Below are 144,179 nucleotides of genomic sequence, written 5' to 3'. Positions count from 1 at the left end.
CTTTAACTGAACAAAGTGCTTTCTCCAGTTTATACCAAAAAGATTTCATGAAATAGGATTGGCAACAACACAACAGACCCTTTGTTATGTGCTTGAGCCCGCCGTCTGTCCATGAGACTCCGCTGTGGGCTGCCTTCAGACTTAAGAGTTCTCTTGACTTTGTTAAAAGAAAAAATTGGTTCCTCCAAAGTAAAGGGTAGTAGCAATGTTTCCTGACACAATTCAAACTGTGCATGCTGAACAAAAGACATCTTATTTTTTCCACCCAACTCTGCTATTTTGAATTTCCTTGAACTTGCTTAAAACTAAAGTTTGGGAAGAAGAAAACTTTGCCTGTGGCACAGAAATGATCCAAAACAGCTCACGGAGCCTACCTGGTGATGAGAGCTCAGTCACTCCAAGTGAGATATGGCTCCTTGTTCCCATTCTGCAGCCAGGCCTGAGTACATACAAATGGGGGAGGGGGAGACACCAAACCAACCATATACACGCACTGTAAAAAAAAAAAAAGTCTTAGACTTGGATCTCCCCTGCCAAGCACTTTTTTCTGATTTACCAAGGCTTGAATTTTGTCAACAACTAACTGACAAAATTTTGTGTGATTAGTTTTCAGTAAATAATAAGTTTGATCATATGTTATTAGCTTTCACCCGAGTTGAGTGATCAGAGAAAGTTTTCAAGAGTCCCTTAAAAGTTAAATCAATTATTTGTAATCAATTAATGAGGACTGATTGCTCATTCACTAGCTGTTAAGAAGCAGACTGAATCCTGTGGGAGAGTATGTATTGACACGTGGTCCCTGCACTTAATAAACAACTCTTTTTTTATTTGTTAGTTGAGACTACTTTCCAAATATTTCATTTTTTTTTCTTTTTTAATTTAGAGACTTAATCCAGGTAGCTGAGTGAGTAAATATTTTTTTCTGGGTTTACAGAATTATTAAAAAACATATAAATGCCAGTAGGGTGCCCTGCTAAGTTTCTGTGGTCAGGTGTATCACCTTATGTTACTCATCTTTCCTTAAATAAATACTCTTAGAGACAGAATGTAATTGGAGAAGGTTGGGTGGTGAAAGAGGATACAGGAATCTTATGCTTAGCACCTTGAATGTGTATTTATTACAAAGCTTTTAAGACGTATTTTTAAGAAGTACCAATTCCATAACTTCATAGCTCAGAAGCTTCTGGGTGCATTACATCAGATATTTATTTTCTTTTTCCACAAAATTATTTAAATAGAACTTAATTATCACTCTAAAAACATTGGTGAAAGTAGTGACCTTTGAGCAGATATGAGTTTGTTGTGAGAATGTTTATGTGAGATGACTAGCTCCTCGTATTTTCCAGTTATTAATTACATTAAGAAAATAAATAGAATTTTTTTCCAAAACCTGATACAAGAAATGCATTTTAAAAGTTTCTAAAATTATAATAATTTTTTTCAAATTCAACGTTCAACAAATATATATTGGGCCAAGTCTGTAGAAGATACTGACCCAGGTACTATACAAAATTCTAAGAAGGTCTAGATGATATATTCTTCCCTCTAAAGGTCTTTCAAACTGGAGAGGACACAAGTAAAGAAGTCAAGCTCTCAAAATGGGCCATAGTACACTGACAATGGTCATGGTCACAAGGAAGTTCAAACTAAGCTTTGTAGGGATTCAGACAAGAAATAAGATTCGACTGCATTTGAGCAAAAGTGCTGTTGGAGGTGCTGGGTGAAAGAAAGGTTATAAACAGAGGGACAGAAATTGAAAATCACTGGGCTTAACTACGAAATTGTGTCATCTTTGACTAGAACATAGGTTAGTTATAGGATGGTGCTGAGAATTAAGCTTGAAAAGATCTTTTAGGGTCAACAATTGCAAAGCCTTCAATGGTATTTTAGAGTCCAAGTTTAATTGAACAGAGAAGTGAAACCATGAAAAACTTTCATGGGAAGTGGGCGTCTTGGGGACTGATTTGGCTGAGGTGCTTAAGACAAACAGAAAAGGAGCCCAACCACCTAACAGGCTATTGCCGAAGTCCAGATAAGAAGAAATGTGTAAATTGAGTGCTAACCATCTTAAGGGAAATGAGGGAGTGTAGCCAAGAGACAATTCAGAAAACAACCAAGCATAAAAAGTGAATTAGATAAATTGGGTGAGGCAAAGCAAAGAGTCAAATATTTTTAGTTTGCAAGACTAAGGTAATATTTGTACCCTTTACAAAAATAAACAGGCCAGAAGACTGAAGGAGAAGAGGATGAGTTTAGTATTGAGAACTACGTGCTGAGATGCCAGCAGGACACAGAAAAGAAGTCCAGCAAGTTGTCAGAATTATGGGTTTGGAATGCAGGAGGCAAGAGAGTTCTGGAGGAAGGGATTCGAGAGTCAGTCTGCAGAGGCAGGATAGTCACAGAGACCCCCGCCCTATGTGAGACTAGAGAGAGAAAGAGAAGATGGGGAAAGGGAAGGGGATAGAAAGGGAGCAGAGGAAAAAAGTCTTGGGAACACTGTTCTTTCTCGGCCAAGGACGAGCCCTTTAGGAAACATGAGAAAAACTATTTCTTGTTGCCGGAGTACACTACTAGCATAGTGTACAGGGGCCATTTCAAGAAGAAAGGAGATGGGGAATGTCAAGTACAGCATAGAGAATATAGTCAATAATACTCTAATAACTATGAGTGGTGCCAGGTAGGTACTAGACTTATTGTGGGGGGGGGCAGGGGCACACTTTGTAAATTACATACATGTCTAACCACTGTGCTGTACACCTGAAACTAGTAGAAAATAATATGGAATGTCAACTATAATTCCCAAATTAAAAATAAGAGAGAGGAGAAAAAGGGATGTCAGCAAGGTTATAAGCCATGGTGGGGGAAAGGTAAGGGTAAGCCTGAGAAAGCAAGAAAAAAACCTGACTCCAATGATTTGAGAGTAAATGGTGAAATGTTTATTTCATCAATATTGTAAGGCTGTTTGAATAACTCCCCTCGAGCATAAGTCAGATCGAAAGGATATAAGGCCTGAGAGGGGTGGAGAAGGGGAGCCAGCCATTGTAGACCACCAGCTGAAAAGTCCTAATGAGAAGGGAAGGAGGGGGTGGTGCGCTAACTTGAAGGTTTTAGAGGGTGTTTGTGTCCATTTTACCAGCTGGGAAGGACTAAGGCTCCTTCTTACACGAAGGGGAAAGGGGCTGTAAGAAAGGGTGAGACTGCTCCAGGAGGAGAAATTACCAGAGAGACAATCACAAGGGTAATACTTGCTCATCAGCCCATGTTGGGCATTCCCTTTGGCAAGGGGGCCAAACCCTTCTTCAGAGCCCAGTGGAAAGGAAAGGGATGTACAAAGGGATGAAGGAACAAGCTCTGGACTGGAGGGGACTGGTGAGTGGGCAAGATGGACCTTCCCAGTGAAGTGGGTGAGCCAGGGACCTTTCTGAAAGTCTGGTGGGGAAGGTAGGCCTGAGGGCTTGAGAATCATAAAGAAGCTCAGTGGAACCCCTAGGGCGAGGTCAGGGGATACAAGGGACACAGTGGGAGTAACAAGTGTGGGGTGTTATGACTGGAAAACAGCAAAGCATTTTTTTCTCTCTGGGCTCTGGGACTGTCAGGCCCCTGGGGCCCTTGATGTGCAGAACTGTGGCTGCTCACAGCCAGCCTTCAAAGCCACAGAGTTAGGACCCTTAGTTTGCTCATTCCTGGCATTAAGACCATGCCACTGGAGACTGCTGCGAGCAGCCTTTCAAGGCCCCTCCTGCAGGAAAGGGGACACTGAAAAACAAGGTTGGAGTCGGGCCATCTTTTCACCACTTGGTACTGACGGGTCAAAATCAGCCACCTGCCTGACCTTGTTTCTTGGGAAGAGTGAGGTGTCTATCAAAATACATAAATCCTGAAAAGCTCATTGTGAAGGACAGAGTCCAAAGAATTTTTATTTTGATCACTTTGAATGTTTTAAAATTGAGCTCCACCAGGGGTAAATAGTCCCATTTTGATAAAATTCCAAACATATCAATATTCCAGGGAGTGCCTGGTGACTCTGATACCTTTTGGCAGGTTTGCCAAGAAAGTGCAAATGTGAGAGGAGCCCCAGAGAAACAAGGAAACTATTCTCCCAGTAGCAGGTCGCAGGGCTGGGCGAAGGAAGAAATGCTCAGACTTTCGTCTCCCCAGTGCAGAGGAGATTAGAATGGAATAAATTAGCGATATGTGCAAGAGCTGTGACTATGTAACAATGACACTTTGTGCTGCATTCAAGGAACACCAAGCCCTTTGACAGGGTCCTTGCATTCTCTTTGGACTCCAGGAAGGTACTTGCTAAGTACACCCACCATCTAGGGAGAAGTGTGTCTCCCCACCCACCTACAATATTCTTGCTCTGCTCCTTCTCAACCAACATCTTGTCTTCCTTTCCTTTCTGCCCACCTCTGTCCATCCTTTATCACTAAGAAAACTGCCTTTGCTTAGGAGGAAATAAAACTGAATTGGGCATCCACTTAACAGTAGCAACTGTAACATTTGCTTTACTGAGATCATTATGTGATCATCACAAAAACTGTATAGATAAGTGATATTCAAGTGCTGATCAAAAATATTTAAACAATTCGTTTGACACAATCAGAAATGATTTGGAGGTTGTACTGGCGGTGGGTAATGGAGGCACCCACTGAGCCAGGCATTACACCTCCTAGTTGTTGGAATGTCCAGGGGTCCCAGAAGAAGAGAGGCCTGGATGCCCAGAGTAGCAAGGAGAGTGGAACATTTGAAAAGCAGAAACTTTCACCAGCTGGGACAGAAGTATTTCAATATTCAGACAACCCAAACTGTTGAATCGTGAGCCCAATGTATTTCCATATGACTGATAAAAATGGAGCCAGAGAGTTTAAATAGCTCACCCAAGGCCGTCCGTTTTGTACAAGGATTGGGACCCAGTGACTCTATAGCATGGCCTCCCTGCTCCGCCCTGGCTCCCCCCTCCCCCAACGTGTCCCTTGCTGGCTCTGCCTCCTTTCCTTCATCTGTCACTTGGAGGTTAGAGATGAGAATCTGTAGTATTCTAAAGAGGGGATGCAAGGGCACCTGAAGACTCTCTCCCAGCTAACCTCTAACACTGCATCTATTAACTCTCTGCTGGTCCCATTAGAAATCTTCTCAGTAGTGGCAAGGTCAGAAGGGAGGTGAGTAAAGAAAAACTGACTAAAAAGAAAGCCTATTATTTCCTCTTTTCCCTACAAAGAGACTGTTTGTCTTGTTCCTTACCATTCCCCCAGAGCCCAGCACATACTTGACACCTAATACAACATCGTTGAACGAATGAATAATAACTTATTCCATTTCTATAACACTTTATATTCTTGTAAAGTGCCCTTACATCTAATCCTTTACACTGGACCCTCAAGGAATTCAGCAGGATTACAGGGTGAACACTGCTATTTCCACTTACAGATGAAGAAGCTAAGATGCAGAGAACTAAGGTGTTTTGCTTTGCCGTGGTGGAGCCAGGATTGGGCCCTGCCAACTCCTGGTCTGGAGCTCCTTCTCCCAAACTCCAGTGTATCCTAAATATAAATAAAAGTTCGCATAATTGGAATGGTTTAGGATTTCCAGCCTATCCTGTACTCGGTGACACAATGAAGGAAAGATAGCAAACAGGAGACCTGGATACACCCTCTCCTGCTTCCCCACTCCCGCCCTAACTCACAAGGAAACCCCTCGCTCTTTCTAGGGCTCAGCCACACCATCCCCACAAGGCACCTACGTTTATATTTTTGTGTTTTTAAGGTGAATCTCCCGTACCCCTGAGAACTGTTTTTGTGGCCTATGCTGGTTGGCACAGGCCCTCCCTTGCTCGGCTCCCTCACTAAGTCCAAATATGACCTTTAGAGAATAGAAAAGACTAACATCCATCTATCTAACTGGAGAATGCCTACTCACCAACTCCTTCTCTGAGACCTCCAGAAGGTGAGGAAACTGGATGACTTTGGGCAGTTGTCATTGTTTTCTTCCCTCTTTTTACCTATTACAAAAGTTCTCCAAGTGTGGTTTCAGGACTAGCAATATCGGCATCACCAGAAATGGTTACTAGACTCAGTGTGGTGATGGTAAGGTGTATAAATGTTGAATCACTGTGTTGTACACCTGACACTAATATAATTTGTACCGCCAACTATACTTTAATTTAAAAAAAAGAAAAGAAATGGCCTGTTTGGGGAGAACACTTTGTAAAGTATATGATTGTCTAACCACTATGCTGTATGCCTGAAACTAATACAAAATAATATTGAGTACAAACTCTTATCGAAAAAAAGAACTAAATTTTTAAAAGTGATAGAAAATTCTTGAGCCCCAGACCAACAAGAGTCACAAGCTCTGGGGGTAAGGTCCAGTGATTTGTGTTTTAAAATCTCTCCAGGTCATTCTGGTGCATTCAAAAGTATGAGGGCTACTGTCCTATTATGTCCTATTATTTTCCTACTTAAGCCAGGGAGTCACCTTCTATTTCCACTGGGTCCTCTGGGGACCCACCTGCTCACTGAGTCCTCTAATCCGTCTTCTCTTCACATGCAAGCCTATAATCTAGTCTTGTTAGCAACATCATCCGTTTAACTCCCTGGAATAGGGGGGAGACTAGATGGTCTGCTGAGATTTTTTCAAATTGAGCAGCTCTCATTCTTCAGGGGAGCCACAACTGAGCAGATGGTTTTAAAGAAGGCAGAGGAAGGGTTCTGCCTAGTGAGTTTCCTCTTGCTGCAGGCCCGAAGGCTGGAGTGAAGTGAGGACATAGGCCAGTTGCCAACTCTTAGTTACAACCCCAGGAGATCTTTGATGTTCTCTCCTTGTAGTCCGGGGTCCCTGTTTTCAAGAATTTATCAGAATAACCCAGACTTAGCAAATTTGCTCTATGTACCTTGGACAAAATAACTGCTGAGTCAATTCTATGAGAAGACTTGGATTGTCAGCCTTAAAACCTGTTGATAGTTGACTTCCTTTGGCAAACTGCTTGAGGTGCAAAAAAAAAAAGCACCAGGGGTTTGGCATATGTATTGGATCCCTGCCAGCATTTGCATTAGGAAGGTAATCACTGCAAAAGCAGGTAGCAAATATCAAAAAGAAATAATGCAATTCCTATCTCCACGTCTTTCTTATCCTCACCCCTTCCTTCCTTCCTTCCTAAGTCCCCACTCCTGAGAAGACCACCTGAGGACTCAAGAGGATGATTTCTCCACATTTGGGAAGTTCTGACAGTTAAGAAAGAAACAACCTAATTCCTGTTCAGTTGCTGGGTTGTGATGTACTTTTCTTGTGTAAGCTTCTATAAGCTACTGCTCTTTGATTCACCTTGCCAACAACAAAATTTGCTTCACTTCTGACCCTTGTAACTTCACTGTCCTCCACCTTCTAGGTTCTTTTTTTTTTTTTTCTAGGTTCTTCACGTTATGGAAACACAACGAGTGAATGAAGAAATGGCTGAGTAGGAAAGACAAAAACCCCGCAATGTGAACTGGAGACAGCAAGCCAAGGCCCTGGAATTGGAGCCGTGAGACTTGTGTCCCTCCATGGTTTTGCCCCTGGTGAGCTGGTAGATCATGGCAGGTTGCTGCCCCACATTTGGTCACTGCAAAACAAGGGCTTAAGCAAAACAGAGATCTGGGCTGTTTTCCAATGCTTTGGTACTGTGAGTAGATAGATTTATTTTGGGGCTTTGTTATCCCTGACTGAAAACCCAGGTTGGGGACAGCAGGAAGGCTTCACCTTGTTTGCTAGTTTGAGCGTTTGGAATTGACTGTCTGAGATGTGGGAAGGGTGTCGTGCTGAACTAAAGGGTCTGCCATGAGCGCAATGGGGAGAAATCGCAGGGCCAGGCAGGTGCCTGCTTTCCCGGGGCCTTCTTTGTTTCTTTCCTAACTCTGCCACAACCAGCAATCGCTTTATGTATATGTCTGTTTAATTGGATCTTGGCTACCGAAAATATAAATAGCATCATTTCAAAGAGTACAGGGCCTGGTACAGAGCCTGTTACCTGATAGGGGCTTCCTGATATTTTTTTGAATAAATAACGAGTCTAAGTAGCTTAAGAGCATGTCTAGAGCAAAAGAGCAAGGATGGAAGAGGGCTACACCAACACTGGGCACCTGTGGAGAGAATAGCCCCACTCTGTGTGTCCTCTAACCATCCTTGCTAACTCGGATTCTATTTTCTCTAGGATGAAATATCAATCCTTCAGCTTGAGGGAGGAGGGATTTTACTGGGGTCTGATGAACACTCCTTTTGGACACTGCTTCCTTTTTGAATGTTTTCACTGAGAGTTTGAGTAGGTGGCAGTTAGCTGGAGAAGAGATTCAAAAGGGCGTCTGCTCTGTAATGCTCTGGTTTTCCAACCACCAGGTGAATTTTCCTGGAGTCCTGAAGCCCTCAGCGTGTTCCCCTTTACTCTTCGTTTATGTTGGAGGGTGCATGTTATTATAGTTGGGTATTAGGCTTTTCAGAAGGCTAGGAGAGAGGGAGGCTTTCTTGGTAAGCTTGGCTCTGTAGCTTGGCACTCACACAATACAATGACTTTATCCCTAAACCAGATGTTCGAGTTGTTTTAACAATATCTTATGATCCCTCCATTAAATAAAACAAAAACACGCTCTATCAGAATATTTTCTGAGATTAGAAGTTTAATCTCTGCTACCTGGTTTTACCCACCAGAGGGTAGCACCTAGACAAATTTGGAATAAATGTCTAGCAGAACCCAATCTTGGTTTGGCATAATTCACTCTGTATCTTGTGTAAAAGTACCTGAGAACATCAGGATAAGTCCCTCAGTGCCTCGTAAAGTTTCTAGGTAGATACTTCTAGGTAGGTCTCTATTTATTACCAGGACTAGTGGTGGGACATTGAGTAAATTCTCATAAACTGGGATTGATTTGCACTCTCTTTGCACAATCAGTTTACCTGGAATCTTAAGGTGAGTTTTTCCAGTATACATAAAGTTGAATTCAGTGGTTGTTGAGGTCCCTTTAACTCAACCATTCTAAGACTTTTTGTAAGAATAACTTATTGATTTGCCCCAGCTTTCCAAATTTGCATTCAACTTTCCTGCTATCATCAGTAGTGGCTATTGCCTCAGAGGCATACCTACCCCCAGAGAGTCAAAGGATGACCTACTTGACCCTTTGGTAGGATCATGGCTTTTCTCTGGGACCCAGGGACCCTTCTGTTTAGTTTTATGTTATCACACAGTATCCTGTGCCAGGATCTCCCATAGCAATAGTCCAATTTTTAATTAGACAATTTTGATTAATGTCTACACCCCAACAGTGAAGATTTCTTGTGAGCAGGAACGATGTTTGTTTTATCATTCCAGCCCCCAGAAGACTGCTTAATACATATATAGGTCCTCCCTCAATAAATATCTATTTAAAGAATGAATAAATCAGTCTATGAAATAATGAATGAATAAGTAGAGCAATAAGCTTCCTATGCTAAGGCTCTTGAGAAGATGGAAGTAAACTGCAATTTTTTCTTAATTAATTAGCTAAACAAATATTTTTTTAGCAACAGATTCTAGGGACTAAGATATGAAGGTTTCTGTCCTTAAGTAACTCAGAGACTCATGGGAGAAACAGACAAGAAACTAGGCAATTATAATGGATGCCACCTGAAAAAGAAGAGCAGAGTTTTAGAGAAATACAGAAACCAATCTCTGGCTCAGTCTGTAAGAGCTTAAGGATGACTCCCCACAGGGGATCATGCCAAGTCTTGAAGAATAGGTAAGGAAAATTCAGGTCAAGGTATGTCTCTAGCAACAGATCTTTAGCACAAGAGATGAAGTTGGTTTATCCCTCTTGTAGGGTCACTAACCAAATAGGGGAGACAATATAGTAAAGAAGTTAAGAGCACAGTTCCTGGAAGCCAACTGGCTGGGCAGGAATCCTGCTTCTACCCCACCCATAAGCTATGTGACCTTGAGCAAATGACTTAAACTCTTTGTGTCTCTACTTCTTTATTTTAGAATGAGAATAATAGTATCATCCTCATGGGATTGCCTGAGGAGTAAATGAAATGAAATATGCAATGCACTTAGAATAGACCTTGACGCATGGAAGGACTTAGGAAATATTAATTATTTTTGTCATTGCTTTTGAGTACTTCTTGGATGTGGCACATATTGAGACATGGCATGGGGACAATAGGAGAGAGAACAATGAGTTAGAGAAGGACCACACTGTTTTTTTTTTTAAGTGTATTAACTGTGCCTAAATAATGACCAATAATTTTGGCCTACACACCAGTTCTCCATGGGATAGTTCTGACATTGGAGAAGTTGAAAATCCATACGTCTCAACATATCACTTTCAATTCTAGTTGAATTCAAATTTCATATGACCTATCTTCCCCAAATGCCCAGAAGACCTTGGTGGTCATTGTTTTCCTAGGAACCTTGCAACCTCCACAGTCTCAGTTCCTGGAACAGATTGGGAAATTCAATCATCATATTTTAAATATGTGACAACCAAACCACCTTTCCAAATTAAATATTGATTGTGAAATCCATTTACTCAACCTTTATTGTGCACCTTCCATAGACATGGGAGTTAAAGATGAATACAGCAGGATCCCTGTCTGCAGACCTCAGAGCCTTATGGGGCTGATGGAAGGGTACACAGGGATCAGAAAGTAAAAAATGTGATGAGGGCCAGAGAAGTCTCCAAAAGGGGCTACTGAAGCATAGAGAAGAGAGCAGTATGTCCACCCAGGCATCAGGAAAGTTACCACAGAAAATAAGTAAGAATATGTTGACCAAATACGAGAAAGGCAAGGTCTCTTGCATTCACTTTGACATACACATTAGATTAGGAAAGCAGCTTGTCCACAAACATGCTCAATTAATAGCTACAAAATTACTGAATAGATGAATAAAAAGGCTAGTTTTTCCTAAGTCCCATTCTTCTCTTCTCCCTCCTCCCAACTACATCTTCCCACACGTTCACGGTCTTCAGCCCCAGAGGGAACCTCCAAATCATTACTCATCTCTTTCACTGCCTGGTCTTTTGCAAACCTCTCAAAAGCCTCCTCTATTATTGCTCAACAAACACAGGTGTCCTGGGTGAAGTACACAGCATTTAAATCATGAGGGAAGCCTGACACAAATGAACACTCATTTTTTACTGGAGAATGGGAAGTGCTGAGTCAGGGGAGGAAAGTGTGTGCTGTGTGGTCATCATAATAACCATGTCACGTCCCACCTGGCTTCTTCCATGAAACCCCCCCATAGAGAAGATTTTTGGGTCTGCTGGGTTACATATCTATATACACAGGCACAAAACACATGCTCCTCCCAGTACCATGAGGGCTGAACTCAACATGCCCTGTGTCCCTTTCCATCTCATACAAAGAAAGGAGACCCTAAAGGAATGTAGGAAAATGGGACCTCCAAACTGTCCCACAGCTGCAAGCAATGTAATGCTTCACTCAGGGCCAGACCCTGCATCCTGTCCAATCTATCCTTCCACCCAGCATCAGTCCCATCCCCTCTCCATCTTTTCTGCACCCAGATTGTATTCTCTGCACTAGACAGCCAACAGTCTAAAAGGTCTTCCAAACAAAAATCACATTTCCTTCTCTTTTCAGCCCCAGGAGCATGGTGTATCCAAACCACGTGGCAACTTCACTCCTCATAAATCAATTTTTTAATTGACAGAAGAGAGGATTTGTTTAGAGACTCACAAAACTCAAAATTTATATGATCTATCTTCCTCAAATGCCCAGAAGACCTTGATGGTCTATTGTTTTCCCAGGAACTCTGCAACTTTTGCAGTCTGGAGAAGGGTCAAGTGCAGACTCCAATTCTTTCTCCATGTCTGTGGTCTGAGAAGACAATATCATCTGGGATTTGTGGTGAAGTATAATCGGTGTGGCCTGTTTGCATGAAGATGAGATGGAATATTTGGATGAGGAGGTTTTTTTCTTATCCATAGATTGCCCACAGTGCTATGCAGAGAACTCTCCAAGTTTGGAAATAAAAAAAACCAAACAAACAAATTTTCAAATGTTTGAGGAAGCTTTTTGGAAAGTGTTGGAAAATATAAAGTGGTAAGATTAGAGAGAGAAAGGAATGGAGACATGAAGAAAATAGAAGCAGAAGGAAAAAGAGGGGCACAAGAACAATAATGAGCAAAAGCTTTTAACCAGAAGCTTCTTCCTTGGCAGATATGCCACCTAAATGCAATTCGAAATTCAGAGAAAGGTAGTGAAAATCTGCATGCTGATTTCGGTAGGGTCTTTTAGAATATCAGGAGTAAGTGGGCATCTAAGAGGTGAGAGACAAAATGTTTCAGGGAGAGGACTGCTCTTTTGTGATCAGAAAATGTGGGTTGTTGTCTCAGTTCTGATGATAAAGTGAGTGATTTGGGGTACATCTTGCACCTGTCTGATGTCAGTTGCACATCTTGCATCCCAGCCCAAGTACAACCGCATGCCACCTCCCCTGTAACCACTGAGGTACCCATCACCAAAATCTCCCTCCTAGGGGGTGGAGGGAGATTGCAACAGAAAGGATGGGGAAGACCATCTTCCCCAGGCTCCCCAACCCTGGACACACACTAGAATCACCTGGGTAGGTTTTAAAACTACCAAGGCCTGGGCTCCACTGCAGCCCTGTTAAGTGACTAAATGGCCATCTCTGAAGGGTGGCCCTGGGCACTGTGTTTTTAGTGAAAGTGATTCTAATGAGCCTGCATGGGGCTGAGAATCACTGCTCTAGCTCAATCTCTAGGAAACCACTTCTTCACATGTTCAAGATATTCCTGAGTGCCTATAGGGTTTCAGGAATTGTGTTGGTTATTTGGCAATGAAGATGACAAATTCATGTGTGCTTTTACATTGGGAGGGGAAACAATACATTAAAAAAATAAGTAAACCACATAGTCCCAGATAGTGCTATGTACTATACAGAACATAACACAAGGTGATGTAACAGAAAGTAACTGGAGGGGAACTTGAGTGGTCAGAGAAGTTGGCTCCAAGGAGATGATACTTGAACTGTGAACTGAAGAGAAAAGGATCCTGCCAAAGCATCAAGGAAACAAGCATTCCCAGGCACAGGAGCAGCAAGTGCAAAGTGCAAAGGCCTTTGCCAAGTGCAAAGCGCAAAGTGCAGCAGAGAGTCTGAAAGGCCAGCCCCCAAGACCAGCACTGCTGAGACAGAGTTCTCCAGGAAAACGGGGATGGTGACACCTGCCTCCAAACCATTACACTGTTAAGATAAGTGAGGCATCAGGAAGCATTTGTGAAAGAAAAGCCCAATAAAAATACAAGGGCTGGGCTGATTCATTGTTATCACACCTTTCTAATGTGACTCAATGGCCCGGACACCAGATGACAGCTGCACAACATCCCGCTGGCTTAGCTGTGCAACCCAATCATTGCACCATGATGCAATCTCAGGATCCGGGCCTGGGCTTTTCTGAGAAGTCCTGGAGAGATTTTTCAGGGATGGAGCTATGTTCCAGGAATCTTCTGTGATAAAATGCCGAGACAGTTTTCCATTTGTTAGACTCCACTCTCCTGACGCAAGAGATCGAGTTCAAAGTAAAACTTGAATTTCCTTAAAGTGCACCAAAGGAAGAAGAATGACCACGCTGCTAAACTGGGTAATGGGCTACCCAGAGGGCCTTCTCCCAGGGCAACCTGGCTGCTTGTCTTTTGCAACATTTGCCACCTCTACTCAGAGAAGGGACTAAAGTCCATTTACATGATCACTTCTGACCATCCCTGAGAAAAGTGCTTTGGAAAAAAGGAGGTTCATTTTTTTAAGCTAAAATTAAGCTTCTTTAATATTTTTAATCATCTTTAATTCCATATGCAATACATGTTTGAATTTTCCTTATTATAAAACTAAAATAGTATAGAGAAGGCAGTGTTCTCTTCGGACACTTCCTCAGATCTATGGAAGTAACTACTATTAACGACCATTTCTATTCATTTATGTACCTGTATACGTGCTCGTGCTTCTGCAAACATTTACTGTCAATAGGTAAAAGTTCAACTCATTGTAGAAAATTCAAATTATGAGACCTATGTGGGTGTCTAGAAGAATGACACAGCTCTAAAAGCTTCAGGAGGCATTGCCAAGTTTCCTTCACTTTTGGGGGACTTGATTTTGTGATCATGTGACAGGATTCAGGGAGGTGTGGCCAGTTACACACAGCAAGCTGAGGCAGCTGGAAATAGAAACAGGCTCCAGATCTCCCGAGAAAGGTGAGGTGGGAAACACACAGTGAGAAAGAAGGTTTAGTACGGCAAGCCAAGCACAGCACCCAAACTTATACAGCAATCTTGCCATGGTGCAGACGAAATTGGTTACAATGGAGGGACAGACAGCAAGGGAAGGTGGTTTCAGGAGGTAGATGAGACCCAGTGATAGATAATTCAAAGGAGATGTTACTCTGACATGCTCAACAATGGGCAGCCCTGTTAGTGATAGCTGGGTTCGGAGACTGGGCTGGAATGCAATCCTCAGACAGAGTCTAGGCAGAACAAGGCAGGGCCACCATTCCTTGTTCCATTCATGTATGTACATATGTAGATATGTATGTATCATCAAACATTTCCTATGTGTTAATCACTGTCCTGGGTACTCAGATACAGCTCTTAATAGGACAAGCATTGTTCCTGCCATCATATAAACAAACAAAAATATATATTTTAGGTGATACATAAATAGATAAGGACTTGGACAGGGCCAAGGCTACATAAGATGGGGGTTGGGGCGGTCCTTTCTGAGGAAGAGGCATTGCAACAGAGACCTGAGTAAAGTGAGGGGTGGAGCCAGGTAAACAAACCTAAGAAGAAACAAGGAGTGCTTAAAAATAGGGATACTCAAAGTGAACTGAAAGGAGATGGATTATTTCAATCATCTTGTTTTATTCATTTATTCATTTGTCAAGTATTTGTCAAGGTTTCACCATGCAAAGCCCTGTGCTAGGACCTGGGAATGCAATGCTAAACAAGGCAGAGAGGGTCCTGCCCTTATGGAGCTTATACTCTATGGAAGAGAAAGAAATGACAGGCATAAGAAACATTGTTTGCAAAGGCCAAAGGTATGAAAGAGCTTGAGTGTTGGAGGAACTGAAAGAAAGCCACTAGAGTTGGGGGCTAGTAGGGGGAGGGTCTGGAAGGGTGACACAGGAAATCAGAGAGCTTGGTAGAAGTAGAGTCTTGCAGGGTCTTATAAATCAGGATGAGGAGTTTACATAAATTCCAAACATAATGAGAAGATATTGAAGGTTTCAAGCAAGAGAGGGAGAGAAACAATCCAGTTTCTATTGTAAGAGTATCACTCTTGTTAAATACAGAGAAGGGATTGGAGACAGGCAATACGGCATCAGGGTTCTGAGTTGTTGGAATCGTCTGGACCACAGCGATGGCAGTGGAGACAAAAAGAAGGTGGCATGGCTAAGAGATACCTCAGAGATGGAACCCAAAGGCTTGCCGATAGATTGGAGTAAGGAATGAAAGGCACAGGAGACAGGTGACTCTGAGATGGGTGTCTGACATGAGAACGCGTAGACGTTTGTTCCGTATCTGCCGTGGGCAAGGCGGTGAGGCCTCGACTGACTTGTACACATCCCTTCTTCTGTTTCTCTGAATCGCACCCAACCCCGCTTTGAAAAGTGCCTTTTGCGATAGCTAGCAGGCTGCCCAGTAGCATACTACAGTCCCTTCAGATAGATGTGCTTAAAGTCATTATTCTCTATTAGTAAGTAATGTACTTACTAATAAGTAATGAACATTCGCATGGTTCAAAAAATTAGAATGATACAGGTCTTACAGAATAAGGTCTACATTGAGAAGTCTAGCTACTACCTGTGCCCCCATTTACTCCGCTATCCACTCTTTTTATCATTTTTAGAATCCACTTGTATCAACTGTTGCTGTGCGACAAGCTTAGTGGCTTAAAACAGCAATTTAGCGTGTGATTCCTTTGTGAGCTGCCTGCTTCTCCTGGTCTTGGTGATCTTTGCAGAACTGCTGAGTATACGACCTGCTTCGTGGGTCGGTTGGCCACTTGGCTGGAGTTTGGTGATCTAGGCTGGTGTGGTGGTTATACTGCATTCACTTAGCTTAACTACAAATACATTTTTGAGAATTCCCTTCCCTTTATAGTTCTGGATTAGCATAGGCAACACCCCACTATGCATGACATCTGGAGGGTAAAAGTGAAGCAGGAGCCATTGTTCCTGCTGTAGTGTTGGTGCAGGGCTGCAGGCACCAAGGCGGCTCATGTGCTCTGTTGTCGATCCATGGGCTCAGCCTTTGGCCATGGGGCAGCAGCAAGACTCCCAACTCCTGCAGATCCCATAGCCCTCCTTCTTCTGCTCCCGAGTCCCCAGGCACACATTCAGCTCCACAGCAAAGGAATTAGACACAAGGGAAGACAGACACAGGTTCCAGTTTTTCCTCAGTCTCTCTTGTTTTCTGTTTACCTCCTGCCCAGATGACCTTCAGCGGCTTCAGGAACAGCATCCGATGCAAAACAGCAGCCTTCCATAGAATTTCTTACCAGTTAATGACTTCTAATTGTGCAAGATCTAATCCCTATATGAAATCCTTTATTCCTTATTGCTCTGCAGCTGATGAGCTGCCAGCTAGGTTATGGGGGTGGGAAGTGGGTAGACAGCTGGGTCATGTGTCTGTCATCATCCATCAGGCTAGCCTGGGCTTCTTCACATGGCAGTCGAGGGTTCCAAGAGCAGCAAGACAAGGCAACTGCCAAGTTCTGCTTGCTTCACACTGGCCGAAGCAGATTGCATGGCCACGTCCAGAGACAGTGTGACAAGGCACTACCCAAAGAGAGTGGATAAATGGAAGTGTGAGCCCATGAGGCTATTCCTGCGAACAGTATGTCACATCACTTCTGTAGGTTTCCTGTTTCCTCCAGCATTTCCTTATGGGAACTTGAGCAAACAGAACAGACACGCGTATGTCACTTCCACCTTTTCTCATGTAAAACACATGAATATGCTCTATACACTACTTAGAGTTTTGAGTTTTTCCACTTAACAACAAATCTCAGCAGTGTATAGTTTTCTATTGTTTAATACAACTGCATAGTATTTCTTTAAGTGAAGGTGCTATGGTTTACTTAATCCGAACCTCATATATGGACACTTGCTACTTTAACCATTGGATATCCAACCTCTTAATGCCCGGCATTGGGAAGGACATTAGGCACTATCCTTGGTGCAGTCACTCTCAAACCGTAGTGTATAACACATTCATTTGGGGGTGGGGTGGTTAAATTAAAACTTAGATCCCCAGGCCCTGTTCCCCAGATCCTCTGAGAAATGGTTCCAGAGTGGAGTCTGAAGCCTATATTTTAAACAAGCACCACCTCAGATCATTATGAAGCTCTATGATCTGTCACACATGCTGAAGTAGGTTTCCAAATATTCATTACCTGGACTTAGAGCATGGCAAGGGCTTAAGAGAGACAGATACATTCTCTGGATAAAACAACCCACAATTTAAGGCAAATGTTACACTTGTTGATCCGTTCTTCCTGCCTCTCTTGATAATGCCATTCCCCCATTGTGTATTACAGAGTGGGAGTTGTTATGGTGACGAGGTCTGAACTGGAAGGTGACTGTGAAAGAATGTGTAGTTTGGAAAGAATCCCAGCCTATGTCCAAGTGGGCTCTGAGATACCAAGAGGTAGCTTGAGTTCAACAGTCTGCTGTGACTCAAACAAGCCAGACTGGACTTTCTCTTTGCTGTGTTTCCCCAGCTACTCCAGGAAAACAACACTATTGGATGAGAAGAGTAGAGCCTGGTAGCGGTAACAAAGCTTGAGAACAGGCATTAATAAGAAAGCCCAATAAAAAGGTCAGAGTGAGAAATGAGATTCAGGAATGAGAAAGGGGCTCTGTTGTTCAATCCAGGGCTTAGGATGGAATCAGACAGGCTTCCTCTGACGACAACCACATGATGTGGGCCCCCTGCTGTATATAATCATTATCTGCTATGTAATAATTACTGCTGAGGTCCCTTTCTTGTGATTCGTTCCTTTCCTCTGAAACACTCACCTTGCATCTTTTTGGCATGGTAAATCGACTGTTGTCTACTCCTACCCAGCAGGCTGAAAGCACCATGAAAGCAGGTATGTGTCTGAATTTTGCTTCCACTGCTTGCCAGGCTAGCTAACTGATGTTACAACAATAAGGTGCAAGCTAGAGGTTGGATCCAGATAAGAACATAGCACACGGTGTCTGGGTGGGAGAGGAGAAAGCAGACTTGAACTGTACAGAATCAGAAACTAGTCTGTTGACAACTTTTCTAATCCTCATGCAATAAAACTACAGGCAGAGAACTCAGTTGTCACAACAAACCTGAAACTGTGGCCTATATACTTATAAATGCTACAGGCATTTATTATTTTTCTTTTAGATGAGAAAACAAAGGAAGTGCAATTTATCATTACACTTATATTTGTAGGGCACAATCCTATATTGTGTTATAAATAAAGTTTGATCAACACAAAACAACATTTTTCTATTCTCTCTGCAGAAATGTGAATGGTTAATATGAATCAACCATTGTCTTAAGAAGAAACAAAGAATATGCAATCAAAAATTTAATTAGAAAAAATGTTATATCAGTGTTCCAGGCAGTGTTCCCCAGATCCTCTGAGAAATGGTTCCAGAGTGGAGTCTGAAGCCTACATTTTAGACAAACACCACCTCAGATCATTATGAAGCTATATGATCTGTCACACATGTTGCAGTAGGTTTCCAAATATGCGATACCACAAAGATTTTATTTTGTGACATATGTGCATTACTCAGCTTTTTAAAATCTGTACATTGTTGTGATTTCTTTTCCTATAATCACAATTTTATATATTTTTTCTTAACAATGTTCTTTCCAAACCAGCATCTGCCTGTGGACAGTAGACACAACCCATGACTTTTCTATACACACTTAGGCAATAGCAGTTTTATGATTAAGTTGAAAAAGTAGTCTCAGTCTAGAAAGTTTAAGGAGAGTCTAAGAACTAGGGTTACTTCTTTCCTTCATAGTTGGGGTATATTTCAGGAATACAGACTGGGTATGTATTTGGAAAACTGTAGCATAAAGGGGAAGATTGGTTGATTTCTTTTGTATTTTTCTAACTTACGTTTCTCTTCTCCACCTATAGGAGATTGTTCTATGTGGCGTGGGCCCAGCTCCCACTCTGAAAGGCCAGTGGGGAGCGGGGTCCAGCACACAGGACCCACGCCCACAGATAGGTTCTCCCATGGGGAATCAGGCTCTCATTGTCCCTAGGCCGCTTTGAGACTTGCTTTTTGCTAAAACTCCCCCACCCTGAATTGAGGCAGAAAATGTTTACTGCATATCTTTAAAGTAACTTTCTAAAATCTATGCTAAACCTTCCAAGGAGGAGTGTAACCAGTTCAACCACTTTTCCCTTTACATTTGCAAATATCCTTCCTTTTTGATGACATTAGCAACATCCTCTCCTTTGTTTTCTTTTTTTTTAATTTTTACTGTTATTCAATTACAGTTGTATGCCTTTTCTCCCCATCCCTCCACCCCACCCCAGCTGAACCCACCTCCCTCTCCTTTGTTTTCTGTGAAAGGTAACCCCCTAAAGTGAACCTGTGCAGAGTAAAGGAGGACCATCCTCAATGTAATGTGCCCAGAAAAACAATAAAAGCCTGCGAAGGCAAGGGTCGGGGCACTCTCCTCTTGAGAGAGTGGCCGCCCAGTCCCTTTTCCTCCACAGGACTCAGTAATCCGTGTGTATTTGTCTATTGCCGCCACAACACAGGATCCTGTGGGCCGGGATCAGCATCACCCACCTCTTTCCTCTCTACCAGGCCAGCAGTTTCTGACCCCTGAAACATCAGAAAAGAGTGGTAAAGAAACGTTTTACTAGAACCACATCAGCTGGTTTCCTGTTCTCTGGACCTGGCAGAATCTAAGTCTATGGGGGAATTTTGATAGGTTCATAAGGGATTCTCCACTGGCTTCTCCTCTTCACAATCCGTTAATCAGGGAAGATGTGGATACACATCTCATTTGAGTGATTACTTTTGCTTCCTTCCTCACCAAGATATTCACCTCCAAATTCCTGCTGCTGGATCCCTCTGTAACTCAAGAGTCAGAATCAACCCTTCTCTCTCTCTCTCTCCCTTGGTTGATCTATATTTGATCCTTAGGAAATCCTCTTGCACCCCTTGCTCCAACATGCCATGGGAGTATGGGCCAATTCCAACAGTAATTCCCTCCTGACTCCAGCACTGAATCACTGGGGAGCCCTCTTTGTCTCGTAGATTTCCCAGGCAGGGGTCAGACTTGGCTGCTGAGGGCATAGTGGTTTTTTCAAAGTCTTCTCACTAGACTGGGGCTGAAGGAATAGTAGATCACCTGCTACCTCTCCATTTTTAGTGTTGACCTGGCTGAGGGGTCAAAAATTCATCCACCAGTTCTTCAAGACCTTTTCTTTTGTCAATATGCTACTGGCAATTTGGAAATTCTCTTTGGAATTTCCCATCAATTTTATTTTGGGCCTGGTCATAACTTCAATTTTAAGACCTGCTTACAGTCTTAATTGCCTTTGCTTTGTTTTATGGGGTGCAGCCCCTTTGTTCTTTGGACCATTAAATTGACTAGCTGTAAAGAAAGGCAGTCTTTTTCAAATGTTAAGCATTGTTTGTTCAAATTATCTCACACTTTCTCTCACATTTGCTTATTTTTAATTTCTTTGGAAGAAAACAAATTACACTGAACTACTTTTGCCTCATGGATGAGCCTATATAAATACAAAATTGGTTAACTTGTGTAGCATCAATTATGTATCAAGTGTTTCTTTTGTGTGAAGCACTACGCTAGGTATAAAAAATCCAACACACAATAGAGGTTGTGTGAGGGGAGGTTGTATGAATTATTCTACATCTATTTCCAATGCCCTCAACCATCCTTTTTTTTTTTTTTGTCCTAAATTCTTCCCCAAACCCAAAGGTGGTAAAGCCAGACTGGTAGTGTAATCAAATGCAGGTCCAAGACAGGTGCTGATGTAAAGAAAAGTGGTTTTACTTCAGGTGCTGGCCACCTGGAAGATGGGAGATTCATGTATTAAGCCCATCTCCACACCTCAGTGCAGGCAGAGGTTTTTATACGGAGGGAGAGGGGAAGCAGAACAAAGAGATCAAAGGAGATGGTCTAAAAGTTCTCCATGTGAAGACAAGCACAATCCATTCTGATAAGACAAGTGATGGGCGTCATTCCTGGTTTAGTCATCCTGGCTTCACCGTTGAAGGCCAGCAAATCCTCCAGAGCTGCCAATTCCCCATTGTTACACTATAAGGGTATTGTTAATGGCATGTCAACGCTTCCCTTCAATATAGTATTACACTCTGAGCAGACTGAAATTGAAAATCTGTCTTCCTCATATTCCCCAAAGAGAATTAACCCTTTTGCAGCTTTTGTTCACCGTCTCTTAGGTGCTAGAATCTCATGTGGGAGCCCTACTGCCCACGAGCATGTAAAACATCCAACGTGAATTTCCATCTCTCTCTGGCTCTTGAATCTTCTCCTTGACTTCTCACCTGGACTCACATTTTGAAATTGGCTATTTTTGATGACAATAAGCCCCTTTGGCTGTATGATTTGATGTCATCTTTCACAGGTCTGATTGTTAATGCAAGTTGATGACTAATTCCCAAGTCTTAGAAAAAGGACTTTTTCTATCTGGGAGTTGGGTTTGGCAAGGATGTTTTTCAAGAGCCCTGAAAGAAGACAGCATCCTTTTCTTGAAGTGTTCACTTCCGCCATCAAGACAGGCTCTGCTGAGAGTTGGATCTCTCCCCAGTGCTCTTTGCTTTAGATGGAGTCCGGGTGAGGAGAATGTGTAAATTGCTTTCCTGGAACCTAGGAAAACAAGGAGTGACCTGAGATGTCTCCTCCCAGAAACTTCTGAAAGAAGTTGCAGCTGCCATTTTAGTTTTCTTACAGAGAGTATCCTGTGTCTTTTTTCTCTTCTTCTTTTTTTATGGCTTCAAGAAGTAAAATCAAATATATCTTTTTTTATGACCATGCCAGGTTCTACATTTTGCTAAGCACTAAAGGTTTTCTTGGGTCTTAAAAGAAGTGTCAGGGGTTTTAATTCTATAAAAAAGAAAGAACTGGATGTTCCAAAGGCAGACCACATGGTCGCCACTTAAAAGTACAAGTTTATAGCAAATGGCTAAAACTTTCTAGTAATGCTGAAATAATTTTGTATAAGTGTACTGTTTCCAAATATTTTTCAAGATTCATTTGGGAATGATTAAGCTAATGTTACATCTTTTCAGTGTTATGAAAAAGATGACTTTCAATTGGAGAGAGATTTCAGCAGATCACTAAGGAAATAAAACCGACCTGGTCTCCTTCTCCCCCTGGTATGTGAAGGGAATGGGCCTTTGTTATTAGGGCACCTCAGGACACTGTGGGTATCTGCTATGTATCCAAAAGGATTAGAACATGCACCCTCTGGTACTCCCTGGGGAGTTTAGAACTGGCTTTTAGTAAATCAAAGTATTGCTATCATCCCCATGACAAACTTGGAACTCTCAGAAGGCATGCCACCAATTTGCTCTGCAATCCCAGTAAAGATATGCTTCATTGCCTTATACAAATATACAAATGAAATGAAAAGGACTTGTCAGAACCATCTGAGAATAGGTCAAGGGAATAATCTTCAAGGCATAACCAGCCAACTGCTAAATGGGTGTTATGAGGACAGTGTGCCTGTTGGGGGGACCTTTGCATGTATTTGGACAACCCCATGCTGACAGGGATGTCTCCTGAAAGTTTTCTGTACTGGCCACATTCCTGTGAATGCTAGCTTGAAGTCAATGATACATGATGGAGAGAGACACGGCTCACCCAAGACAAGATCCAAGAGACATGAAACCAAAGCAGTTACAGATAAAAGATAATTTATAAGTCTCTGGGTTGGTGTCCTCATTGGTTCAAGAAGGAAAGGAGACAGAGCTGCAAAGAAATTTCTCTGGATTTCTTTGGAAATCCTGTATTTCTCCAGGATTTCTGGAAGACTTTTATAGACTAATACTATTGACTATGTTAACCTAATTCTAACTTAATACAGTCATATAAATCTTAAGGACATACTATTTTATGGATTCATATAAAGTATGTGTGTGTGCATGTGTGTGGTGTGTAAGAGATTTATTATAAGAAGTTGACTCACACAATTATGGAGGGAAGTCCTAAGATCCACAGGGTGAGTCAGCAAGCTACAGACCTAAGAAAGCCAATGACTTGTTTTACGTCCTATCTGAAGGGAAACAGGCCTGAGACCCAGGAATAGCAAATGTTTTAGTCCGAGTCCAAAGGCAGAAAACTACGCCAAATTTTAGTTTGAAAGTATTCAGCCAGGAAAAATTCTATCTTACTCAGAGGAAGGTCAGCCTTTTTGTTCTATTCTGGCCTTTAACTGATTGGATGAGGCCCACCATTGTAAGGGAGGACAATCTGCTTTACTCATTCTATCAATTAAAATGTGAATCTCATCCAAAAACCACAATCACAGAAATAGCTAGTAGAATACTTGACCAAATCTGTGGGCATCCTGTGGCCCAGTCAAGTTGACACATAAAATTAACCATCAAAATTGCAACCCTTGTCCACTTGGTACCCACATGTGTCTTCTTATACCATACTTAATCTTCAAATGGAGACATTAACAAGGTCATAATTCCAGCTAATATCCTATCTACAACTATCCTGCATACAAATGAAGATGTATTATACTAACCCCTCCCCCAACACACACATACACACACACAAATGTGTTCCTAACAAAACAGGGAAGAAATACTCATGACTAAGACAGTCCTCATATCTGTAACTGGCCATGAGGTAGTAACTGGTATTCATAACCATCACCTACTATCCATTCTGTATTTCCTTTACCTTCCTCCAGTATCTCAGCTGGTCCTGTTTCTTCATCTGGTACAGTGACCCAGACTTTTATTCCTGAAGAGTTTAGGTTATTGGTAGTCCTGCCTGGATTGGGTTGTAGTTTTCCTTTGGCCTTAATCACAGGGCATGGTAATACTAAGAGCCACCTTAAGGGATCTTCTGAATTCCAGATATATGCTTCCTTACCTTCATGGTGGAGCAGTAGTCCAGGTTCTCCTTGGTAGGCAGGGCCAATCACCAAGTCAGCACAGTAACTCCCTTCTTCACCTGTTGACTCAGAGGCATGAGGAGCCCGAAGTGTTCAGGCAGCAGTCTTGATTTCCAGCTCAATGGAATCGTTGCTCTGTCTCCTGGTGGAAGCATCCCTCCCTCTGCGACTAAGACTTATAAGTCAGCAGAGCCTAACGTCAGAAGGACGGGAAGCAAAAATTTCATTAGTGGGTCACTAGAGGTAATAGTGAGTAGTATCACTCCCATTACCACCCCTTGATTGTTGGACCTGTGAATTCTGGCAATGGGAAAAACAGCAACATGTATTGGGTGTGAATTCAGAGCATATACAGCCTTTTAGAGAACCTTACCCCAGGTCCCTAAGGTCCAGCCCCCTAGCTTGCATTGTAACTGAGTCTTTAAAAGGCCATTCCACCATTTTACCAAGACAATTGCTTCAGGATGGGAGGAACACGGTATGACCAGTGAATTCCACGAGGGCCCATTACTGCATTTCTTTTGCTGTGAAATGAGTTCCTTGATCAGAAGCACTGTTGTGTGGAATATCATGATGGTGTGTGAGGCATTCTGTAAGTCCACAGATGGTAGGTTTAGCAGAAGCACTGCATGCAGGGAAGGCAAATTTGAATCCAGAATAAGTGTCTATTTTAGAAAGAACCCTTGTGCAGGAGAATAAGGAAGTAAGACTTCAAAAAATAATCTCAATCAAGTAGCTACTGTTTGTCTACTGCAAGGTGGCCCCACAGTAGGTCTGATGCTCTAAAGAAAGGACAAGATGTTCTTGCATGGTGCCTGCCAAACAGGAGCCTGAGCAAAAACAATAACAAACCATTGAAAACACAAACACAAAGCCATTGAAAACTTACACTCTATCTGGAGTGTGACACCTACACTGTCCCCTGTCCTTGGAATATGGGATATAGGAGTGATCTCTCTGGAAAAAGTCCAGCCATTGTTAATATAATGAGAATGGTTTGCACGACAGTGATGTAACCTGGCAGCCAAGGAGAGTGGACTGGAATGTGCATATGAAACAATGACAACTTCACTGTACTAGTCAGTGGGGGTAGTAGATGCACTGAGTGAGCATGTGTACTGTGTGGCCGTCACATTCAAAATGACTGAGTGAGTAGAGCAACAAATCTGCATCAAATTTTGTGTTAAGTTTGAACATTCCTCCATGGAAACTATTTGGGTGAGTCAGAGGCCACAGATATGGGCAACTGGTGGTTGGCAGCTTCATCACGACAGTGCACCCGCTCATGCATCACATCTCATGCAGTCTTTTGGCAAAACATCAAATCACCCAGGTGACTCAGCACTGCTACAGCCCGGATTTGGTGTCCTGCGACTTCTGGCTTTTCCCCAAACTAAATTTATCTTTGAAAAAGAAGAGACTTCACCTAAGTGCCCATCAGCAAACGAGTGGATCCAAAAACTATGGTATATTTACACAATGGAATTCTACGCAGCAGAGAGAAAGAAGGAGCTTATACCCTTTGCAACAGCATGGATGGAACTGGAGAGCATTATGTTAAGTGAAATAAGCCAGACGGTGAGGGACAAATACCATATGATCTCACCTTTAACTGGAACATAAGAAATAGAAAAAATAAAATAAAAGGAAACAAAATATAACCAGAGACATTGAAGTAAAGAACAATCTAACAATGGACGGGGGGGTGGGGAGGGGACAGTGAGGAGAGGGGATTACAGGAACTACTATAAAGGACACATGGACAAAATCAAGGGGAAGGGTGGAGGTGGGGGAGGGAGGGGGGTTTGGATGTGGTGGGGTGGAGGGATGGGGAGAAAAGGCACACAACTGTAACTGAATAACAATAAAACATTTTTTTTTTAAAAAAAGAAGAGACTTCAGACCATTGATGAGATTCAAAAAAATATGATGGGGCAGCTGATGGAGATTGATAGAACTGTGTAAGGTCCCAAGGTGCCTACTTTGAAGGGGACTGAGGCGTCATTGTCCTATGTACAATGTTTCTTGTATCTTTAATGAATGTTCTTATTTTTCATATTACATGAATGTACTTTCTGGAGAGACCATTTTACACATGAGGATACAGAAACTCAGAGAGATTAAGTGACTACCATATTTTTTGGACTATGTGACGCACTGGACCATAAGACACACCTAGTTTTTAGAGGAGGAAAATAGGAAAAAAAAATTTGAAGCAAAAAATGTGGTCCTGCTCCTGCCTTCTGTGACCCCGCTCCACTGCCTCCCCCCTCCACACAGTGAGCCAGGTAAGCTACATTCGGAATATAAGATGCACCTTCCTTTTCCTCCCAAATTTGGGGGGGGGTAAAGTGCATCTTATAGTCTGAAAAATACGGTATTTCAGGGTCACACTGCTAACAAGTGGCAGAGCTTGGGTTTAAACCCAGGTCAGCCTGGCCCTTAATATAATCCATGTGCTTAGTCATTGGTTCAGTCTAGATAACTTGAAGGATTGGGCATTTCCAGACTTGAGAGAGTGGGGAGTCTATCTTCTCTGAGTAGGCATTTGAGCCATCTTTCTCCAAAGGAAACTAATAAGGCAACTGAGAATTTCTGGAGCTCAATCTATTACCAGAGTCTGTTATTTATTTAATTCACCTTATGTGCATCTGATTGTGTTATAAAGGATTTGAACATGCAAAGGCCTTTAAAAACAATTAACAACAAGAAAAAGTTCCCCAGCCCATACTTACACTTGGCAGCCTGAGCCCTGGCCTGGGGCAGGATGTGAGAAAAAATATAATTAGCCTCCACTCTGCCATTGACTCTCAGGCCACAATTTCTTACCCTGGTATTAATAAATGCACATTTAGCACTAGCCAGTGTACACAACCCTAGGGCTCAGAGCTTCTCCCTCTTCTCCACCCATCCCCTGGCTCACATGCACAATGGAAGTAAAAAGAGCTTTCAGGTAGAGAAAACCCTGGTCCTATTAGCTCACTCCATGGCAAAGGCATGGGAAAGTGTTTGGGATGGCAGGTTTTCCAACACTTTGGGAATACAAATCCAGACAGACACCCAGAAAGCAGCCAAGCATTTTTTGGTGGGGAGAGTTCCAGCAGGCAGTTACCTCACTTGGTAATTGTTCAGGCACCATGCGGGGCAACTGGGGCTGAGCTAGGACTCCCTCACTGCAACTGTACCATGATCTTCTCAGTCTAGACAGGTGGGGCAGACAGTCCCTCCTCAGCACTCCAGGAGCCAGGCACCCAAGACAGAGCCCAGGCCCCAGCAGAGGCCCCTCACTTTCCAGTCCCCACAGCCAGCATGTTTTGAAAGGCTTAAAATGAAGTGTGTAAGATTACAAAGAAAGCCAATTATACTAAAATAATCATCAAATATTTGAAAAATCAAATTTGTTATGCAGGAATATATGTGCTTAGCATGCATTTAATAGTGAATTAAATAAATATTTTTTGATGGAAGTACAACAAACATAAAGAAACTATAGGTGGACATCTTGATGAGTTTTTTACTAAGCAAATGTACCCATGTAACCCCCACCCAGGGCAGGAAATAAAACCTTACCAGCACCCCGGAAGCTCCTCTCCCTCCTCCTCAAGGTCATTACTTACATGGATTAGTTATCTTTTTAAAATTTCATATCACCCTTAGTACTGGGCTTGAATTCACATTTGTTTATGAGATTCATCCATGTTGTTGCATGTAACAATAGTTTATTTCCATTATTGTATAATATTCTAATACATAAGCATGATACAATTACTTTATCCATTCTATTATTGCGATGTATCTGCAGCATGTTCTCTTTGGGGCCACTATGCGTAGTGCTGCTATACAGATCCTTATATCTGTTATTTGATATACAACTGTATGCATGTCAGTTGGAAATGAAATTGCTGAGTTTTGTAATATGCATTTTCAGCTTTTTGGATACGGTCAAACAGTCTTACAAAGATGTTATGCCAATTTATACTTCCTCAAGGAATATACAAAAGGTCTAGTTGCTCCGTGTTGTCACAATGGAGAATGTCAGTCTTTTTCATTTTAGCCATCCTGACAGATGTAGGGTAGTATATCACTGCAGGTTGATCTGCACTTAACTGATGAATGAGACGGCATCTTTTTGTATGTTTATCATTTGGGTTCCCTCTTGTACATTTTTCTATTGGTTGCCTGCTATACAGTTTCTTAGTATAGTCTACATACAAGCACTTTATCCAATCTATGTATATTGCATTATCTTATCTCACTCTTCAACTTGCTTTTTCACTCCCTTAAAGTTATCTTCTGAGGATAAAAATTCCTAATATCAATGTAGTTGAATCTGTCAATCTTTTTCTTTGTGGTTAGTACTGTTTGTATCCTGCTTAAGAAACGTTCACCTTCGCCAATGTCATAAAAATATACTTCTATGTTACTTTCTAGATGTTTCATTACTTTACCTTTAACAATTAGATATGCATTGCATCTAGAATTGATCTTTGTGTACAGTGTGAGCTGTAGGAGTCAAGATGTTTTTTTCCCCCTATGGATTGTCAACTGACCCAGTAACATTTATTGGAAATGCTCTCTCAGCCCTCACACAGTGCTATATTTGTTAGTGCTGTGGCAATGTACCTGCGGGTCTGGGGCTGGAGCCTTCATTTTGTCTCACTTGTTTAATTATCTACCCATGAGAACAGTACATCCTTTTACTTAGGTCTCCTTTAATTTCTCTAAAAATATCTTGTAATTTTCTCTGTAGAGGTTTCACACATCTTTTGTTAGATTTACTTCCAGTTAGTTGATGTCATTTGATGCCATTGCAAATGGCATCTTTTAAAATTTTTCATGGCTTCTGGAATATAATTAATTTTTATATGTTGACCTTGTATTCAGTAACCTGCAGACTTTACTTACTGGATAGCTAAAACATGAACAAATTCCTGACTGAAATTTTCTTCCTGCTGCCAGCAGCACAGATGCTTGACGTGTGAATGAAGCACAGCTGGATTCCAAGGATTCGCCCAGCTCTAGATATTCTCAATGTCCCTTAGAGCCAACAATGATAACACCTTACGTAATAATAAAACAGTTCTAATCCAAGTGCAGTGTGGCCTTAAATTATTAATAAATATGTCTATGTTTCCATATACTTTTAATTTCAAGAAAAAACCACCTTGTATAATCACAAAATTTAATAATCAATAAAGCAAAGAATGTTTTTTGTTTGTTTTGTTGTGCTCTTTTTAGTTTCTTAAGGAATTTTCTCAGTGGAGAGTATCATTAAGTAAATGGTGACAACTACTCATGAAATTTCCTTTAGCTCAGCGGTCCCCAACCTTCTTGGCTCTAGGGTCTGGTCTCATGGAAAACAGTTTTTCCATAGACCAGGGTAAGGGGCATGGTTTCAGGATGATTCAAGCACATTACATTTATTGTGCATTTTATTTCTATTATTACATTATAATATGTAATGAAATAATTATACAATGCACCATAATGCAGAATCAGCGGGAGCCCTAAGCTTGTCTTCCTGCAACTAGACAGTCCCATGTGGCAATGATGGGAGACAGTGACACCTGAAGTGTGTTGCTTCTGTCCAGTGTACTCTGTAATCTCGTTTTGGTTGCAGTCACTGCAGAAAGATAGGATGTTGGAAATGGAAGAGGATTTTCTGTTTGTTGGCAGTCTTAGAGTCCTCTACTGTCTCATCACTGGGTCTTTCCCCCTTTTCAAAGAAGCTTTCCAGAGACGTCTGCTGTTTACTCATTTTGGGTAGGGTTAGCTTGTGAGCTTACCGAGACTGTGACTGAGACAAGTGCACAGTACGGGGAAGGAGGTATGGACGGAAGTGGTAAATAAAATAATGGTGGGCCCCCTGCAGACTGAAATAAGTGTTGCATTCTGACCTAAAGCCTGCCACCACATGTGGCTGTACAACTGAAGTCCATCAACTCACTTGCCTCTACAAAGCCTGCCACCAGTTGCAGCTCAATTGTCACTTGCCACTCACTGATAGGGTTTTGATATGAGTCTGCAAGCAATTGGTTTATTGTGGTCTCTGTGCAGTCATACCTCTCTGCCAATGATAATCTGTATTTGCAGCCGCTTCCCAGCACTAGCATCACTGCCTCAGCTCCACCACAGTCATCAGGCATTAGATTCCCAAAAGGACTGTGCAACCTAGATCCCTTGCCTGTGCAGTTCACAGCAGGGTTCACACTCCTATAAGAATCTAAGGCCACCACTGATCTGACAGGGGAGCTCAGGCTGTAATGCAAGTGATGGGGAGCAGCTGTAAATACAGATGAAGCTTCACTCGCTCACCCACTGTTCACCGCTTACCTCCTGCTGTATGTCGCAGTTCCTAACTGGCCACGGACCTGTTCCAGTCCATAGCCCAGGGAATGGGGATCCCTGCTTTAGCTGGCTTGCTCTGCTAGACACTGTTTTCATAAAAGCAGAAAGTTGTTAAGATCAAAGATGTCTTGGAGATAATCCATTCTAAAATACATCTTTTTTTACAAATTAAATAAACCCAAATAGGTACTGACTAACTCAAAATTTCAAAGTGGATTAGCAGTTGGTTCAGAGCCAGAACTACAAGCTAGGTTTCTCAGTTTCTAGTCTAGTGCCTTTCCATTAAACCATACTGTCTCCCATGCTCAGGAAGGAGCTGCAAGTGAGGATCCATGGAATGCTCATGTTTGAGGCTAAGTGGAGATTTCCATGATATATAATGGTGGGAGAAGGGTAGGGACACTCACATTCATTAGGAATCTCCCCTATGCCAGGCAATCGTCAAGTCATCAGCTCATTCAGTCCACTCAGGAATGCATACAGTAGCCACTATTCTCACTTTACAGATGAAGCAATGAGTGTCAGTGATGTGAAGTGGTTTGCACAAAGACCACGTGTCCAGAGAACCGTAACTCTAACCTAGAATTGCTTAACTGCAACCCTTGAATTTTGTCTGCTGTGTGGAAGAGGAGACGTGGAAATTTTAGACATAAAAAAATTTATTTTTTAAAATACTGTCAAGAATAACCATAATAAGAACAGGCCATGAATTGGCCAGCACCCTTATGCTAAAAATGATTCAGCCAGTTGAAAATTTTGAGAATTCTGGGTTTGAGTCTTGACCCGCTCCATCACTGGACAGTCCATTCACCTTGAGAGTCCTTGGAAGCATCTCTGAAACTGTGGCAGGACTCCCAGATGACCGATGGCAAGATGGCAGCTAGTCGGCCCTGACCAGCATGGCTCAGTTTGTTCCTGCAAAGTGAAAGGTTGTCAGTTTGACTCCCATTCAGGGCCTGGGTTGTGGGCCTGGTTCCTGGTTGGGGCACATGCAAGAGGCAACCATTGATGTTCTCTCTCTTTCTCCCTTTCTTGCCCTCTCTCTAAAAATAAATAAATAAAATCTTAAAAAAAATGGCAGCTAGTTACATGAGTATGTTCTACTTTGATTCTTTGTAACTTCATAGTTACCCCATAACACAGAGATTTAAAAATTATTTTGGTGTACAACTTAAGTGCCCATCAGTAAGTGAATGGATCAAAAAACTATGGTACATTTACACGATGAAATACTACACAGCAGAGAGAGAGAAGGAGCTCCTACACTTTGCAACAGTGTGGATGGAACTGGAGAGCCATATGCTAAGTGAAATAAGCCAGGTGGTGAGGGACAAATACCAAATGATCTCACCTTTAACTGGAACCTAATCAACAAAACAAACAAGCAAGCAAAATATGACCAGAGATATTGAAATTAAGAACAATCTGACAGCAACCAGAGGGGAGGTCGGAGGGGATAATGGGGGAGAGGGAGGAAGGGTTTTCAGAAACAGCTATAAAGGACACATGGACAAAACCAAGGGGGGTGGAAGCAGGGGAGTAAGATGGGTTTGGCTGGGGTGGGGGGGAGTGGTAAGGGGTACTTGAACAACAATGAAATACTGTACTTGACAACTCTACTTAAACAATAAAATAATTTTTAAAAATAAAAATAAATAAATAAAAATTATTTTGCCAAAGAGTCTCTCAGACAAAATTCTATCTTTAGGAAACATACCTACCTCCATACTTCATAAGTGACTTTCGGTGTGAAATCGGCAAAACAATTCAGATTGTGTCTTCTTTGCTCAAGCTTTTTGATGGCTTCTCAGTGAAATTAGAGTGAAATCTAAATTCCTCGGACAGTCTTCAAGACCCTACATGATGTAGCTTTTGGCTGCCCTTCTCATTCCACTCAGTTCCCCTCTCCCCCATCCCCCATTACCACATCTCAGTGACCCTTGTTCTCTTTCTGTTTGTATATGAGTTCTTTCTGAATATCACAATTATATCAAAACTAATCTTTAGGTCTTCAAAATATGTATCATTGAAAAAAGATCTAACACCATAAAAACTACAAGGCAAAGAATGCCTTCCTGCTTCTTGTTTCAGGACTTTTGCACCTGCTTTTTGCTACTTGGACTACTCTGCCCCAGGTCTCTGTAAAGTGGTACCCTTCTCTCTATTAGGATCTCAGTTACTGAGAAGTCCTCCCTAATTTTCTTAGTTAAAACACCCACCCACTTGCCCCAAACCCATACAAACTTCTCTCTACTTCACAACCTCATTTTCACTTCTCATCATTTTACTCAGTGCCAGAATCATTGTATTTATTTGTTTTCTATACTCACACATCTTCACAATTAGAATATAAGCTCCTTCAAGTTCAGAAATATGACCAATTCTCTTTGTTTTCTCCCCCAGCACATAGAATAGTGTTTGGCAAATAATGAATGATCAAGCAGATAAGGGGAAAGTTTATAACAAGAGTTCTCAAGAACATTGCTCTTATCTAATTATATAATAAGTTTATTCTGGTGGTAAAAGTTTTAGGGAGATAAGTGCTAAAAATATGCAAACTGTTATGTAGCAACCACTTGAACCTTTCTCGTGTGAGATGACTTTAGCTCACTGGAATGGTTGAGGAGACAGGAAACACATTGTCCCCGTGTGGATCAGTAAAATTTTAAAGTAAATCTTGGCTTTTTGATTCTGTTTTCATTCAAATGGCTTGCTTTTAACAGCCAATTGCCCAGCTTTCCAGTAAATCATTTTAGGACATGGGCATGATGTATTTGGGGAACTGTCAAAATGTAAATGGATGTTGTCATAGGTTTTTAGCAGTCTATCCCTATGAAGCAGTAAAAGCCATGTTCATGGCTTAGGTGTCAGGAACTCCAACCAACACTCTGCTGTGTGCCTTGTAAACCTTAAAAGGCCTTTCACCAGCTTTAAATATGAAATTATGGTCTTACAATGCCCCTATATAATCCCCACAGAAATCATAACTCACACGGCGAGCTGCCCCTCCATCTGTAAGATTATTGCAGACTTTCCTCTACTGGTTCTTTAAGGTTCCCACAGCTGTTTTTATTATCCCCTTATGCCCCTACCCACAGGAGAAGAAGGACCTTGGATCTCCCACAACTGTGTACTAGATATCTCCAGACTTAGGGTTCAGAGGAACAACCTGAACATGAATTTCGGTTTGAAAAATATCTTTGAAGTTTATATTTCCAGTCTCATTCACAGCTTGGAGGTAGAAAGGAACCCATAGATAAAGCAGTTGGTGAGAAGATTAAATAAGAAAATGTATCTAATGTGATCAGCAAAGGTATCTAATCTTGATCAGAATAAGTGCTCAACAAATGTTAACAATTAGATATGGCTACCTGTATATCTTAACACTTAATTCATAGTGTTAAAATCTGATTATGCATCTGTCTCCTATAAGACAGGAAACTACAGGTTAGGGGATGGATTTCTGCAGCACCAGAAATTATCCAAGTGAAAAATATTAGTCATTTAATTGATGTTTTCTGACCAAGACAGAGCACTGGCCTCTGGGTCGCACTCTATCACTGATTAGCTGTGAAACATTGGGCAACTTTGCTTAGCCTTCCCAAGTCTCACTGTCCTCATTTGAAAAAGGAAAAGATTGGATTTTATGGTCTCTAAGGCCCTTTGCAAATCTAACATTCCATGGCTTTACTCGAGCAGTGCTATGAAGTAAGTTAAGGAAAATTATTAGGGACTGTTGCAGCCAAATTCCATTTCCCTTTGTCTTTTCTGACCATGTCCTCTGCAATGATGAATTCTCCAAGCTAATTTCCAAGTAATCCAAGTGATTGCTTTAACATTATCAAGATTGCACTCTCAATTTTCAGAGTTTATTCCAACCCAAAATTGTGATGAAAGGTGGAGGTAGATATGAACTAAATGTTACTCTGGTCACTGTGTCCTACCCTACTTCTTACTCACCTATGTATGGTTCAAGGAGGCTCAGGGTCTTAGCTGGCAAATAATCATTTAACAATTTAATTAAACAACAGATTGATTTTTTTTAGAGGATGGTTTAATTTAGTTTTGCAAACAATTGCTGTGAGTCAACTGGGTGCCAGGTACTGGTGAGGTTCTACAGATACAAAATTAAATAAGAAAGTTCAAAATGTATCATAACTAAAGATCTGAAAGATTGATACTTATTCACAGCCATATTGAACATCCTTCTTTTTCTCAGATAAAGACAGGTAGATACAGAGATTCAGACAGATCAGTTAAGTTTTAAAATGAGCGAAACATAAATATATGTCTCCTAGGTTCCAGATCACCACACATATTAGTAGCATAGAGCCTTTTTTTTTAAATTTATTTTTTATTGTTATTCAATTACAGTTGTATGCCTTTTCTCCCCTTCCCTCCCCCCACCCCGGCTGAACCCACCTCCTTCCCCCACCCCCACCATCCCCCGCAATTTTGTCCATGTGTCCTTTATAATAGTTCCTGCAATCCCCTCTTCCCACTGTCCCCACCTCACTCCCCCCTGGCCACTGCTAGACAGTTCCCCCCCTCAATGTCTCTGGTGGTATTTTGTTTGCTTTTTTCTTTTGTTGATTATGTTCCAGTTAAAGGTAAGATCATATGATATTTGTCCCTCACCGCCTGGCTTATTTCACTTAGCATAATGCTCTCCAGTTTCATCCATGCTGTTGCAAAGGGTATAAGCTCCTTCTTTCTCTCCGCTGCGTAGAATTCCATTGTGTAAATATACCATAGTTTTTGGATCCACTTGTTTGCTGATGGGCACTTAGGTTGCTTCCAGTACTTGGCTATTGTAAATGCACAGAGCCTTTTAATTCAATAAATATCATTTTCCTTCTCTACCTTGCTTAGGTTGACACCTAGAAGTTGTTCTGCATTTTTCTGCCACTCACCCTGAAGGCGTCAAGTCTGCCTTACTAATATTATTGGATTATAAACTCTTCTTTTCAGCCTAAAACAACTTTTAAGATTCTACTATCTCTCTCCCGGCATTAATTTCCTAATTTTTTTTCTATTGCCAGTGTGGTTCCCATTAATCTGCTCTCTACTTTGAAGCTGGAGTGGATTTTCTGAAGTTCACACTTCTATTTTCCAAATACTTAAACCAGAAACAGCGAGGAAAGGACAGAGTTTTAAAATATTTAGAGATATAGCAATCAACAATTGGTGATTGGTTGCATTTAGGATGGAGGGGCAGAATTATGGAGAAGGAGTCAAGAATGACTTACACTTTACAACTTCATTACATAGGTGGGTGGAGGTGCCATCAAAAGAAAAAGAGTGAAGGAAGAGAAGGTTTGGTGGGGATAACGGTGTAGGGGATGCTATAATGCTACCCAGGATTCCTCCAGTTGCTGCTGATGGCTTATTCCGAGACCCTCCCAGGAATTGCCCATCATCAATTACACCAATGCTTTCCCTCAGCTCACACCTGTGTCTGCATGAGAGTCCCTTTTGACCAAGTGATGGGGGAAGAAAATATGCCAAAGTAGGTTCATGTTTCAGTCAACTCAGTATGTGGATGCAAGTCAAAAATGATTGCTGCTGCATAATAGCTACACTCAGGGGTGGCCCTGAAAGAAAATGGTGAAAGAATATTTCCCCAATGGGCAGAACTTCGGGTGGTGCACTTGATCATCCATTTCTGTGGGAAGAGAGGTAAATTGAGAAAAGGTTATTTATGGATTAATTGATAGTGGTAAATAGCTTGTCTGGTTTGTCTAAGACCCAGAAGAAGAATATCTAGAAGATCAAAGACAAGACAATCTAGAGAAGAAGAATGTGGACTGATTTATAAAAGTGAGCACAAAATGAAAATAATTTATATCATATGTTAAAGCCCACCAGAAAGTACCCGTGTAGAATAGACACTAAACAACCAAGTAAACAGAATGACTCAGCCAGTTGACCTCAGTTATTGGCCACTTCGGGGATGGCATAAGAAGCACATGAATAGAGTAGCCATGCTGGCAGGTATAAAAGCTGTACGTAAACTTGAGCTCACATACTTCACATGATTTAGCTGCTACCATCGTTCAATGTCAGCCTGCCAACAACAGACACTCAGCCTGACATACATAACACTCTCAATATGACACCATCTCTCAAGGATAACAGACACTCACTTGGTGACAAGGCAACTACATTGGACTCCTTTCACCCTGGAAAGGGCAGCAATTCATTTTGACCAGAATTAACACACATTCCAAGTATGGGGTTACCTTTCCTACCCATGCAGCTTCAGTAAGCACTGCTCTCAGAGGGCTTAAAGATTGTTTGATCCACCAACATCAGCTATTAGATGAAAGGACTCACTATAGAATACAGGAGGTATGTGTCACTGGGCACACGACTGTGAGATTCCCTGGTTCTGTAACACATTATATCTCTCATAAACTACCAACCTAATGCAGTAGTGGGAGGCCTTTGGAAGGTATAGCTGAGGTACCAGCTTGGAGATGATACCCTGTAAGTATGGACTGCCAGCTTCCAGGATGTAGTGTTCTCCCTAAATCAAAAACAATTATATGGCACTATGTTTTTAATAGGTAAAATACATAGGTCTAGGAACCAAGGAAAAAGAAGGAGTGATTCCCCATACTGTCATTCTCGTTGACCCTTTTAGGGAACTTGTACGTTTTAACACTCTAATGCTAGGTTGTTCAGGCCTAGAGATGTCTGTTCCCAGAATTAGAAAGCTCCCACCAGGGGTTGTAGCTTGAATCCCATTAAACTTTAAATTATGGCTGCCACCCAGTCACTTTAGTCTCTGGTACCAAAAGAACTGCAGTCAAAGAAGGGAGTCAACATACTGTCAGGGACACTTGTCTTGACTGTAAAGAGGAGCTAGAGCTTCAATTACACAATGGGAAAAGGAAGAATATGTTTGGCCCCCCGGAGGTCCACTGGAGCATCACTTTGTACTTCCCTATCCAATTTTGTCACTAAATGGATGGAGAATGCAGCCAAAATATGAAAAGCACATGGTGACCAGAGGATCAGACCCCTCAGAGAAGATGGTCTGAGTCGCCCTTTTAGATTAGCCACCTCTACCAGCAAAAGCGCTAAGTGAGGAAAATTCAGAATGGGATAGTAGAGGAGGGAGATATTAAGTGTAGTTGTCATGTCAACACCAGCTGAGCAGAAGGCTTTATGACTTTATTCCACTAATCCTCTTTTTGCACGTTTTCCCAAGGTAAGAGACAAACCAGACTCTTGACATGGGCTGTTCCTATATGGGGAGAACTTATTAGAGGTGAAAGAATCCAATATCTCAAGAAGTGAACTGTATGCTGACATCCCTGAATCCCCCCTCAGGACTGAGGCACTCTTTCTTACACCTGCCAGGAGCATTATCTGCCAGTGGTCCACGGATTCACCTCTCCCTAGGAATAATTCTCTGTTAAAGGAGTTGCTTCAACCCTACATATTCTTCTGCAGAGGAAGACAAACTCCAATGACTGGTCAATGTAGGGACACAAAAGCCTATCTCTGTTCCCTCGATTTCAAACAATTCTGAAGCTCTAGAGCCCCTCTCTTATGGGAGCTATTGCTATAAGCACTTTGCAGCCATGCCTGCTCATATAGACAATATTGTCCATGGTTGCTCTCACACTATAGCAGCAGAGATGAATACATAGCCCACAAAGCCTGAGATATCTACTATCCGATCCTTTACAGAAGAGTTTTGCAATCACGAAGGGTGTGGTAAGGCATGTTGCCAGTGTAGAGTATCCATAACATGGCAGCATAAGCACCCAGTTAGGCTGCAGCAGCTAAGCCTGCTGAAAATCTGAGTGTGGAAAGGAAGGGGGCTCTCAGGAGGGTGGAGGGACAGCAGTGAGTCCCTCATTAGGTAATAGCAACAATAGCAGAGAAACCTCAAAGGCAGAAGGCTGTGAGAAGGGGTGTGTCAATCAGTGATGAAGACCCAAATGAAGTATAAGTTCCTGGATGTTTTTGCTCTGAAGGAAGCTTTGAAAGAGGAAGAAAAAGAAAATTCACATTCACTCTCCTTAGTTTTTTGTGTGTTATACTGAGAAAGAGTCAAAAAAGAAAAAAATGATCTAATCTCTGGGTGAACACCAAGAAAAGTGATGTTTCTCAGTGTTGCCTGAACACTGAAGGCATTAAAGTCAGGGGTGCTTCCAGGTTTGCTGAATTAGAACTTACAGGAATAGGTTGGGAATGCTCATTTTGAACAACTATCTTGAGAGATTTTGAGGTACATTAAAATTTGAGATTTATTTGTAGATTAATAAACAAAGCAAATCAAATAAACAAAACCCAAGCAACAATAGCAGCATTCAATAGTAAAAAAATAAATTTTAATCAAATTTGTTTGAACATGTAATACAGGTTGAAAGTTCATCTTCCATCTGGAAACTCCACTGACCAGGGCACTGTGGCAGACTACAGCAGTGTTTTCGAAGGTCTAGTCTACAGGTGGAAAGTCAGCATACAGTTTGCTGGAGTGGGAATCTGCATAAATTCCAGTAGAATGAGAAAGGGGAGGCTTTCTAATCTAATGCAACAGGTTAAAATAATCAAAAGGATCAAACAAAGTCAGTTGTGCAGAAACCAGTCCAGAAAAATAAAAGTGAAATGATTTTATCCCTTCACCGTGCTCCCAGCTACATTTTTCTATTCCCAAAATCAATTCGAAACTATGTCATATATTTTAACTGCAAAAAAAAAATTAACTCCCCCCAAAGGATTTATTTTGCATTGCCTACTCAATTTCCATACTTGACAGAAATAACTCTCCAATTGTTTTGTAACTACCATGATTCGTTGATGACAGCTACTCTGATGGGGAGGAAAAGAAACAAATTGTTATTTCTGCTTCTGAGTGAATGGGTATTGTGACATCTAAGAAACAAATTACATAATAATGCTCCTTTAAGATGCTTAGAATTACAGGGTGACTTCATGGTTTAATGAAGTCCTGCCGCCAACCATATATCTTTGGTCAAATGTACGAAGCTATTAGTTAGGGCTTTGAACACTTTGAGGGGAAGCACAGTGCAGAAGCAATACATTAATCTTCAGCATCAGTGCAATTAACATTTTCCTACTCAGTGAAGATTGTTTTTTTTCAATTGGGTGGACAGATGTTTTCAGTGGATGACACAGAAGTGGTAGAAGCCAGGAAATTGGCAAAGATGGGACGACTGACAGACTAAAAGCAATTAAAACTGGCTTTCCTAATTTGAAGAGCATGGGACTTCTTAATTGCGTAACACTGATTAGAATTTGACCTTAGCTGAATAGCAGTTCTCAGAAAATCCTGTGACAAAGTTAATAGTAAATAGTCTAAAGTACAAAGAAAGCATGTGCTATGGGCACAGATTACAATAAAAGCTTGGGCTTGTTGGTTACCTTGGGTTACCCATGTTTGCCTTGGTTGCACTAGATCTGTAGTCCCCCCCCCAAAAAAAGAAGAATAAAATTGGCCTTTTGTGAGCCAGAAATTAGTCGATGATAATAACCCTTATAACTGGCTTGTCACACGCCAGGCACTACGCTAAGAGCTTGACGTGTGTTGTCTCATTTATTTCTGCCATAATTCTGTAAGGTCAGTACTATTGTTATATGCATTTTTTTTTAGGTAAGAGATCAGAGAATTTCAAAAACCTAAGTTCATACTGGCTAATAATAGCAGAATTAGACTTTAAACTGAGATCTGTTTGATTCTAATGCTTCTTCTTTAAATCACTAGACCAGGTTATTATTGGGATATCTTGGAAATACCATACTCTAAAATCCCTGACAGAGTTAGTATGAATCTTTGCACCCTTAAATACTCTTCTCCAATTTCCCATTTGATATATACAGGAAAATCTCATGTGCCTAATATTCTATTACCCATTCAACAGATGAATGGGTTCTATAATTAGATCTACAGAAAACTTCTCATCAGCACCAAATTTGTCAGAAGACAATGAAATAATGTCTCCAAAGTGATGAACAAAATGATCTAATAGGAGAACTCTATATTTAGCTAGACTATCATTCAAGAATATGTGTAAAACAAAGAATTTTTACATGTAAAAAAATGTACTAATCACATACTTTAACAGGAATATTTACTGAAGGCTGTAATGCAGCAGTGAGAAACTGAACCTAAAAGAGTGGGAAACAAGAAACAATGGTAAGAAAAGAAATAATTATTGGCCACCAAATGATGATATATTTGCTTATGTTGGGGAAAGGGGAGGTTGGTGAGGAATGTTAAAAATCGAGTGGAAATATGTTTTTCAAATGAATAACTAATTTTTCTAACATTGTTTGTTAACTAAGTTACATTCCTAAGAACTGAGATATTATCTTCACCATATATTAAATTTCTATGTATACAATTTATTCTGAACTGTCTATTATCTTCCTGCTAAGTTATTTGCCTTTGGCAAACCACTATCATACTGTTTTGATTGCAGTAGCTCTATAATACATTTTAAAATCTGAGGAATTTCCTCGTTTTTGATTTTTTTCAAAATTTTACTTATGGCTTTTATTAATCATGTTCTAAATCAGAGGACAGCATACTTATAAAAAGCTAGATAGTAAATATTTTAGGCATTGAGGGCATATAGTTTCTGTCACAAATACTTCACTCTGTCATTGTAACATGAAAGAATTCATACACAATATGCAAATGAATGGGTGTGACTGCATAATGCTTTATCTACAGAGCAGGAAGCAGGCTGGATTTGGCTGGTGGGCAGTAGTTTGCCAATCTTCCTCTAAGCCATTTATTACTTCTTGATTGATTTTCAGCACTAACCTGTCTTTGCCATATTCCTTGTGAGTTCAGCCTTCAGGGTTACTTCAATTGTATAAGGGTCAGTTTTCTATGTGGGAATTACCTGGTTGAGGGGAGGGACAATCCCTCCCTTGGCTTCATGACTCCAAGATCTAAATGAGTGTTTAATGCAGAGTAGATGTTCATAGAACACTGTCAGAAGAAGGCAGAGAAGAGGAGTGTGGAACCACTTCTCATCCTCTTGTTTGATCCCGTTGAAACACATTTGCTTATTTTCTAAAATAAGTTAACAAGAAAATGGAGAGACAAGTACAAAGACGAGTACAGTACAGAGAAATAAGAACTGGGTCGGAATTAACACAAGAGCTCAATGGGAACTCATGTTTGGCATATGGAGGTCAAAGACAAAGTCATGCTTGAGCAAAGATCTAAAGGATGAATAGCAACTGGCCAGGAAAAGGGGAAAAGAAGAAAGGGGAATGTTCCAGAAAAGAGGGAAAGAGCACATAAAGGCTTAGAGGTGAGAGCGGGCATGGCTGATCTGCAATAGTTCTGTGGGGCTGGAGATGGGGATGAGAGGTGGGATAGAGAGGGAAGCAAAGGTAAAATAATAGACTCTAGACAAAGTAATAGACTCAAATGAGACAAAAGGCAGGGAGCAACCTATAACTGAAGTCTAGGCTTAGGAGCAAACTCCTTCACTGAACAGAGAGTTCCCAAGCTGACCAAGCTAAACTCTGGATAAAGTAAAAAAGGTGGTTTTATCTAAACAATGAAAGATACTAGACTCTTGGGCAAATTGTGGTCAGCCCAAAGCAGGAGAATGGGCTGAAGCATTGGTATAAGGGGCCAAAGAAAGAACAGCCAGTTGGTCCGTTGAGAACATCTGCTCACAACTATAATAGGAACAAAGGGAGGAGGAGCACATACACACCCAGGAGCTGCCTGCCAAACAGTCATCAGTGTGGGATTCTCTTGTTCCTGCTCGTACTTTCCTGATCAAACACCCAGCAGCAGTGCAACACGATGTGCTCTCTGGGGCAGAGAAAGCTTTTAGCAATTGGGGACGGGGTTGGGGAGTGGAAGAATGGGAACATCTGCTCTGTGAAGACACTTGAAAAATAATCTTCTAATGGCTTGGGGAGAACATCTGGGCCACACACCCCAGACCACCAGTGGTGCAGTAAATGGAGAAAGATTGGGGGAATTGATGAGGAAAGAGGCACAGGGGGTGCAGAGTCAGCTCTAAGTTAAAGAGGAATGACATGGGCTCCAGGAAAGTGGTATGGCCCCTTGGAGAGGTTAGTCTTTTGGGGACTCTTGTCAAGCAAGGACCCAAGGCAGATGAAATTTTCACCCACTGACCTCACTGGAAAGGCGCATGTGGTCCATGCCACTTGGAAAACCATCCTCAACCCTTCAAGTCTTCAGCACGCTAAAACGTCAAATGGTGAACAGCTACTATGAGAAGGAGAGAATTAAGCTAAAGGCCTCACTCACTTTTAGGAAGGTGTGTGTGGACAGGGAAGAAAAGAGCCAGAACAATCTTCCCAATGAATAGAGAGGGCTCCTTCAAATTGGCAAGATCTTCACACAATTGTCTCCATCTCCAGTTAACCTATTAATCTTGGAAACTCAAGATGAATTAAATAAAGATTAGAACATCATAGGTTTCTTCAATTCATCTACTAATAATAATATTGAGTTTCTACCTTTTCTTTAGGATTGTGCCAGGCTCTGAAGCCACTGAAGAGAAAAAACTTGTAGTAATTAGGAGTTGTATAGTTTTTCAACTTTCAAAATCTGGGAGTCATGGAAAATGACACAGAGAAGTAAAATTGCCATCAAGGATGACATGATTAGTAAAGGAATAGATCCTGGAGAAATTAGATCTCATGACTTTAATTCTGATTTTTTTCTATAAGTTCATGGTTTCTTGCCTATGTGAAAAGGCAATAAAAACCATAACAACAAAAAACTCTTGTTGGAAAGGTAAGATGGCCAAGAAGGGAATAGCTAAGTCTGGAATAAAGTGTTTGTTTCAAACCATATGCCTATTCACCACTGGGAAAAGGGAGAGACCAGTGGGGAGAATAGATAAGAAGGAAAGGTTCTTCTTGGGGGAAGGAGCCTGGTTAAGGGGTATAGGGCTGGTCCGCCCCTGCGTCTGAATATGCTTTAGTTCAGAGACATCGCTGTGCTCCAATGTCTCACTTCTGGGACTCCAAGGTAGAATAACAAGGCACCTCCACAAACCTGGGTCCCATGGCAGCTGTAGAAAGTAAGGGCTACAAAAAAGTTCCTGGGGCCAGTGGAAGGCACAGACACAGTTACTTGGTCTTGTGTAATCACTGAGGTAAGACCATATGTTAGGATCTTACATCTTCATAACAACCTTCTAAGGTATTATCTTCCTTTACACAAGAGGAAACTGAGGTTCAGAGAGGCCACACATCCAGTGATTGGAAAGGATAAGCCAGAAATCTCCAACTGTCTCATGTCACAAACTTTTTGTGTGTTTGAGCTCCACAACTGGGCTGAGTTTTGCTGGAGTTCATTGCATATGGCTTATTATTACAGAAATGCAAGCTGGAGACATCCAGCTACATCATGCTACCCATGTTTCTCTGTCCAACAGATTATGTGTGACAAATCAGATTACAATGAACCAACACAGGGCAACAGAAGCAAACAAGTGCCAAAAGGGTAGCCTGGTCTGTGTCTGAGCAGTTAGGTATTGCTCTGCTCACTGAAGCTGGTGGTGCAGATAGTCATACAGCAAGGATCTGGAGTCACAGTCATCGAATGAGAGGGGTGAATGTAGGAGAACAGGTGCAGGTGTAGGAGCTGTGCGGGAGTTCCATGTGCACAGCAGCACTTTGAAAGAAGGGCAACAGACAGAGGTGGTGGGCCAGTAAAGCAAAGGGCATCAGACAGCTCCAAGCAAGGCCCAGCATGAGCTAACCCACGCAAGGAACATATTGAAAGAGGATGTTGGGAACAATGAATGCTTGAACTTGCTCAACTAAAAGATGAGACTTCTGCCTAGGCATGCACAGCTTCAAAGGAGACACATTTAGAACAGGAAAGAAGAATTAGCAGAATACAAGAGGAAGCTATGCCAGGAAACCCAGGCAGACAGGCAGAGGCAGCTGGCACCCAGAGAGCAGAGGCCACCCACCAGAGACAATGATTCCAGTTCTTGGGAGGCGACTGGCAATAATGCAAGCCTGAAGGGTGGGTAGGGGAGCAAGAGGAAGGCCAACTCTTGAGAACAAGATAGGAATTTAGTTCCCAAGAGGAGAGTATAAGCCCACTTCTTCACCTAAATTTAACCCTTTGCTAAAAACCTATTGGATAACAAATGTTCAGATAGTGGAAGCCTATAGTCCTCTTCTATTAAAAGAGAATGATACATTTGTGTCATTCTTTAAAACCCAAACGATATCCTGAAATGTCACTAAGCAGCCATATTGAAGTCTACTAAGAATTTCTGCATAAATAAGCCACTAGCACTTTAATAAATTTTCTTTTCTTGTGCATAGAAAATAAAATGCATGCATAGTAGATGAGAACAAAAGTATGATAAACATACATTTTTAATGCAGTTACCTCTCTCAATATATTTTATACCTTCCCATCTTTCTTCCAATGAATGGACTTTCCAGAGTATCTCAGGGCCACCAACTTTCTTTGCAGACATTTTCATTGTTTCAGGAGACACATCACTTAATGAGGTGAAGATGACAGTAATAATGCATAACATCTTGAAATAATGACGTGCAATTACATTAGAACAGCTGAGATACAACTGCAAAATCTTCTGCATGCCCTCTCACCTATGATCATGTGACTTCAGAAACTTTTCTGGCATATGTAATATGCTGATGCTGGTGGGTTTTTAAAAAATAATTATTTGAGTAATGAGAGTTTATATAGTAAGAGATTCTTATACCAGGAGAAGGAGATCTTAAAGATAATAATAGTAATAGATGAAACTGTGATTTATGATTTTGAGTTCTTTTTATGTGGCAGGTATATTAAAAACAGTAAAATGTTGCTGTTGTGCTTTAGGTGGTGTCTACTAAATTTGTCCAATCCCGAGATGCTTTGGTTCAAAGTCTGAAAGAGCCCAGGCAGCCTTGAAACTCCTGTGTCCAGGAATCAATCATCAAATATCCAAACCTAAGTGATGAGTAATCATGGATTTTTACCATGAAGTAGGTACTTTATTGCCTCTATTTTATAGGTGAGAAAACACAGGTGAGGTGGCTAATAAATGGGACAAAAATCTGGAGGTCCCAAAGCCTGCACTGAATGCCAACCTCCCCCTTGAGAACTACAGAACTCTAAGTCTAATCATAGCTCTAACTCTAATTAGTTAATAAGCATCTGATGCCTGGATTAGTGTTGCTGAAACTTGAAGGATGTAAAGCATCTTTTAAAGCAGGGATTGGCTTGTTTTTCTGTGAAGGGACAGATAATAAAGATTTTGAGTGTCGTAAGCTACACATTCTCTGTCTTTACAGGCAGAAAATAATCACAGACAATGCATGCACAGATGGGTGTGGCTGAGCTCCAATACAACTGGATTTATAAAAGTAGGTGGAGAGGTGGATATGATATGTGGGCCATAGTTTGCTGACTTCTCTTTTAAGGGAAAAAATTCTCTCTGATAGCCACTAATTTGTTTTAGGACCCTCAGAATCTATGGGCTTGAGTTTTTAAAATTCTGACTTGAGAAAACACTTATCCAATTAGGAAACTTAATTTGTCAATTAAAAAATGATATTTTTCTTTACAACAGGTAAAATAGTTTTTCTCCAAGGTTATCCTTGAATGAAAGAAACGAAAATTCCTTTCTAACCCAAGGATTCCCAGCATCCCTCTGACCACAGTTGAAGAAATACCATCCTCAGTGATTTCTGTCCTCCTTCCTTCCCTCTGGAAGCATGGGAGTGGGGTGGGAGGGACACACAAGACTGGCTTTTGTCACCATTGGGATGCATCAAGCTTAAGATCCATACCAGAAAGTACAACACACTAATGAGAGGATCAGAGCATTTATTGTTTATCGTTTTCTTACCTCCGCCACTCCCCACCCCCATCAGAGTTGAGGATTTCTGATGGTTGTCAGGTATCAGATGCAAGTTCCTTTTAAAAGGAAATGGAACTTGCTCCCCTGGCAGGATTAAAGGGTTACATTAAAGTTTTACAGAAGTAGAACACCAGGCTCATTCTTTACAATTGCCCCATAATGCCCCTTACTGTCCCTCTTGCTGTACTTGCTGACCCACACACTACCCTCCTTTCCCTTTGTCTGTTCCACCTCCATAGCTGGCTCTGCTCTAGCTTAGAAAGATAGTGCTCAGGAACTGGTCATTGCCATTATGGGAATGCCTCAAAAGCATTTACAACTCCAAACTCCTTGGCTGTTAAAACAAAACTTCCTCAATCATGCTTTCCACCCCCTTGGACCTCAAATTCCATTGTTCTTTCCCATTCCTCTTTCCTTTCCCCACACATTATCTTAAGACATTATTGATATCATATCACAGTTTGATCAGGCTCGGACTTTTCACCATTTTGAGCCCTTGGACAGGCAGCTTCACCTAGAATGCCATTCCCAATACTCTTGCCATTTTTCCACTTGTCCAACCATACTCATTCTTCAAGACACAGCTTGTGGGTTCCTTCTCTCTTAAGTTTTTCCTGGCTCCTGATGCAAAGGTGATTACCACTTATGGTGTTCCCAAAGCACTATGTTCATACTCCTAGCACTTTCTACTGATGACTTATATTGTAAGTCATCAGTTTAGATAAGTTCCAAGAAGACAGGGATGTGTTTTCTTCATCACTGTGTTTCCCAGTCCCTTGTGCCTGGTAATACAGAGTGGTCAGTATGAATTTCTTGATTGAATAAATGGATATTTTTATTGCTGATACAGTGCTGATGTGGAAACTCCATTAAGGTCACAAGAACCAGTATTCCAATATTCTTCTTGGAACTAATTCCTTGGACCATCGTTCAGAAGAATCATTTTATGGGGAACTCCAAGATCTTTCATTCATCCATACTTTCTCATACCTTTGGGACTCTGACTAGACTAAGGATGCTCGGGGCATACAAATCTTCTCCTCTGTGAGAGATGTGTTTTTGGCCTGTCCTGAATTCCTCAGAGATAGTTCTCAAGAGCTATAAAATACTCTGATAACAGATATCAGATCCATCATCAGCCAATTGCTCTGCTCAGTATACTGACTTGTGTAGCCATCACTCAAACTATGCCGTATTCATACTTTCATCCCCAGTCCTCAGTAGTGTGTGTGTGTGCATGTGTGTATGTTCGAGTGTCTTAACTGTCATTTGATAGCACTGTTAAATATCCATCACCGAAGGTCAAAACACAAAGATGAATCTATGTGCCCTGATAGTGCCCTGTGGTTCAATCATTCCCCAAGAGTCCATTTTGAGACCCTCCCACCAAAAAAAGTACACAAAACAAACAAACAAACAAAAATATCACTGCCTACTTCAGTTTCAAAATGTTTCTAACTTTTGGCTGGTCTAGCCCACCTCTTATCTAACTGAGTATTTATGAGGAGCCTAAGTCTTCAGTCGCCCAGGCACTCAGACAAAACTATTGTATTCCTTCTCTTTCTTGCCCAAGAAACAGTGTATCTACTCCTAGTTTGGCAATATCCATGCACAACAATGGGCTTTTTGCATATAAACATAGACCTGTAAGCATAGACCTTATCTGCACTTGCAAAGCTGCTCTCACAGAAGTGGCAAAAACATATGAAGAGGACGAAAAGATGATAATGACATCAGACAAACTTCCCACCTCCCATCAAATCCCACAATTAGAGTTAATTTCAAATCTCACGGTTCCTTATCAATGAGAAATTCATTAGAATATTAGATTCATCATTTCTTTAAAGGCATATTTTTTATGTGCGTACCTTTTGGCTACACACACGCACACACACACACACACACATCTCACCTAATCTATATTATAGCCAGGCATGCTGCAGGTACTGGACATACAGAATTAAATGGGGCAGTTAAAATCCTTGAGGAGTTCAGTCCAGTTGGAAAACGTCCAAGGAAAAGAGGCATTTATATCCCCTGAGGCAAATTCTACAGTCGAGGGGTGCTTGAACACCGCAGAAACTTGGGAAGCGCACCTAAGCCTGCTTCCCCAAGTAAGTCAGGAAACTGGGAAAGTGAGGAAAGAAATTCTATTTTGAAATACAGTACAAGGACCAAAATGGAGTCAGGATCAGTATACTAGGAGAGAGGATATATTAGATCTTAATGACAGGAAAGAAGTCACTGCTGGAAGCTTTCCCATCTCCCCAGGGCTTTGCTCAAATATTACTTCTTATATGACTCCTACTGTAACCACCATACTTCACTCTAAAATTGTGCCTCACATTTGCCTCTGATGTCCCCTTATCCTGTTCCACATTTTTTAATATAAAATACTTCTCACTTTCTGTTATATTATACTACTTGTTTTTACTTGAGTTTTAGTGTCTGTCTCCTGCCTTCCCACCACCCCACAGCTAGAAGAATATGAGTTCCCCATGGAAAAGGTGTATTTTCATTTGCTAGTATATCCCAAATACCTAGAATGGGGCATGGTACAAGCAGGCATTCAATGATCGACCTTAGGGATGCTGTTTCTCTTTCTTTTTAATTCCATCTGGTTTTGCTTTATGCATTTTTAAACTCTGTTATTTGGTGTATGCATATTTAGGATTATTATGTCTTTTTGGCAAATTGACCCTTTTTTCATTATGTAATGTCCCTCTTTATCCCTAGTCATTTTCCTTATGTTAAGGCTACTTTGTCTGATATTGACATAGTCATTCCAGCTCTCTTTATATCGGTGTTTGCATAGTATATATTTTCTATCCTTTCACTTTTAACCTATCTATGTTATTATATTTAAAGTGAATTTCTTCTGGGTAGCATATAGTTATGTCTTTTTATTACATCCATCTCTAACCTGTTGTTTAGATTTGATGCAATTATTGATGTGGTTGGACTTATGTCTTCCGTTTATTTTTTCTCGATAGGCCCCGTCTAGTTTTGCTGTTGTTCTTGTTGTTGTTCATCTGTTGCCTTTTTTCTGCCATTTCTATTTGAATATTTTTATTATTTCATCTCAATTTCTGTATTGGCTTCCTAAACATGTCTCTTTGTATTATTTTTTAGTAGTTATTCTATAAATTATAATATTCATGCACAGTCTTTCACAGTATGCCAAGAGTTAATGTTTTACAATTTCACAAAAAACATATGTCTTACAACCAAATACATCTCTTCAGTCTCCTCTTTCATGTATAGTTTTCACATGTATTACATCTAAATATATTGAAAATTCCATCAGACAGTGTTATAAATTTTCCTTTCAACATTCATACCACTTTTTAAAGAATTTTAAGATGAGAAAAAAATGTGTATTATTTTTACCCAGCTATTAGCCATTTCTGTTGCTCTTTCTTCATTCCTGAAGTTTCAAGTTTCTGGTATAATTTTCCTTTCTGAAAAACTTATTTTAGCATTTATTTTAGAGTAGGTCTTCTGGTGACTAATTCTCTCAGATTTTCCTCATCTGAGAAGGCTTTTATTATGTTTTCATTCCTGAAGGATATTTTTGCTGGATATCTAATTCTGAGTTGATAGTTCTTTTCTTTCAGCACTTTAAAGATGTTGTTCCACTCTTTTCTAATATCTGTGGTTTCTCATGAAAATGTCACAGTTATTTAAATTCTTGTTCTCCTAACTTTTGTATTTTGAAGCATCAAAATTTTGAGGTGGTTTGTTACACAGCAATAGATAACAGAAAGACCCTCAGACTCTTATCTGAGGTCATACTGAAGTTTACTTCTATGAACTTTAGTTCTATGAAAGTCATTCACTTTCTGTCATTTGGAATTTTTCACATGTTATTCCCTCTTCATGAAAACCATACCCTTAGACATGTATGGACTCCATTGCACTCTCCCAAATACACCATATTTTCCACTCATCTTCCAGATTAACTATCTCTTCCCCTGAAAGGAGCTTCCTTGTTCCTCTTGTGCTCCGTAAGTGTGGATTACGAGCCCCTGTTACACATTCCAGTAACAAACTGTGCTTTATGTACTACAGCTCTTAAAGTAAAATAAAACATGTATTGAGTACTCACTATGTACTAGGCCTTGTTCTAAATGTTTTGCAAGAATTTATGAAGCAATGCTCTTATTGCCCTTATTTTTCCAACGAGGAAACTGAAGAACAGAATGGCGCATTTACCTGACAATAATCACGAAGTACAGTTAATTAGTGGTTGGGCCAGACCGTCTGGCTTCAGAGCCATGCCCTTCGGTACTACTTTAAGCTGCTACCAACTTAGTCCACTACAACAGTAATATTTATCCTGTTAAGTAGAGCTAACAAGAGTCCAAGCTTTGTAAAGGAAAGAACTACATCTATCTGGCTCATTTTTTGTATCCTCAACATGTAACCTACTCCATGACATATACAGGGTGGGGCAAACGTAGGTTTGAAGTTGTTCATATGAAAAATAATACAATAATTAATAAATAATAATACAAGAATAAACTGGTTCATATACTCACAGCTATAAACCTACTTTTGCCTCACCCTGTAGATGGTAATCAATAAATATTGACTGCCTAGCATCAAAACAGTATTTTATTTCTCACACTATGTGTGTTTACAGACTTTGAGATTCTAGATGTCAGGAACCTTCAATTTTCATCTATCTCTAGATTCAGAAGCTTGTAACATGGTAGATTCTCAATAAATATTTATGAGCACATCATTATTGAGTGAAGACAAAACATTCAGTGCAGAGAGTTAACATGCCTTATGGATAAAAAAAAAAGTGTGGAGGCCCTACTTGGGGAAGACAGAAATTTAACACGAGTAGAACATAAATAAGTGCAGAAAAAATAAGGATAAGGACTTTTGGAATCACTTCCCCATCAAAGGTTATGAAACTCACTAGTAATTTAAGAAATGGGATTTAAAATAAGAATATCCCATTTTTGTTCTACCATATTATTAAATTGAAATTAATAATATACAATGGTAGCAAGAGTATAGTAAAATAACACTAGCATTAGCATGCTTGTGGCAATTTAAATGGGTATATTTGTATCTAGAGTCATTACAAATATTTATACAGTGGAGACTCTAATTTCTTTTATGGGAATCGATTCCTAAAGGAATAATGAAAAATATGGACAAAGGCTTAGGTGTCTATGTTAGTTACAATGGTAAAAAAGTCAGAACCAACCAAAATTATATAGCTATTAAAGTTTTGTTTAGAAAGTCAGGGAGACATGCTTGCCATATATATATGCACACAAAAAGCGCCTGAAAGAAAATATTCCAAAATGTCAACAGTAATTAACTCTGGGGTGATGGAATTATGAGTGATTTGAATTTTCATTTTTGTACCTCCCTGTATTTTTCAGTTTTTCAACCATTGGCATGCATTTTTCTTTAATCAGATGAAAACAATAAATGTTACCAAAAAACTGCAAACTAAGCTCACAGCTGACCACAAGGCCCATCATAAATAAACAAGCTGGAACAAGTCATTTCAAGAAAACAGACATAATAACTGACAGGGTGGTGGGAAAACATACAAGCCAAAGGCCCTTCTCCTTCAGCAAAGTAAAGATTATGTTGCTAAAGACGCCCTGGGAAAGCAGTGCAAACATCAAGGAACACACGGATCCAAGAGTTGTTGGAATGAGAACATATAGGTTTACATCTGCCTGTTAAATATGTCTTGGAGGAAATTTAAAGCAAATAAATCTCAGCTCTCAAGTGGTCTAAGTGAACTGCCAATCCACAGACAGAGCTAATTCAAGCTTTGGATCCTTGACTTGATGGTTCTTAGTGAGAAGGGAATTAGAGACCTAAAGTTTTAATCCATAGCCCACACCTCTGCATGTGCACTTTGCTTGACCAGCACTGTAGTGATGGCCTGCTGGGATGCTCGTTTCGGGCTGTTGACTGCCCTCCCCAATGTTGTGATTGTGTCTTGTCGCCAGACATTTAGGAGATGATGCAAGAGCTCATCATCTCTATGTGTTTCTAACTCTCCATCATTACCTTGGAATAGTCCTGAAGGAAAGTTCAATGCATAAAGAAGTTAGAATTTCATTTCTTCTTTAGCCTGTAATGCAATCTGACTATGCCATGGACATACTTCTTTACAGCTATAGTGTAAGGATAATGTCAACCATAATAGACACGGAGACATTAGACATTTAGGCCTCTTTAGTTTCCCATGGTACCAAGCTGGGTTATGGGCAGTACTTTATCCAAGTGATAGGACATAATAAATAAATATTTATTGAATGATTGACTTACTGATGATTTTCCATATTCCACAGATGGAGTGGCAAATACATTCATTGCACCAGAATTGTCATTTCTCCACCCAACACCATCAGTGGACATTAAAAATTATTCACAATACTTTCTCTGAAATGCAGAAGGGACTTTATAAAGCTCCCCAAATGGTGCTCCAAGCAGACACTACCAATGTATTGGAACACAGACAGAAGTCTATTTAACATTCATTCTACAGGGTAATGTGCAAACTTCTTAAGCCACAACAATCTGACCAAAGCATGTCTCCCATACAGGATCACACCCCTCCTACCTCCCTGTTTATTCCCAAGAAATCACCATACTTTCTTGGCTTGGTCTCCAAGATAAACCACTCCTCCTTTTCTGTTTTTAGCAGCTGTCTTTTAGTTCGGTTGTACCATTTATTTAATTCAACCTTGGAGTCTCAGTCATACCCATGATAGCATCCATCTTTGAGAACCAGAATTCCTTTCTTTAACATCAAAACTTTCATGGATTCCCTAATTATAGAGGGCAGGGACTATAACTGTTTTAACCACACCTATAATTCCAGTACCAAACACAGTGCCTGTCCACATGGTAGGTGCTTGGTAAATACTAATGAGCAAATGATATCTATTAAAGGTATATAGTAACCAAAAACTACTGTGAATTGTTATTTTCTCATGTATTTCTGTTTTAGAAATGAGATCAGTGCCTACATATCTTTTAAAAAATAACCATATTTTAAGTGATAGATGGTCTCTTTATGATGGTTTTCTGGTTATTAAAATACTTAAGATAGTTTAATGTACCTATGTTATTCAGAGATTCCTGACAGCCAAAGACTTCAAAGACATTCAAACAGACTTAATACCAAACTTAGGCTGAACATAATTACAAATTTCTTTGAGATTGAGAAGGCACTTCATGACCAAGCATCATTATGCATCAATAACTCCTTCCAGCAGTCATTGTTAATAGAAGTTTTTGGTAGTTAAAAACCAGATGAACAAGTGTTCCTGACTTTGGAGCCCACGTGTACACAGACTGCCAGCCCCAGACTGAAGTATTTCTTGATTCTACGGTTTTTAGAGTTTTCCCAGTAGAGTCATTTAAAATGCAATTGCATTTGGGGAGTTTCAACTGGTCTCCAACATGGCCAGTTTATACATCTACTTCCAAATAATAAGATGACAATAATTCATTGTATTATGATTGACATTGCATAGCAATCTCAGGCTCTACTTTTTGTAACTATGTGTGGCCTTAAGAAAGTCACATAACTTCTCTCTTGTGTGGTTCTCTTCTTTTTTTTCTCTTGTGTACACATGGGCTCCAAAGTCAGGGACACTTGTTCATCTAGTCTTCAACTACCAGAAACTTCTATTAACAATGATTGCTGGGAGGAGTTGTTGAAGCATAATGATGGCTCCAGAGTACTGCTTGGTCATGAAGTGCCTTCTCAGTCATCAGAGAAATTTGTAGTTATGTTCAGCCTAAGTTTGGTATTAAGTCTGTTTGAATGTCTTTGAAGTCTTTGGCTGTCAGGAATCTCTGAATAACATAGGTACATTAAACTATCTTAAGTATTTTAATAACCAGGAAACCACCATAAAGAGACCATTTATCATTCCCTTACCTTTTAATAGGTATAATCATAGCATCTACCTCATGGTATTTGTGTAAAGGTTACACATATTTAAATACTTCTGAAATAGTATTTCATAACTATTATCATTGTGATGTTGTTTATTCTCTGCCAACCACTGAATAAAACTCTTGAACAAAAAGTGTCATCCCCTATCCACCCAGGAACCCTTATGTATTCTGAGTGCCTACTGTGCTCTGGTTTCTGAGTCAGGCATCTGAAAAATCAAGAAAAAAGAGACTTGGTATCTGCTCTATACAAGCTCACAGTCTAACGAGGGAGACGGCACGAAACAACATGGTATGTGCACACCTGCCCACAGGAACAAGGCTGGACTGACCAGGCTCAAAGAGGTCTTTCTTTGGAAACACCACCTCTGCCAGGTCTTAACAAGACAGTGAACCAAGAGGACAAAATGATGGGCAGTTATTGGGAAGAGGGCATTTCAGGTAGAAGGAACACAAACAAAAACAGAGATACAAGAAAGAGCATGGGTTTTGAAGAGAATGGAGATGGTTTAGAATTCCTGGAATATAAAGTATAAGGCAAGGAGTGGGAAGAGATAAGATAGGAGTGGTAGGCAGGCACTAGATGATGGAGGAGATTTCAGATCATGAGCCACTGAAGGCTTGAAAGCAAGCAGACTTGAATCATAAAGTCACAGCAACCACTGCATCATTGTCAGAGTTCTCTCCTCTAGCAGAGTGCTCAGGACAGTGTAAGGTGGAACCATGGCAATTTTCTCAAGGCAAGGGGCATAGAAAAAATTGTTCCCCTGAACTAATGAGTGTTAGTAGTAAGTTCTTGGGAATGGACTGGGTTTAGGTTAATACACTTAAGAATGGAGGCTTCCAGAAACGTTCATCTAACCTGGACAACTCCTTTCCCCAGCCAAGCCCCAAAGCTAGTCAGACAAAAAAGCATGTGTAGATTGTGAGTATCTAGATCTTTGGAAGAATCCAGAAGAGACTCTTTGCTTCATGGAAGCTGCGAGTGAAGGCCAAGCCCTAGTTTACCATCTGAATTGCATTTAAAGCCACCAGAACCTCCCTGGGTTTTCGGCCATGGTCACTGGAAAGCCAGGGTCTGTGCTTAAAGACTAGCAAGGGTGTTATGTTCACAGGTGCTTCACAGGCCCATGACCCATGGCTCATAGCTTTGTATTCCAAGAAATTCAGTATCTCCACAGCTCGGCCAACTTTGGACATAAATGTCCCAAAGTCAGCAAATAAAAGCTGTACTGTGGCCAAGGCAACAGCAGCTGCTTCTGAGACTATAATGAGGTAAAAAAAGGGACACAAAATGCTTTGCTAAATTCTTTCTACAGGAAACTGGGATAACAACGAATTAAAACTCCAATGCTGGATTTGTTATGGTTAACAACCTTTGACAAAGCTTTATACACCCCATATTTATACAAAATAATATGGAGAAGTGAGTTCTTGGTCTACATTTCAGCCAAAATTTTTTAATACATTCACCTAAAATATTTGGATGATTGAGGGGAAACATCATTTACTATTTGCATCATCTGAAATTCTCTACATCACTGGACTGCATATACACAATTCTGAATTACATTTATCCAAGAAATACCCCTTTTAAGTAAAAACCTTGACATTTGAGGTATGGAATAGATCTCTTCAACACAGTCCAAGAGTTCTTTTAAAATAGCTTCAAGAAAATCAACAGGAAAGGAAAGGGTGATATAAAATGCTCTTAACTTTACTGTTATTCTTGAGTATGTACAGATCCCCCCCCATCTCCATGAAGTAGAAACATGCTCCCTCCAATTCAAAGCAAACTCAAAACCTGAATGATCATATTTAAATCCTATTTAATCTGGAAGAATGTGAGCAATGTGTCTGCCAGGACATCAATAATGAAGTTGGTCACTTGGGTCTAGAGTAAGAAAGTCATCCAAAATTGAAAAAGGATGGAGTCTTTGAAGGGGGCCATGATGGAGCCCCTCACAGTGGATTAAGAATCTCAGAAGCATTTCTTCAGAACAGCCAAGGCACAAAAAATATATTTGAATTTTCAGAGAACAGATTATCCAACTGAGTGACATCAGGTCAAAGACTACAAGGATAAAAGCCAGGATGTTAGCCATTGTTTTCCTCCTTCTCAGTATCTTGGGTCATTCATCTAACACTTAGGAAAATCTCAAGGCATCAAGAACATATACCACCTATGGGTAGTTGTCCAGGTATCATGACCCTCCAAAATACTCACTCAGAAATATACAAACCAGAGGAAAATGGGGGAGGTAGAAGAGGGTAAATAGGGGATAAATGCTGATGGAAGACTTGACTTGGGTGAACACACAATAGAATACACAGACAATGTATTGTAGAATTGTACACCTGAAACATATAATTTTATTAGCCAAAGTCACCCCAATAAATTTAATAAATTTTTAAAAATCTCATCCACAAGTAAAAATTTGGTAACTTGTTTAAATGTAGGTCATTAAGTTTAGAAATATTCTTTTTAAATAAAGGAAACTAGAGGAAAAGAAATACACAGGCATATATGCCAGATAATACTGTTTAAAGCTTGTTAGTGGATTATAGCAAAGTGTAACTATCTATTTTTTGCTATCCACAATCTATAGGAGCAGTCAGATTGGGCCTTCAGATGTCCAGCAGCTCCACAGTTCCCTTCACACCAAATCTCAATAATAAATAATAAGTGATATTCTAAATGTCTCCCATAGTTAAGTTTCTCCAACCATACTGGAAAGCCCTAGAAGGCAGAGACTGGGGTTTTATTATTTACTGGTCTCCTCAACAATAAGTTAATTATTATGAAATGGGCTTGATGAAAATTTTGTGAGTTGATTGGTATACATGAAAACATGTTTTTTTAAATGACACAATCCAATATGTTCATCATATCATAAACATAAACATATTGTCTGGCCTGGCCAGACAAATTAATTTAAAAAGACAAAGCATTTAATAATGGCTTTTGTAACTAGGGATTTGGCATTTTGTGGGTGTTAATATATCCCCAGTGAAGAAGAGACTTGGCCGGGGTCACCGGAGCTGCAAGCCCTAATATAGTTCACGCCATACTCCTAGATCATTACACAAATACCTGGAGCTCAGAGCTGAACTTCAAACAAGTAAGCACAGAGGCCCTTTCTGGTCTAAGGAGAAGATATATATTTTCAATCTGTCAGTTTTGGCACATTTTATTATGAGAATGCAAGTTCTGAAATCCCAGAAGAAGCCCAGAAGATCAGTAAACTAATCGACAAATCAGAGCTGGCTTTGGTACATACAAGGGGATATATCCTGGGGAATTTTGCAAAACTTGAATATATGGAATAAGCAGCTCTGGTGATTTTGAAGAGGCCAAGGGAAACAAATGAGGCTTTATTTGGGGTTATATAAAATGAGACCATGTTAGAGACATAAATCAGGGGGGGAAACATTTCAAATCCAAGGTAAACCGTGGCTAAATGTTCTCTGTCTGGACAGCTTGCCCTCCAGGAGATCTGAATTTACCCAAGGTCAAATGGAGACCAAGGTCAGAGGCAGAACCTGGAATAGAACCCTTAATTTCCAATTGGCCTGCTACAGCTCCTGGCCCAGTTTGAGAATTACACTCAAGACTAAAACAAGCACTGTATCAGAAATCTGTAAGCCTTGAGTAAAATGAAACAAATATAGAAATGCCATCTTCCAACAATTAAATTTAGGATTTGATGAGCTGGAGGGATAATAGCGAGATGATATCGTGTGTGACGTGTGACACCTGAGCTATCTCTGATGGGAATTCCTAAGGAATAGGCAAGCCACCTAGAGGTTTGAGGAAAACCATAGTTTAAGATACTTTTCAGGAGACTTAAGCCAAGCAAATCCTCATGCTAATATAAAGCATGAACATTGAACAAAATAAGACGAAAATGGATTTCTGAGTAACTGAGAGGGAATTGGATTTAATGCTGTGGCCACACATTGCCCAAAGCTGGAAATGGCCTATATTACTGAAAAACAAATAAAAGTTTTTAAAAAGACCTTGGAAATTACCTGCATCAAATGAACCCTGCTGCTCTTGATAGAGCCTGTCTCAACTCTATGACCCTCTGGGCTACTCAGAAGAATCTGTCTTTTTAACAGCCACTTGTTAAAGAGGAAAAAGGGAGACAAAGCCTTGCCTTTACAAAGAGAGAGATCAGAGAGACAGTGGGAGTAGGAAAGATACATAGTCTATTGAATAGAGAGGAGATGAAGGGAGACCCTTTCCAGATTGAAGACAACTGAGTAAATTACCCCTTAAATATGGATTACCTCTAAAAGTAGCCACTACCGAAGTATTCTAAGAAACTCTCATTCCGTGGTCAAAGTTTGGGAAATTCTAAATGCTCTATTTTTCTCCTAAAGGGTTTACGATACACATCAGTGTATTAAAGGCAATGAGAAATCCTGCAGTTTGGAGACCTTTCTCAGCATTTAAATTGGCAGACCTGGCATTGACCTGGTCTATCTTTGAGGCTCATGCCCTACTCAGTAGTCCATACTGCTTCACTGTAAATGAACATTTTTTAAAAATTCTGAAATGCTTAAATAACACATAAAAAGAGAACATAATGAAATAAACACATCCATTTGCCCAAACCCGAAATGAACAAATGTTAACATTTTGTCATGTATGTTTCTTATTTTTACATAAAGGAAAACATTACAGATAAAGTGAAATCCCCCTTTGTGCTCCTTGTTTGTCTTCCTCTTTCCTCCCCAGAAGCAAACACTACGTTGAAATCAGTATGTATCCTTATCGATCACATTTTTCTATCTTATAACACATATATGTTATGTATATATACATCTATTTCTGAGATAAGTAGTACCTAGCATAAGTATGTATATGGATAAAGAGTATCTGGTATCTATTTATCTAAGTATGTAATATCTAAATAAATAGAATCTAGTATTTTATTTTTTTTAAATGCTATGTAAATGCCATCATGCTACATGTAACGTTCTATAGCTTCTTTTTTTCACTCAATATCACATTTCTGAGAGCTGATCTACTACTTTAATTGTTGTATAACATTTCGGCTTATGAAGAAACATAATTGATTTATTTATTCTCTTACACATGAACAGTAAGTTACTTCCAAATTTTGCTATTACAAAACACTGTTGCAATAAAAATTCTGTTCGTGTGTCCTTATGCACCTGTATTCCTTATCCTTGTCCTTATATTCCTGTCCTTATATTCCTGAGGGCATATACCTAGAAGCAGAGTTGCTGGGTCATGGAGTTTGCACACGTTCAATCTTACACAATACTGCCAAGTTGCTCTCGAATGACCTTCTAATACTTACTGTGTTTAGTCCACACACTCTTCCAAAGCACAAGGCACTATGAGAAAAGAAAAAGGATTTTGCAAAAAGAGTGTCAGCAAACTGGTGTTCTAAGCTCTAACGGTGGTGTTAAGAGGTCAGTGAAAACTTCTGAGTCTTAGTTTCCTCAACTGTAAAATAGGAATAAAAATGCTTTTCTGATCTTATCCCCTGGGCTTTGGTGAACAAACAAAATTGTGATTGAGCTTTCTAAACTAGGAAGTGCCGGATCATGTTAATTACTTTTGTTAATGAACACATACACATAACTCGGTCACCTCCATTCATCAAATATCTGCATGTCTACTGTGTGACAGGCACCAGATGAGGACTCAGCTCATTCTCATGTAGGTTAATAACTATATTTACTTTATTTCAAATTCTTAAGTGCCATGATGCTAAATACTTTATGGGGGACTCCTGGTTGTTTATGATTCCAAAATTCATCTGTCAATTGGTTATTTGAAATTAAAAACCAATTTTTCAAAAGGACGCTATGATTTAGTGGTCTGGGTCCAAGCTGCCTTATAAATTGTCTGAGTGTATGGGAACTGACATATTGTGGACCGCTGGCTCTACACAGCAGAAGTTGTACAAAATAATTTTGTATATGATATATATATATACAAAATTGTACTTAACAACTCTGGCATGTAAAGTCTTAATAATTTCATCTCAGCAATGGAAGTTTGAGGTTCAGAAAAGTAAATTAACTTGGCTGAGGTCACACAACTAGACAACAGTGAAGTCAGGCTACGAACCTAGAACTGATGCTACACATTCTTTTTACTACTTTACGTGTATATGCAATGCTACTTCACCGCTTGTAAAACTGAGTCCATAGGAAATGAATGCCAGCAAATGCCAGTAAAAGGCAGTGGTGGCTCAGAGAATGCCTGCGCCCTGGCCAGAGCCACCTCAGTCTCCCATGAACTCATGGGCAGTCGATGAGGCCACTCGAGTATTAGCTCTCTTTCCAGTAAGGGCCCCAGAAACGAAGGACCTGTAAAGAGAAAACATATTTTACTGGGATTAGAGACAGAACTGTTTCCCCATTTCTGTCACAGCGGCGTGACCATCCTTGTAATGACTAACAGCTGTAGAGCTTTCTATAGCTTCCATACGGAGGTATCTGTAAAATGTAGAAAGATGAAAGGAAATCTTGATGTATGATGGTTGGGACCTTAGAGACTGCTTTCCCATCCTTTTTTTCCTTTCCAAATAAGAGACTCATAAATCAGACCAAATGTCTACACTATACAAATTACTATAAACCTGAAGTTATGGGAGAAAAATGGAAATTAAGCATGAAACTAAATCCCTTTAAGAGCAAAGTTTCTTTTTATCAAACTTAAGTAGGCTCTGCTGATTTTAGCATTATTTTAAATAGTTAACATTTTATTTGAAGCAGTTAGAACTGCTACCAATTAGAACAGGTAAGAAGAAGAAAGTTCCTGTTCACATTAGCAAGAAAAATTATAAACTACCTATAAACAAACACAAAAACAATGAAGAGTATACACCAAATCTCACTTAGGAACATAGTCTGGTTTTGATATCATTGTTAAGTTAGCCTTACAAAATATGTTGGGTGGTTTCCCACCTCTTTTTTAAATATTGTTTGGAACAGTTTGTATAAGATGGGAATTATCTGTTCCTTGAAGGTTTGCTGGAACTCACCCATAAAGTTATCCGGGTCTGATGCCTTTTCTTAGGAAAAATCTTTGGCTTCTGTTTCCTTTTTTTTTTTTTTTCTTATGTTTATTGGCCTATGTTGTTGAGTTCATCTAATAATTTATATTTTCCTTAAACTACTCTGCTTATTTAGGTTTCAAATGCCTTAATACTAAGTTGTCCCATAACATTTTCATAATTAAAAAAATTGTTAAGTCTTTTTGTTTGTCTCTATTTCCTTTTCTTCCCTTTTTGCCTTACTTTTATTTGTATTTTTATTGTTGACACTATTACAGATGGCCCCCATTTCCCGCCCCTCCTTTGCCCAGCTCCAGCACCCCCCACCCCCGCCTTCACTACATTATTGTCTGTGTCCACGGGCTATGCATATATATGCATATATGTTCTTTGGCTAATCTCTTCCAGGCCCCCTGCCCCCGACCCCTCTGAGATCTGTCGGTCTGTTCCATGTATCCATAGCTCTGATTCTATTTTTTTCATCAGTTTATTTTGCTCATTAGAGTCCACATCTATGTGAGATTATATGGTATTTGTCTTTCTCTGAGTGGCTTATTTTGCTTAGCATAATAATCTCCAAGTCCATCCATGCTGTCTCAAAGGGTGATAGTTCCTTCTTTTTTACAGTCCCGTGGTATTCCGTTGTGTAAATGTACCACATCTTTTTTACCCACTCATCTACTGATGGGCGCTTGGGCTGTTTCCAGATCTTGGCTGTTGTAAATAATGCTGCTATGAACATAGGGGTGCATATATTCTTTTTGATTGGTGTTTAGGGATTCTTAGGATATAGTCCCACAAGTGGGATCCCTGGGTCAAATGGTAGTTCCATTTTTAATTTTTTGAGGAAACTCCATACTGCTTTCCACAGTGGCTGCACCAGTCTGCATCCCCACCAGTATGGCTACCATCCATAAACTAACAAACAACAAGTGCTGGCGAGGATGTGGAGAAAAGGAGAACCTAATGCACTGCTGGTGGGAATGTAGACTGTTTGTCTCTATTTTCATTTCAGAATGTTTATTTGTGCTTTCTTTTCTCACTGATTTTTACCCCTGAGAGTATTGTTTATTTTACAGACTTTTCAAGAACCAGCTTTTGGTTTTGTTAATCAACTCTGACTTTTGGTATTTGTGCATTTTTTAAATTAGATTTTGCTTTTACCTCAATTTGTTGGTTTGTTCTTCAGCCTTATCCAGCATATTATTTACTTCACCTAATGAATTTTTATTTTCTTTGTGTATACACAAATACACGTACACATATATACATGTATATATATATACACACACAAATACTTCCTTCCAGATCTTTAATAGTTTTTTTATATTCACCTGTTCCTTTTTTATAACACCTGTTCTTATCTCATAATTTCTTTTTTTTTTTATTGCTGTTCAAGCACAGTTGTCTCCATTTTCCTACCACCACTCTTCCCTGCCCCACCCACCCCCACCTCCGACCTTTAGTCCTTCCTCACTTTGGCTTTGTCCATGGGTCCTTTATACATGTTCCTTGACAACCCTTTCCCTTCTTTCCCCCATTACTCCCTCCCACTTCCCCTTTGGTTACTGTTAGTTTGTTCTTTATTTCAATGTCTCTGGTTATATTTTGCTTGCTTGTTTGTTTTGTTGATTAGATTCCACTTACAGGTGAGATCATATGGCATTTGTCTTTCACCGCCTGGCTTACTTTACTTAGCATAATGCTCTCCAGTTCCATCCATGCTGTCACGAAGGGTACCCTAAGAATCTTGAAACACTAATTCAAAAGAACCTATGTACCCCAATGTTCATAGCAGCACAATTTACAATAACCAAGTGCTGGAAACAACCTAGGAGCTCATCAGTAGATGAGTGGATCACAAAATTGTGGTACATTTACATAATGGAATACTTCACAGCAGAAAAAAAAGAGTTCATAATTTTTCTTTACCTTTTTAAAGGTCTCAAATTGTTAATTTAAAGTCTTTTGTGATTGCTTTACTGACTCTATTTCCTGAGAGTGTTTTTATTAATTAGGTGTGTTGGTCCCTGTTGAAGTGTAGGTGTTTCTCAGGGTTTAGTGATGTTTGGTTGTGAGTTCCTCTTCTGCCACAGAATTCTCATCCCTGTGTCCTGAACTTAAGTGGCTTATCAGGTTGGGTGCCTGCCAGTAAGTGAGTTATTGCAAAAGTAGTCTTAATTTATTGCTATGACCTCTGCTCTCCATTTTCTTCTACAGTTTGGCCTATACACCAATAAAACTATTTTTCTGTTCTCAAGTAACAATTTTTATTATTCCAATATTTAAATACATCTTTTATTCCATTTTTGTAGGTTTGTGTTGAGAAGTAGATTTTAGTGCATGCTCATTCAACTTTATTTGTATTTCTAACTATCGTTGCCATATCTAGTTTGATATGATAGTATTCATCAAGAAAAAGTTCATTGGCCTGGCTGGTGTGGCTCAATGGATTGAGTACCGGCCTGAGAACTAAAGGGTCACTGGTTCAATTCTCAGTCAGGGTACATGCCTGGGTTGCAGGCCAGGTCCCCAGTAGGGGGCATGAGAGAGGCAACCACACATTAATGTTTCTCTCTCTCTCCTTCTCCCCCTCTTCCCCCCTGTAAAAATAAATAAAATCTTAAAGAAAAAAAAAGAAAAAGTTCATGATAATTGTATCTTCATTGTGTCAAAAATAATTATTTATAATAGGTAATGTCTTTCCATGAATTTTGCCTTGCAACTAATATTACAATCTGTTTTTTCTTCATTGGATTTGAAACACCTACCACTGCTACTAATATTGCTTTTAAACTTTCCAGATGTGTTATCTATATATCCCTCATCAAGAAACAAATAATTACATTTTTAAAATCTACCTTGAGACTCTTTTAATAAATTAGTCCATGGATATTTTGGTTAAAACTGGTATATATAATCCATAATTATATGTATACCTGTATATCTCCATATCTATTTATATCTATATCTACCTACCTCTATAGATATAGATAGATATGGAGATATACAGATACATATAGAGATATAGATATCTCTATGTATCTCTACCCATGTAATATGAAAAATAGAGGCATTTATTGAAGGAGATACATGATACAGGAAACATTGTACATAGGAGAATGATGCCTCAGTCCCCTTGAAAGTTATGAACTTCTTGAGGAAATCTGGTTCATTGGTAGTGGTAGTGGTTTGAATCAAGTTGGTAGCAACCGCAGCACAATCTTCTTTCTGCTCTGGTAGCAGAAGCTGTGAAATGAATTTTGCCATGACATATTTCATGCCAAGATCCTGCATCAAAATCTCAGACACAGTAGTTTTTCGAATCCCCAGATCAACTTCTAGTTCTCTCACTATCAGTCACCGATCTTTGTTGATTTTAGCCCGTATACATTCAACATTCTCAGGCGTTCTGCTTGTTGCAGGCCTCCCAGAATGTGGATCACTTTCAACAGATTCTCAGCCATCTCTGAAGTGTTTGTGCCACACTTCTATCTGCACTGCACTGATTGCATCATCCCCAAAAGCCTTCTGAATCTTCCAAATACTTTCTGCAGAGGAATGTTCAAGCTTAGTGCAAAATCTGATGCAGATTCATTGCTCTGCTCACTCAGTCATTTTCAGTGTGACAGCCACACAGTGCACATGCTCCCTCAATGGTGTCTACTGCCCCCACTGACTAGTACAGTGAAGTCTTCACTGTTCACATATGTGCATTCCAGTCCACTCTCCTTGACTGCCAAAAGCAAAGGATGATGAAGACAGTACTCAGGGTGACCATTACTTGGTGAGACGAGGTGAAGTGCAGATGAGGAGGGGCACACAGAGGCTTTCTATGTATGTGTAAGAGTTTGTTTCTTAAGCTGGTCAGATTTTATTTTATTTTTTTTCTTTCAACTGTACAGATATTCTTTCATGTACAACTTATTTTTGCAATTGTTTTTATTAAAAAATCAGCTTATACTAAAACAAACAAAAACAAAAAATAATGGATGGACTTTTCCTGGACAGACCTCATACATATAGGTATGATATATGTCCTATAACATATAAATGATCTGTAATAATGTTACACTGAATTATTTTGAATTTTTCTTGTTATTAATCCTATAAATTCCTATCTTTAAGATTTTCAAAAGCATTTTGTAGCCTCTAGTAATTTTTATCTTGATTAAGAATGAGATAGTACATTTTTAATACTCTAATTTTTCCCCATTCTTCCTTCACCTCATTTTGTGATTTTAGTTGATATAATCTTGGATTTTAAATCCAAATTATATATAATACAATGATTTTAATTTTGTGGTTTTTATTTTATAAAAATTTGAAATATACATTGACTTCTATAACCATATTTACAGTAATTTCGTCTTATCTACTTTTACTAGCTTAAATTCTTATGCCCAAAATATTTATACTGTTACTTTGCCAGGCTTGACCGTTTTGTTTTGCTGCATTACTCAGTAGGTTAGAGAATGTCTTCAGATACCAGTGTTAAGAAAGGTACATTTTAGTCAATTTTCTCAGTATATACATAGACATAAAGTCTATTTTTTCAGTCTATTTATAAAGTCTATTTATACATTTATGCATATATATCTGTCTTATTTATAATTGTATTTAATACACAGTTATATTTGGAGAACAAATTAATACAATAACATTTTAGTACTTTCCCATATAAAAAGGGTAAGATAACATGATTGGATACAAAATTCTTGGTTAATGGTTCTTTCTCAAAATTCTATAGACATATATTTATTGCTATAAAAAAAAGAGCCTACATTTTTCCCATTATTGCTTATCCTGCCTGGATTTTCAATGGATTTTTCTTTATCCTCTGAGTTCAAAAATCTTACTGAAATAAACATCAGCTTAATTATATTTTCACTGACTTTTCTCCTGGAATGCAATGAGCCTTAAATCTTTAAACATTCATCTCAGTTAAGATTGTTTTGTCTTACATCTTTAATTAAAATTTGATTCCATCTGTGCTTTTTTCTTTTCTTTTTTTTTTTTTTTCAGGAGAAAAACTTACTTGTTTTCTGGTTCTGTGAGTTTAGCTTCCATATCTGTTACCTTTTCTTTTAATTTTAAATTTCTTTAAACTTTTCTGTTGGAGGAGAACAGCTCAGGGTTATCTTATGTCACTTACTGGATTTTGTACAGCATCATTATACTGTCTACTGCATCCAATGTGAATTTTTATTGAATTATGGTTTCAACAACATCTTTATTTTGTCATTTCCTTTTTTATCTCCTTCAATTTAGTTTTTTACTTAAAAAAAAACATATCATGTCATATTTTATTGTATCCTGGTAATTTATTGGTACATTTTAATTGCTGCCTAATCTTCCAGAAGAATTTTCTGTTCTATCTCTGCATATAGCCTGGTGCTAGTTAACCAATTTCAAGCATAACAATGAGAATGGTCAACCTGGGCAGTGATATTCAAAGTGTGCTCCATGGATAGGTACAAACTGCAATTATTTGTTACTGGTCAGCAACAAGATAAGCATGCTTATCTCTAAACTGTTATCAGTGCACAGTGAGATAAGGCCTTGTTCTCTGATACTTTGATCTCACAGTATTTATTTAAAGCTCAATTTCTGTCATCCACTGTTATTAGAGTTCTTTATTTCAGCATCTTCCTCCTATAACACATGCAAACACATGCACATATGCACAGAATGTTTTACATTCTGATAAGACCTGTGTGTTACAGGGGGGAGGGTTGTGAACCTATCAGGATTACACAGGAGATGAGGGACATAAGAAGAAGATCAAGCTTGGAGGTTGCTGGCACTAAATCAAATGCTAGTAGGGGTTCAAGTTTTTTCCTGTCATCTTCATAACAGGGCTTGCTGACTGACTGGCTATTAAGGAGAAGGGAAAGGGAATACTTCAGGATATTTCCCAAGATTCTTGATTAATGACTGGGAAGGTAGAGAAGGTGGTATGTATTAAAGGAGGGGGATGTTTGGCCCAAAAGAGAATGATTTAGGTTTATTCTCCTTTGAGAATGAGTAACTATGAGATACCGTTATAACATCCCAGTAGAAATTTCTAGTAGGCAGATATATGTACTCTGGAACTATGGACTGAGCATTTAGATTTCAACATCATCGGCATATAAACAGAAACCATGACCATCAGTGAAACCACCTTGAGTAGGATGAGGGAAAAGGTGGCCCAGGAATAACCCAAAGGCAACCATTAAAGGGTCAAGTAGAGAAGGAGCAACAAGGAAAATGGACAAACACATAGCTAGAGGTATGAAAACTATCAGAAGAGTGTAGTCAAGGGAGCCAAAGGAAGAAAAATGCTTTAAGAAAGAGGGATTAGCACAGAAGGACAAATACCATTTGGAGGTTAAGCCAAGGAAGTACTGAAAAATCAACTCTCTTGATTCTGGAACTAGGTTGACTACAAGCCTAAATTTTCAATGTTATTGTGAGTTGTTTCTAAATCCTTTAATTTATATGTATTTTTGTGGGATATCAAGAAATTCTGCAGTAGAAGCTGTTCTCCAGCTGACTTTCAAAACAGAAGTCTACACTAGTACTGGTTTTTTGTTTTGTTTTGTTTTTAGTATTCTTGCAATTCTTCTTTTTTGGTCAAGGACCATTTGGTTGCAAATAATAGTATCCCATTCAAACCAGGGTAAGCCAAGAGAGGAATGTTTTTAAAATAATACAAGTGTAATTCATAGAACCCAAAGTCAGGAAGTCTAGTGAGGCCTCATGGGAGACTGGAATGAGGAACTGGAAAGTTGTCAGGGACCAAGATAGCTACTTTCTCTCTGTGTCTGTCTATCTCCAGATTCTGTGGTTTCTTGTCTCTGTTTTTCTTTGTTCATCTTCTTAATTCATCCCTCTCTGCAGTCTGGATCTCTATTTTTCCATAAACATGAAAGAAAATGCCCCTCAAGGCAGTTCTACAGATGCCTTCACTTTTAGCACACTCTGAACCTACACAGCATTTCCAGGTCCTTATTCCAGTTTTCAAGGAGAAAGAAATTGATTGGCCAAGATTTGATCATGTGTCCATGCTGGTTGAGTCTACTGTGAGCAGGGCAAATCATGTGTTCTTTTCCCATTCTGAGACTATGGAGTCAGAGAGCTGACTCCAAGAAAGAGGTATAGACAGGTAACTAAACTGGCTTCTGCATCTTCCTTATCTCACCTGGTTACCCTTTAGGCTCATCTTATTGTTTTCACATTTCACCTTGTCATATTTTCATTTCAGAATGTTCTCTTCTCAAGATTCTCCACTGTTATCTTTTAAAAGCCCATGTCTACTAGCATCTTATTAAAAAGTCTCTGGCTCCCATTGAAAAATCTTTTTTGAAGATAATGATCTTCCTATTATAATCTTCAGAAATGTGGGGTTTTTTCCTGCCAAATTTTCATAGGCCTAGAGGATTCATTTTTTGGAAAGTATATATTTATATTCCTTGGAGACTTCTCTTTTCTTATCCTGAAAGGAGGAGATATCTAATGATTGATGATTATTAATAATAGAATATGAAGCTTGCACTTGTCCTCACTCAAAAAGGTTTGGACGTGTCTCGATGTCAAAATCTATAAAGAGGAATCAGGGGGAAGGGAATGGACACAAATTAGGGTGAACAAGTTCTTGCCCAAACACCATCATCTACCAAACCTTCTTCAGTTGTTGCTCTAATGGACAGAGCAATGAATCTCTCTACCCTGGTGCCTTTCCCCCTTATTCTCTAAACTAATCAAGAATAGAAAGAAAATCTATAGTCCCCAACAGGCTCTCTATTACAAATTCCAGAATATCAGAACTATACAGTAGATGTTCAAATAAGTAAGTAAATAAAATGCAAATTTGATCATGTCCTTCACCTGACAATCTATAATCCTTTAATGTGCCCTGGATGCAGGAAGAATTCAAGTTTCTTAGTTTGGAATTCCAAGTCGTTAATAAATTGACCCCTGCTTCTTCTATTTCTAGGAGAGAAGATCTAGCTATATCCTTGTAGGCATCCTAATGAATCATATCAATCTACCTGCATGCCACTATAGACAATGCACTCTCACACTTCCATGTCTGTATTACCTGGGTCATTCCCTCTGCCTCAAATCTTTCTCCCTGCCTCCTTCTGTCTGCCTGATAGACTCTCATTGAGCCCTCCAGCCTCGGGTTCATCATAACCTCCAACATTTGGGGCAATTGTCAGAATTAGACCTCCACTGTCACTTCCCCCACAACACCTTCACCTATGTCTCTATTAACACACTTGTTGGAATCGTTGCACTTTGTTAGTGTTTACTTGTCTGTTTCCTAAATAGACAGAGCTATTTGGAGTTACAGACCACATATTTTTCATCTCTGTATATCTAGCTTCTGCTTGGAACCAGAGAATTCCACAAATGTTTAATGAACAAATCAATTACTGTCTATATAGTAAGCTTGAAGGTATATAAACAGAAATGCTGTGGTTGGCAAAATAAGCCAAAGTCATTAGTTAAATATTAATTAATTCAGAGGTCCCCAACCTCTAGGCTTTGGACTGGTACCAGCCCGGACCTGTTAGGAACCTGGACGCACAGCAGGAGATGAGCTTGAATATAATGTGCTTGAATCATCCTGAAACCATCCCCCCACCCTGGTCTGTGGAAAAATTGTCTTCCATGAAACCGGTCCCTGGTGCCAAAAAGGTTGGGGACCGCTGGATTAATCGACTAGCCAACTGTTCAGTATTACATGACAACTAGTTTTCAAGAAGCTTGAGCCGTTATAGAGTCTCTTAATCCTAATTCAAAATAACACATCTGGATCCATGAAACCTAGCCAGCTGTTAATTATGTGCTCAGAGACAGGATGGTAAATAAAACCTGTATGTATTGGCAAAGCTCTTTAGCCTTCCCTTTGTCACCTGAACCAAGAGAAAAATGGATCTTTCTAGTAGCTCATGAGGGAAATACTAATAAACACTCTCTTCATTTGTATAACATTCTGAAACTTACAAAGTGTTCTCACATCCAAGATAATCTTTAAAACAATCTTGTGAGTTAATTAGAGTATCATAAGCCTACCTTTAAAGCTCAAAAGGTAAAATGATATACCCAAAGATAAATCTGCCAAAGGGAGATTAAAAGCAGTACCCAAGTTCAAGTCTTAAATGCCTATGTTTGAATCAGGTGCTCATTTCTTTTAATCGGTTAGCAGAGAAACCTAAGCAACAAATACATTCGACAGCTTGGTTCCCAGACAACAACAATATCAGTAACAGTGTATTTGGTTTACAATATATATGCTATTCAGAAGGTTTCACTTCCTTTGGTTTGCTTTATACAACAGCTGTGCATGTAGGCTAGACAAAAACCCTTAGGCCTGTTTAGTTGGTAGGATGTCTGAGCTCCACTGGGACTAGGTGACTTTCCCCAGGTTTCTTCAAAGTTTGTCAGTGACAAACCTAACTCTTGATTCTTAGCTCTATCTATTCCCTTTGTTAACCAATATCTTGATATAACTAAAAGGCTCCACAGTTATTATAGAGTTAACCCACTCTTGAGAAATCAAGAAAGATAAATAGAAGTAATTATCTGATGTCTAGACAGCTCTAGACTTGTCTAGATAGCAGTAAAGCCCTATGACGCAGTCCCTTTTGTGCTAATTCCTCAGGGGAGTGTCCAAAACATATCTGTCTTATCCCTGGTTATTCTTTATTCAGAGTAGCTTCACACTAAGTATGAGATGCATGTCTACATGAATGGGAAGTCCTATACTATTTTTTCTTGGTAAATTTAAATGGCTTCTTTTTTAGGGATGTATTTTGAGCTTCATGAATGCACACATTTTTCTCAATCAAACTTTGAGTCTGGGATTTGGCTATTTCTTCCTCTCCTCCTGAGCACATGTACTCCCCCCAATTTACATGCCCGCTTCTGTGCTTGCATATACAGAACATGAACAAATATGCACAGAACTTTTGTATAATCATTCCTTGTATACACAAACTATTTGGACACACACACAAACACACATGCATCTTTGGATTATACACCCTTTCCCCAACATGAGGACACATACGGACACACAAGACATACACCTAACACTTTGGGTAATGTCTCTCCTTTTACTCATACCCTACCCCACCTCCCTCTAATTAAACATACACATATACTTGTGCCAAGATTCACAGTGAGTAAGAGTCATGTCAACTTGCAGCCTGAATGTGACTGGTACATTCTCTGAACTTCACCCAAGGGACTGAGATTGCTGCTGAGCAAGAGAAGAGGGTGGGGGTTTTCAGACTATAGAATAGGGAGTTAGGGCAGTGCCATAGGAAGAAAAGACAATGACTTCCCTGTCAACAAAGTCAGAGGCCATAAAATAGTCCCAATCAGGGTCACCTATCCACAAAAGTCTTCCCAACTCAGATGTCACAATTCTTCAAAGAAATTCCCCAATACTGAGTCTGGACATCCTTAGGGTCTTCTTTCATCCCAGAAAGAGATCACATGGAATAGAGGAGAGACCACTGAACACTAGAGACACAGACCTAAGCTTGCAGCCTAGATTTGCCCCTTAAACCCTTTCGACATCAGTTTCCTCATGTGTACAAAGGAGATAATAATTGCCATCTAGTGCTGTAGTAAGAATTAAATGAAATATGACAACGTATATGAAATGCCCATCAGGGTCTCTGACTTAGTAGGCTCTCAATTAATGATAGGACAAAGACTGTTATATTATACTCTACAGAACATGAGATGTTATACTCAGCCATGTTGTCTAAAGGGTATTTATGGGGTGGTTTATAAAGAAATGGCATTTCAGGTGGCTTCCGGCCAAGATGGAGTCGTAGGTAGACACCCTGTGCCTCCTCACACAACCAAAAGAAGGACAACAACAATTTAAAAACAAACAACCAGAACTGACAGAAAATTGAACTGTATGGAAGTCTGACAACCAAGGAGATAAAGAAGAAACATTCACCCAGACCGGTAGGAGGGGCAGAGCCAGACAGCCGGGCAGAGAGGACTCGTGGCAAGGCAGCAGCAGGTGGACCCAGCGAGGTGGCGGATTGTAGAGTGGGGCAGGCCAGGCTGCAGCTAGTAGACCCCACAAGGTGGTGGCTGGCAGACCCCGTGGCCCCACATTCATGCATAGATAAACCATGAGGAACGGCAGGGGAGCGAAGCAGACCATGCAACCCAGGGCTCCAGCACAGGGAAATAAAGCCTCAAACCTCTGATTGAAAACACCTGTGGGGGTTGAGGCAGCAGCAGGAGAAACTCCCAGCCTCACAGGAAAGGTTGTTGGAGGGACCCACAGGGGCCTGAAGTGTGCGCAGGCCCACCCACTCAGGAATCAGCACCAAAGGGGCCCAATTTGATTGGGGGTAGCGAGGGAGTGATTGAAAACCTGCAGAGAGTGGAGCAGGTGCCATTGCTCCTCTTGGCCCCTCCTCCACCTACAGCGTCACAGTACAGCGACCAGCGTTACCCCACCCTGGTGAACACCCAAGGCTCTGCCCCTTTACAAAACAGGCATGCCAAGACAAAAAAAAAAAAATGGCCCAAATGAAAAAACAGATCAAAGCTCCAGAAAAAACACAACTAAGCAACGAAGAGATAGCCAACCTATCAGATGCATAGTACAAAACACTAGTAATCAGGAAGCTCACAGAATTGGTTGAATCTGTTCAAAAAGTAGATGAAAAAATGAAGCCTATGCAAGTAGAAACAAAGGAAAATGTACAGAGAACCAATAGTGATGCGAAGGAAACTGGGACTCAAATCAACAGTGTGGACCAGAAGGAAGAAACAAACATCCAACCAGAAAAGAATGAAGAAACAAGAACTCGGAAAAATGAGGAGAGGCAAAGGAACCTCCAGGACATCTCGAAACGTTCCAACATCCGAATTATAGGGGTGCCAGAAGGAGAAGAGGAAGAACAAAAATTTGAAAACTTATCTGAACAAATAATGAAGGAGAACTTCCTTAATCTGGCAAAGGAAATAGACTTCCAGGAAGTCCAGGAAGCTCAGAGAATCCCAAAGAAGCTGGACCCAAGGAGGAGCACACCAAGGCACATCATAATTACATTACCTAAGATTAAACAGAAGGAGAGAATCTGAGAAGCAGCAAGAGATAAGGACACAGTTACCTACAAAGGACTTCCCATAAGACTGTCAGCTGATTTCTCAAAAAAGACCTTACAGGCAAGAAGGGGCTGGAAAGAAGTATTCCAAGTCATGAAAGGCAAGGACCTACATCCAAGATGACTGTATCCAGCAAAGCTATCATTTAGAATGGAAGGGCAGATAAAGTGCTTCTCAGATAAGGTCAAGTTAAAGGAGTTCATCATCACCAAGCCTTTATTATATGAAATGTTAAAGGGATTTATCTAAGAAAAAGAACATAAAAAATATGAACAGTAAAAATGACAGCAAACTCATAGTTATTAACAACCACACCTAAAACAAAAACAAAAGCAAACTAGGCAAACAACTAGAACAGGAACAGAACCACAGAAATGGAGATCACATACAGGGTTATCAACAGGGGAGTGGGAGGAGGAGAGAGGGGGGAAAGGTACAGAGAATAAGTAGCATAAATGGTAGGTAGAAAATAGACAGGGGGAGGGTATGGATAGTATAGAAAATGTAGAAGCCAAAGAACTTATAAGTATGACCCATGGACCTGAACTATAGGGGGGGAATGTGGGAAGGAGGGGGTGGGCAGGATGGAGTGGAGTGAAGGGGGGGAAATGGAACAACTGTAATAGCATAATCAATAAATATATTTTTAAAAAGAAATGGCATTTCAGCTAAATTCCTCATTGCAACATTAAAAAAATTAAAAGGAAAAAACAAAATTTCGATTCTAGATAAAAATTAGTCAAGGATTTAGGAAATTTTTGCATGAGGCTTTTATTTCCAAGTAGTTAGAAGAAAAGATTTTTGCTTTGCTGGGAAAAATTCAACTTAACCATGTAAATTTTGTAAGGAAAAAAAAAGGCAAAAAGCCCAGAGAGTGGCAACAAATAACCAGTGTGACTATAACCTCAGAATGCATGTCCTCAATGGTTTTTATGTTGTCTGTAGAAAAATAAGAAAAGGATGTCTCAAAGATCACTTGATAACTTAAATGATCTACACATCAGACCACCAGGTAATGCGGTCTCTATGATAGAGTGGTAAATAAATTGGAATTGGAGTCAGATGCTTGGGAAACTTATGAAGACTTAATTTGTCCATCTATAAAATGGGTTTAATATTAGTACTCATCTAGTGTCTTATTATAAGGATTAATTGAGATATTTCATTTAAAGTGCTTAGAACAAGGCTTAGAACCCTTCTTGGTCCTAGTTGCTATTATTTTTACCAAGCTCATAGGTTTATTGTAAGGGTAAAATTAATACACTATAAAATATTTTTAGTTTTACAAAGTATATTTAATATCAAGTAGATGCATTTTGAGTGCCAGGGAGGTGCTTCTAATTCAAATGTTCACTTTTATCCAAAGCAGACCTCCATAACATTTTATTTTAATTTTTGTTTGCATCTAAGAAATTAGAATGCTGGGCATGCTCTTCCTTCTACCCCTCGCTCCCCTCCTGTCATAATCACCAGGCTCTACTGTGCTTCATTAAAGAGAACCACGCCCACTCCGCCTCCACAAAATGTCAAAATGAAACATGATTTTAACCAGAAACTGCTTACCAGAGATATTTGCAAAATATTTGTGCTCATCTGTCAAACTTCTTGGCCAAATATGGCCATCCAACAAAGCTCTAATAAAACATGAAATAAACCTTTTCATAAAACATTAAATAAAGCCATAAAAGTTAAATAGCTCCTAATAGGCAACTATATAACATGCAGCCCAGCTCTTGATCATTAACTTTCAGTTGGGCTTGGAGGGAAACCTTGGCCATTCTTCTAAGCTGCCCATCTTAGAGTGTGGAATTGAATCACTGGTATTGTTTGTAGGATTCTCTCCACATTGAAACATTCACAAATGTTTCAATCAACTTGAATCTAAGACTATCAGAGTCCTCTCACCAAGGTAAATTTAATTTGCAAAGAGACTTATTAAATCTCTTGGAATTCCTGCATTCGGTCTGAGAAGGCAATGGAATTGTTTTGCTTATTTCTCTAAGTGTGATATTAAGGGAGAAGCGGATATTCTTTTTGACTGCCCAGTACCCACTTCTCATTCCCAATAGTGCTCTATCTCTTTTCAGGGAGATTCCGCTACATGGATTGTTGGAGTCGGGTATCCAGAAAAACAGGCCCCACCTTTCCCCAGAAAAGCATGGATCCTGTGAGCAAGCTATGCTGATCAGCTTTTGCCTCCCAGGACTACTGTGAGTCTTGTCAGAGTGATACCAACAGGAGGGGACAGGAAATAAACAGTGGTGCCCAGTGGTGCTCTCATTGCACAGAGGCATCCTGATGGACCTGTTCAATAGTCCCTGATGCCCACCCCCAAAGACTTGCTCAGATTCCTCTACTCATTACCGTCCACTCTCTAGCCTTCTCATTGATTCTGTGAGTACCCCATATTTTAATAAGTGTTTTTTTCTGCTCAAGTGTTTTAGAGTTGTTTACTATTGCATACACCAAAGGATCCTCATTGCTACAGATTAGCAAGCAGTAATTGTCTTGATTCCTATTTATTTTCAAGAAAAATAACACACATGGTACAGGAAAACATCACCGAAAGTAAGAATTACACAATGATGATTTGTCCACCTCACCATTCTCCCCATCCAAAAGAAAAAAATCTACAGTTTGCCTATTAGAGATTACATCTAAAAGAAATAAAATCAATGGCAGTCAAGATTACAGAGAATATTTAACAAAAGGAAAAGCATAAAACTCATATCAAAAAATTTAGCTGAGAAGGTATAGACAAGAAGTTTCTATTCCACACAAATGATTTTAAATTCCCTAATAGCTGAGAACTTCATATAAATATTTGCCTAATGGCCTGAAAGGTACTGAGAAGAAATGGAATCCCTGTGAGCTGAAACCTTACAGATTACAGTTGGTGGCTCCAGATTGTTTGAGGTTAAGAGAATTTATGATTTATAAAAGACTAGTATTGTTAGCCCTTGCATGAAACAGCTACATCTCACAGGCTCCTTTTTACCAGGAGCCGCTCCCTGGAGCCAAAATGATATACAAATGGAATGCCAGCTTCTATACTTTGTTCAAATCCCTTCACCTTTCAGGCCAAGTTACCTTAAGTGAAAAAAAATCAGTTGGAAACTTGGGAAGTAAATTGGTATTTAATATGATTCCATCAGATTCTTTTCTTTCCCCTGAAGTCTTACTCACTGAAGAAGTCTTAGTTAAGAAGGCAGGGAAATGGTCTAAATGCATATGAGATGTATTAAATATCTGACAGGCCATTTGCAGGGTGACCTTACCAGTGAGCCAGGATGGACACGAGCCTGTAATGAGACTCAAGGACAGCTTGAAGCCATCCCCACCAAATAATGGCTGCTGTCTTTTTAAAAACTCTCAGAGGTTCACATTGTAGATTTCCTTCCAGTTTCCAGTGGTATGAGAGACACCGCCAGTATAAATCTTGTTGTCACAAAAGAACAAGTTATAGTATATATTCAACCACACACACACAAAAACTTTCAAATAACATTAACTTAAACCCACAAAACCAAGGAGAGTCAGAAGCAAAGCTGAAACCCTGTCCTTAAGTCACCCCCATTGTGTTTAGATCTTGAAGAATACCAAACTCATCACAAGTATCACCAGGGCTGTGTCTGCAGAATATTGAGACAATAAGTCAAATTGGTTTAAAAAAAGAAAGAAAGAAAAGAAAAGAAGAGAAGGGAAAAGAAAAGGAAAGAAAAGAAAAGAAAAAATATTTCTCATAGTTCAAGTCAGGTTGACGAAGAAAATACAAACCGGTCTCTTTTTGTGAATTTTCTTCTCAAGGTGTGGACTTAAACACACTGTCCAACACCCAGAGAGTACCAAATGCTGAAAGAAAGGGAAGAGGAGGCTTGGTGCAACTTGGAGATTTCTTCCCAGGCATTATGTGTTCCAAGCAGAGGTTTTTATGAAATAAGTTTTACTATTGTTTGGCTTAACAATGTATATTCTCTCTTGATTGATTCATAAATAGATTTTGGAATTATATTTTTTGATGGTCACTTGATCTAAATCATTAGGATGCCTAGCTATCTTTGGGAATCCGAAGAACTACAAGCACTATCAAATATGAGACAGGAATGCTGTTCATAAGGCAGTAAAGCTTAGTGTTTAAGGGCCTGAGCTTTATAGCCAGAGAGATCTGGGTTTCAAACTCAACCCAGCCGTCACTTACCAACTGTGTGGCCTGGGGCAGGGAGCTCGCCTCTCTGAGTGGTGGGTATTTTACCTATAAAATAAACACCCACCTTACAAGATTCCATAGAAGGTTAAATGAGCTGTTTGTGAAGCCCTTGCCTGGAGTGTGGTAAACCTTCCATAAATGGTACCTACATCTGTGAGCATCAAACTTTTCCAAAGAGGAAAAATAAGACAAGGGCTCTTTAAGATCAAGATTGGAAGATACTAAAGGTTTCTAGAGGCAGAAAGAATTTGCTTTCATCACATGGAAAGTAAATTTCATAGAGGGAAAAGGCTGCAAAACTGAATCATTCATTCCACAAATATGTCTGATATGTGCCAGCACTGGGGAATTTGAAGATGAACAAGATAGAAATGGTCCCTACCCTCCAGAAAATAACAGTCTAGAGGACATGCAGACCCAGAAATGTGCAATTACAGCCTGGGATCTGCTCAGGGTCCCATCTCTTCCACACAGGGCCCTGGTGCTCCCCTACCCCACCAGACACTACAACAGGGTCCCTCCCCGTGCTCACACCTCACTGCCTATCAATCCAGGGAGAGAACTTGAAATTTGTAACCCAGGCCTTCCTGAGCCATAAGAACTTCATAAGATGAGCAAACCACTTCCAGCCAATGACTGAAGCTTAGAACTTGAACTGTCCTAGGCTGCTGTTCTGAACTAAATATCATGGGCTGATTGTGTCCCCTCAAAATTCCTATGTTGAAGTCTTAACCCCAGTGCCTCAGAATGTGCCTGTATTTGGAGATAGAAACTTTTACAGAGATAATTAAGGTAACATGAGGCCATTAGTGTGGGCCTTAATCCAACCTGAGTGGTAGCTTTATAAGAGATGAAATTTGGACACGCAAACAACAGGGATGCACAAAAGGCCATGTGAGGACATAGGGAGAAGACAGCCATCTCCAAGCCAAGGAGAGAGGCCTCAGGAGAAACCCCACCCACTGACACCTTGATCTTGGACTTCTAGCCTCTATAACCTGCTATTTAAGCTGCCCAGTCTGAGCTATTTTGTTATGGCAGCCCTAGCAGACATGCAGCTGCTTTCTTTAGAGAAGCAGAAGAGGCAAGAAATAGGAGATTTGTGCCTGAGAGGAGACAGAAGTATACTGGGTGAATGACAGAGGGCATTGACACTGATTTCAAAGGTACGTGATGCCAAGTGTAATGGGCCAGCTCTCCAAAAAGGTTTGCTTGGTAAAAGTATGGCCCAACATCATTTTTACCCACCCAAGCACCCACTCACACATAATTACCTACAATTGGTTGGAATATTTTCCTAGTCAAGTCAGCCCAGTCAGGACTGCAGAGAATAGAGCCGGGCATGTGAGAATAATGGCTTATATGGGGCATATACTACATGGCATTCACTGTTCTAAGCACTTTACCTATATTAACACATTTAGTCTTTGTGCAACCTATGTATTAGTCTCCCAAGGCTACGGTAACAAATTACTATAAAGTGAGTGCCTTAAAGCAATAGGAATTTATCGTCACAGTTCTGAAGTCCAGAGGCTAGACTAAAGGCTAGAAGCCCAAGATCAAAGTGCTGGAGAGCTATGTTCTTTCTGAAATCTGTAGGGGAGAATCCTTCCTTGCCTCTTCCAGCCTCTGGTGGTTGCCAACCATCCTTGGTGTACTTGACTTATAACTTCATCACTCCAATTTTTGCTTCCATTGTCACACGGTGACCCTTCCACCTCCCACGTTTCTGTTTTCTTATAAGGACATCAATCATTGGGTTACGGCCCACCTTAATCCAATATGATTTCATTTTAATTTAACTGATACACCTGCAAAGACATGATTTCCAAATAAGGGTGCATTCTCAGGTTCTAGGTATACATGAATTTTGGGGGACACTCTTCAGGCTATTAAGTCGGTACTATTATTGTTGTCAGTTTTAGAGATGGGAAAACCTAGCACAGAGGTGAAATAACTTCCCAAGTTGGCCCAGAAAATCAATGACAGAGCCAAGGTATAGCTCCAAAACTCATGTTCTTAACTTACACTATGCTGCCTCTCAAAACATATTTCCTAAATGAGTGAATAAAATAGCTTGATTATGTTGCCTTAACTTCATTCCTCTGCTTTGCTTCTGCTTTCTCCCTTCTCAAGTCCATCCTTCACGTGTCCATCCATTAGACAGGTCTTTTCAAAACACAGATCTGATCATTTTACAGCAGTAATTAAAAATGCAAATTTGTAAGTTAGCAGCAGCCAATATCCTTCACCCATTGTACTACAAGCTCCATTTGGGCAGGGTTTGTATCCATTTTTGCTCTCTACTGTATCCTTAACAACAAACACAGGTCCCTAGTGCACAACAAGCCTTCAAGAATCACTATTAAGTGGATGGAGGAATGAATGAATGATCTGGGCCATTTCCAGTCTCAGCTCCTGCTGCCTCACTTAAAACTGTTCCCCACCTTTCACCTGCCCTCACCATCCATTTGCATTTTCAGTGTTGTACTCACACATGGCAGCTCATATCATGAATTAAACTGATACACTCAGTGCCTTTGTGTATGCTGTGCCCTATGCCAGCGTACCCTAATCACCTTTCAGGGCCCAGCTCAAACCTCTCCTCCCCAATGGGTACATTTAGACAACACACACATAGATATCACATACATAAATTGCTTCCACTCATAAGCGTGCCATAGAACTTTGATGTCATCAAAACTGCATTTCATTTTCTCTATGACTTCTAGTTGAAAAAGGTTTCTTCCTGACTCCATTCTTGAGAGGTCTTTGTGGGTAGAGGCCATGTCTTCACCATTTTATATCACCAGTGTCGAGCACAATGCTTATCAGAGAGTGGACACTTGATAAATATTTGCTGGATGAATGACTGAATAAATAGTCTAATGTCAATTTGGATGTAAACACAGCTTTTATTTCTATTTTGACTAAGGTTTGACTGTGCATATACAGAATCTAATTCCTAAATGATGAGGCAGCTTCTTGGCTTTCAAAAGTACCCAAGCACAGATGTCACACAGCTAAGAGAAGGCCAACGCCAAGTCTTGGTTCAAAAGCAGACATCCTAGGGGCAAACACTGAAATACAGCAGAGGCCCCTGCCACTCCCTGAATTCTTATTTGTCTATGCGATGGGTAAGTGAGGTGAGGAGATGAAGAAACTGACAGCATGATCCCCGCATCGAGGATTGCTTTTACATAGTTGATATACTTTTATAGCTTTGCTGTTATTTAATCACATCTGGAGTCCATTTCAAAATTAATAAGCCTGTTTACTCACTTCCCATTAATATCTTATGGCAGATAGTATGGCATAGTGGTGAGAGGTTGGGCCTTGGAATCAGAGGAATGAAACATACTCCAGCGTCCCTCCGCATCTGTAATGTGCAGGAATGTATGTATGCATGGATGGCCTTCTCTTGGCCGCACTCCTCTACTTTCTACCATATTGTTTCAACGATCTCCTTTATAGCAAGGCTCTCTAAAGAGTTATTTACCTGTATTTATACATACGCCCCACTTCCTCACCTCACATTCTCTCCAGAGCCCTAGTTAGGCTTCTGTTCCCTCACACTGAGGTCACTCGCAGCAAATTCAACACTGTCCTCCATGCTGTCACCTCCCTGACTTGAGCTGATTTGACTTTCCAGGAACAGTACACACATAAGGATGATCCCTGCCCCCTCCCCCCCAACACTGGAAGCATTTCTCTCCCTCTTGGCTATTGTTAACCTCACTTTCTCCTACTTGCACTGCCTCCTTGCCACCCCCCACTCCCAGGCTGCTCCTTCTCATACTCTGTTGGTTCCTCTTCCTCCCTCTGACCTAGAAATCCTGCTGCAGCCCAGGACTCAGAACATGCTTTCTTTGTTTTTTTCTGTCTCTCTGCCATTGGATCCTGTCTAGTCTTAATGCCATAGGTATGCCGATGACTCCAACTGTCCTCACTTTGTCCTGGGACTTCTCACTCTCTGACAGTTCTCTTGCCAGAGAAAGGCAGTATAGAATAGAGGTAATCATAAGCCTCTTGGAGCCAGGGTGCCTGAGTTTGAATCCTTACTCTGACACTTATTTGCTTTAGTACTTTGAGAAATTTATGGAACCTGTTTCCTCATCTATGAAATGGGAATAATGCTTTATATGATTCTTTTGAAGATTAAATGAGTTGATATATTTAACAAATGTATAGCAGTGCCAAGAACATTGTAGGCACCCAATAAATGATAGCAATTATTACAGCTATTAGTAGTAATAGAAGCATCTTCTCTTAGGTATCAAAAACACATCTCAAAGTTAATGTTCCTGGAACAGAACTCTGGATTCTCCTATTAAAACTCATTTCTACTCTAGTCTTCTCACATCCCTATCCTATTGATTTATCTTATTTTCTTCATATACCTTACTATCTGAAACTTTCTTATTTTTGAGTTTAATTATTGCCAGGAAGCTAGGATTTAAGCTTTAGAAAGGCAAGACTGTGTCTGTCTTGCTCACTGCTGTAATCCCACCACCTCAAGCAGTAACATAGTAGGTCCACAACACACAGCTGCTCAATGAATGGATGGATGGATGAGTGAACGAATGAGTTGACTTGGATTTGGTACCTACCCCCCACACTTAACTAGTTACGGGACATTAGGAAAATAGTCAACTTTTATACGCCTTAATTGGTTCACCTGTTAAATGGGATAGGAATGCTTCCTTATAGGGTTACTGGGAGAGTTAAATGCACTTAATGTGCTTTGTACAGTACCTGCCCCAAAGTAAGGTTTCATTTTATGATAATAAAAAGTGAAAATATTCATTCTATGAATCACAGAATACCCTTTAAGAGGAATTGGAGTTTAAGGAGTATGAGCCGAGATATTTTTGTAAAATAAAAAAGTGTAATATTTAGAATCATGGACTTTTAGAATTGGAAGGAACCTTCAAGAAGAAACTTTTTTATACTTTGCATCTAACACACATGCAAACTGATGCCTGTAGAACTAGGTCATTTCTCCAAGATCACAGGCTTAACTAGAAGAAGAGCTAAAATCCATGTTCCCTAGCCACAAGTCCACTAAACATGATGCATTGCTTTATCTGCTCCCAATTTTTTTGATTTAATAATTAATCTACATGAAAGTACCTCAAACATGAACTTCAGGCTGAATTGGTTTTTATAAGAATATATTGTAATTATTTGGTGGCAAGATATGAGAAGATGTACACATACATGCCCAACATTTCTCTCTCCTATCATTCTTTCATTCATTCTTTGGTTCCTGCTATGTGTTTAATACTGTCCTCGATGTCAAAGAGAATAAGTAGAAGACAGTCTCAACTGTCAAGTTCTATACACAGACTAGTGAGAAAGACAGTTATGTTGGTGACTAAACAATTCAGTTGGTGACTCAACAAATATATGTTGAGCGCCCGCTCTGTACCAGACACTTTGCCAGATTCCAGAAATGAAGCAGTGATTTAGGGTGAGGCTAGGTCACTAGAACAATGGAAACCCAAATAATTCAGTGGTTTGAAGAAGACTGAAGTGAATTTCTTTCTCATGTGACAATTTGAGGCAAGGCTCAGGTTGGTGGGTAGCTAGCTCTACTCCCCTTGGTCATTTGGAAACGCAGATTTCTTCCCTCACCTCTGCCATCCCACGAGAGGCTTTGCCATCCATTCTCTGCATGGTGGACACCGGGGCACAACTGGTCCATCTGGTAAGAAGGGGAAGGAGAAATAAAAGTGATATCCATCATTTGTGCCTGCATTCTATTTGCAGAAATTTAATCATGTGGCCACACATAACTACAAGCGAGGCTGGGAAATGCAGGTAGCAGGCAACTGCGTGCCAGGCTATAATTCTATCACTGTGAAAAGGAGGAATATGGGCTTGGATAGACAGCTAGTCATCTTGGCCTCAGGGAGCAAAACCTTCACAGTTAACTCCATCTTTATATGCTCAGAATCTAGAGGAGAAATGGAAAATAATCAAGTCCTTATGAACTACGGTAAACATCAGGAAGGCAGAATATATGGGATCATAAGAGCATAGGATGGGGAGACTGACCTGGCCAAGTTCAGAGCATTCAGGAAGCAGGGATAGCCCAGGGAAAGGCCTGGAAGCAGCTGGGAAGGGGTGGTTTAGAAGGTCAGACTCGAGCCAGACTTCTGGGCTTGAGTCTTAGCTCTAGAATTTAACAGCCTTACAATCTGGAGTAAGTTATTTAACCCCTTTGTGCCTTTGTTTCCTCATTTGTAAAATAATATTAAGTGTTATTATTATATATTATAGTAATTATTATCATCACTGTTATGTCCTAGTTTTCTTTGTTATGAGGATTTATTGTGCTACATTACAGCATGTACTAAATATAGCTAACTCTGCCTAGCAGTTTGGGGAAACATACATTCCAAGGTCAGGAGGTTAGCAAGCAGTAATTTACATGGGTTAGTGAGTGGTGTATACTTTGAATTTTTTAGGTATTGGTTATGTCAAGTAATTCAAGAATTTCTATGTTTCTACCTTTCAGTCTGTGGAAAAAGCACAGGCTTGACAAAGTATGCCTGATACACGGCATGAGGGGAAACGCCAAACCAGTAAAACGTTGAGCTACGGCCACCAGAGTAGGTACAAACAACGCTATTTGTGCATTGTACATTTGTATGGGAAGTATCAAGGGGTGGCAGGTAGGAACCGCCATCTAGATGTTCAGGTGAGTATTTCTATTTCTTTGTGTGTCTCTTCGTTTGTATTTTAAGTCAACTAATTTCAGTTCAAAGTCCCCATTACATTGTGCATTTGGGGTATTCAGCCAGGTCATTTGGGGATCTTTTCTTACACCTGCCACTCCATAGTCCCCAGGGTCTTAAATAGCACCCTGACCCTGGGAGGCCCTTTTATTCACCAATCACTATGGAGCTTGATTAGCTCTGAATTGTTTTATTCTTTGTTCAATGGTTCCTTCAGGTCATGGGATTGAGAAGTGATTCCAAGGAGTCCTGTGTTTATTCTTGGCCCCCCCCTGCCACTGTCCCCTCTGGGATCCAGCTACCTCCTTGGAGCACTGCCAGGGAATGATGGCAAGGAGAAGAGCACTGGTCACTACTCAAAGAAACCACAAACCTCTGCCCCTTCCTACTGTCTGAGAATTATTTTTTTTTAGTCTGGGAAGAATCTCACTCTTTATGGTTTCCTTTGGGTCATTTACTCTCTCCTCAAACTCTCCAGATTGTAGTCACAGAAAATGTCCCCAATGGCATGGAATTCTGAACACAAAAGCCAGGAAAAGCAGTTGTTTGCATCCTTTTGTTCTCTGCCACATACCTGAGGGACAGGGAAGCAAGCCCCATGGTTGTTTAACTGGAGAACAGGAAGAAAGACAGGTGAAAAAATTATCTCGCTACAATCAGCACTGTGTTCCTCTACAACCAAGGAGCTGCTTGCATCAGAATCTCCTCCAAAATTGCCTCACTCCGAGATTATCCTTTTCTCCTCTGCGCCAAGACATCAGGACAAAGTACAGGACTCCAGCAGCAGCCGGGTACAGAAAAGTGGACAAAAAACTGAAGTGCGGAGATCCCCCAATATAGTGTGTGTGTTGGGGGAGTGGGGGCAGGTGTTGGTTTGTGTTCATTTGTTCCTATTAACAGTTGACTTACTTATCAATGATTAAAATTCTGGAGTTTTCACATTAAATCAGGATAGGTGGTATTTGTTTTTAAAGCAAAAATGGGGTCTCAACATACTGAACCTGTGTTTCCAAATGGCAACACTAGAGCTGAGCAGTGGCGCCCCTCTCAGCTGGAGCCCCTCTCAGCTGGAGCCCCTGTGTGCCCCCTGGTTGCCCACCGAGCCCAACCCCTCTAACTCCCTAAGACCCAGTTGTGCTGCCGGGTGTCAGGTGTCATCATAATTGTGGTGTCATTTTCTAACTGTAGAATTAAGAAGAAAATAGCTACTTTATGGATTCATGTTTCATGTAACCAAATGAAAGACAAAAGAGCATTTTTGCTTTAGAAAAAGTGGGAGTGAGGACATTTCCTGTGGTAAGGAGAAATACTCCTACATGTTTAATATGCAAATGAAGTGTAACTGGGTCTAAAAGTACAACTTAAGACTTGGTTTGCCAGATAAAATGTAAGTCATGAGGTAAATTTTAATCTCAGATAAATAATGAATTTTATTTGAGTGTATATCCCAAATACTGCATGGGACATACTTATACTAAATCAATCGATTGAACAAGCATGGTTTTTCTAAATTTAAATGTAACCGGGCATCCTAAGTTGGGGGGGGGGCGGTGTTTGCTTGTGTCTTTATTCAATTCAGTAACCCTACTTAGGAAGTTATTAGAAAACAAATCTCTTTCCTCATTCATTTCAAAAAACATATGTTTGTGTCTTAAAACATAACAGTGGAAGAGATTCTCCTGGTTACAGGGGTATGGGTTGCTCCAGGAGTTCACAAAATTAGGAGAAGAGAAAGAAGTGGAGAATGTATAACCTAAAAGAAATTGAATCTCTCTTCTTAATCAGTTACATATCAATCATTTGTAAGTTTATTCAAACCCTGTTTGGTCCTATTTCATTCATTCATTCATTCAAGTAACATGTATGGACTTGGCATTGGGAATCTAACTTCTTCTGGGGAGTGACAAATTCTAAATACATACTATTCAATATATAACACCATTCTGTCTTTTTTGCCCTCAAATGCCTTGTTCCAACTTTGAAGGGTGCCTCAGTGCTCAACAGTGCTGGAATCCTCTGCTGACCCTCTCCTAGGATTTTCCTCCCCACCACACACTGGCTACAAATCCAGTTCACTTTGAAGACTCTTGGGTTGGCTCTGGGAAGGGAGTGGGTTTGGATTGGTTGCATGGCGTGAGCTGCAGAAGATGAGAAACGAGCATTCTGACGTGATCCCATATTAGTCAGGAAAATTCTAAGAAACTGTTCCCAAAGCAAGGCAGTAAGAGGGTTTTTTCTCCTCTATTAGACTTATATAACTCATAAAATAACAGGCTGCCATTTTAGAATAGTTGGTGTTGGCATGCTGTTATCGTGAAAATTACACAAAACTATTCTTTTCAGAAAATATTACTTCAGGTTTTAGGTTAAAGCTTGATGCCAATTGGTTTACACAATTATCGCCTTTTTCTTAGAAATAAGGGCAAAACCTCAAAACATGCCACAGCAGAAAAGTTATTTCTGTCACTGGCTAACAATTGAAGGACATCCACAAACCTTTGGAAATTAATATCCCTCAGGAAAATCTATTTGACGAAAGTCACAAGGAAGTTATTAACTATAGTTAAGGCACTGGCAAGAGGTATTATTAATGATCTCATCAAAATTTCAAGTGCATTTAACTATCACATTGCGAGCCTTATTATTGACGACTCAGAGAATATTAAATTATTCTACAGTAGTTACTTGGCTAGAGATCAAATGAAAAAAAGATAAAAAGCTTATGTTCTAGGTAATTCCATAATTCTTTACGCTTCATACAATTAAAGAGTCAGGATCATCAGCCTTTCTGTCTCCCTCTCCCCCAAATCTACTGATTTGCTAATACAGTCAGTTTCTTTGCATTGTTAATTGTTCCCTGTTTCTCTTCCAAATGCTGATGCAGGGGTCGCAAAAGTCAGAGAAATCCTCCAAACCTTGGTTTTCCAAAAGCAGTTCAGGAAGCTCAGTTTATTTTCAGATTGGAAGAGACACTTTCAAGTACACTGGGCATTTAATTACCATCCCTCAAAGATGTTTTCCGCAAGGGAAAGGCATTCTCGTTCCCACTCAATCCTCTCTGTCTGAGATTTTGTCCCAACTTTCGGGTTGACACCAGTTGAAACTCCATGCTTTGCTTTTGTTAACATCTCCAAAAATACTAGAGCTTGAGCAAGCACTGAGGTTGAGTAATAAAATTTTATTACATAAATTATATATATATATATTTTTAAGTAATATACACATATACAACCTTTTCAAAAATAGAATATTTTATAAGGCTTTTCTAAATTATGTTTATGTGGTTACCTAAGACAATTTTCTCCTCATTTTAGAGCCCCGAGTTTAACATTGAGCTTGTGTTATTCCTGTGGCACCATGCTAAGGAGCTGGAGAGCCAAAGGGAAATTCAGATGGTCCTAGTGTTCAAGGAGATCTAGAAATAAGAACAGAGTGTTTAATACTATGTAATAAGGGTGAAGCAAATGGTAGGCCAGGAAGTCTAGGAAGCAGAGAAGAGTGGGGTACCTAACCCAATGTGGAAGGAATGACAGGAAGTGCAAGGGAAGTGTCCTGAGGAGGTGATGCCCTCGCTGAACCTTGAAGAAGAATTAGGAGTTAAGAAGGAAGAAAACTTGTATTCACCATTGTCTACAAAGTACAGGTGCCTCACACATGGTTTTCCATGAAATCCTTTTAACCACCCTAGTGATAGGGGACTTAAGAGTTGGAAAATTTTAGTTTAAGGTAAAAAGTTATAAGCCTAGCAAGTAACGTGTATGTTAAAGCTTTTGTTTCAGAAACTACAGATAGATAAGGCCCATTCTGGCTCCCAGAAAAACAGCTGACCTCCTGAGGCACTGCTAAAGATTACCGCCTGGGGACAAGTGGGGGCATCCGGCCTTTGTGTTCCAGGGAGAGACAGACGGAGACAGACGACCACCTGCCCCTGCGAACAGCTAGCTGCCCAGGACAGGAATGTTGCAGTTTCTTTCACCTAAACCTCCCTGAATTTCAAAACCCCTCACTGCACCTTGTTTATTCCCTGCTATAAAAACCTTGGCCTGGAAAGAAAAGACAAGATGGTCTGTTCGGGTATGAACCCACCATCTTCTCAGATTGCCGGCCATCTGAATCAAGCGCCCATAAATATTCAATTGCTGTCATTGCTTATTAGGTTTGGTAGTGACAGGCAGCCCGAACACCGGTGTCTTTTCCAGTTTCACTAGGAAACACTATTAGGTTCTTCTATTTCTAGGTAAGGAAACTGAGGCTTAAAGAAAATATATAACTTCAGTCAACCTGTAAATGGCCGTCTTGGGATTCCAAGTTTATGCTCATAACCACTGCAGCCTGCCGTTTCTTATGTTAAACTTTTATTTTTGCTCCCCAAGTCCACCATTCTTATCTCTACAAAACTTACAGACAGCCTCACTACACACAGGGACTGGCAAACCAGCCACTATAGTTTGTCTCACCAGTGTTCTGCGGGCCACTGTGGAAGGCTGCAGGACATCAAGTGTTTGAGACAGAAGCCTGTGGCTCAGGCACCTCTCTCTTCCATAATGTCTGGCATTCAACACATGGACCACATCCTTCCGTCCTTCGTTAAACCATGCATCCTTTGCTAATTGGTACATTCATTTGTAATGAGGTCAAGTATTTTTCTTTCCTTGGTGAATAGCTAGCTGGTCAAAGATTCTTTCAGAGGAAGGACCACTGCTGATAGGGGAATGTCTGAGCAACCATCCCTGGATAGGTTAGGCCATAAGGGGCATACATATGAGCTGATGGCAAAGCGTCAAAAAGGGGGCTTCAGAAATTTGTGCAAGACAAAGAGAATGTATATAGTTGCTCCTAAGATGGTGGTGGAGAAAATGGAAGGGAAAGTGAGGGGAAGTGTAGGTGTGAGAAGGGCAAGAGAAACACATGGTGTGATGTAATTTTTCCATGATCCTCAACTTCCCTGCTAAATCTCTTGTCACCCTAAATGCTTAGTGAGATTACTGGATTTCTTGTGAAAGCCAGTGAGAGAGCAGCTTCGTTTTTGCAGAAGCCCAAGCAAAGAGGGTGCCAAAAGACTAGCCATAGTTCCCAGCCAGACAACCAAGAGGCAGAACGTCTTTGAGGTGTGTGTTTGATCCATCACAATATTTTCTTCCTATTGTCATTGTTGTTTTTAATCTGTATGAATTTGACAACATTGTAAATTCAGCAGATCTCACTTTTAAAAACATAGAGTTTCAGCTTTTCTTCAAAAAGAATAGCAACGTGACAACTCTGGGTCCAGAATACCATGGGGAAACAACTGACAAAAGTTGGATAAAGCTGCGCAGTTATATGGGGCACACACACTCCAGTTGCCCCAGTCCCCACCACTCTCTATCACTTATATAACGAAGTGAACCTAACCATTTTCCCTCATTTACATTATCTATCTGGCCCCATTAGGCTTTTGAGTTTGTGATCCCCTGCTATAAGGATAAGAAAGTATCACAAGTCCCCTGGTGGTAAGAATTGGGGTTGCAGCCAATTTCTTCTTGAAGACAAGGGTTGTTGAGTCATGCTTTGTCTCTACAGCTATAGAAAAGCCCAAGAACTTTCAATGATTAGTCATTAAATAGGTACTTTAAGTATATTGAATCTTCTAATCCTCACAAAAACATTGGTAGGTAAATACCACAATTATCTACATTAAAAAAAAAAGAATATAAGGCTCAATTTCTTACTCTTTCTCTTCTCTTTCTAACACCCTTATATTCAAAAGTTGGTATGTTTGATGGTGTCCCAGAGGCTTCTTACCCTGTCCTCATTTATTTCTTTTTTGGATACTTCTTTCCTCTTGCTGTTCTGATTGGATGTCTTTTTCTTCCTTACGTTCCAAATCATTGATTTGATTCTCAGCCCCATCCCCTCCACGGTTGGTTCCCTATCAATTTTTCTTTATTTCACTTAGTGTAACCTTCATTTGTGCCTGGGTATTTTTTATGCTGTTGAAGTACCCAATGAGTTCTTTGAGCATCCTAATAACCAGTGTTTTGAACTCTGCATCTGAGAGATTTCTTATCTCCATTTTGTTTAGTTCTTTTTCTGGATTTTTGTTCTGCTTTGATTCCCTGTCTTAGCAGTGTGGCCTATTGTAGAAAAGTGCACCCATAACTTGGATGGGGTGGAGCCTTAGGTAATCTTATTTGAAAAAATAATGAAAGAAAACTTCCCTAATTTGGTGAAGGAAATAGACATACAAGTCCAGGAAGCACAGAGATTCCCAAACAAGATGACACAAAGAAGACCACACAAAGACACATCACAATGAAAATGTCAAAGTTTAAAGATAAAGAGAAGATCTTAAAAGCATCAAGAGAAAAGCAGAGAGTTATCTACAAAGGAGTTCCCATAAGACTGTCAGCTGATTTCTCAAAAGAAACTTTGCAGGCTAGAAAGGACTGGCAAGAAGTATTCAAAGTGATAAAAAGCAAGGACCTACAACCTAGATTACTCCAACCAGCAAAGCTATCATTGAGAATCAAAGGGCAGATAAAGTGCTTTCCAGACAAGATAAAGCTAAAGGAGTTCATCATCACCAAGCCATTGTTATATGAGATGTTATAGGAACTTACTTAAGAAAAAGATCAACACTATGAGCATTAAAATGGCAATAAATTCACAACTATCAACAATTGAATCTAAAAGACAAACTAAGCAAGCAAGCAAGCATAACACAAACAGAATCATAAATACAGATATCATTTGGAGGGTTATCATTTGGAAGGGGGGAGGGGGACAATAGTGGAAAAGGTGCAGGAATTAAGAAGTGCAAATTGGTAGGTACAGAATAGACAGAGGAATTTTAAGAACAGTATAGGAAATGAAGTGGCCAAAGAACTTATATGTATGACCCACGGACATGAACTAAGGGAGGGATTGGTGGAGGGAGGCAAGGTGTAAAAATTGGGACAACTGTAGTAGCATAATCAATAAAATATATTTTAAAAAATCTAAGACTTAAAAAGGTTAAGTAACTTGGCCAAATACAGTCTCCTGTAGATGAGAATTGGGATATGGATCTGGAACTCCAAGGATTCCACTCTGTCCTCTATCTCAGCCCTTCTCTGAACTGTGAGATCCACTGTGTCTTTTGTGTTCCCCCCACACAGCACCCAAAGTAATCACTTACTGGATAGACAGTGGTGCCCTATACTGAGGCAGCTGGTGGTAAACAGTGCAGAATGTTCTGGTCACGCTCAAGTCCTTTGGCTCTGAGCCAACTGGCGTTAGCAATTCAGCAAATGCTGGTACTCTCTCCAGGGGCTCTGCCCTTTTAGCCTATGGCATGTGCCTCTGCACCCGTGTTTTTCCATAACATATGCTATAGTTCGGCTAATGGTGGGCAGGTGGACAGACGGAGGACGTAGAGATTTGGGAGGGGTGGCCAGGGGGACCAGCAAGGTCTCAGCTTTGATAACAATACTGAGGAACAATGGTTGGGCAAAATGAAAGAAAGAAAAAGAAAGATCAGAGAGAGGGGACAGACCACTAGATAAGAATAGGGGCAACATAAAAAAGAGAGGAGCAGAAAATAAGAAAAAGGAGAAAGGAAGAGAAGTGTGTATAAGTAACTGACAGTCACTGCAAATAATACAAAACCCTCCACTGGGGAGACAAAAAAGGGCATGTAAGAGAGGCAAAGAGCTTCTCCCCTGGTCTCAGGCCCTTTCTTCTGGTGTCTTCCCATCAAGGGCCTGTGTGAACACTTTCCTTACCTCACTGAGCATAGCCAACCTCCAAGGGCATTCTGTTCGTCTTCGTAGCCCAGGACTGGATATGCCTTCACTTCTTTGTCTCTTTGTTACAAGAGTAAAATTTTAATTTTTTTAAAGGAACTTTACTTAGAACCAAGAAGAAAAAGAAATATATGAAAGTATGGAACAGTGGCTAAACATGCCACTAAAACATTCTAAGCTTAAGATAGCGAAATCTAATATGCAAGGTTACTGATTCAACCTGAATTCTACCTTTCATTCATTTAATGGATATTTATTGATTGCTTGTTATGTGTTATGTATTGTTCTGTGCTGGGTATAAATCAGTGAGCGAGACAAGGGAGTCCCTGCCCAGACTCTTTCTCCTGTCGTATTTTGGTCAGGCATCTTCTAGGACCAATTCGGTGTATCTCCTTCTGCCTGCTCTTGCTTGGAATAATTTGTTCGCAAGTAACTGAAACCCAATTCAAACCAGCTTAAGCAAAATAGGGAATTTATTGCCTGATATATCTAAAATAATGGCTTCAGGTGTGGCTAGATCCAGGACCTCAATGCTTTTCTTAAGGAGTCTTCTCTTTCTCCCTCTCAGTTCTCACCTCTTTCCAGCTTCATTTTCAGAGGGGCATTCCTCATTGGGTGGCAAAATGGTTGCTGTCAACCCTACACCTACTGTGTCCTTACAGTGTCTGTCCCCAAGAGAAAAACACCTTTTTTAATAATTCTGATAAAAATCCAGTGGGGATTTCTGATTGTGCTGGTTAGGTCATATCATCATCCCTGAATGAAACCAATTTCAGTTCCAATTTTCCTAAATTAAACAGACAGTGGCAGTCACAAACAGGAAGCCACAAACAACAGTCATTTCACAACAGGTATCCTCACAGATATCCTTGTTTTCTCAATTAATTAGGGTCAAAGAATCAGATGTCATCGAGCAACATATTTGGAAATCAAAGGAGAGAGTGTGTATTCTTAAACAAGACTGGGTTTAAGGACCCACCCCATGAAGAATAAGCTCACTGACCCAGCTCTAATTTTACTTTCTCAACTTTTCAACGTCTCCTCAGTTGACCTTGAGGTGTCTTCCTCATCTCCTAAGGAGCACTGCGTAGTAATTTAGCTACAGCAGGCACTCCAAGAGGATTGGCTGCATTGCCCTGGTGAATGCGTGGCAGCGGGCAGGGTTGAGAGGAGAGGAGAGGAGAGGAGGGAGAGGAAAGGACAGATGAAGGGAGCAGGAGAGGAGAAGGCCACCAGGAAGAGACAGGGAAGGGAGAAAGAAAGAAACAGAAGGAGAAAGGGAGTGCAATGCAGTGTTCAGAGACTGTACCCTGAAGTGAAATATCCTGACATTCGAATCCCACACTGCTATTATCTGGAGAACATGGACAAGACTTCAAAGACTCTAGGCCTTAATTTCATCATAGTATAATGAGCGTAGCAGTACTTTTCTTACTGGAGTCTTAAAAAATTATGTGTAATAATGGTTGTAAAGCTCTTTAGTTCAGTCAGTTCCTGGTACGTGACATTCATTTAATGATAACTTCTAACATTATCCTTATTTTATGTCCAATATTACTGTGTGGGGGTGGGGTTATAAGGGGGGGCAAAGGGAGGCCCCCCCACAGCCTCAGATGCCTCTCAGAGGCCATGAACGGCTCTCTGAAGAGGTTCAAAATATGTTCTGGAAAAAAAAGTCTGCAACCAAAAAACTCAGACCATTTCTAGAACACAGTCCAAACCAAACCTTCTTGAAGGTCATAACGTGTTCTGGGGTTTCATTCCACTATTTTTCACTTATACAGTCCTCAGCCCTGCCAGGGCTGAGCAAGGATTTGAGCTCAATGTAGCCAAATACCACAAGGGGGAAAAAGCCCAAGCCCTTTGCCCTGAATGTATTTCCAACCCAACAGAGAACTGACAGCCCTGGAAAGCTCCAAGCAGTCTGTGGCCCCAGTAGCCAACCCCTCTTCTTAGTAGCTTCACAGCATTATCCTGTGGGCCTTGGGGTGTGGGCCACAGCCCCCAGCTTCCTCTGTTACCTCCATGGCCACATATGCAGAAATGGCTGCTGGCAGGCCTTAAGTTCTGGCGACCCAACCATAGGCTTGGTGAGAAAGGAAGTCTGCCAGAAGTGGGATAAACTGACTGATTTTTCCAGAAAGTATCTTCCCTCCAGTAAGGTCAACGTTGAATATAGTCACAGAGCTGGTCAATGCCCACTTTCTTTATGGAAAAGAATTCCCCAATATTCAGTACACTGAGAGTTTATTAATTTGCTTCTTGCAAAAATATGGGGGAAGGGAAGTATGGAAGATAAGATGTGATGGGTTCATTTAAGAAACTGAGTGAGACAACTGCTCAAGAAAGAGGGGAGGGAGAGGAGAAGGAGAATAAGGGAAGAAAGCAAGGAAAGGAGGTAGAGAGAGATTAGATTGACCAGAATGCTGATATCTGTTGAGGTGAAATGAAACACAGTGTGTGGTCTTTTAACACTTCGTGCTTTCCAGTGATCCCCATGGATTTTGCTGGAAATGTGGAGAGTACTTGTAGGAAGAATAGGTTCTAGAAAACAGACTTTCTGCACTTAAGATGAAAGGAGGAACAGATGACCTGAAATACAGGGATCTCTTATTAGTATGGGTAACAGCCATTGATTCTGCCAAAGTTTATATCACTGGTAAAACAGTGTCTGTGTGTGTGTGTGTGTGTGTGTGTGTGTTAGGGGGGGGGAGAATTTTTTTTTTGAAGTCTACCACTTACTGGCTGTGGGACTTTGGGAAAGCTATTTAACCTCACTTTGCTCATCTGAAAAGTGGGCATAAACTAGAATGACCACATACGTATGTAATGTACATGGTGTCAGGAACATCATAATCATTCAATAAATAACTGTAACAATAAAACCATCATTAACAATATTATTCTCAAAGAGGTCTAGAACTCCAAAAATGTTACAGACCACTGATCTGGATAGTTGCCAAGGCCAATTCCAGTTCTAATAGTCTGTGTCCGTTCCTACCCCAAGTTCCCTACCTGCTCTCAGACCAATGTCCTTCCCAGTACTGAAGAAGAGGTAGAAGACAAAAACTGCATGCTTTTCCCCTCTCTAGTTTTCCTCTTTGCACCTCTTTCTTCAATACCTACATACATATATACACACCCCTGACCAAGTGCAGTGATTGCAAAAATCATTTATTCCATGTCTGTGCTGAGTGCTGAGATAAAACAACGGAGAAGGCCCCTACAGTGAGGCAGGATCAGGACAAGAGCATAATAGTCATGGTCCATAGAAGGGATTCTGTCACCTGAAGGGCTTGGGAAAACACAGCTTACAGGTATATACACTCCAAAATTGAAAGCAGGTTCCAGAACACTCATACCTGTGCACTCAGAAGTATTCCAGAACACAGAATACTTGTACACTCATGTTTCTAGGAGCATTATGCACAATAGCCAAGAGGTAGAAGCAACCTAAGTGACTTGAAGGATGATGAATGAATAAACACAATGTCACACACACACACACAGAGGAATATTATTCAGCCTTTAAAAGGAAGGAAATTCCGATACAGGTTATAACACGGTTGAAACTTGAGGACATTATGCTAAGTGAAATAAACTAGTCAGAAAAATATAAACATTGCATGATGCCACTTAAATGAGGTACTTAGAGTAATCAAAGTTATAGAGACAGAGAATAGAATGGTGGTAGCCAGGGGCTTGGGGTAGAAGGAAGAAGTTGTTTAATGTGTACAGAGTGTAAGTGTTCCAAGATGAAAGTAGTTCTGGAGGTTGGTTATACGACAGTGTGAATGTATGAGTACTTATCCTACTGGGCTGTACACTTACGAATGGTTAAGGTGGTATATTTTATGTTATGCATGCATTTTACCATATTTTTAAAAGGAAAAACAAAACACAGAGCACTGGACTCCATCCTCAAAGCTCTGAGTGGGACCAAGAATTTGCATGGAAAACAAGTTCCTGAGAGTTACTGATGCTCTGAGTTGGGGACCACACTGAGAACCAATGGTCTAAGGATCAGAAGTGTTACCCCAGGCAACACTACAGCCACCCCTGGAAGCTGGTATCTTAGAACCGGGACCCACTATAGTGGAACTGCCGTCAAAGTCCTATGGGATTCTAGTCTGGATGCTGGGTTGGTCCCCTGGTTCCTGAGACACTAGGTAAGAAAGAATAGAGACAGCTAGCTATCATTTCTAATACAACTGCTTCTCTTGGCACTTAGCCTGGAAGCCCTTTGTGAGCAGGGGCTATCTTAATCTTCCCTAGACCATCAGGTTTTTACACAGTAGAGGCTAATCAATATTCATTGATTCAATCAGAGGTCAGTAGTTGCAAACTGGACCACAAAAAGCAAATGCACTCAATAAATATTTATGGCACACCAACTTGGCACTTCTAGGCAATTTCAAATGGATCTAACCCTAGCTATTATTTATTATTACCGCTACAAGGCATAAAGACCTAGAGCACTGCTTAGCCATGAATGTAATTTTCCTCCCATTATCCTGTTTACCAAAGTGCTATTCCAGTCTTCACTGTCTTATTCCAGGTTCCTAGCCCTCTTCTCCTCTTTGGGTAAATGACTTTTGCTAATACAGTTTAAAGATTATGGTGAAATTTCTCAACCCCCTACCCCACTCCCACAACTACAAATATACTCATCTCTCTAAATATTCTTGTCTTCTTCCCTCCTATTCTAAAAGGAGAAATGTCCATGAAGGTTAATGCTCCCACCTGTCCTTTGTTTAACCTGCCTTTGGTCTACTCAGGTACTTATACCCATCAACCATGCCCCTCTTCCTCCTAACTCCTGAGCCTCTCTTTCTCTCCTCTGATTCCCTCACCTCAAAAAATAAACCCATTCTTTTAAAAACAAGCAAATGAGCCAACAAAATGCCCCCCTCTCTACCCTCCATCTGTATGTGGTTCCTACTCTAACCCTCTCTTTCCCTTCCCAGGCAAGTTCTTGGAAATCTAGGCCACCCCTTGCTGATTTCATTTCCTCCTCTCCTCACCCACAGCAGTCTGGCTTCCAGCCACCTCTCCACTCTCTCTGTTGTTGTCAAGGTCATGTTGACCTCTGTAGTTAGAGATCCAATGGTAGTTCCATATGCCTCACTCTACTTGACCTTCCTAATGAATGCATTTGGCAGTCCTCCTTGCAATTTCCCCTTCCATTGACTCTAGCCCTATTTTCAACTGTCTCCCACATACTTCTGTGGGTCGTCCCATGATCACTTCAAATTCTGTGTCCAAACTGAACTTTTTGCCTTTTCTTCCAAACTGAACTACCCTCTTCCATTTCTTATTCTTGACAAAGGCACCAGTATTCATCAGCTCACCCAAACCAGAAACTTGGAATTCATTCTCAATTTTTCTTTCTTTGTTCTCCATATTTGATTGTTCACTGAATTATGTTCACTCCCTTAACAGCGTTGGGATTCATCTGTGTCACTTCACTGTTGCTGCCTTTTTTAAAGGATATTACAACACTCATCTGAATTATTTCGATGGTCTCCTAAGTGGTGGAAACATCTCCAGTCACTCAACAACAATCTGCCTGGGAGTAGACAGCATAGTGGTTAAGGCAACAGACAGCCTCTGTTCAAACTTAGGCTGAGCCCTTTCTTACCTGTGTGATACTGAGCGAGTGATTTGTCTTCTCTGTGCCTCAGTTTCCTCAACTGTAAAGTGGAGAGGATAATAATGGCAACCTTCTTTTTAGGGTTTTTGTGATATCAAAGGATTTTCAAGTGCTTAAAATAGAGCCTGGCAAGGAATACATGTTCATTAGTTTTTAGTTATTATTATTATTATTATTATTTACTGCTGCCAGAGTGAACTTTTAAATATTAAAAGTAGTCAAGTCACTCCCTCAATCTGAAATGAATTGATTCTACAACATGGAAGACAAGGTCCTCTATGTTATGTTCCCTGCCTGCCCTTTCATCTCCACCTCGCATGGGTCCCGCTGCACCCAAATTTACACTCCAGTCTTAGACTGCAAACCCTGCACTCTAAAATCCCGGAACTCTACATTATTTCCCTGTGCCTGGTGTGTGCTAATGCTTCTTACGTAGCACAAAACTCCTATTCGCTCCTCACATCCCTTATGTCATCTGTGAAATCAGGTTATTTTCTACCACTTTCAATTTTTAAAAAAATCACTGATTCCTATATATTACTTGCATATCATGAATATGCTTACATGTAATATACATACATTATGCTGCCTTGTACTTGCATATCTGCATGTCTGTCTTTCCTCGTAGAAGGTAAGTTCTTAAAGACAGAAACTATCTTATTTATCTCCAAGTAGAAAGACCTGGCATATAATGTGCCCTTACAATATTGGCATTTTCCATTCCTGTGTGCTTCATAATTTACAAAGTATTTATAGCAGATTGTCTCCAAAGATCACCATAATAAATGTCTTTCCTCATTGCGTGTGCATACTGCTTCGTCTGCGAATGTTTCCTCCCCTCTTGAATTTAAGTTGTCTTTGTCTCTGCTTTGATCAAAATAATATGGTACAGGTCACTTTTTGGAACCTTCAAGCCTAGAACTTAAGAGAACTGGCAGCTTCAGCTTTACCCCTTTTAAAACCAGCCCAACCACTCTGAGACCATCAAGCTGCAAAGGAGCAAGGGCTATCTATGAACAAGCACGGGAGACTGGCTCCTCCCCACCTGCATCACTGCCACCATGCAAGGGAAACCCCGGCATGTTCAGAGCCAGTCTGCTCCCTCCTTTAGGCAGGTTAACTGGCTGTCCTGATTCACCTGGAAACTTTACAATTTTAGCACTGAAAGTCCCATATCCCAGGAATCCCCTCAGTCCCGGGAAAACTGGGACAGCTCGTCACCCTGACTTTTAATCTGCTCTCCTGGATCTCTGTTGCCCACAGAGGCCTCTAGGTTGGAAAGAGACATTTATTACCTCCAAGACCAGTTTCCTCATAATCCAAAGAATCACTCTCTATTCTAGTTCCCATCTCTAATCATGCCTAGCCACATGGTTCAGTAGAGCTTGCCAAAGGTTATACAATGAACCCAACTAATACAATGAAGACTATTCCAAAGTTATGTAACAGAAACTCCCTCTAATTATTCAATTCCCAGTGAAATGAAAGCCCGAAAGTTAAACCCCAAACGAAGTCCCTTTTTAAAGCTCAAAGTACAAAAGTTAAATACATAAAATCAAAAATCCTCTCTGCTCCAATTTCTGTCTTTTCTCAGTCTCAGCCAGATGGCATTTGGGTTCCTTCCACATCTCCTGCACTATCTTCCTCAAGAATTAACAAAGCTTCTCTACCTCCTCAGGTGTACAACTTCAGCTCTGCCACTCACCCCCCACGGCACACACACATAAAACTTCCACAGCAAATCTGAGCACTGCAGCTCAGTGGTGTCCCCAGCAGCCACCACGCAGGTAATGTGGACCTACAATGTTGTTGTCAGCCAGGATCCATCACAGAGACAGGGTGCAACCTAGGAGAATGGTGTTGAAAGAAAAAAAAGGGGCCAAGGCATGAACTTAAAAGGTAGTTCTTTCATGCAACTCAAGGAGAGATGAAAGGAATTATGCCAAGGGTCTTGTCTTAGTTTGTGACTCTAATTTCTATGTCCAGGTAAGGGGATTTAATTTATTTCCTATTGTTGGAGGTCCATAAAATTTTTCCTTATATTAGAACTCATTTCTGTGAAACTCTGTTGCCTATAGTCAGCGAACCTTGACTAAAACACCATTCTTAAGCAATTACTTATTAGGGAAAGTACTTTTTTTCTACACCAAAGATCACATCTATTTGGTTCCCTGAATTATCATCTTACACAGATCGAAGAAGCTATCAATAAAGCACACATTAAGTATGATCTGAAAATGAGTTCTGAGGATGTAACTGAGTAGATAAGATTGAGCAAAATTTTTAAAATTTTAATGATTAAATTGCATTTTTTCTCATTTATCAACTTTTTAAAACATTAATGCTGTGGGATCTATAACCGCATTTCTATTTTAGGAGGAAGCTTCCACAGACATGTGTTGTGGCATGATTTAAGATTTTTGAAATCCCAGGGTGCTCAGAAATATACCTACTCAGAAATACAGTACTTATTATGGTTTGCCACCCGCAAACAGGTGAAGTAGGTGAATATACAACAGACGGATCAAGGGATATTCGGTGTCTTTTTAAAATAAAAGAAGGCCCTAGATGTTTCCAGGATGATCGAGAAGAGGGAATCTTCATACTCAAGTGAGGGTGGAAAAGTTGGATCTTATAGCCAGGATGCTTGTCCCCCAAATTCACTACCCCCATGAACATCTCTCGTTAAGAACAACGGGCACTAAGGAACTGGAGAGGGGCACTTCTCCCCCATTTCACTTTCTGACCCAAGTGTGGACACATGAGCCTTTTCTTCATAGTCTGTACCACAGCTCTAGACCAACCAGAATGTTTAAACAAGACCTTTCTAATGATTCAGGAATAATGAAAGAAAGGAAATGCAGATGTAGGCTGAAGTTCTTCCTATCCCTTTGTTCTAGAAGAAATTCCTTTCAACCACCTGCTTCAGCCCCTCCATCACCAATACTGTGGCCTAGGAAAGTCCAGAAACTTGCCAGGACCCCACAGCCTCAGGTCCTTTCTTCCTCCAGTGTCTTCTTCACAGATGCTGCTTCTGCCTTTACACTGAATCAGATGATACACAGAAATCTGCATCTATTTCATTCCTAGAAGAGCGCTGTGCACAGACGCACACTGACATACACACACGATACAGCAGCACACAAACTGGACTTCTAAAGATTCTACATAGGAGCCCAGGGGCAGGGAGGGCTTATGTCACATACCAAGCAAGTGGAAAATCTCTTCTTGAATGCTTGTCATCCCAAAGCCCCCTACCATATTGGAGCCAGCAGGCACCTCTCTCTCTCACCCTTCTCCATGGCAATGCCCAGTCTCCTCCACTCCTCTCCCACCTTCCTTCTTGTGGTCTTTCAACCCTTTGTCCCCACGGGAGCCACAGGATAAGTTCCTTTTCTTGCCTTATGCATAACATTTTAGAAACCATCTTTTGCTATTTAAACATACCCTGGGGATCTCACTTTCTACCCTTAGAAATTTGTCAAAGAATTTCTTCCACACGGGTACAGTGCATTCCTAAGGGTCATTCTGCTGAACAACACTTTGTCTGCCTATCTACAAAAATTAAACCCAGAGAATAACACAAAATTAGAGAATCCACTTCACTCAAATTACTTGCCTTCAACGGCCATAGACCTGATTCTTTCCAAACTTCAGGCGTGCCTTGATGTGGTGGGCATTACTGCCATCCAGTGGCACAAGTACCTGGATGTTCAGACCCAAGGGACCACACCCAGGGAATAAGAAGTTTAGGGCCTATTTTTTAGTGTCTGGTTTTGTATCTGAGGATCCATCTATTATTCACTTGATTGACTCTGGAAATCTCCTTTTTGAGAAAACCATGCCTTCTCAAGTGGACATGATTTTATCAGCGCTTGGTATTCACAGCATCAGGGCCACCTTTGTGGGCATGTGACCCGTGCCTTCCTACAAAGCCCCATGCTCAGAAGGGCCCCATGCTTGGTCTAATTGTCTGTAGCCACTATCTCAAAATTCTTAATTGTCATTGAACAAAGGCCCTCTCCCCTACATTTTCATTTCCCACTGGGTCCCACCTACGATGTAGCTGGTTTTGCCCAATAGTTATATAAGAGGTACACACAGAAAGAACAGGAGGTGGGTCTTTTCCTTCCAATGGCCTTAGAAACAGTGATAGAAATGATCTGAGTAATCATTACATACAAAGCTTCTTCATCAGAGGAGAAAATGGAATCCCAGAGATACCACTTGGGAAGTAAATGGCCCCAGGTCTCACATCTCATTGGTGGGAGGACCATTGCTTTGCACAACTCCAGGGGGCATCAGCCTTATTATCTTAGAGCTGCAGAAGTCACCACCTACCCTATTTCCTATGTGAATAGTGGTCCCTAGAGATGTGTCACACAATGACTCAGAACTCCGTCTCCAAACCAGCATACTCTCCCCCTCTTACCACCCTAGTACCGGAGCACATCTCACCTTCCAAACCTTTTGTTGCCTTTTCTGGGTGCACTTAAGAACTTGCACTTGGGCAAGGAAAAGGCAATATTGTAAAAGGACCTCTCTAGGAACAGGCACCCAGAGAACTGGGGAGGATTCTAAATGATGGAAGAAACCAGAAATGCATAAAGAAAAGGAGGCTCAGAGAATATTTTTGTTATAAATAAAATTTCATAATGCTGGCAGGGAGATGAAAACACTAGAAAGGCAAAGCTGGAGTGGGTGGCTGACAGCTGTAGGCAGCTGGAGTAAAGAGACAGAATAGGGAGACCATCAATGCACAGGAGTGGGAAAAGGACCTGGAAATAATGAACATAAAACCCTACTGAGGAGGGAGGTGACACAATTAGAGACACATAATGGGCCAATAACACTGTTACTTAGTGCCTTTGTCCCCTGCTAAAGGAGTTTTAATTTGCTACTAACAATTTTGATGTGCTAACATGTGCTGCCAAGGAACAAAACATACTGTTCAAATCCCAAGGTCATTTGAGCCAGGTTTTGAGGTTTCTCCAAAGAGGGCATATCTGAGTCCACCTCTGGCAAGAGGTTTGATTGAGGCAAGACTTGCCTCAGAGAATAATCCTCCTGCATTCATGTGTAGTCATTGTCTGGCCCCCGTGGATGCCTCTGGTGTTTGGGAATTCTCTTTCTGTTGGGAGATTAAAAGAAGATTGTTTAAATTTACAAACTACAACCCAGATTAAAGCTCAGCCCCAGGGGGTAGTAGCAGATGGGAAATATGAATTTAGTGAAAAAGCATCTGAACATTTGGAGTAAATTTGAAAACAGAACCATCTGTTAAATAATCGGATCCAGTAGACTCCACACATTGTACCACCAGCTGCTGTCAAATAGGAGATTATGAAACCTTGTAATAAATGCTCCACTAAGCCTGTTTTCTTGTTTCAGGGTTAACTTGGGGCAGAGCTGCAAAGCTGTAAGGATGAGATTCTGGAGTCCTTTTATGTAAGCATTTCTCCCAGGTGTATGTATGTCTTCATTTCAATTCAGACATCCACTGTGGATGTAGACGTGACTTCAAGCCCTATGTGTGAAGTTGGAAGAGAGGCGTAAGAAGGGAGTTCCACAGCTCCTCTGCTCCTTCTTTAGTGTAAGTTCTGACATCCTCTCCCATCTCCCCTGGTGTTTCTCCAGTCGTCTTCCACCCTCTACTCTTCCATGGCCCAACACAGTGGGTTAGTCTCAGAAATGACATGGCAAGAGAAATAATGGCCAGGATTGAAATGGAGGTAAGGATCAAGGCTTTTTTCTTTACTTCTGGTTTTGCCCACAGAAATGAAGGGGAATTATTAAGGCAGAGAAGTAGTCAATAATAATCCCAATAAAAAGGCAAGAGGGAACATTCTTCCCATTTCTAGCCCACAACTTCTCTTCTTTCTTTGGTCCATGTCCAGCTCCCAAAACTCTTGTTCTGAATAGGTCTTGCTCACTTTGATGACTGAACTATTCTGGGTGTGGCCAAAGAAGAGGTCTCTGTTAATTGCAGTCTCCCAAGAGAACTCCAACCTATAAGAATCTGGAGCAAAGTGTTTGATTCAAGGGCATCCTTATATCTGGTCAAAACCTGGGAGTTCTTCTCACCTCCTCCTTCTCTTATTACCCACATCTAATCCACCAGTAGGCCCTTTGGTTTCTGTCCTCAAAATGTTTCCAAACTTCTCTCCACACCCTCTTCCCCTCCTGCCTGGTTGACTGCCTCCTAACTGGTCTTAGCCTGCCCACATTTGCCCCACTTCAGTCCTATATCAAGCCAGTAGCAACAGGGGTCTTTGAGAAACTTAACTCAAATGATATTGTCCTCCTGCATCAAATCCTCCAATGGCTTCTACTGTACCTGGAATAAAGTCAAACTCCACTACGTCCCATAGGATCTGGTCTGCACAATATGATCACTTCAGCTTCTTTTATCCTCAGTCTTCCTCTCACTCAAACACTACAGAGCCACCAGCCTTTCCTCCTGGCTGTTGTCACAGCTTTCTCCTTCTTGCTATGACCACCTATGTAAAGTAGCTGCCCCTTCCTGCTCCCCAGCTCCACTCTCTGCTCAGCATCTGTACTGTTTCCTTCACAGTACTGAACACAACCTGGAATCAGGTAGCTTATTTATCTGGTTGTTTGTTTGTTTATCACCTGTCTTTCCTCACTAGAATACAACCTCATTAAAGCCTGGGAATGTCTCTGAACTGTGTTCACTCCTGTGCTCTGGCCAGTGTTTAAACGCTTGTGAAAGTACCAAATTTCTGGCTGGAGATGCCACAAAGAGATTTAGGACTGAGGACACTTAATACATTCTCTCTTTCAATGCCTTTCAAGTTCAGTGATTTCAGAGCCTCATTTGAAAACTTGGGCCGATATATTGCATGTGTTCAACAGTCACATTCATGGTTATCAGTGGAAATGATGTGCATGGATGATACACATTCCATGTAGAGCCCATTTTCCCTGCTGGCATGTAGTTATAATCATGGCAAATGCTTGTGTTTGAGAAATGCCCAACCATTTCAAAGTGCATCCTCCCCACAATTTCCTTCACCCTTTCACCATAGCCCTCTGAAGTTTCACCACTGGGGAAACTGAGGCTTGGTGACATTAGCTGACTTTTCACAAGGGTTCAGAGACAGGTAGGGAGCTTCTGCCCAAGTCTCCTGCTTTCCCACTCAGCCAGGCTGCCTCTCATTATCTCATTTGATGCTCACAAAACTCCTGAGAGGTCAGAAGGGCAAGAGCACAATCCCTGTAACATTCCAGTGAAGACTTCACATCACACATATGGATGCCAACCCCAGCTGGAGAACCCCGTTCTGCACAGACCAAACTGGCAAACAGGATTATAAGGGTTTGTGTAATTCCACACAAGCATCAGGGTAAGCTCTGCCAAGTGGCTGCCCTGTGTGCAGCACAGGCAAAAGATGAACCCATGCTTTCTCCAGCACCACCTACCTACCCCAGTGCCTATGTCACAACCTTCAGGGCCTCTCTGGTTCCTCTCTCTCCTTTACCACCACCCACCCACCTACCTACTAAGTCACCATGTAGGCTGGGTTCTCTCTCCCACCCACCATCATCTTCTCTCTTGCACCACTATTCATTCTTTAGCTGTAAGCCCGTCTGACTGGATTCAAATCTCTGCTCTACACTTACTCAGTGATATGTAACCTTGGCAAGTTATCTCATTTCTCTATGCCTCAGTTTCCTAACCAGTAAAATAAAGATAATAAGAACTCATCTCACAGCAGTATTATGAGGACAAAATCTTCTGGTGTCTATAAAGCACTCAGAATAAGACACAGAGGAAGTGCTACGGAGCAGTGAGCTGTGATTATTATTATTAGTTTTTCTGGGTCCTTATTAATACTCCTCTGGATTCTCATTTTTAATCTACTAATGAGACCCCTAATTTCTGTCTTGCCCACTGTTTCCACTCACCACAGAGCTTCCTAACTATAAAATGGGCCATTTCACTCCTTGGTTTACAACCCTTGATGGCTTTGTGCTGGTATTTTGATGAAATTAAATGTCATCCACAAGGTCATGATCTGGCCCCTTCATCCTCCTTCCACCTCACCTTATGCCACCTCTGCTTTGCTCATTTGGTTACAGCTTTACTGGCCTTGTGCCAAGTTCTAGAACACACTCAATTCTTTTATATACCAGGCCATTTGCACATGCTGTTCCTGCTGTCTCAAACTCTCTCCCCTTTGTTCTTCATATCCTTCCAGTCTCAACTCCGAGCAGCCTTTCCTGTCCACCTTATTTGAGAGAAGGCACTCACAACCATTATTTTCTGACTTGGTCCTCAAGTTATTTCTTAAAAGCACTCATCACACTTCCTAATTATGGCATATATTTGTTTCTTTGCTTATTGTTTCTCTTTTCTCTTTCCACAAAATGAAAGTGTCATTAAGCCAGTGACCATATCTGTCTTAGCATAGCAGCAGAACTCAGAACAATACTCAGAACATGGGAGATTCTCCACAAATATTTTTGGTGAGTGTGGAATCTATATGATTATGAACCAAACAATATTTTCTGCCGCTGCTGGATAGATGGTTTGAATGCTAGCCCCAGAACTGCTATAGACACTCAAAAGTGTTTGAGCCTGTAGACATGACCTAAAGGAATGACCGCATGTGATTCCAGCTAACACTCTTACTAATCCCACAAGTGTTATTTCTCTTGTAGTTTTGACCAGAGCTCCTATTTTAGAAAGCTAAGTAACCAGGGCAAGTTTTAAAGATGCTTTAAGTAACCAGCTTTGAAAAGTTCATTATTGCTTGATGCTAAACACACACACACACACACATCCACACATGCACACTTTTTAATGAATAAAAAGTAAAGCTTCCCTTAGGAAGAAACAAAAAGAGAGAGTTGAGAGTTATAGACATATAAAGGGACCAAAATAATTAAAATGTCACCCATGAGTTTCACTAAAGAGAAATTAAAGGGGATTTCATTAAATTTCTCTACATTTTAAAGGAAAAGGAAATGAGGCCCATTAAAATTGATTGGGTTACTCAAAGGTGAAGCTGTGGCAGTTTGTGCACACGTGTGTGCATGTGTGCGTGGTGGGAGGCGGGGAGGTAGGAAAACTGTTAAGCCCAGCAAAACCCCATCAGACAGTGGTATGGCCCTGCTGACTAGCACTTTGAAGACTTCCTGTAAGTTTGTAACTACAGAAAAGAGCCAGTAAGTTGAATGAATTCCTTGCTTCCTTGTTTCTTTGTTTCCTTCCTTCCTTCTTACCTTCCTTCCACAAATTTTGATTGACTTTCCCCTATATGCCCAGTACTGCCCTAGGCACTGTTAAATCAAAGACGATGAATACCTAGTCTTTACACTCAAGAGACCCACATATCTGTACAGAAGACAGAGATGTAGAAAAGTAACAAGCCCAAAACATCTCAGCTACAAAAGGAGGTACAAACCACAGTGACTGGGTGATGACTTTTATTTAGGGGTAGCTAGACTACAGGATTGGGGTAAGGGAGGCTTCTCCATGGCAGTAACAACTACGCTGGGCTTTGAAGATTCCATGGGATCTTGGTGCATGGTCAAGTGAGGACAGGTATGCCTGGCAGAGGCAAGAGTCAGGTTGGAGATCCTACATTGCCGTCTTGGATCCTTCAGCTCCATCATATTTGTTTACCCACTCGTGTAGGAGGCTAGCCTTGCCCAGGCCTGGCACTGGGAGGGAAACAAATGCCCTTTGACAGTTAAAATATGCTAAGAAAACACAAAACAGAAATGGCTTTACGTTGGAAAGAAAGTAAGCAAGTGAAAAACAAAAATCAATCAATCAATCAGAGTAGCAGAGAGTTAAAAGGGACTTTAGGGTTCTCCAAACCCTTTGTTGTCCAGACGAGAGGGGGGATTGACTAAGAGAAGGAAATTCAGGGACTCTCCCTGAATCACACTGCCCCTCCTGACCACCCCTTCTCTCCGGGCTCTGCAAAATCAGCGCACATCTCTGCAGGAGGAGAAAAGTGCACAGTCTCCACCGCAAGGGAGTAAGTTCAAGGCTTCACTGCTTCCTTGCTGGGTGACTCCGAGCAAGCCACTTCTCTTCTGTGAATCCCAGTTTTCTCATTTGTAAAATGAGAGTGAGGATGTTACCCACCCACTTTGCAAGACTGTGTGAGCATAGCAGGTAGCAGCGTGTGTAAGGCCACACTTGCACTTGATAGGTCTTGTTAAAAAAAAAAAAATCTGTACTCACAAACGCAAAGCAGCAACCAGGAGTGAGGGCCGCCACAAGTAGCCGACAAACCAGGGTTGTCCCCCTCAAACGCTGGAAGATTTAACACCCAGAATGCCCTGCGAGAAGTGCTTGTCCGGCCCCTCAGCCCACGCATGCGCCTCCTGCAGACGCAGATGTGCGGTGGTCCAGTGGTCATGCTGCCCTGCCCTGGAAACGCATCTGCCCAGGATCACAGAGATGTCAGGGGAAGCCGCTCTGACTCGGTCTCAGGCGCAACCTGACACTGGAGTTTTCTTTCACCAGCCAGAGGAAACATGTGGGATGAATTAATGGAGGCAACTGATGAAAGCAACTGCAGACAACTTCAGTGGGCTCCCAGACGATGGTGCGGGGGTGGGCCTTGGGAGACATCCAGGCTGTCCCTGCCCCCAAAGGGTTGCCCCTCAGCCAGCCCTCAAGCTTAGGGATGTGCGATTTGAGCCCAAGTGGTCAGGCTCATGACTTAGGTGCTGAGAAAGAGGGATAACAGTGAGCAAGACAGACACAGCACCTCATGGGAAGAGCAGCTTCACTTTTGCAAGTCAGGAATACTATGGAGCCAGGCCAAAAGGAATATCGAAAGCCCTACAGTTCATCCTTATAGTCTGGGCAAAGCTGATCTGGGAGACTGTGTACCTGTGGCTTTAAAGGCTCCATTACACTTGGAAACACTTCTTTTCTTTTCCACCTACGCTGGCCCACAGTCTTTGTCTTTGTCTCCACAAGTGAAACAGTAGCTTCTTTCCAGGCACACATTCCCCAGGGGTAATAAAACTGCAAACGAGTGGATCCAAAAACTATGGTATATTTACACAATGGAATTCTACGCAGCAGAGAGAAAGAAGGAGCTTATACCCTTTGCAACAGCATGGATGAAACTGGAGAGCATTATGCTAAGTGAAATAAGCCAGGAAGTGAGGGACAAATACCATATGATCTCACCTTTAACTGGAACATAAGCAATAGAAGGAAAAAGCAAACAAAATATAACCAGAGACATTGAAGTTAAGAACAATGTAACAATAGCAAGGGCGGGGGTGGGGGGTGGGGGCGGGGACAGTGGGTAGAGGGGATTACAGGAACTACTATAAAGGACACATGAACAAATCCAAGGGGGAGGGTGGAGAGGGGGGAGGGAAGTGGGTTCACCTGGGGTGGGGTGAAGGGATGGGGGAAAAGGCATACAACTGTAATTAAATAACAATAAATAAATTTAAAAAAAAAAAAACAAAAACTGGGTACTGGATTTGCTAATGCTCCTTCCCTCTCCTATCCGCCAAAGTGTCCTCTCTTCCACTGGCTGCCCTGACCCAGGGTCGGTTCTCCGTGGAGGCATTTCAAGTCTTGGCAGGTAATGTCCGATTTGAAAAGTACGGTCTGCACCAACAGGTGTCGCCAGGTGCTCACACCTGCCTGATGCGGGACATCCCTTCCTTTCGAGGGATGTGGTGCAAGGGACTGGTTAAGGGGAGAGGAAGATGAGAAACAGGGTGCCAAGTATCTAACAAGGTACTTGAAATGGAAACAAGGAGGGGTGCTGGTAGAGGTTTCTTCTAACTGGAGACTGCTGTCTCAAATCAGCCTGGCAGACAGCCACAGCTAGGGTGTTTGTGACATCCTGCTGCTCTGGGCCAAGTGAAATGAATTTCTCTCCTCCGTGGGGAGAAATGTTTATCTAATACAGGCTGAAAGGGGGAAGGTGGGAAGTTAAAAGGAAGGTTAAATACAACCGGCACTGAAGCGGAGTCTTGGATAACCTTTGGAAATTCCACTGTGATTATTACCTCTGCTCCCATCTGAGTTCCACACCTCTCTTCCCTGCCAGGGCATGCTCCTAGCATTTTCCTGGCTCCACCAGGTTCCCTCTGCAGGCGATGCTTCACAGCGAGGCTGTCTTCATGGTCTTGTCTCTGTGATGGATGGCCGCCATCATCCATCCTCCCCTAGGAGTCTGCACATCTGGGCGCACTTAATCAGCTTGTGAGATCAGAATGGGGAAAGGAACACCAGGGCCACTGCCAGCTAAGGGACACTGAGAGGTGGAGCATGAAAGCATCGGTCCCGTTTTATATGAGTTCTAAGAAGGGGCAGTCGTAGAGTGGAATAAGTTCTCCCTGACACAGCCTTCATGAGACCCTGGCCACTGTAAATGGCATATTTTCAGTCACATAGAGATTCCTTTCTTCCTTTCTTTTCTTTTAATTGTTGAAAATATGCATAACATGGAATTCACCATTTGAACCACTTTTAAGTGTATGCAGTTCAGTGGCATGAGGTACATTCACATGGTTGTGCAGCCATCACCACCACCCCTCTCCAGAAGTTTTCCATTTTCCCAAACTGAAATTTTATACCCATTCAATTCTCTCTGCTCTTTGTCTTCCCAGCCCCTGGACACCACTACGCTAACTTCTGTCTCTACAAATTCGACTCCTGTAGGAACCTCATGCAAGTAGAATCATACAATATTTGTTCTGCTGTGTGTGTGGCTTATTAAATTTAACATTACTATTAACATAGTCTTCCAGGTTCATCCATGGTGTCACACGTATCAGATCTTCCCTCCTTTGTAGGGCTGGATAATATTCCACTGTATGTATAGGCCACATTTTGTTTATCCGTGCATTGGATGACAGAAATTAGGTTGTTTCCACCTTTTGGCTATGAATATGGGTGTACAAATATCTCTACAAGACCCTAATTTCAATCATTTTGGTTATATACCCAGAAATGGAGTTACCGGATTGTATGGCAATTATAAGTTAACATTTTTGAGGGGGTGCCCTACTGTTTTCCACAGCAGCCACACTATTTTATATTCCACCAGCAGTGCACAAGGGTTCCTATTTCTGCACAGACTCGCCGTACCTGCCATTTTCTGCTTTGTTGTATTTTATTTTGTTTTTCATAATAGGGTTTTCTTTCTTTTGATTTTTCTTCCAAATGGGCAATTTATATTTTCCAAGGTGAAGAATTTCCAGTTCACTTCCTTTGATCATCAGCCGGGGGCGGTTATCTCACCAATGATATTCTTCTAAATGATGTGAACACCACAGTCCCTGAAAGTCAGAATTCTCGACTGAAGTATTTTTCCAGAGTTCAGAAATTTTAGGAAATCTGTGCTCTCTCTATGGAAAATCCTGTAAGTGATGGCCCTTTCCATTCTTGCTGAAGAAAATTTACTCTGCTTCAGGAGGAGGCAAGTAAGGCATAAGAATAAGTAACGTGGAGAAGAAGAAATGCAAGCTGTAGGCATAGGTCTCTGGGAACTTGACTCCTCCTGTGCCGTTGCTGCGTGGCTTTGTGCCCTGGGCAGCCACTGAACTCTCCCCACCTCACTTACCCCGTGTGAAAGTGAAAAGTCATGTTTTGTTGCAGGAGTGATGTTATATTTATACTAAACTTTCTCCATACAATATATACATAGACATATGTGCAATATATACCTACAAATGCATGTGTGTGTACTCACATGCAACCACAAATACAAACGCTTTTTTCCATAAATGCCCAAATTTGATCAATTCGGATATACTGGTTTTTTTACCAGCAATCATTTTTGTGATTTGGCGTCTCCCTTCTTCTCTCCCTGACCCTTACAACCTTTACCCCCTCTACCAGTGTAGCCCATGTGAACCATCTAGTATGCATCTTTCCACCATGTTCTCCATGCTTATATGATCATATAATAACTGCATGTTCATATTGTATATGAAAGTCGTGGAAGTCCTTATAAAAATGGGATGTCATACATGCTTTTCTGCATTTGAGCTTTGTCACTCAACATTTCCTCATGGAGTTCCCTCCAAATCGAGCGGCAAGCTCTAAGTAAATCTCTGTAATGGCTTAATCTGTGGTTTCACTGTGTTGTAATTAACTCAACCACCCCCCTCTTGATGAGCATTGGTTTTCCTGTGCTCCACCCGGCAGCTTGAGCACCACTCATGGATTGTGACTCAGCCGCTCAACACCTTCCAGAGGCGCCTTTCTCACTCAAAGTGAAATCCAACAGCCTGGCATGGCCTGTGAGGCCCTAAATGATCCCTTCACTCTCACTGCCCCAACCATCCTCTGCCTCCCTCTTTCTGCTCCAGCCACCTGGCCTTGTTGCTACTCCTCAAACCCATCATGCTCGCTCCCACCTCTGGGCCTTTGAACTTGTCATCCTCTCGGATCTTAGTACATTTTTCACAGATATCTACATAGCTCACTTCTCCAGGACTTTCTCTCAAGGCTCTATCTGTAGCTTCCCAGTCTAAATAAGCAATCCCCTGCCCCTTGGCCTTCGCTATCTCCCTTGCTTGCTTAATTTGTCCTATCCTCTTCCCATTAGAGTATAGACTCTACCGGGCAGGCATCTAGCTGTTTTTGCTTAACTCTATATTCCCAGTATCTATAGTAGTGTCTGGCACTTAGGAAGGTTCGATAAATATTTATTGACTGGAACAAGGAAGATAGGAATAAATGAGCAAACAAATACATAAAGCAATGTGGGATGTGGGCCATTATGGGACACAGAAAAGCATCTAATCAGAACCAGAGTGGAGACCATTTTCATGACCCTATCAAACTAAAGTTTCACCAAATTCCTAGTGAGGAGGAATTGGACGTAACATAGGAGTTACACTGTTTGAGACTTAGGTATTAATCATAGATACACACTTAACTACTCCTTGAACTATCGAGAGCTCATTCTGTGGGATAGACCAGCCAGTGTTGTCTTTGTTAACTCCAGACTCAACCCCCTCTGGTCCCATTGCAGAGAGCTCTGTGCCCAGTAGGTTATAAATAACAAACATGTGACAGTGCAGCACAGCAGCTGAGAGCACTGGCTCTGGAGTCTGGCTCCCTGGGTTCAAATCTCACTCTGCCCATTAACTCTGTGTGAGCTCAGACAAGCTACTTGACCTCTCTGTGCCTCAGCTTTCTATGTGTCAAATGGAAATAAGAAGAGTTCTGACATCAAAAGGTTTTTGCTGCATGGGACAAATAAGTTAACAGATATAAAACATTTAGAACAGAACTTGGCTCATAGCAAGCGCTCATGTCATAAGGATTAAAGAGGTTGAACACAAACTCTGGATACAGACTGCCTGGGATCAAACCCAGGCACTGCTATTTACTAGCTGTGTGAACTTGGGCAAGTCACGTAACCTCTTCTATTCAGTTCCATCAACTGTACAATGGGGGTAATCATAGTCTCTCCTCCCAAGAGTGTTGTGAGAATTAAATGTGTTTTTATATATAGAACCTAAAATTACATCTGACCCACACTAAATGCCGTATGTCATGTAGATATTGTCATCGTCGTTATCATTGTCATCGTCATTATTATCATTATATGTGTAGCTAGATTCCGAGTTACAGAGAAGAGAGAGCAGATAAAAAGCATCTTTTGTGCAAGATCATTTAAGCAACACCTATCCTTTCCCAGGCCTGCCACACATCACACAGGCAATTCTTTTCCCAGCAAACTTGTACCTGGTATAGACCCTAAACCACCACCCCTCTTTTTTCTCTTCGTCTGTGGAATCAGTCAGTTCTTCTGTGTTTCCAGAGAACCTTGTCTTTGTCCTTAATTCCCCTTCCCTGGCTGTAGGAACTGCAGGTGGCCCCACCTCTGAGGTTTCCACAGCTGTGACCGTTTCTCACCAGAAGCTATGAGGACCAGCAGAGGTAGAAACCAGAATGTGTCACCACAGGGCCAGAAGCAAAGGACAGAGGTAGAAACTGAATAGCTAGCTGTTAGCCTCTCCACCGCTTTCTCTGTAGAATGGGGTTAATAACCATACTGACCCCATGGAGTCACTGCGGGGATTGAAGGAGAGAAAGGATGGAAAAAGTTAGCCCAGCACCTGGCATACAGTGAGAAATGATGGATGAGTACAAGTATGCTTGGGGCACTAGAGGAACACAGAACATGAGCTTTGCAAGGGTCAGAAATAGCAAAAGAGGTGTGGGGATGGCAGTAAACTGTGTTATCTGCTTCTCCTTTTCAGGGAGGATTGTCCTTGCCTGCTCCATGGAGGCAGTCTTGGCCATGTGACCTTTGTCAATGAAATGCAAACGAGAGTGATGTGTTCCCTTTGGGTAGCAGCTTTAAGGGTCAGTGCATGGTATGACATACACTTTTCCCTGCCTCAGCCACCATGGAGCATTTCTGAGATGGAGACTTCATCACACTGGAGAGCTGAACTACTGTAATGAACAGAGTCCTTTTGTTGGCTTGCAATGCACATGTAACATACCTGAAAAACAAATTTTGCTTTAATCCACTAACATATCGAATGGTCAGTTGCTGCAGTCTGAAAGCATCTTGATGTTACTGGGATCTGAAATCAAGGAGGAGAATGTCAAAAGATGAATCTGCTGGGTGGGTGGGAGTCAAATCAGAGTGCTAGTGTGCTAAGGTGCTCAAGCTTTGTCCTGAAAATCAACGAGGAGATGCTTTAGACAAGCCCTCCTGCCCTTGATGGGCTCATAGTCCCATAACACATTCTTTGCATGGTGCCTAGTGCAGGTGCACATAATAATAACCACTTCTAAAATCCTCAGTGCTAAAAGATAAACTCACAACACTTTCATCTGGCAATCAAAACTACATATTAATGGCCCTATTTACCCCACTTCTTAGCAACATGGATTGCCCACTGTAGCCACAATGGGCTGCTTTACTGCCTACAGAGCATGTTTTGGCAATCCTATTTTTCAACCTTTGTTCACATCTTTCTCTCCCACGTGTATTGATCTTCTTCTCTCCCCAATTCATCAAAGTCCCAGTGGAAAGTCACAGACCACTGGGGAATTGGAGCTCTGGTCCTGGTTAGTTTAATGGAACTCATAAGAATTCTATTACTAACTTTTGAAAAATTCTCTTAGCCACTCTGGTTCTCATGAGTAAAATGAAGAGCATTGGACTAGACACTCTCAAAGTGCTTTTCAGCTATAACACTTAGGATTTTACATTCCAATTCAGCAAAAGTAACTGCTCCCATCTCCAAACTCCTTTTTCTCTGTATTTTTCACATCTAAGATGCTGTCTTATGTTATCTAGTGTAAAGGCCCCTCCCACCTCCTCCCTCTTTCCCAAACCTCTTCCCTTGATCTGCAGAATTTGCAATCTTTGATGCATTCATATTTCCCATGATCAGGAAAACCTCTCTCTCCAAATCTCATATTTCCACATGAAAAGGTCTCCTAAATTAACATTCCTGGTCTCTCTTAGTGCCTCTAGTCATTTCTCCCTTGAGATAGATGACCAGCCTGATGGGTGTTTGGAAGAAGGAACGATATATTGGTGCTCAGCCCCTTCTCAGTGGTTCTTTTCTGTGATCCATCTGCCAAGGGCATAGTTGACCTTCTCTCGGCCATTAAATCTGGAGCTGGCCCTGAGGGAAGGCCTAGTACTGCCAGTAGTATTACTTAAGATTCAGATTGGCTGAAAATGACAGAAAACCCTAAATGACTAGAGTTTAAGTCAGATAGAACTTTCTTCTTTATCATATATAAAAGAAATCAGCATTAAGCAGTTCAGTGCCAGCATAGCACTTCATTACTGTCTTAGTCAGCTCAAGCTGCTGTAACAAAATACCATGGACTGTGTGGTTTAAACAACCAAAGTGTATTTATCACAGTCCTAGAGGCTTGGAAGTCCCAGATCGAGGTCCAGTTCAGTTCTTGGTGAGGGCCCTCTTCCTTGTTTGTAGACGGCTGCCTTCCAGCTGTGTTCTTACGTGGCAAAGAGAGAGATCATCCCACTCATGTCTCTTCCTATAAGGGTACTAATCCCATTCATGAGGTCACCCTTATGGCTTAATTACCTTACAAAGGCCCATCTCCAAATACCATTGCATTGGGGATTAGGACTTTGATGTGAATTGGGGTAAGACACAAACATTTAGTACATAGTATTCTGCCCTTGGCCCTCCCAAATTCCTGCCCTTCTCACATGCAAAGTATCTATTCCACCCAACAGCTCCCAAAGCCTTAACTTATTCTGTCATCAACTCTAGAGTCTGAAGTCTAAAGCCTTATCTAAATATCTTCTAACTCAGATCTGGGTGCGACTTGATGTGCAATTCATCCTGAGGCAAAATTTCATACCAGCTGTGAACGCATGAAACTAAACAAGTTATGTGCTTTGAAAATATAATAATGGGATAAGCATAGGATCAACATTCCCAGTTCCATGAAAAATAAGAAAGAAGTAAGGGATGACAGGCCCCAAGCAAGAAAACTTAACAAGGCAAACTCCATGGGATCTCAAAGGGTTGAGAATAAGTCTCTCTAGCTAGATGATTTGCCTTCCAGACTCACTGAGACAATAGTACCACCTTCTAGACCAAGAGATCTAGTTGAGGTTCTCTAGAGAAATGGAGCGGGCGGGGGGGGGGCTGGTGGAGAAAGAACTGGCTGAAAAGTTAAATGATTTGCTTTGCAAGCTAGAGATAGAAGAAAGACAATGATGCAGTTTGAGTACAAAGTCACGAAAACCCAGAGAACCAATAGTGTAAGTCCCAGTTGAAGCCTGAGTGCCAGGGAAGACCCAGGTCCCAGCTCTGCAGTCAGGCAGAGAGAGATCATATTCTCCCTTCTTTTGCTCTTTTGTTCTACTCAGGCCTTCAACAGATTGGATGATGTCCACCCACATTGGGGAGAGAAAGCTGCTGTACTAAGTCCATCAATTCAGATGGTAATCTCATCTGGAAACACCCTCACGAATACACTCAGAAATGATATTTAGTCAGATATGTGGGCACTCCGTAACTTGCTCACATGACACATAAAACTAACCATCATAATTGCCATCAGAAAAGCAGGCACCTTTTGTCTTATCATTCTACTGTTGTCAACATGTAGTTAGAACCTATTGGTGAAAGATGGCTTCTCAAACTCCAGTCATTACCTCCACTTTCCAGTCAACAGAAAGAACAAAGGGGATAAAGAAAGTCTTTTCTTAAATGCACTTCCTAGAAGACTCCACTTAAGGGCATACCCCATTTAAATTGCATTGGACTGGACTTAATCATATGGCCATACTGAGCTGCAAGGGAGGCTGGGAAATGTGGCCTTTATTCTGGGTGACTAGGTGTCCCACTAAAACCTGGAATTCTATTACTAAAGAAAAAAGCTATTGTATATTGGGAACGACTAGCAGTCTTGGCTATCTCATTCATAACAGAAATCTAAGCAAGCCCACTTAGCCATTGTTTAGAACTACATTCTCTGTTTACCAATCATGAAGGAGAAATTGGAATCTCCTTCGACCTGCCTCCTGTGTGGCTCTCTCAGTTGTTTCAAACTCAGAAGTGGAAGAAGGGATGTGTTTATTGAATATCAATACCTTCAACATATCATAGCAAATCAATAAAGATGATTAACTGAATATAGCTGCTGTCTCAGTTCTGTTCTGGAGACAAGTATCAATACACCAAAGGAACATCTATCCCCTTCCCACTGAAAATAATTACAGATAATATGAATATGAAAATATGAACATTTTTCTACATAACATAAGCACCTTATGAGAATAGTGTACAGCAGTATTGAGAAATTGCTCTGGAGGAAGATAAATGGAAAAATATAGTCGTCTTATTCTTATCCACCCAATTCTAAAGTTAAAGGTGCTAGCCACATATTCCCAAAGAGCAAGGGGCTGATACATGAAAACTTACCTGTGTCTTGTAATTTTTTTATTAAGGCCAAAGCCGACTTAATACTGAGTTGCCATGATTTTTCACAAAAATTATACTTATTTTACATTAGATATGTATCTTATTTTACATATTAGATACATACACATTAGACATATTTCAGGTGAGGTACCAAAAAAGCTGTTCATCATTTTTGTTTAAGGCACATGTTATTTAGGACAGACAAATAAAAAACATTTGAATAAGTAAGATTTCCTCTCTTATTCACAGAATGATTCATTTCATGTCACACACACTTCATTTTTGACTCATAAAGTACATCAAAACAGGCTTTGTAAGACATAATTATTGAGGCTATTTTGGGCTGCTATTCACTGCCTTTTCCTAGCCTCTCTGCATTAATAACCAGTTTTTTTCCTCTTTAGTATTTAGTATCCAACCAAAAAGAATGGGTGTCAGCCAATCAGCATCTTGGATGATGACTCATGCCATCAAAAGCTTAAAAATATTGAGTCCTTATCAACAAAAATTAAGCCTGCTGTTACACACTCAGGCACTGAGCTAGGTCAGGGAATACAGCGGAAAATAAGACGTGGCTCCTGCTTCATTCCTCGCCTGCTGAAAATGTAAATGTTGGAACCTTCCCAGGGGAAATTTGTATTTTTTTTTTTTTATTGTTATGCAATTACAGTTGTATGCCTTTTCTCCCCATCCCTCTACCCCACCCCAGGTGAACCCACCTCCCTCCCCCCTCTCCACCCTCCCCCTTGGTTTTGTCCATGTGTCCTTTATAGTAGTTCCTGTAATACCCTCTTCCCACTATCCCCGCCCCCACCCCCCCACCCCCGCCCTGGCTATTGTTAGATTGTTCTTAACTTCAATGTCTCTGGTTATATTTTGTTTGCTTTTTTCTTCTATTGCTTATGTTCCAGTTAAAGGTGAGATCATATGGTACTTGTCCCTCACTTCCTGGCTTATTTCACTTAGCATAATGCTCTCCAGTTTCATCCATGCTGTTGCAAAGGGTATAAGCTCCTTCTTTCTCTCTGCTGCGTAGAATTCCATTGTGTAAATATACCATAGTTTTTGGATCCACTCGTTTGCTGATGGGCACTTCGGTTGCTTCCAGTACTTGGCTATTGTAAATTGTGCTGCTATGAACATTGGGGTGCACAGATTCTTTTGGATTGGTGTTTCAGTGTTCTTAGGGTATAATCCCAGCAGCGGAATTACTGGGTCAAAGGGCAGTTCCATTTTTAGTTTTCTGAGGAAATTCCATATTGTTTTCCACAGTGGCCTCACCAGTCTGCATTCCCACCAACAGTGCACAAGGGTTCCCTTTTCTCCGCATCCTCTCCAACATTTGTTTGTGGATTTGTTTATGTTGGCCATTCTGACTGGTGTGAGATGATACCTCATTGTGGTTTTAATTTGCATCTCTCTGATGGCTAGTGATGCTGAGCATCTTTTCATATGTCTCTGGGCCCTCTGTATGTCTTCCTTGGAGAAGTGTCTGTTCAAGTCCTTTGCCCATTTTTTAATTGGGTTGTTTGTCTTCCTGGAGTGGAGTCGTGTGAGTTCTTTATATATTTTGGAGATCAGGCCCTTATCTGAGGTATCGTTGGCAAATATGTTTTCCCATATTGTTGGTACTCTTTGTAATTTGGTGCTGTTTTCTTTAGCCATGCAGAAGCTTTTTATTCTGATGAGGTCCCATTTGTTTATTCTTTCCTTTATGTCCCTTGCTTTAGGGGATGTGTCTGTGAGGATGTTGCTGCGTGGAATGTCTGAGATTTTCCTGCCAATGTTTTCCTCAAGGACTTTTATGGTGTTACGGCTTATATTTAAGTCTTTTATCCATCTTGAGTTTATTTTCGTGTATGGCGTAAGTTGGTGATCGAGTTTCATTTTTTTGCACGTAGCTGTCCAGATCTCCCAACACCATCTGTTGAAGAGGCTGTTTTTGCTCCATTTTATGCTCCTGCCTCCTTTGTCAAATATTAATTGATCGTATAGACTTGAGTTTATTTCTGGGCTCTCTATTCTGTTCCATTGGTCTATGTGCCTGTTTTTATGCCAGTACCAGGCTGTTTTGATTACAGTGGCCTTGTAATACAGTTTGATATCAGGTATTGTGATCCCTCCTGCTTTGTTTTTCTTTCTCAAAATTGCTGCAGCTATTCGAGGTCGTTTATGGTTCCATATGAATTTCTGCAATGTTTGTTCTATATCTGTGAAATATGTCATGGGTACTCTAATAGGGATTGCATTGAATCTATAAATTGCTTTGGGTAGTATGGCCATTTTGATAATGTTGATTCTTCCAATCCATGAACATGGTACATGCTTCCATTTGTTTGTATCTTCCTTAATTTCTTTCTTCAGTGTTGTGTAGTTTTCTGAGTACAGGTCTTTTACCTCCTTGGTTAGGTTTATTCCTAGGTACTTTATTTTTCTTGTTGCTATATCGAATGGGATTTTTTTCCTGATTTCTGTTTCTGCAGTTTCGTTGCTGGTGTACAGGAATGCCTTTGATTTCTGGGTATTGACTCTGTATCCAGCTGTTTTGCCAAATTCATTTATTAGGTCGAGTAGTTTTTGAGTGGAGTCTATAGGGTTTTCCATGTACACTATCATGTCGTCTGCAAACAGTGACAGTTTCATTTCCTCCTTTCCAATTTGGATGCCTTTTATTGCTTTTTCTTGTCTGATTGCTGTGGCTAGGACTTCCAATACTATGTTGAATAGGAGTGGTGAGAGAGGGCATCCTTGTCTAGTTCCTGATCTTAGTGGGAAAGCTCTAAGTTTTTGTCCATTGAGTGTGATGTTGGCTGTAGGTCTCTCATATATGGCCTTAATTATGTTGAGGACTGCTCCCTTTATTCCCACTTTGCTGAGTGTTTTTATCAGAAATGGGTGCTGTATCTTATCAAATGCTTTTTCCGCATCTATTGATATGATCATGTGATTTTTGTCTTTGCTGTTGTTGATGTGATGTATTATGTTTATTGATTTGCGAATATTGTACCATCCTTGCATCCCTGGGATGAATCCCACTTGGTCATGGTGGATGATCTTTTTAATATATTGCTGGATGCGGTTTGCTAATATTTTGTTGAGAATTTTAGTGTCTATGTTCATCAGCGATATTGGCCTGAAGTTTTCTTTCTTCGTTGTGTCTTTATCTGGTTTTGGGATTAGCATGATGTTGGCTTCATAAAAAGAGTTTGGGAGTCTTCCATCAGTTTGGATTTTTTCGAATAGTCTGTGAAGGATAGGGGTTAGTTCTTCCTTAAATGCTTTGTAGAAATCTCCTGTGAAACCATCTGGTCCAGGGCTTTTGTGTGATGGGAGTTTCTTGATGACTTCTTCAATTTCCTTTGCTGATATTGGTCTGTTCAGGTTTTCTGCTTCTTCTTCATTCAGTTTTGGAAGATTATATTTTTCTAGAAATGTGTCCATTTCATCTAGGTTTTCAAATTTCTTAGCATACAGGTCTTCATAGTAATTTCTTACGATCCTTTGTATTTCTGTGGTATCAGTTGTAATCTCTCCACTTTCATTTCTAATTCTGTTTATTTGGATCCTCTCTCTTTTTTTCTTGATGAGCCTACTTAAAGGCTTGTCGATTTTGTTTATCTTTTCAAAGAACCAGCTCCTGGATTCATTGATCCTTACAATTGTGCTTTTAGTCTCTATGTCATTTAGTTCTGCTCTGATCTTGGTTATTTCCTTCCTTCTGCTTGCTCTGGGCTGTCTTTGTTGTTGTTCCTCCAGTTCTTGTAGGCGTAGGGTTAGGTTGTTTGTGTGAACTGTTTCTAACTTCTTAAGGTAGGCCTGTATTGCTATGAACTTCCCTCTCAGGACTGCCTTTGCTGTGTCCCATAGGTTTTGGGTTGTTGTGAGTTCGTTTTCATTTGTTTCCAGGAAGTTTTTGATTTCTTCCCTAATCTCATTCTTGACCCATTCATTGTTTAATAGCATGCTATTCAGTCTCCATGCTTTTGAGTGTTTTGGGTTTTTACCCTTGGGGTTGGTTTCTAGTTTCAGACCCTTGTGGTCAGAGAAGATGCTTGATATGATTTCAATTTTCTTGAATTTGTTGAGGCTTGCTTTGTGTCCTATCATGTGGTCTATCTTTGAAAAAGTTCCATGGACGCTTGAAAAGAACGTGTATTTTGCTTCTTTGGGATGAAAAGCTCTGTATATATCAGTTAAGTCCATTTCCTCTAAGGTATTGTTAAGTGACACAATATCTTTGTTGATCTTTTGTTTGGAAGACCTGTCCATTTTTGATAGTGGGGTGTTAAAATCCCCTACTATAATTGTGTTGCTGTCAATATCTTTCTTGAAATCCTCCAAGATTTTCTTTATGTATTTGGGTGCTCCTATGTTGGGTGCATATATATTTACAATGTTTATGTCTTCTTGGTGGATTCTTCCTTTGAGTATTATGAAGTGACCTTCTGGGTCTCTCTTTATGGCCCTTCTTTGGAAGTCTATTTTGTCAGATATAAGTATTGCTACCCCTGCTTTTTTTTCCTGTCCGTTTGCTTGGAAGATTTGTTTCCAGCCCTTCACTTTCAGTCTGTGTAAGTCTTTTGTCCTGAGATGGGTTTCTTGTAGGCAGCATATGTGTGGGTCATGTTTTCTTATCCATTCAGCTGTTCTATGTCTTTTGATTGGAGCATTTAATCCATTTACGTTTAAGGTTATTATCGATAGGTAGTTATTCATTGCCATTATTTCCTACCTGTGTTCCTCTGTCTTTCTCTTTTCCTTCCTTTCCTTAAAGCAGTCCCTTTAGCATCTCTTGCAGAGCTGGTTTGGTGGAGCTGTATTCTTTTAGACTTCTTTTGTCTGGGAAACTCTTTATTTGGTCTTCTATCTTGATTGAGAGCCTTGCTGGGTAAAGTAGTCTTGGTTGCAGGCCTCTGGTTCTCAGTACTTGGAATATTTTTTGCCATTCTCTTCTGGCTTGGAGCGTTTCCATTGAGAAGTCAGTTGCTAACCTTATTGGGGCTCCCTTGTATGTTACTTCCTTTTTCTCCCTTGCTGCCTTTAAGATCCTCTCTTTGTCTTGGAAATTTGCCATTTTAATTATGATGTGTCTTGCAGTGGGTCTCTTTGGGTTCCTCTTGTTTGGGACTCTCTGTGATTCCTGGATTTGGGTGACTTTTTCTCTTCTCAGATTAGGGAAATTTTCCATCATTACTTTTTCAAACAGGTTTTCTATCCCTTGCTCTTCTTCTTCTCCTTCTGGTATTCCTATTATACGGATATTGTTACGTTTCATGTTGTCCTGCATTTCCCTTATTGCCTCTTCATTCTTTCTGAGCCTCTTTTCGTTTTCTTGCTCCTTCTGGGTGTTTTTTTCTACTTTGTCCTCCAGCTCGCTGATCCGATCCTCTGCTTCGTCAAGTCTGCTTTTAATTCCTTCTACTGTGTTCTTCAATTCAGAAATTGTATTCTTCATTTCCTCTTGGCTCTTGTTGATATTTTCTATTTCCTTTTTCATGTTGATATAGTTTGCAGTGAGTTCATTGTAGTTTCCTTGTAGTTTCTGGTAGTTCTCTTTGAGCTCAGAGAGCTCAGTGAGTTTCCTGATGACCATTGCTTTGAACTCAGTATCTGATAGTTGACTTGCCTCTTTTTCGGTTAGTATTCTTTCTGAGGCTTCCTCCTTTCCTTTCATTTGGGAATTGTTTCTTTGTCTTCCCATTGTTTGTGAGGCTCTTCTTGTTGGCCTCTGCGTCTTAAATTGCTTTGTTCTGACTCCCTGGATTTATGATATGAACTTCTATGGTAGAATGCCAATGGGATTCGGTGGTGCTGTCTCCTTACTCTCCTGTGCTCACTGGTCTTGAGCTGACGTTTATGTGTTTAACACGGTCTAACTCTAGTCTTTTCAGCACTCCAGGTTTTGTTGTCTCACCTGTGGGAAAAAGAGAAAGGGGGGGCAAAAGAAAAGAAAAAAAAAAAAACACACACACACACACAAAACAAACCAAAACAAAGATGGGAAGGAGGGAAAAAGGAAATAGGAAAGGAGGAAAGGAAGGAAGGAGGGAAGAAGGAATAAAGAAAGATCGGAGGCAAGATAAGAAGGAATTTTAGCAAAAATTAAAACATAGAAATAGATAAAAGAAGGCAGGAAGAAGACATAAAAATGGTAAAGGATGGGAGCAAGAAGGAATGAAAAAAAAGAAAAAAAGAGAGAGGAAGAAGGAATTCAGGGGGAAAGGAAAAAAAAGAAAAAGGATAAAAAAAAAAAAAATCTTCTGTTGTCTTTAAACCGGTCAGGTTATTTCTGCTGGTGTCCTGTCTGTGCAACGGGAGGGGGTGGTTGGAAGGATTGGTTTCACTTTTCTCTCTTCCTGGGTCACACTCTTCGCTGTTTTGTAGGTGTGGTCCCTGGCAGTCAATCAGTCCGTTGATCAGCCAATCCAGCCGCTTTGGCTTGTGACGCGTGCGTGCGCAGCAGGGGAATCCAGCCGCTTTGGGTCTGTGACGTTATTTTGTGCCCTGAGCGCGCAGCCGGCGGACCAATCGAGCCGCCAGGGCTTGGAACGCTGGCGCGCAGGTGGCGGATTCAGCCGCCTTGGGGTTAGGACACTCGCCAGCAGCTTTGTATTTGGAAAACACGCACCCAGCCGGCCCTGTGCTTGGTGAGCGCGCGCAGCCCGCTGAGCCACAGGCTCTGTGCTTGGGGGCCCGATCCAGCCGCCCTGGGCTTGAGTCTCTCGGGCGGGCGGGGCCGCCCTGGGACTGAATCACGCGGCACTCGGTTCCGAGGTTTTGGGCCTGTGGGTGGAGCAGCTAGTCTCTGCTCCAAATTATCTCGGAGGTTTCAGGTGTGGGCGCCCCTCCGGGGTTTCAAGTGTGGGTCCCGTTTGCTAATCTGCTCGCGCGCGCAACCGAACCTCAGGTGAGCGTAGCAGTCCAGGGGTGGAGGGGGAGGGGCGCCAGGGGCCTCGGTTACTACCGAGAGTTCTCTAATTAGCCCCTGAGTGTCTCTATTTTCTTTTTCTTTTTGAGAAATTCCTCCTTTTCAAGCCCCCCTGGTCTAATCAAGCACCTGGCTGCTCACAGCGCAGCCTGGCCCTCTCCCAAGACTCCTGCAGGAGCCCCTGCGCCAGGGCTGGCGCTTCTGCCGCCCTTGTACCGCGCGGTCCTGGGTCCCGTGGACCTTATTGTCCTTGAGCACTCTTCTTACCGTCTGATCTTTCAGTGTCCTCTATCTTTGGTCTCTGATCTTCGTATATGCTGGAATACTGTTGGCTGTTCGCTCTGCTCCTCAGATCAGCTAGGTATTTCCCTGGCGTTGAGGGGAAGTGAACTCCGCTCCCACCTATGTTGCCGCCATCTTCAGTGTCGGGAAATTTGTATTTTAACACCAAATAATCAATGTCACTGACTTTACAGCTACCAAACGGCCTTCATTTGCATTGAGCTCATTTGAGTTGGACAGCATCCTCAATGGAGGTCCCCATCATTAGCCCCGTTTACCAGACCAGGAAACTGAGGCTTCAGTTAAAAAGCTAGCCCCCACATTATTTTGAATTCCAACATCAAAACTGTCCTTAAAAATCACACTCCATATGTTCCTCAATTCTGGAAATCTCTCCAGAAGGTCTGGATAAAAAAAGTACCGAGTGTTTTCAAAGAGTGGTGCCTGAATTTCCAGCATCACAATCATCTGGGGCGCTGGTCTAACAGGCACGCTCCTGGGGCCCATCCCATACCGACTGAGTCAGAACGCCAGGAGAGGTCCAGAAAAGTGACAGTTGAACGAACCCTTCCCGTCCCCTGGCAATTCTCCAGCCCACTGTAGTGTGCGACCCACCAGAGGAGCACCCCCCACCCCCGCCAACCCAACCCAAGGAGTGAAGGAAGGGTAGAATATCCCAGGCTAGGAGCAGTGTGCAAACCAAAGACTGGAGGTATGCATGTTCATCATAGCTCAGAATTCCCATAGACCACAATTATCCATTGCATCAATGTCTAGATGATGTCATAGACGAACTACTGAGTTAAATCCTTGAAGAGAGGGGCTGAAATGCTCTCACAGCCCTGAGTGCCCTGAACCCCTGTAATACCTTTAGCTTCTTCGATCAGATGGGCTGCGACAGCTGGAAGGTCAAAAGTCTGCCTCTTGAAACCAGGGACACAATTGAATCCCAGACACAATCTGCTGCTGGCTGCAAAGATCTGCTTTCTTCTGAGAGATGGTTTTCCTCACTGAATTACATCCAGGTCCTAAACAAACTGTGTATGGTAATAACTGGAAGCAGGGGAGTTGGGTTCAAATTCCGTCTCAGCCACTGGACTCATGGTATCTCCTTGTGTGCAAGTCACTGAGCTCCCAAAAGGTAACGGGAATTTATTGTAAAGACACAGGGTATCTCATAGATTCCTAAAGGCAGACCCCTATTTTTTTTCTCTTCTTCTCTTGACACGTCTGTTCATTCTTCTTTCCTTAGCCAGAGTAGCTTCTCCTGCTGCCCCATTTTTGCGACGAAACACAGCTCCCCCTCTGCTCGCAGTAATAGCTATAGCAGTTACCGTTCACTTACTTAGGTCAGACATTGTTCTAAGCTATTTATAAGTATTATTTTATTTGATCACAAGAATTCCTTGTGAAGGGGGAGGGTGGAGGTGAGGGAAGGAGGTGGGTTTGGCTGGAGTGGAGTGGAGGGGTGGGGAGAAAATGTAGACAACTGTAATTGAACAACAATAAAAAAATGTTAAAAAAAAAAAGAATTCCTTGTGATAGGGGTACCATGATTACCCCTGTACTCATATGAAAAAACTGAGACACAGGGAAGTTAAGTAACTTGCTCCAGGATACACAGCTACTTCTGTTGTGGACTCCAGGCGGGCTGAACTCAGACGCAGTAGATTGATGTCATGCCATGTGTTCTTCATGCCACATACAAAGGTTTATTGGCTGTCTCTCCATTTGATTTCATATTTCCAAGTAGAACCCGATGGCCCCAGTCTGACTGAGGCCTGTGCTCACAGAAGCAATGGCCTTGGGGCAGCCCCAGGGCTTCCTACGCACGTTCCCTCCATGCCTGCTAATCGAGCCAACTGATTTCCTGCAAGTCCTTTCTAACCTTTGGGTTTCAGGTTCTTCCGCCACACAATGAAAGCAACGTTTCCAGAATGCGGTCTGTGAGACACTGGTTCTGTGAGATGCTATGCACATAAGGAGCTCCACAGTCCAGTGGGAAGTGGTGTTTATTTGGTCCCCCTCTTGGACACTCACAATGAATGCCTACGTGCTAAAGGCTCTGAAAAGTCCATTGGTGACAGTGACGGATAAACTTGAACACAGCATTTCTCAATTATATTTGACTGGAGTAACTGTCCCCCCTCCTTGGTATAGATCAGCGATTTTCAACTGGTGTGCCACATGAATTTTTAAAACATGCAATACCTGACTGTTTAGCCAGGGGCCCTGGCCTCTTTTCCTTGAGATTGTCAAATAAAAAAAAAAAAAAAAACACTAGCCAACACAACAGTAGTCGTCCAGTGTGAATGAATCAAAATCACATCTATTTTTTTTGTTAAATCAGCAAAAAATATATTTTTTGGTGTGTTGCAGAATTTTAGTAAGTCATTTATGTGTGCCATGAGATGAAAAAGGTTGACAATTGCTCATCAACCTTTTGACCAGAAATGAAGAAAGCTGGTAAACATTTGACAATGTACAAGACGGCCCTCACAATAAAGAACTATCCCCAGATGTCAACAGAGCCAAGGTTGAAACCTCTGCCTGAGCTCATCATTTCATCCCCCTTGTTAATGATTTGTGTGTAACTCCTGCATCCTCCTTGGCCACTGTGACAGGTCCAGGGGTGAGCACATCTCCTATGTTAATCTGACTGTAGAGACGGACCTTTCTTTTCATGGCTGGAGGAGAAGTATGGTCACTCTCCTCCTCCTCCTCTGTCCCTCCCTCTTCCCCTCCCTCTCTCCTTCTCTCCCTCCCTCTCTGGTGTTTGGAAACAATAAAACATGTTACCCCACCTGTCTCTGACCAACACCTTATGACCACAGGAAGAAAGTAGCCCAAGAACATAACTCATACATCAAGATGGTAGAGCAGAGAGTCAGAGAGGACCTGAACTTCGGGGCATTGTTGAGCTACTGGATCCACCAAACCTGAAGTCCACCTAACTGTTAAACTTCTTATTACATGAGCTAAATAAATGTCCTCATTGTACAAGTTAACCTGATAATGTTTTGTGTTACCTGAGATACTGTCAAATGGATCTGCATGGTTTCTTTTAGTCTTTTATAACTCAGTGACTTAGTGATTGTAAATGTAACCAAGATCCTCCCAGCCCAGGACACATTCAGTGGGAACATACATGTAACTCTAAGGGATGCTGGTAGAAGAGGCAGGGAAGACTACATTTTCACCAGGTTGAAGCATACTTGGGCCACTCCACATTTTCTGTTCCTCTCAGATTGACCTCAGATATATTCAGGACATAACAAAAGGCAGACAATTTATTTTACTAAGATGATGACAGGTGTGTTTGTGACCCCATCAACCTTGCCTTCTGCCTGTTCTTATCGCTCTAGTTTCAAACGGCTGCTCCCTCCTCTGCTCCTGATCTGCCGGATGTTCAGGAGCCATCTACCCACCACCACCATCATCACTGTCCATCACAGCCCCAGTTGCTGTGGTCACTTGCCATGACCATTACATACTATCTTTCGGACAAACCAGCCCAAGGTGCAGGGCCCTGTGTTAGGGCAGCATTTGAGCAATGCCGGTGATAGCTAGGATGACTGAGCGCTTGCAATAACCAGCACTTAGCACTTGACACACCTCCTCTCATTGAATCCTCACAGCCACTCTGTGTTTCTGGCACTACTATTAACCCTATTTTCCAGATGAGGTAATGGGCCACGGAAAGGTTAAATGATTTGCCAAGTCCACACAGCTGGTAGATGAAGCTCTTTTTCCTGGATCATAGGAAATAAAGGATGAAGTCCCTATGAGTTAGTTTGTTTTAATTAAATTGGTCTTTTCAAGAGACACACAAGATAATCTAACCAAATCATGCAGGGAGTGATCACATAAAAGCAGAAATCTCTCTTGCCTGACTAATGGTCCCTTCCTTGGTTTACTGTCCAGCTCTGCCAGAGTAAACGCTGCTGGACGTTTCTGGAAGATTTTTGGCATATGCAATGAAGCAGTTCTTCCCTTTAAATAATTATTTCCTACCCCCCCTTTCCCTTCCCCTTTTAGAACAGTTCTCCATTGACACCAACCATCCTTTGCCTTTTCCCTGCGTCTTTGCCGCCTCCCCGCCCCCCATGCCCAGGTCTCTTTTCCCCTTCCTGGAGGTCAGGAACTGCGCTTTCCCAACTGCAGCATGGACAAGTCATCAAAGCATGATCACAGTCACAATCACGGGATAAGAAGATGAGAACTCCGTCACCAGTATCTTGTGATGAGAGAAAGAAAAAAAGATAAAAAAAGAAAACCCTGAAAAGCAGAAGTTTCCTGAGAAGCCTTCCAGCAGCTCTGTTGGGCAGCTCCTCCTTCCTCGCATCTGAGTTGTCACCCTAAACGTGCAGACTCTGCCTAGTTGCTGAAATGTCTGGGTGAGGCCGCAGCCGGACAATTGAATAAACACATGAGGTCCCGGGCAAAAGAAGGCATTCCCAAGGATCTGTGTTCTCCTGGACATCCCCAAGCAGCAAATGACAACAGTCCCAAGTGTGAACTTGGGGTTCCTCCTTTTGTTCTGCTTTCACCATGAGCTGCGTATGGTTTTGGTGGTGGTGGTGGTGAAGTTGAAGTGCAGCTCTTGCAGAAAGGTTCTAGGAAATAACCCTGCAAACACAGTGCTCTAACAGGTCCTCTTCCAAATGCTCTCTCTGTCTAGAAGTGGCACGTATTTCCCAGCCACTGCTAATCCAGGCTCGCTCTCCATCTTTCTAGCATTTTTCAGAAGCATCAGCCTGGGTTTTAGAGAATAACAAACAATTATTCCCTACAAAAACCAAATGGAAACCGGGCAGTGGGTCTCTCTGGGTCAGCCCAATCAATGCTGTTCACGCCTGAGAAAGATGTGCGGCTGTGGCTCAGGTGCATGGGGTGAGAGCTCCGAGCCCACACCTGGAAGACTGCACGACATTAGTGAATGAACAGTGACGTTGAGAGGTGCTCTACTTCACAAGGAACAGACTTGACCAGCGGGTGCAAAACAAAAATAAACCCACCTGCTTCATGACTATTTACATGTTATGAACCTATAATGTACCATTGACTTTTGACTGGGTAACTCAGGTCACTCCTTCCAACATACGGTACGAAATATAAAGGTCTAATTTTGTCTTAAGCACAGCACTCTCTCTCTTTCATTGTGCCCCACCTCCACCTTGATGCCGTCTACCCCCTGGGTCATACCCCACCACCTAGCCGCCCCCGCCGCCCCCACACAAGGCGTCTGGTTCCCTCCGTTTGCAGCACACTAGGATGGCCAGTTTCATCTGCATTTCATATAAAACCAAGTATTTTTAGTGTAAGGGTATATCCTAAGCAATATTTATCAATACTTACCTGAAATTAAACTTGGCATTTTGCATTTTTATTTGTAAATCTGGCAGCCTTACTCCTCTCCTGCTTACTCTGGTTGGCTTTGGAAAAAGAAAAAGATGAGCACTCCCCCACCCCCTACACTTAAAGCTTAAGGTCACTTATTTTATCACCCCGTGGAAGAGTTATCTGCAATGAAAGCTTAGAGCATTTGTTTTTTTTTTGTTGGTTTTTTTTTTGTCATTCTGTTTGAAGTGATTGCCCGGTGAATATTCTCTCCAAATTCCAAGGCGCAGAGGTGAGGGGAGAAAAACATGTGGAGTTTTTTACACTTCACAGTCAGTTAACTAACTCAGAGTAAGGACCCTGTTTCTCTCTCTCAAACTATTATGAAAATCTGTCCATTCTCAACACATCAGAAGGGAAACAGAGAGTTAAATACCAGCAGCCACGCACTGAGATTGCAAATGGCTGCTTATCATTCCTCAGTTCGTAAAAGGACCATATCTTGCATTGTCAATTTGATTAAAGGCTTCAGCTTCAAAATAAAATCCGTGTCCAAGGGGCTTTCATTTTCCCTTTGATAAACGGGCATAATTCACTTCTCTTTAATGTTATTCCAAAGAGCGTTGTGTTACAATGGGGTTTTTGTGATGCCCCCAAAACATTTTGAAACTGTTCTTATCTTTCCAGGCTCTTGCTAACAGCCACCACAATATTCTCTTGGGCATAAGTGTGCCTGCTCTACCGAAGGCTCAAGAAATTAGTTTATAGCCTCTGGAAGCTGGATCTCCCAGGGGGGAGGGAGAAAAGGTAGCATGTAAATTCTTTCCCATAAAAGGCTTTATCGAATGACTGAAACACAACATACTAGGTAACTAGTTTCAGATTCATTTTCAATCAGCATTTCGTGAGCACCGGCTAGGTACCAAGTGGTTCATAGACCAGTGGTTCTTAAACTTGACTGCATATTAGAGTCGCTCAGGGAGCTTTTTAAAAATACGGCTCTCTGGGGCCCACCCTCAGGCTCAGGCTTAATTGGTTTGGGGTGGGGACTGAGCATTAGGTTCTTTGAAAGCTCCCCAGTGACTCTAAGCTAGGGGGAGCAGTAGGAAACACTGATCTATATGATTTCATTTATTCTCCCCAGCCATCTGACCAGGCATCAGCGGAACGGTATATCCTATAGCACGCGAGGGTACTGCTCACTTACGTAAAGTGGTCTCCACGACCGGCTCCTCAAGCTGGGCCTTTTTCATGCTCAATTTCATACTCTGTCAGCTCAAGGTACCAGAGGGATGCTGGGGATTTCTTTCTTTCTTTCTTTCTTTTTTTTTTTTAATTGAGTCCTCTAAAAAGAGTATAAATGCTCAAGGTATTCCCCCAAACTAAAATCAACCTATCAAAAATGATAGATCTATTTTAAATTCTGTATTATCAAGCATTTAATGTACCCCAAAGTGAAGGAACAATATAATATACCCTCATAAACCCATCACTCAACTTCAACAATTATATGCATTTTCCCAGCCCTGTTTTCTCTCTGTCCTCCAGGGGTTTTGTTTGCTTTTACTAGAACATTTTATAGGAAATCCCAGTCATCATTTCATTTACTTACAGCTAATCCAGCATGTGTCTCTAGCACCTGAAGACCTCTTTTTATTGGTGTAAAATAAAAATAAGATAAAATCTACTGTTTAAACCATTTCTGCCAGCCTACAGTTTAGTGGCAGCAAGTCCTTTCACATTGTTGTGTGACCAGCATCATCATTCATTTCTAGTACTGTTTTTTATCTTCCCAAACTGAAACTCTGACCCCATTAAAAAATAACTCCTCACTCCCCCTCCCCCCAGGCCCAGGCCACCACCATTCTACTTTCTGTCGCTATGAATCTGGCTGCTCTAGGTCCCTTGTATAAGTGGAATTACACGGTACTTGTTCTTTTGTGTGTCTGGCTTATTTCACATAGTGTGTTCATCTATATGTTGTAACGTGAATCTCTTAAAGACTTTTTTCTGTAGCAAAATCCAATGCCATGTTATTGAACCATCAGACATTAATGTTTCCTTTAATCTGACAGTGTCCCCTCATACAAAACCTGGCATTGTTTTGTGTGCCACTCACTTGTTAAAGAAGGCAGGTCATTTGTCCTGTAGAATTGCCCACATTAGATCTGGCTGGTGGCATTCTCACTCCCTGGGAACCTTTCCACATGTTCCTCCATCCTATTATTTACTGAAAGCTGGTGTGTAGATCTAGAGGCTCAGCCAGAGTATTAGCCAATTTTCTGGCAAGACAACTTTATGGGGAGTGTGACATAGGTCACATCGTGCCATTCAGGAGGCCAGTCCTGTCTGATTATCCTGATGTTGCCATTGCTGGGATGACGTCACCCTGTGCTTCCATCCAGTTTCTGGGTGGTGGAATTTCAACACTGGAAGAAGCCAGTCTGAGTGTATGACCCCCCAGCCAGCTTTTCTCATCTGTCCAAAGGAAGAAACAGGACCAAAGAAGTTCAATGCTTTGTTCAATGACAATTGTTTGTCAACCAGTATTTTTAAGCTTCCAGTCCTGAGATAACCTGAGGCTCTTTCCTTGTAAAGGTTCATGGCTCCTCCCCCTGCTTCCAAGGTAGCTCAGTTCTTAAAGTACTTACTAGGCTCTGAAAACTGCCTGGAGGAAACAGCAAGCCCCAGGAAGGCAGAGATCTTAACTACTGATCCTCCAATGAACCCCCTGGACACCGGATATTTCCTGAGACAGAGCAGGGGGGCTGATAACCATTTGTTACATAAAAGAATGAATGAATGAATGAATGATTAATTAATTTAACTAAAAGATGCAGGAACTTTTGGGGCAGTTTTCCAAACATATGTTTCTCCATCTTCTTTACATACATATATCTTCACAAAAGAATACCCCATAGCTGTTAGATTCTGTCTATGATTCCATCTCAATATGAATTTTATATTTTTGTAAAAAGCAGTGTGATCCTTTGCCAAACGTCTTTTTCTGGGAGATCTCACAAGGAGTCAAGGACTGGCTTTGATTTCCCCCAAAAGGCTTTGAAGTCTCTTACCTGGATGCTCTGTTGTCTCTCTGAAATTTCCAGAGAGTCAAATTTTTCAAGTACAATTCCGATCATGCTGTTCTGACACTAAAAACCATGCAATGTCCCTCCATTGTGCTTAGAATAAAACCCAGACTTCTAGCTGGGACCCCCAAGTTCCTGCCCATCCTACCTCATGTCCATCTCTCCAACCTCATAGCATCTCTGTTTCTACTCCCCTGGCCCCAGAACCTACAGCCCATTCCCACCCAAGGCCCTTGCATCTGCTTTTTCCTATGCCCGACCTGCTCCTCCTCTGCTTTTCCTAAAGGTGTTTTATCCTCTTCCCTTGCCTTCCTGATCAACTTCCCTCGGAAAACCCTGTTTAAAATGGGCCTCATCTGGTTACCTTTTATTCCATCACCCTGGGCATTTACTTTATAACACTATCACAGTATGTAATTATCTTATTTGTTTATTTGTTTCCTCACTTATTGTCCTTCTTTATTAGAAGACAAGCTCCATGAAGACATAATTTCTTTATCTTATTTACTGCTCTATTTTCAACTAGCACAGGGCCTGGTACAGAAAATGAGCTCAATAACTGTTTTTATGGAAATGAACTACGGCAATTTTCAAAAGCTTGTGAATGCAGAATGCCTAAGTCCTTACCTCAGTCTGCCTTCTCCCCAGCCCCCACCCCCCACCCTGGTCCTCACCCCAGCACATAGCTAAGCTTTCTGCCCCACTTTAGCTCACCGTGGCCCCAGACTCTGGGCAAGGCTGAAACAGCCCTGGTTTTCAGGGATCTCACATCTCATTCCTTTCATGTTAGGCCTGCTCCCACTTTGGACCTGAGGTCTAACTCTTAAGGTGGTGGCTTATGCCTGAGTCTAAATCTCCACATTATTTCTCAGGTCATTCACAGGCTCTTCCTTGCTCTCCCTGCTCCTGCCTCTGCCTAATTTTTGTCCATTCTCCTCTCACCCTAGGAGTTAATGTCCTGGTCCTATTCCGGCCCTTGTTCTGGGACTGCTGCTGCTGACTTGGTCGGACACTGGCTCTACCCCACTGTCTCCCCATCAGAGCCGTTCCCAGTCCCCTTTTCCCAACCTTTGCCCAAAGCAACCAACACCTGGCTGGTGGACCATAGGATTAAATACCGTTACATCAAGAGCAAGCAAAATTTAACTCATCCTCCTCTATGAAAGGAGGGAAGCATGTCCCCAAGATTTCGAAAAGGAAGAGAAATTAGGTATCTTTCTCTTATAAATACTTAGAATAAAAAGAAACAGCAGCATTTTGCATCTGAACAATTGTGGTGGACCACATGAAATTGCCTGTATGTTGCCTAATAAAAACAGAAAGTTCTTATCACTCACCTGACTCTATCACCCAGACACAGCACCCAAAGCTATTGTCAGCGGTTTTGGACTAACTAGGAATGGAAAAAATATGAACCTTCATTTCAGAATGAAAACTGGGACCAAAAAACTCTATAGAGAAAGCCTTACCAGTCCCTTTGCCATTGCTTAGGACACCTGCAGCCAAGGATAAGAAGTAAACATTGGTCATTTATTCACTCCCTCAGCACAGATGCATTCAAGCCCTACTGTGTGCCAGGCATCATGCTGTTAACCAAACATTAATTATTCTTCCTTTCTAGGAAGGCCTTTGTGTTATAACAGAAACAACACTAGTTTAGAGTCAGAAAAACCACGGTTCGGTTCCCAGGTTTGTTCTTCATTAGTCGCGTTACTGTGGGAGAGTTTTACACTCTCCCTTTGTGTTGTCAGTTTCCCCATCGGGGACAAAAAGTCCCCACACTATACTTTCAGGATGAGATAAGTTGATCTATATGTCACGTACACTTACTATGGTCCAGTTCCCTTCATTCCTCTTTTTCATGAATGCTTTATTTATTCTCAAGTTTTCTCAGGGCAGCCATGACTTCTGGTTTAAATAAGTTGTTCAGGTTGGAGCAGACACTTATACTGTGCGGAATAAAAGTCTGGGGTAAGGTTCATAGACACCTTCATGTTAAGAGTCCCTGATATATGTTTAGATGTTTCAGCCATCAGTGGAGATGTCTCCGACTCCAAATGATCAGTGTCTGTTTGCTGTCTGTTCTATTTTCGGGTATTCTACAAACACAGCCATATCAAAGAGCAATATCAGAGTTCAGCTGTCACATTGGACTTTGCCACTGCCCGAAGCCCGTGGCCAGTGTGATCACTGGTCACGACTCATTGTTGGCAAAGCTGCAGAGAGGAGCCACACCCATATTCTGTTAGAGGAAGTATAAATTAAGAACATTTCTTGGAACAATTTGACAGTCCATATTAAAAATCCCAAAATTTATGAAATTTGTACTCTAGAAATTCATTGCCAAGATATCTGGCGAAAAAGTAATTCATTAGATGTTTGTTTATAAAAACTCGAGGGGCTTGATTGAATCAAGGGTGGTTACCCACAAAATGGAATACAATTGATGTTGAAATACAATGCCTCACGAGGAAATGAGAAAGTATAATCTATTCTTAAGTGGGAAGAAAGCTGATTATAAAATAACACAATACAATGTTTATCTTTTTTTAAACAAATATACCAAAGCTTAACAGTGGTTATATCATATATCCCTCACATATATGGAAAGATTATTGGTTTTGTCAGTCTCTGTGCATTTCTATACTTTCCAAATTTCCTGAAATCTGTATAAAGTATTTAAGAATACTTTCAAAATTACTGTGTGTGCTAGAGGTTGGAGAAAGGATGCATCTTTTTGTTTCTAAGTTGTTAACTCAAAAACAGCTCTTTAGATAGAATTCCACCATTGGGGAAGAGAGCAGAGAGCAGAGACTTCTGAAAATGAGGACATTGTCATTGGTGGGGATGCAAATGGTCGCTGTTACACCATAGTCATGAAAGATGTAAGGGTCCATCGTTTTGCTCTTTCCCTATTCTGTATTGGCACATATTTAAGAAGCGTTGTGAGTTTTCCAGGCTACATGTAAAAAATTACCTTGACCAGTTGCATTCAACTCAGTGAATGAAACAATGGAATATGGGGGAATGAAGGAATCTTAGAAATAATTTATTTTACTCCTTCCTTGCTTAGATGAGGCATCCAAGATCAGAGGAGCCTCGTGATTTGTCTTAGGCAGCAGAGCTAGTCATGCCCCTATATATGGCACTGTGTAGCAAGTACATTGGGGTTTACAGGATGAATGGGGAAAGATGACCACAGATTAAGAAGCCCCTTCACAAAACTGTCCATTTGGAACAAGGTGGGGTATAAAAGCAGAAACAAGACAAGAAAGAAACTGGGTTTGCCAGGATTCCCCTCGGAGAGAGCACGGTGTTTGCTCCCAGAAATGTTGTGATAAGCCTACATGGACTAGGAGCCTAGGCCTTGGGGAGATGGAATGGCTGGTTCCAGGGCTTTGGGACAGGGTGCAGAACCCCTCTGCACAAGTGGAGAGAATTGTATTTGTTCCTCAAAAAGTGAAGGGTGGAGAAAGAGAAAATACATTAAGAAGTGCTGATCTTGAAATGTTGATGAGTAAGTTATTTTTCATGAGGACCATGAAATAGCTGAGTTCTGCATCCAAGTTGGGGCACCCAGCAGTCTGACTTGTCCCAACTCATCCCCCTGTGTCTGAGACTTTCCCAGTTTTAGCAGTGACAGTCCCACGTCCCACGAACCCTGCAGTCGGCAAACCAGGGCAGTTGATCACCCGAGGGCAACTTGTGCAGTTATGGGAAGCGAAGACTTCATCTGACATGAGTTACAAAATAAATTTTTAAAAATCCAAGAGACTGTCAAATTTTGCAAAACATTCTCAAGTTTTGCAACAAGTTAAATGAGCAAAATGATAAAACAAACATCTCTTCCCACATTCAAAGAATCTATAATTTTTCAAAAACCAGTTCCTAAACCATAACAATTCTTTAAAACATTTATGAATGTGAGAAGCTTAATAAGAAAGTTTCCTTCTTGCCATTCTTGTGCCTAAAGACCAGAGATTATGGTCCCACCCTGCCAGTCATGCAACTCACCAGTCCTCTGTGATATCTGTGGAAATCACATCTCCTGTAAATAAGACCCAATGTCTGTATGTAAAGGGAAATACAATCATACTGCTTCAACGTACTGAGGTTTAAATGAGCTCATGTGCATAATAATGACTTAAAAATTGTAGTTTCTCTGGCTTTGACTGGTTACATCTGCTCTTTGCATTTCTATTTCATTTTTAGATCCTCTGCAAATATGCTAATATTCAAGGAAGAAGAAGGGTGGATATAAAAGCTCAGCAATCACAGTGCGAGGCCAGAAGATGGTCCCTAGCCCATAAAGCTGCCACATTTCCCCCTCCTAGTGAGATTTTCTCACTTTTTCCTTCTTAGCCTCTCTTATTCTCTGCAGCTTCCGAATGAAGATTTGTCTTGCCACTACCCAGCCCCTTCTGCTTCAGAGAGGAGCCTGTACTTGGGAGGAAGATTCAAGCCAGGCAGGAACAGATGTACCTTTTGACACAGTTCTCCTAGCAGCCTTCCCCATGGTCACAGCGCTAAGGTGGAGTCAGGGGGAAGTGATGGAAGGATATGAGTCGAACAATACTACCATCCACTGAACTCCTAAATAGAAGTTAGGGAGACCTGGTTCTGCGAAGTAGAGAATAATGGCTCTCAACCCTACATAAGCATCAGAATGACCATTTAAAAAAATCAGAAATGCCTGGAGATTGATTATAGACTTCCTCAATCTGTAGGCCAGCTAAGGTCTGAATGTTTGCATCCCCCCACCACCCAAAATCATATATTGAAATCCTAATCCTTCAGGTGGTGGTATAAGGAGGTGGGGCTTTTGGGAAGTGCTCAGGTCATGAGGAAGGCACCCTCATGAACAGGATTAGTGCCCTTAAAAAGATGCCCCAGGGACATACCTTGCCCCTATGTGAGGATGGAGCAGCGTGAAACCTGAATGAGGTCTTTCACCCAACCATATTGGCATCCTGATCTTGGACTTCCAACCTCCAGAATAGTGAGCAATGAATTTCTGTTGCTTGTAAGATACTAAGTCTGTGTCATTTTGTTATAGCAGCCCTAGTAGACTAAGACAAGATTTATGTTTTTAGCAGGTACCTGTATATTTAATTACTTCCTCAGATAATTCTAATGTATAACCAGGGTCAAGAACTTTGAATATGGCATGTGTGTGGTGCAATGGGCCTCAACCTGGGCGGTTCTGAGGCAGGTGAAATGCAGACTACACTTTGAGATAGGCTCTTAGACACTGAAGTTAGTTCAGAAACGGTGAGGCAGCTTCTGCCTAGTTATCTGGGAATGCTCATCCATGGAATCCAGCCACTGTGCTGTGAGAAACCCAAGCTCCCTTGTGGAGAAGTACATGTGGACATGGCTGGCCATGTGAGCCCTCTTGGGAGTGGATCTTCTCATCTTAGATTAGCCACTCCAGGGGATGTCATGTGTGGCAAATATGAGCTATCCCCACTGAATCCTACCCAAACTGCAGATCGGTGTTATAAATAATGACTGGTGTTTTTAAGCCATTAAGTTTAGGATATTTTGTCATATAGCAATAGATAACTGGATCATTTAGCAAATGGCAGAGCTCACATTTGGACACAGGTGTTCTAACTCCAGGGTCCATATTTGCACTGCTACAGAGTGCTGCTGCCACCCAGATTCCCCTTCAGGACTGGAAGGCGTATTCATTCAACACCAACATCTCTCAGCTCTCAGACCTTTACAGCCTTTGGCTGAAAAGAACCATCTTGCCCAAGGTCATGACTCCCTTCAGGGGCAACCCGCATCCAACATCTGGCCGATGCAGGGATATAAAAGCTCAGCCTCCTTACCCCAACTTGGGCCAACTCTGAAGGGCTACCCCAGCTTCAGAATTCTCTGTGAGGTCATCTAAGGCCTTATTGCTGCTGCACCAACTTCTCTCTTTTTGCAGTTCATTCTTTCACTTCCTCCACGGGTGCTGATCCTAAGAGACCTCCCCCCAAACCTGCTGCATGCAAATCTCCATTTCAGAATCTTCTTGGGGAACCCACCTGCAACACGGACACTACATTAAGAGTAAAAGGAGATGTTTACAAAGGTGGAAAGCAGGAGACATTCAAGCAAAGGCTCTTGGTGGGAATAAGATAGAAGGAAGCTGGTCGATGTAAACAACCTCTATTGAATGTCTACTGCACAGGAGTGTAAAGATAAGAGACTGGCTTTATCTAGAAAATTTGCCATCTATTAAAAGATATAAGCAAGGGAACATGAAATTACAATGCAATGTAGCAAGTACTATGAATGAGAGGGATTCTAACAGGGCTATGGGAACCCACAGGGACAGGAAAGATATCTCTGAGACTGCAAATAAAAAAACAAAAACAAAAAACCATGAGCAGCATGTAGGGATTCACAGGCACTGCTGAAAATACAAAGGACAGGAAATGATAGGTGATATAGCTAGAAAAGTTGGCATGGGCTGGACCATGAAAGGCTTTGAGTACTCTGCTTAGTGGAATATATTTTACTTTATGGGAAAATAGGGCTCCACTGCAGAGGTTCAAGAAATGGACTATCAGAGTTATACTCACATTATGGAAAGATCACTATGGCCCCACCTTGGAAGATGCTTTTAAAAGTGGCAAGACCGGAGACAGGGAGAGCCTTTGGGGTTTGCTGTTGTGATGATCCAGATGAGAAATTATGATCTTTTATTGCTATTATTATTCAATGGTGCCAACTAAGAGACATGGGAGTTCTATACCTTCCCCTCCCCACCCACTTCCTGCCAAAGATTGAACCCTCTAATCTGGGCTGTCTATGCTAAATGTGGCTGCCTGTGCTGATTAAATCGAGCAGTTAGCTGATGAATCCTCTCTTCTGTGGAGAGGCTGAGAAAGCAGAAGAAACAACAGTAGTTTACCAGTTTCATAAGAACAAATGAGTTCCTCTCTCCCCCAGCCCTCCAGAAAAAGCATCAGTTCCCCAAAATGAGGATCTATGTTAATTAGACACTTCTGTGACCCACCACTGCCTAGCCAAATGTTGAGACATTCCGGGCACCCCTGAGGAGTGCGTCCCTGCCCAAGGATGTCATGACCACTTGAGAAACTTTCCTTAAGGATGAGAACATTTCAGCTGGCAACCAGTATCAAGAATATCTATTCCAGCTGGTGCCAGAGTTTGTTTGCTGTTTGTGTTTGTCTTAAAACATTTACTAGCCACCATTTCTTGGGTTCCAGGAGAGCAGAGACCTGTGAAAAATACAGCAAGGCATGAAGCCTGAAGGAGGTCACTTTCATGGCTGGCTTGGAATGGAGCAATATCAAATAACACATCTAAGAACTCCAGAAAATTGCTGGAATCCTTTGAGATTAAATTCCCTTGGGATTAGGATGTGGAACTGGAAGTAGGGGAAGGAATTTCTATTTTGTTTTGTTAACTACAATCTACACACACACACAACTACCCCAATTCACTTGGAGTGAATTAAAATTAAATTAAAATTAAAAATTTTAATTTCTGAAAATAGGTTATACATGAACATATTTAAAAATGAGTACAACAGATTATAGTAACAGAAATATGTTTTCTTTTCACCTTGTCTGTCTTTTCTCCCATTCCCAATTTCCATTTTCCATGCCAAAGGAATCACTCTTTCCAACTTCTTCTGTATCCTTCCAATGACGGCATATATATACTCATACATGCCAATGGTTTTATATATATACATATATATAATTTTACACATATTGTAGCATACTATTCAAAGCTTTATGCATCTTGCTTTTTTAAACAATAATATATGTTGAACATCTTTCTGTGCCAGTATAAACAGAATCTTATTTATTTAATAGCCACATAGGATTCCAATATATTATTGTGCCACAATTTATTTAACCAGCATCCTATTAATAGATTGTGCCCCAAATTTTGCTATTACAAATAATTCTCTGGTGAATATCTCTGAATGTACATGTGTATTTATGCAAATGTGTGCATTTATCAAGTGTGTAAATTTGTACACATGCGGGTACTGCACAGAAGGTAGGTACATTTAACATTTTGAAAGATACTAACAAATAGGCCCTGGAGCATTGCTCCTGATGCCCCACCATACCCTTCCTCAGTCACTCATGGCTTTCTAGAGAAAGCACATGGCCCTCTTTGCCTCAGGGATTTCCCTGGCTTTAAGAGTGGGCTTCGTTCACCCACAGGGTCGGCCAGAAATGGTAAGGAGGAAACACATCTAAGAGCAGTCCTCCGTCAATGACAAAAAGGAGTTGATGTAAAAAATGTCCCACTTTTTTCATCCTTCAGCAGGGGATAACTCTGCCCAACAACAGTGGAATTCTACCACAGTGGAATTGAGCCTCAGCTATCCCCAGTGGTAACTGTCTCATAAACATGCCTTTTCATTGGCTCCCTTCTTTTTCTTCTTTCACTTCCCCACTCCCTTACCAATGCCTCATGGGATCACCTCTCAAATAAATTACTTGCCCTCAAATCTTTGTGTCCAGGTTAACTTCTGAGGACACTCAGTTAAAAGATAAACTCCATCTCAGTTGTAATAATTTGCATTTCCATCAACAATGTCTGTCCCCCATCCCCAACTCACGGTCAGTTTTATTATCTATTCATTTGTTCATTCATTCAGTAGGTACTGGTTAAGCATTTTCCATGCGCCAGGCCGCTTGCTGGCCCCTGGATACAATCCTGAGCACTAGAGATCAACAAACTATCTCCATTACCTGCACTCCTCCTTCTTTGACACCTATACTACTTCCAAGAAAGCTAAGTATAATATTATTCCACAGTTGGAACAAAACATTTAAAACGCATCACCTTGACTAAAGCAACACATGAGTGAGAGATTCCAATAATCTAATCAACAGCAACTAGACTGGTTAGCAAATCCTTCCCAAATCTGCCAAGGGATGGGGTTGAAGAGATCAGAGATATTAGCCCTTTGAAGTGGGTCAGGGGGACTGGGACAAAAGATATTCTTCAGAGATTCGACATGTTGATCTAGACAAAGGTCTGGTCCAGAACACAAAGAAACTGTACTCAGCAGTACTGTCATAAGGCTACAAATGGTCTGTTTTCATGATTTATGGACATGTTTTTGTTTTTCAGACTGCCTGTTTTCACAGTAAAGAGCTTTACTCCCAGAGCACTAATTAATGGAGGTATTATTGTTTTTAAAAGAACAAGAAGGAAATTCACTCCTATCCTGGATAAATGCCACAGTCTGCCTTCTCTGCTCCTCAACCAGGACTGCCAAGCTTTGCTGGGAAGAAGTCCCTCCATTCTGTAATCATGGACTCCAACCACATGGACCCTTGATACTTTGAATAAAACTTGTAATTGTTTTTGGTCAACTTTCTCCCATTCTTTTCAGCAGCTGTTTCCAACTTTCTCCTTTCTCTTTAAATGTCATGCTCTTTTGCTTTCTCTCTTCCTCTAAGCACATGAGCCTCTTTTCTACTTTAAAGAAAAAACCCCAGGAATCCAAACCCATCCACAAACCTCTCCACATTTGCCTTCATCCCCTGCTCTTAGTTGCTGGCCTCTCCACCCAAGGACCTCACCTATTTCTTCTGGTCCCCTCCAACTCATTCTAGGGCTGACCTCCTGTATCTTCAGCTTCTCAAGGTTTCACTACAGACCTTTGCCTTCAGCCAGTAAACATTCCCAAATCTCTTCCATCTTTTTTTTAATTAATTAATTAATTTTTATTCAGTTACAATTGTCTGCATTTTCTCCCCTTCCCTCCACCCCACCCCAGCCAGTTCCACCTCCTTCCCCTACCTCTACCCTCTCCCTTGATTTTGTTCTTGTGTCATTTATAGTAGCTCCTATAGACCCTACAAAGGCTTCTCCTGTCACTCACTGTAGCTGTCTCCCTCTTTCATGTCTTCGATAATGTAGCTCCTTGAAAGAATCATCTCTTCTCACTGCCTTCACTTCTTCTCCCAATCATTCCTAACTTCCTGCATCTTCTTCCGCCCACACAATAAAGATACTGTTTTCCTTTCCCACATTTTCAAATCCAAAAACCCTTTTGCAAATCTCACCTTATTCAAAATCTCTATAGCAGAGGTTCTCAAAGATGGTCCCTAAACCAGTGAAAAAAAGGAAGGAAGGAAGGAAGGAAGGAAGGAAGGAAGGAAGGAAGGAAGGAAGGAAGGAAGGAAGGAAAAGGGAAGGGAAGGGGAGGGGAGGGAAGGGAAGGGAAGGGAAGAGAAGAGAAGTGAAGAGAAGAGAAGAGAAGAGAAGAGAAGAGAAGAGAAGAGAAGAGAAGAGAAGAGAAGAGAAGAAAAAAGAAAAGAAACAAACTTGTTAGAGACTTAAATTCTTAGGCCTACATGACTTCTTACTGAATTATAAACTCTGGGATGGGGCCCAGAAATCTGTGTTTTAGCAAGCCCTCTATGTGATTCTGACGACACTTGAATTGCAGTGCAATACTCCTAACCTCTTCTCTTCCTTTTTGAAATTCTTTCTTTATTTGTTTTCTGTCAACTAGATATTGCTGGTTCTGCTTTTACACTTCTTTTAGCTGTTTGTTTTAGTTTCCTTCTTCCATTCACCCCTAATTATGGTTATCCCTGGTACTCTATTCTCACACTATCTCTTCCATGTGATGTCCTCTATTTACAACACTTCATTTGCAACCTGTATTAGTAACAACTCTTGGTTATAAATGGTGGGAAATGCAATTCAACTTAA

General features: G+C 41.1%; 2 long non-coding RNA genes across 2 annotated transcripts; one reads left to right on the top strand and one right to left on the bottom strand.

Annotated features, from left to right (window-relative positions):
- Positions 1–31,219: 31,219 nt before the first annotated feature.
- Positions 31,220–108,209, bottom strand: LOC123478619 (uncharacterized). Its single transcript, XR_008426563.1, has 3 exons — positions 108,127–108,209; positions 83,383–83,452; positions 31,220–31,432 (listed from the first exon to the last, which is right to left on the bottom strand). It is a non-coding gene; the product is annotated as an uncharacterized lncRNA (long non-coding RNA).
- LOC123478621 (uncharacterized) lies at positions 59,688–84,368 on the top strand. Its single transcript, XR_006653881.3, has 3 exons — positions 59,688–59,802; positions 75,626–75,748; positions 84,269–84,368. It is a non-coding gene; the product is annotated as an uncharacterized lncRNA (long non-coding RNA).
- Positions 108,210–144,179: the final 35,970 nt, after the last annotated feature.

This window comes from Desmodus rotundus, chromosome 3 (assembly GCF_022682495.2).
Source record: "Desmodus rotundus isolate HL8 chromosome 3, HLdesRot8A.1, whole genome shotgun sequence".
Taxonomy (NCBI): Eukaryota; Metazoa; Chordata; class Mammalia; order Chiroptera; family Phyllostomidae; genus Desmodus; species Desmodus rotundus.
This window is presented reverse-complemented; position numbering and strand designations above follow the sequence as displayed.